Consider the following 144,179-nt stretch of genomic DNA (forward strand, 5'->3'; position numbering starts at 1 on the left):
ACTTCCAGTACACTGCACCAAAAACCCACCCCTTCCTGTGATGTCACTTTCAGGGTACTCTCCCAAACTTGAACTTTCTCTGAAGTCATGGATGGGGGCATAGAGTTGCCAGCTTCAGGTTGGGTAATCCTTGAAGACTTGGAAGTGGGGCCTGGGGAGGACAGGGACCTCAGTGGGGTATAACACCAAAGTGTTCACCCTCCATTTTCTCCAGTGGAACTGACTTCTGTATTCTGGAGATGAGCTGTAATTCCAGGAGATCCCCAGGTCCCACCTGGAGGCTGGCATCCCTATTCGGATTTGGCACCAAATTCCACAAGTCAGTCCCTCTTGGAGTGAAGAAGTACTTCCTTTGTCTCTCATGAGTCTACTGCCCATCACTTTCAATTGGATTTCAGAAGTTATATGAGAGAGAAAGTTCTTTCTAACAGTTATGCATCGTGGAAGCCACAAGTGGTACATGTTTTTCAGTGGCACACCCAACCATTGACATGGAATTAGGCCAACATTTTCTCCTGTTTTGCCAGAGCTGAGCTACCCCCTGCTCCCTTGGTCAGAAGACTAGGTGAGTCACCCTAAGTGGGGGTATAGCCAGAAAATTTTGGGTGGTGGGGCAATGGGAAATCCTGTTGTGCAGGGGAGCCAGAGAGAGAGAGAGAGATGAAAGCTGTCGACAGAACGGCTTCCCCACCCACAGCCAGAAGAAGAGGAAGAGAACTCGGCTTCAAGGGGGTGGAGAGCTGCTGTCCGCTCTTCCTCTCACCACTGTTATGACTCTACTACCTTTGTTGTCTATGTGAGTTGAGGGAGCATCTCTCTCTTTTGCATTTTGCAATTTTATTTTATTTTGCATTTTTTAAAAAAACAACAACCCTTTTTTTGGCCCAGAAAAAAGAAAATGAGACTGTGCCCAGCATCATATTGGAAACCCCCCACACATCTTACATTTTAAAAATAGTATTTTAATTTTTTTTTCTTGCAGGGGCAGCACTCATCCTTGGAGGCATTGCCCCCAAATGCCCCCCATGGCTATGAGCCTGAGTGCCCTTATGGTGCACTCTTCATTTGACTAACGACTCATGTGCAAGCAAGGTGGGACAGTGCTGTGTTAAAGATTTTAAGTATAGGCTAGATCCAAAAAACCTTTTTGTACTATAAATTGCATGCTCAGAATTACAGCTATACAGGGTTTGGGGGTTTTTTTGTAGCAGGAACTCATTTGCATGTTAGGCCAACACACACACACACCCCCGCGTAGCCAATCCTCCTGGAGCTTACAGTAGGCCCTGTACTAAGAGCCCTGTAAGTGGTGTGATCTGATTTCTTTTTCTTTTCTCCTGTGCTTATAATATAATATTTATCTTGAATCGAATTTTCAAATTTAGTATAAATAAAATTGACTATTAGAATACAATTAAAGATCTAGATTATACAACTTTAAAATGTTTAGATTAAAATAATAATAAGAGATAACATATGTTAAGAAAATATTGTAGAATTATCTCTCTGGTTTTGGAAGGTATTTTATAAAAGTAAGACCAGAATGTATTGTGCTTTTACTCCTTTCTTCTTCTGTTCCCTATTTTCTAAACTTTTCTGAAACTAATAAAAACTTTTTTTGGGGGAAAAAGAGCCCTGTAAGGTCTTGGAGGATTGGTTATGTCAGGGGTGTGTGGCCTAATATGCAAAGGAGTTCCTGCTGCAAAAAAAGCACTGCAGGTATGTTTAATCAAGGCCCATGGTAGCATGAAGTCATCTGATGTCAAATTTGGCATATTACCCAAATATTCATAGTGTAAGGACTGAGATCATTGCTGGATTAAGAGGATTCAATTTCACAAAGAAAACATGATCTAGCTTTGCGGCAGAAACGCCATGAAGATTTTATCTTTGACTTCTTCTGAGAAACCCTTCTAAGAGTGTCAGCATCTCCATATTTAAAAAAAAAGAAGTATGTAAACTGTGACGCAAGATCTCTTTGGGAGCAATAACATTTGCTGTTTACAATATGTTGCTGTCTGCTAGTTTCCAACCCAAAACAACGGCTAAAATCAGAGCTTTTAGAAAGTAGAAGTGGAACAGGTTCGTCAGGTTTATGACGAGAAGAAGAAGAAGCCCTGAAAATATTACACAAACCATTGAGCAATTTTGATCAGGGATGAACAATGCTTCCACCTCTCTAGGAAATCTGCACAAGGTGCCTTACAAAACAAAATATAAAAAGGGCTGCCAACTCTGGGCAGGGCCAGCACATGAGAGTAGGCGAACTAGGTGATTGCCTAGGGCACCAGCTCCCAGCATGGGTGAGGGGCAGCTGCTTCCCCCCACTCGCACCAAGCCTGAGTGTTCTTTCTCAGCTCTGAGGGGTTGGAGGAGCTCCCCTGGCCCCTCAGAGCTGAGAAAGAGTGGCACTTCCTGTCCTCACCGCCCTCTGAAAGCGTTCAGGAGGGGAAGTGCCGAGTGTTCTTTCTCGGCTCTGAGGAGTTGGGGGAGCTCCCCTGGCCCCTCAGTGCCGAGAAAGAGTGGCACTTCCTGTCCTCACCGCCCACCAAACTCAGAAAGCGCTCAGGAGGGGAAGCCCCGAATGTTCTTTCTCGGCTCTGAGGAGTTGGGGGAGCTCCCCTGGCCCCTCAGACCCGAGAAAGAGTGGCACTTCCTGTCCTCACCGCCCTCCAAACTCAGAAAGCACTCAGGAGGGGAAGCACCAAGTGTTCTTTCTCGGCTCTGAGGAGTTTGGGGAACTCCCCTGGCCCCTCAGACCCGAGAAAGAGTAGCACTTCCTGTCCTCACCGCCCTCCAAACTCAGAAAGCACTCAGGAGGGGAAGCGCCGAGTGTTCTTTCTCGGCTCTGAGGAGTTGGGGGAGCTCCCCTGGCCCCTCAGAGCCAAGAAAGAGTGGCACTTCCTGTCCTCACCACCCTCCGAATTCAGAAAGCACTCAGGAGGGGAAGCGCCGAGTGTTCTTTCTTGGCTCTGAGGGGCTGGAGAAGCTCTCCCAGCCCCTCAGAGCCGAGAAAGAGCAGCGCTTCCCATCCTCTGAGTGATGTCATCATGTTGCTCGCATGCGATAAGTTTTCTCCCAGGGGTGGGGGTTTGGCATGCGCTGGGGTTCTGCCTCAGACAGTAGAACCCCCACACGCCGGGGCTGACTCTGGGTTGGGGATTTGGGCTGGAGATTTAGGGGGTGGAACTTGGGGATGGCAGAGTTTGGAGGGACCTCAACAGGGTATAATGCCTTTGAGTCCACCCTCCACAGAAGCCATGCTCTTCGTAGTCTGGAGATCAGTTGTAATTTGGGGAGCTCTCCAGGCCTCATCTTGAGTCTGACAACCATAACCACAATTTTAAAAATTAAAAGCTGCTATTGAAAACGAAGCATTAGAAACCTGTCCAGCATCTGAAAACAAACCACTGGATGGCTTAATACATTTCAGAAGGGTGGGCTGGGCTAGTTAGTCCACTGTTGCCAAGACAACCAAGAGTCTTAGAGCATTTTAAAGGCCAATGATTTTTTTTTTTAGCAGAAGCTTTCCTGACCCAGAGCCTACTTCTTCAGATGCACAAGGGGTTAACATTCATTTGGCTGATATCAGGCATGGACTGGCCATTCAGCTTACAAAGAAAGGTCCCTGGTGGGCACCTGACAACAAGCAGAGTCAAGCTGTAGGAACTTGGGCTCCACTAGAGGGGCCACTCAGCTCAGGCCTTGCCAGCAGTACCAATGATAAGACATCAGCTCCCCTGCTGCCTCCTCCAGCATTACTGTTAACTGACTGCTAACCATGGGGGGTGGGGTGCAAAAAGAGGCTACAGGTGAGCCAACACCTTGGTGCCATGGGCAAAGGCTGGGTAAGTGAGCCCTGCAGCATTGACTTGTAGCACCACAAGAACCATTCATTCAAGTTTTCTCCCGGGGTTACTGTGAAGAAATGCATTCCCCCCCGACCAGGAGGTTTGAACTGAGCAAAACCTCCACTTGACATTGTAAAAGTTTTCTTTTTCCTCTGGGCAGAGAACAGGCTGGAAGACAGGAAGTCAGTCAATGGCTTTCCAGGCTCGTCTCAGCTACGTCTTACTAATTGGTCTTGCTAGGGACAATGGGATGGCTTTCAAGCAGGGAACAGAGATTTGGAGGGGGGGAAATGCTAGAGGGACTTTAGGAAAAATCTCCAGGAAGAATTTTTTTCCTCAGACAGCAGAACCCCCACGCACTGGGGCTTCCTTGAGGAACTCATTTGCATATTAGGCCACACACCCCAGATGTAGCCAATCCTCCTGGAGCTTACAATAGGCCCTGTAAGAAGAACCCTGTAAGCTCTTGGAGGATTGGCTACTTTGGGGTGTGTGGCATAATATGCAAAGAAGTTTCTGCTACAAAAAAACACCCTGCACAGAGGAAAGGCCACAGAATGTGGAAGGGAAGCTGAGAATCCTGACCTTCTCAGTGGGCAATTCCAACAGAGGACAAGCGGTGGTGGTGCTGAACTGGGGAACAGGGAGGAAGCATGGGGCCTCGACAATATGGATATTATCTGTTTGCAGGGCTTTTGTTGTAGCCGGAACTCCTTTGCATATTAGGCCACACCCTCCTGATGTAGCCAATCCTCCTGGAGCTTACAGTAGGCCCTGTACTAAGAGCCCTGTAAGCTCTTGGAGGATTGGCTATATCAGGGGTGTGTGACCTAATATGCAAAGGAGTCCCTGCTACAAAAAAGCCCTGTTTGTTTGTTTCTAAAAATGCATCTGCCGCCTCTCCAAGGGACCTATTTTGGGCTCTGTAAGTCTGACCTTATGCATTATACACAAGCAAGCTCCACTGATCTCAATAGTCTTACTTCCTAGTAAATTGCAAGGGGTGGGGGAGTGGATAGAATTGCAGCCTAACCAAAGAGACGTCCTTTTGAAAAACCGTCCCACTGTGTGCAAGCCACATCTTGGGTGTCTGAGAGCACATGTTGCCATTGAAGCTGAGTTGTGTCAGCAAATGTGTCAACTAAGGCAAACAACTGGGGCCAGTTGGGCTGTTAACCTCTGAGGCAGGAGGTCAAAATCACATTTGGCTAGCTACTCCACCATAAATCCATCCCCGAGAATGGCTTTGTAGTGACCTGTGTCAGAGGTGGACACTTAACCCAGTCTCTGCCCACCTCAACCCCTCTTCTGGGTGGCATCCCAAAAGGAATGGGCTATTGGGGAGGGGGCGAAACCAAAACTCACTCAATTGGGAGGGGGGTAATACAGCTGCCACTGCCGCTGTTCTCTCCATAGCCAAAGGGCTTCTGGAGGCCAGATGGCTTCCTTCATGACCGCTTTGATGCTAGCAGAGGAGAGATTCATGTTTTACTTGATTACAGCTTGCATTTTCTACAAATGTTCCCCAGGCCTGGGAGAGGCGCATCGTTTCATTTTATTTATCGATGTATTTTGGCCCTGTTGCCTGCGTGCGTTAAACGAGCGGCATGCATGCTCAACACAAACGCAGAGCCGAATTCCAACTCCAGACTTCTTCCATGTAAGGATTACTCAGAGAGCTCATGAGAGGGCCTTGCCTGTTTTTGCTAGTTATTCAACAAGGAAAGCATACTTGGTTATTGAAGCCCCAGCGATCCGGATCGCCAGGATCTCATAGGTGATCCCTTGGGCCCCAAGGGCAGTGGTGATTCCCTGTGCTTACTGCTGTCAACTTCCAGATTTCTTCTGTCCACTCCCTTTGTAACGCCTTCCCACTCCTACCTTGTGCTTGAAACCTTTAATTTCAATGGAGGGGTGTCAAATATGTGGCCCAGTGGTCGAATCAGGCTTTTCGAGGAACTGACTCTTGTCTGCTTCCTTCTCCCTCACTCTTGCTTCCTTCTGCATCTCAGCTTGCTTTGAAGGCTTACTCAAGATCGCACAGAAGCTACAGAGCAAAACCTCTATTTTCTCCATTGGTTGAGGCTCCTCCCTCTCCTGGTCCCTCAGGGAAGGAAGGAAAGAGCCAGAGCTTCCTTTGCCCACTTTCCTGGATCCCATGGGAGAGATACAAAGAAAGCACCTTTAAGTGCTAATGTTTTAAGCAAATTTTAAGGTTTTTTTAAAAAAAAAAAAAACCTTTAGTCATGTTTGTCTGTGTCCTTTAAAAAAAGTTTATATTTCTGCTACCTAATCATAAATAGGTACGCACATAGCCTGGCCCGACACCACCTGGCCTAGCCCAGCAAGGTCTCATTTAAGTCAGATCAGGCCCTCATAACAAATGAGTTTGACACCCATGCAGCTGATGGTAACCTCTGACCAGAGGTTCCAGAGCCTATTAGCACAACTCATTTGCATATGCCACACACCACTGACATTACCAGAAGGTGGACTAAATTATATCAGCCCAGCTTCTACCTTAAAATACTTCTTGAATTATAATAGTCATCATAAAACCTTACTCCTATCATACTTTTTAAATTACTTTCTCCTATGTGGTCACAGTGGCATGAGGAAGATTTCCACTCATCTGTTTTATAAGTTTTGGTTATTTCCCCATTTTTTGTGGGGGGAAATATTAGAAAGTCTGTCAGATCTTAGAGTCCAGCAAAATTCTCACAGGGGGGGTTGAACAATGGATCCCAGAAGCAAGTATTTTGGGGGGTGGAAAGAGAAAGAAAGAGCGCTATAACATTTAGAGGTTCTGGAACTCCACTCCTGTGAGCTCCTGCCCAAAATGAGGCCTTACTCACAAAACCTCATTCTGTAATAAATTTTGTTAGTCTTTAAGGTGCCACTCCAAACTCCTTTGAAGGACCTGCTTTGGTCACCCTCACCCTCACCATCTGAGGCTAGACAGGTAGTAACCTGAGAAGGAGCTTCTCAGTCGTGGCACCAAGACTTTGGGACTCCCTCCCCGGGGGAATCATCTGTCTCCTGTCTTCGACCAGTGAGCAAACATTTAAACAACAGATCTAATGGGAGATACGTGATTCGGAACTTTATCCATTAAAAACAAGAGTAACCAAATCACTGGAAAGTCAGAATTACATTCAGCAATTCTTCTATATTGATTATAATACAAATTTTTTCCATAACAAAAAATCTCCAGATATTATCAAACTAATTAAACGGATGGTGGAGATTTACATTTCCACCCAGATGCTATAGCAGCTTGTGCCTCTTTGTAAGAGAGCCAGTTTGGTGTAGTGGTTAAGTGCGTGGACTCTTATCCGGGAGAACCGGGTTTGATTCCCCACTCCTCCACTTGCACCTGCTAGAATGGCCTTGGGTTAGCCATAGCTCTGGCAGAGGTTGTCCTTGAAAGGGCAGCTGCTATGAGAGCCCTCTCAGCCCCACCCACCTCACAGGGTGTCTGTTGGGGGGGGGAGAAGATATAGGAGATTGTAAGCTGCTCTGAGTCTCTGATTCAGAGAGAAGGGCGGGGTATAAATCTGCAATTCTTCTTCTTCAATTCTTCTAGTAAAAATTACATTTAAAATTTTGTCAGTTTTCTTAGGTATTTGTTTCATGGTTATGAAATAAATTTGTTCTATGACTGAATCTCAAAAAGTTGCAATTCTATCACAAGCCCACCAGCAATAAAAAAATAATGCTTGACAACCAGCTTCCAGCATTTTGGACTGAAAGATTGATGAATATAATGTAATTGCAATGGAGATAGATAACATCTGGTAGGAATTTTAAAAGATCACATTTTGATATTTATGGATTTGGTTTTAAGGGTTGAGGAGGCCCAAATCTGTTGCATATGATCAGCTGTAAATTCCAGCTTAAACTCCTGTTCCCATTTTTTAAAGTAATGAAGTGGTTTGGACTCATCCAGATCAATTAAGATATTATATATTCCCTATGAAGAAAGGTTTAAACGCTTGGGGCTCTTTAGCTTGGAGAAACGTCGACTGTGGGGTGACATGATAGAGGTTTACAAGATAATGCAAGGGATGGAGAAAGTAGAGAAAGAAGTACTTTTCTCCTGTTCTCACAATACAAGAACTCGTGAGCATTAAATGAAATTGCTGCGCAGTCAGGTTAAAATGGATAGAAGGAAGTACTTCTTCACCCATAGGGTGATTAACATGTGAAATTCACTGCCACAGGAGGTGGTGGTGGCTACAAGCATAGCCAGTTTCAAGAGGGGATTGGATAAAAATATGGAGCAGAGGTCCATCAGTGGCTATTAGCCACAGTATATATATATATATACCTGATCCAACATGGCTTCTCTTATGTTCTTATGCTTCCTGGCTGCCTACCATCTCACCTCCTGATTGCTAGCACTGGAAGCATCCGGATCAGACAGCATGGAAGGCCAGAAATGGAAGGGGAGATGTTATCTGTCATGCTGAGTTCAACTCAACAAATGTTTCTTCTCCTAACTGCTATTAACGAGAAATTGAGGACTTGACAATAATCACAGAGAATGCATGCAACTCGATTGGCATCCCCACAGACCAGTTTCTTCATCTTCTTGTTCCCACCCCCACCACTGCCGCCAGGCTTTTAATTAAGGGGTTCAGCTTTTAAAATCATTTTTATAGTCTGTTTCTAGCCTGTTTTATGAGACTCATTGAAGCTGCTAAATGTTTATGCACTTTAATGGCTAGTTTTATATATATTGTTAAATTGTTTTATGAGAATCATTTTGGGCTGCTAAATGTTTGATGCCTGTATTCATGGCTAGGCTTTTTTTCTTGAAACCTTTTTTCCCCCCTTCATTTTAATGCTTTTAATGCTTTTTATGATGTTGTCCTTCGGTGAGAGGCCTCAAGCCTCTCTCCTTGCCCACCAAATAAGATCTGCTAACGAAGAACAGCTCAGAGGTTAGAGCAGCAGGTGGAAGGAGTAGGGTCTTTTCAGTAATGGTTCCGAGGTTCTGGATGCCAAACCCTGGAGAAGGATTACCGCACTTGTTTCTTTTAAAAGTAAGGCTGGTTTGATTCTTTAACAGGAGGTGGTGGCAGCTACAAGCATAGACAGCTTCAAGAGGGGATTGGATAAACATATGGAGCAGAGGTCCATCAGTGGCTATTAGCCACAGTGTATTGTTGGAACTCTCTGTCTGGGGTGGTGATGCTCTGTATTCTTGGTGCTTGGGTGGGAGGGCACAGTGAGAGGGCTTCTAGTGTCCTGGCCCCACTGATGGACCTCCTGATGGCACTTGGGTTTTTGGGGGATGTGTGACACAGAGTGTTAGACTGGATGGGCCATTGGCCTGATTCAACATGGCTTCTCTTAACACTGAAATCCAAAGCAGAGTTACATCCTTCCCATGTCATTTATTTCAGTGGACTTAGAAGAGTATAACAATGCTTAGGATTGCAGTGTAAGTCGTTTAGAAATTGTATTTATGGACCTAGGTTAGATGCGTCTGGCTACATTTAGTCATGGATGTCTCATCCCATTCATCTCAGTCAGTCTGGGCTGTAACTGACTTCAGCTGGATCGCGGCTGGTTCACATTAGCCCTGTTCATGTATTACAGTAAACGCTCATATATCCCACCCATATGTGTGTACATCCGGGGCTGGCGTGCGGGAGCAGGCCAAGTACACGGCCGCCTGGGGCGCCACCTGGCCTAGGGGCACCACGAGGCGCCCTCCCCCATCCTCACGTGCCACACCCACGGCCTTTCTGACCTCGCCAGGGGTGTGGCAGCGTGCCCACTGCCTTCCTGACCTTGCCAAGGCTTCCCGAAGCTCAGGAAGCCTCGACAAAGTCGAGGGGCATAGCAGCGAGTGTGCTCAGAGCCTAGCTCTGAGTGCACCCGCTGCCATCCAGAACCTCACTGAGGCTTGGGAAGCCTCACTGAAGTCGAGGGGGCTGGCAGCCCAGCTCTGAGCACGTCTGCTGCCATCCCGAACTTGTACAGGCCAGGGGCAGGGAGCGGGGGTCTGCCTGGGGTGGCAGAACCCCCAGCGTTGGGTCTGTGCACATCTGTTTGTAGGGAAGAGCCAGTGCACTTTATGAATGAAAACAGGGACTAGTAGTTGGACAGATGTGAGGACTGTACCACACATTCAGCTGTACATGGTTGAACATAACATGACAGTTACTCAATGTACATACAAAGATCAGTGAAGTGTACAATCAGTGAAGTGTACAATCCCTGGATGAGCTCCACCACCTATTTTTCTACAAAATGACCGCTGATCTGGAGAATCAGGTTCGATTCTCCACTCCTTCTCTACCTGAAGCCTGCTGGGTGACCTTGGGCCAGTCATAGTTCTCTCTGAACTCCCTCAGCCCCACCTACCTCAACAGGTGCCTGTTGCGGGGAGAGGAAGGGAAGGCGAATAAGCCACTTGGGTCATTCATGCCCTCTTGGCCTTACAGGGTTGTTGTGAGAATAAAATGGAGAAGAGAAAAATGTGCCACAGCCAGGACTCCTTGAAGGAAGGGTGGGATAAAGCCATTCTCTGGCTTTATTGCTTTCCGGTTTAAACTGGAATTTTAGCCACTTTGGTTTTTGTTTTAATTAATCATTTAAAATTGTATCCAGTTAAAGTAGTATACAAATAAGCAAAGTTCATTTCAGGTTATACACCAATAATCCTCCAGTAAGTAAAAATAAAATGAAGTCACAGCAAACATCGTAGAGCTGGATAAATTACAGAGGAGAGCAACTAAGACGATTAGGAGGTTGGAGCATCCTTCCTATGAGGAGAGGCTGAATAGCTGGGGACCTTTCAGTTTTGAAAAGAGATGACTCGGGGGGGGGGGGCATGACAGAGTTTTATAAAATTATGCATAAGATGGAGAGAGTTGAGAAAGAGACCTTTTTCTTCCTCTCCCCAAATACTAGAACTTGAGGGCATCCAAGGAAGCTGATGGGCAGTAGGTTCAGAATAGACAAAAGGAGATACTACTTTACACAGAGGCTGCGGTCACACACGCTAAATAATGCACTTTCGATTCAATTTCAATGCACTTTCCAACTGGGTTTCACTGTATGAACTGGCAAAATCCAGTTTGAAAGTGCATAGAAAATGGATTGAAAGTGCATTATTTAGTGCGTGTGATCACAGCCAGAAAGTGGCTAAAATGTGGAATTCGCTACCAGAGTGATGACCACAGGAATAAAGTGCTTTAAAAGGGGGATAGACAGATTCATGGAGGAGAGGTCTATCAGTGGCTACTAGCCATGGTTATTAAAGGGAACCTCCGCATTCAGAGGTATTAATCTTCTGAATCCCAGAGCCAGGAGGCAACATCAAGAGAAAGTCTTGGCTTCTGTGCCCTGTTGTTGGCCTTCCAGAGGAACTGGTTGGCTACTGTGTGAGACAGGATGTTGGAGTAGATTGACAGCTGGCTTGTTCCAGGAGGGCTCTTCATATGTTCTTAAACCTGTACATTTGAATCTTACTCCACTGAACAGGAATGTCAATAGTATGCCCAAAATCCACAAATCTAATAAAAGGTTGAAAAATAAAAGGCTCCAATATTCTCTCTCAACTGGAGACCATCTGTGATCTGGGCCATTCGGCAACAGCCCAGATCTTAGCCATTCCTTCACAGTTGGAGGGCCTAGTTGGAGCCATCTCTTGGCAACTGAAATTCAGGCAGCTCTCTCTCAAAAAAGTTCCAAATCATTTTCCATTAAATTGGTTGCATCTTTCTGTCTACAATCCTAAACTGAAAAGCCAGGAGCTCTGATGGAAAAAGGGTGAGCTCCCATTTATTCTATAATTTATGAGATCTTTTCCGACTATGTCTTATTCACAATACAGGACTTTGAAGCATGAATTATCAGGGGTGTAAACTATCGGTGGTGGGGGTTTCCAGGTAGTTTCATGGAGTTGTGTAGGCTTAAACTGTACAATATTATCCTCTTCACTCATACAAAGGCTGCCAACCCATGTTCCCTCTAAACTGTGGAGTCTTGTGAGCAAAAATTCCACTTCGTGAGCTACTGGCATTAAAGTTGTGAGCCACTGCATAAATTAGTTTGCTTTAGGGTCATTTTTCCTGAGCTGAGACAAAAATGTGTGACCTGGAGGCTAAAAAATTGTGAGCTAGCTCACACTAACTCAGCTTAGAGGGAAAACTGCTGCCAACTCCACTGTATTTCTCTGGGACTTTGGGACATTTTCTAACCACACAGGTACAGCGCCTCCACTGCCTTACCTTGTTTTTCTTTCCCTTGAGGTCTTTGGAAGTTCTGTCTAAAGCTCCTACTCTCAATCATTGAAACATACAATGAACTGAAAATAGGTCCAGGTGGGCAGCCATGTTGGTTTGAAGCAGTAGAATACATTTTGAGTCCAGTGGCACCTTTAAGAACAACGAAGTTTTATTCAAGATGAGAGCTTTCGTGTGCATACACTGACTGAGGAAATATGCATGGAGACAAAAGCTCACACCGTGAATAAAACTCTGCTGCTTTTGAAGATGCCACTGGACTCAAAATTTGCTCCGGTGTACTGAAAAGTAAGGTGCCTTTGGTATCCTGAGACTTGCAGCTATAGAGAAAAAGAAACGGAAGATATGGGAATAGCCTTTGTCTCTGTGCATCTGTAAAGGGAGAGGGATAGAAAGTGAGCCGATTCTGCTGTACAAGTTCCTACTTCAACCAAACAAATGCTCCCATAATTTCAAGTCAGGGTATCTGAGAAGCCAGTATTTACTGTGGATGTACCACTGATTCTGAGATGCATTTGGAGATTCACACTGAGTATCCAGTTTGTAAATGGTTTTAGTTGTTGTTGTGTTGGTCTAAGATTGGGGAGACCAGAGTTTGAATCCCTGCTTATCCACAAACTGACCCTGGGCCAGTTACACACTCAGACTAAATTATAAGGAAAGGGGGGGGGTTCCTTTCATGCACAAATGAAATATTTATTCAGATTGTCTCAGGGAAGGAGTTCATGACATCTTTTGTCTCCTCTCACAGAGTCCCCTTTCTTTGACTGAGATGCAGACTATTACAACTGTGGGGGGGGGGGGGTGGGATTAAACCACATAGGGTCCTTACAGGGTGTAATGGAGAAACAATCCATGGGTATCTGGGGCTTGGGGACAGGCCCGTAGCTAACCAGGGGCCCTCGGGGCCTACCCCCTGACAGTTTTGGGGGGGGCCTTACCCCCAGACTGCCCCTCTCCCTTCTGCACAATTTAAATCTTATGGGAGGAGCACCCAGGCGCAGCCACTGCCCCTCCCATGCCATTTAAAGGGTCCACAAATCAGCTGATTGATGGGGTCCAAATCATGAAGGAGGGGCAGCAGGAGCAGTCACCAGCCTCCTGCATGATTTAAAGGGCCCCCTTCCCCATGGACCCCTCCCCCGTGGCCCTAGCTACAGGGCCGCTGGGGGGGCTGTTATTTGAGGTAGATGCACCAAATTTTCAGCATAGCATCTGGTGCCTCTCCTCACCCCCACCCCCAAGTTTCAAAAAGATTGGACCAGGGGGTACAATCCTATGAGCCCCCAAAGAAGGTGTCCCCATCCTCCATTATTTCCAGTGAAAGAAAAGCATTTAAAAGGAGCATGGTCCCTTTAAATGTGATGGCTAAAACTCCCTTTGGAGCTCAATTGTGCTTGTCACAACCTTGCTCCTGGCTCCACCCCCAAAGTTCCCAGATATTTCCTGAGGCGGACCTGAGTCCTGACAACCCAACTCATGCTTCTGAATGTGAAATAATGCAGAACAGTTCTACTGCGGCTGCGCCGCTTACATCCAAGTCGTCAGGTTTAAAAGATTTGTAGATCCTGTTTCTTTTATGTTTTATCTTCAAAGCTTTGAACAGAGATTCAGATCACACACAGTTCTGCCCATCTGGGTCCCCCCAGTTCTTATTTCTCCTGGCTAGACAAGCTGTGATAGTGTCGCTTCTGTTGTACATGTTAAGGGGCCCAATCCTGTACATACTTAGCTGAGGCAAAGAAACAAACAAATGCAAAACCTGTTCTGCATTTAGGCATTAGGACTCTGACTTCTTTGGGTGCCAAAATCCATATCACTGGTTACCTTGCGATCTGAATTTTTGTCTCCAAAAGCTGCAGAAGATTCAAAGCGCGCTGCTAACAGGTTCCATCTTTCAAACGCTAACCAGGTTGACCTGCAGTTAACCCGCGACGGTGATAAATGACACCAGCGGGTGTTGGATTCAGGCTTCATTCCTGCAAAGTTATCACATTTCCGCTGGGTTTTGACACCGTGAAACAAAAGATGACTGCAGAAAGTACGTAAAGTGCTTTTATCTCATGGAGGAGCTTTGTATCTGACCTGGCTAGGCTCCCATAGATACGCTTGGTGGGAGCTCCATAGAAAATCTGTAGGTCAGTTCAGTGATGTTAGATTCCCCACCCAAACCCCAATTGTGAGTCTCCCCAAACTATTATCTGAAGAAGTGAGCAGTGACTCATGAAAGCTCCTCTCCTGCTACAAGTTTTGTTAGTTTTCAAGGTGCTACTGAACTCTTGCTCTTTTTTACTGCTAAAAAAATGGTAAAGGTAGCCCCCTGTGCTGGCACCAGTCGTTTCTGACTCTGGGGTGATGTTGCTTTCACAACGTTTTCACGACAGGCTTTTTTATGGGATGGTTTGCCATTGCCTTCCCCAGTCATCTACACTTTCCCCCCAGCAAGCTGGGTACTCATTTTACCGACCTCAGAAGGATGGAAGGCTGAGTCAATCTCAAGCCGGTTACCTGAACTCAGCTTCCGCCAGGATCAAACTCAGGTTGTGAGCAGAGGGCTCAGACTGCAGTACTGCAGCTTTACCACTCTGCGCCACTGGGCTCTTTTACAGCTACAGACAGACTAACACAGCTACCCATCTTTATCTTGATCTAGCACACGAAAGCTTACATTCTGAGTAAAACTTTGTTGGTCTTAAAGGTGCCACTTGACACTTGCTTTGTTCATCTAGATCGGTCTCCATGGATGGCACCACATTTAGCCATACAGAATGGAAATCCATAAGCTTTATGAAGAAACGTCCACAGGTACAAGCAGACATCCTTTTTCTCCCCAAATGCAGAAGACTTAGCATTACACCGAAGGGACTGAGAATAATGGTATCTGAAGAAGTGAGCAGTGACCCATGCAAGTTCATCCCCTGGCACAAATTTTGTTAAATCTTTTAAGATGCTACTAGACTCTTGCTCTTTTCTTCTGCAATACTACTCATCAATCCCATTTTGTCTTCTCTGATTTAACTGTAATCCATTCTGAAGGTACAAACCCATGGCAAAAAAAGGCAACCAGTGCTTTCCCGATTATTTTACACTATAAAAAAAAGGTAGTCCCCTGTGCAAGCACCAGTCATTTCCAACTCTGGGGTTACATCGCATCACGACGTTTTCACGGCAGACTTTTTACGGTGAGGTGGTTTGCCATTGCCTTCCCCAGTCATCTACACTTTCCCCCAGTCATCTACACTTTACACTCATTTTACCGACCTGGGAAGGATGGAAGGCTAAGTGAACCTTGAGCAGGCTACCTGAACCCAGCTTCCTCTGGGATTGAACTCAGATTGTGAGTAGAGAGCTCAGACTGCAGTACTGCAGCATTACCACTCTGTGCAACAGAGCTCTTATTATTATTATTTGTATCATTATTAAATGCCATAGTTAAAACGTTATGACTTCAAGGGACAGATGAGGGCTGATATTGGCAAACAAATTAGCGACAATCTCTAACTCTGAAGCTGGAGTCCTCTTTTGAATATAAACTGTCCTCCACTTGTCTCAGGCAACATCGTATTTATTACAATCAATTTTAAAACATGCCAAATGGTGTCTAATTTTCCAGATTTACAATTGCAAAGCCTCTCCAAAAATGGAATCCCTGAAAACCTACCCAATAATTTCCCTGGCGCTAACACATTAATCTTGCTTTAGAGAAGAGGATCCAATATTTAGGCATTGTTATGAGTTTCCAATAGGCAGGTGGTGTCTTTGGGATTGGTTTGGAAGATCTAAATAATACCAGGACCTAAATAATACTGAGAGACCTAAATAATATGGGGAGCATGCCCTCCAACAAGCAATCACTGGTTGTTTATGTTGATGCAATAAAGGCACCTTTACACGGTCCCATCTCCTTGCAAAAGGCTAAAGTGAAATGGGAGATTTTATCTCTCTAGAAAGGGGGGGGGGGGAATCCATCCATCTTGGTGGAACCAGCTGCCGGAAGAGGTAAGGGCCCTGCGGGACCTTACCCAATTCCGCAGGGCCTGTAAGACAGCCCTCTTCCGGCTGGCCCACAACTGACTGGCACTGAGTACTGAACACTGAACATCGAATTTGAATTGAGCGTAACTTAAGACCGCTGAATGATTTTAATGTTTTATGTATATAACAAATGATTAGATTTTTAACTATAAATTATGTAATGTTAATTTTAATGCTTAATTTTATATTTTATGTTAGTTTTACATGTTGTAAGCCGCCCTGAGCCACCTAGTGGGAAGGGCGGGATATAAATCTCAGGTAAATAAAATAAATAAATAAAAATCTTCCTGCTGCTAGCTTCCAGGAGCTTCAGGGCACAGGTAAACTAAGCTCCATCCTAGTGCTCAGCAGGGAACAGACTCCATAAAATAGAGCTTGGTGGAGAAAGAGGAATAGTGATACTGTATTATAAATAATAGTGATACTGTATTATAAATAATAATAAATTTATTATTTATAAATAAAATTTATTATTATATCTGAGTTGGGTATAGAATAGCGGTGAAGAGGTTGGACCGGGGCTTTTTTTTTTTAGCAGGAACTCTTTTGCATATTGGGCCACACCCCTCTTATGTAGTCAATCCTCCAAGAGCTGACAAGGCTCTTCTTTTACAGGGCCTACAGTAAGCTCGTGGAGGACTGGCTATATCACCGGTATGTGGCCTAATATGCAAAGGAGCTCCTGCTACAAAAAAAGCCCTGGGTTGGACTAAGATTGCTGGAGACCCAGGTTCAGGTTGCCTAACTATGAAGCTCACTGCGTGACCTTGGGCCAATCGCTCTCAGTCAGCCTTACCTACCTCTCAGAGTTGTTGGGAGGATAAAAAGGGGGAGCGAGGAGAACTATGTATGCCTAGGAGCATGCTGAATGGACCCTTAATCGCTGCTCAGCTTGCACTGGCAGTACACCAATCGCGCTTGACCCCATGAAGCTACCTACTGCACGCAAACAGATGCTTTCCCACTGACCCATAGTCTTTAATCCCATCTGCTGCCTTAAATGTCATCCCCCAAACCAGCTCTCACTCGGCTCAAGTTGTAGCAATAAAACTGGCTTTCCACCTCCCACCCCCATCCCACACCTGGAGTATGGCAACTCAACGGTCGAGCATCTGCTTTGTGCATAGAAGGCGCTTGTTTCAGTCCCTGGCATCTCCAGTTCAGTAAAAGGGAGCATCGTTTTTTCAATGAAATGTTGGTGTAGGGTAGACAGAAAAATATGAAGGCAGTAAAAGTGCAGTTGAAAGCTGGAACAAGCTGGTTTACCCATTCAGAGCCACTTATCTTTAATGACATTGCACAATTCTAAATAAACTTTTTCCTCTGTCAAAAGAATCTCTGTAAGACAATAGGCTGTAGTTAAGTGGGAAAAACGTCAAAACCCACTTTGACTGTCTTGCACATCCTGCTTCATGGCATAACAACATACCCTTCTGTCCAGTGTATTCCCTGCTTTTCACTGTCCACATGTTTTTGAAGCCCCAGGGTTTTCAAAATCGCACATTGTTTCGGAGGTCTCATGTTACGCTGAAACTGTTACTCTTTTGATTTAAACAAGTTCTTTTTTGTGACTATTTCTGCTCCCTCCCTCTACCAAATAGGTTCCTGGGGGCAGTTTACAGAAGATCTTAATTGGCAATTGAGGCCCAGATAGCAGCCACTGCGAAATCCGCCTTCTTTCACCTTAGGCAAGTACGACAGTTGGTCCCCTTCCTTGAGCGCAGCGACCTGGCAACTGTGATCCATGCAACGGTCACCTCGAGACTAGACTACTGCAATGCTCTCTACATGGGGCTGCCCTTGTCTCGTATCCAGAAACTGCAGTTGGTGCAGAATGCGGCAGCCAGGCTGTTATTGGGTCTCTCTATACAGGAGCACATACAGCCAAGGCTGAGGGAACTGCACTGGCTGCCAATAGTATTCCTGATTCGCTACAAGGTGCTGGTTATTACCTTTAAAGCCCTATATGGCCGAGGACCTGTCTACCTTAGGGACCATCTCTCCCCACATGTTCCCCAGAGGGTACTCAGATCTGGAACGCAGAACTTCTTGTCAATCCCCAGGCTGAGGGAGGCGAGACTGAAGGCTACCAGAGAAAGAGCCTTCTCAATTGCGGCCCCCCACTGCTGGAACCAACTTCCAGAAGAAGAAAGGGCCTTGCAGGACCTTGCTCAGTTCCGCAAGGCCTGTAAAACAGTCCTATTTCGACTTGCCTTCAGCTGAATTATAGTATAAGTAGATGCCCAATCAACACTAGCACCAAAATTGTTTTAAATCGTTTTAAACTGTTTTAAAATTTTCTAATTGGTATTAATTAATTGTTAAAACTTTAATTGTTTATTTACTGTTTTATTGTTTTAGTTTGACGGTTGTGAGCCGCCCTGAGCCTGCTTCAACAGGGAGGGCGGGATATAAATCTGAAAAATAAATAAATAAATAAATAAAATTAAGTGCAGAACAACAACAAAAGAATCCATACAAATAACAGTCAAAAGCTAAGACGCTGAAAAGAGAAAAATCTTTACCTGCTTAAAAGGAGCATTGAAGAACAGCAGTGTTATCAATGCTGCAAACATATTTAAAATAGTATATAACATGAAATCAAGCATTAACTAAGAATGTCAACCAGGACCGGCCCTGCCACTAGGCAAACTAGCCAATTGTCTAGGGTGCCGGCCTTTTAGGGGCACTGAATTGGGCACCCCCATGTGACTCAGTGACATTATCAGTGGGGACGCACCAGAAATTAGCCTTGCCTGGGGTGCCAGACAATCTAGGGCCGGCCCTGATGTCAACAGTTTGGTGTAGTGGTTAAGTGTGCAGACTCTTATCTGGGAGAACCAGGTTTGATTCCCCACTCCTCCACTTGCAGCTGCTGGAATGGCCTTGGGTCAGCCATAGCTCTGACAGAGGTTGTCCTTGAAAGAGCAGCTGCCATGAGAGTCCTCTCAGCCTTACCCACCTCACAGGATGTATGTTGTGGGGGAGGAAGGTAAAGGAGATTGTGAGCCGCTCTGAGACTCTGAGATTCAGAGTGGAGGGCAGGATATAAATCCAATATCTTCTTCATCATCTGGTACATTTCAACCTGCCCTTACACCAAGGAGCTCAGAGCGGTTAGATGGTTCTCCCTTCTTTACTCCCAAGGAGGCTGCAAAGTATGGAGGAGGTGGTGGAGGAAAGTACCATCAAGTCACAGCTGACCTATGGTGACCCAGTAGAGTTCTCAAGGCAAGGGATGCTCAGCAGCTCTGGTATTCCAGAGAGGTCTTGTTGAGTTTTGGCAATTTCCTTCCCTGAAGTCATGAGATAATTAACTGATTGTTTATGCATGGTAATATCTTAGCCAGTGTAGGGTTAGAGACCAATAGAATAGTGTCCACATATTTGCCGCCAGAGCTAGGTGTCAGTATGCAAATTACCTTGTATTGGAATGCTCTAATTGGATAATCAATGCATTGGGGAGGGGCTAGGAAGAAGGACTGGATTTATGGCTCTTTGTTTTCTGCAACCCTTATTCTCCTCACACAAGGTTTAGCTTTTAGAGAGACGTAGTTTTAGTGAAGTCAGACAGAATGTTAATCCTTTCTTATTTATTATATTTGTATCCTGCCCTCCCCTGACGGGCTCAGGGCGGCTAACATCAATTAAAACAACATAAAATTACATTACTACAATAAAATCACAATAAATTATTTAAAACATCTCAAACGTATACCATTTTGATCCCTAGATGGCATTATTATTAATTAGCGCTGTTTACTGTGATGCTAAGTATGATGTAACTGATGTAACAAACACGAATTTGAGCAGACTTCAGAGGATGGTGGAAGACAGGAGAGCCTGGTGTGACTTTGTCCATGGGGTCGCAAAGAGTCGGATTCGATTGTGCGACTGAACAACAAAAAACTGTGATGTTATTGGATGCCTTGCCTTTCTGTTTGGGTCGGGTTAGGATATTAATGCTGTGGGGTAGTGAGATGCTGGACGCCTCCATTAGATGTTACAAGCCTGTTTGAAAAGTTCTGTTCTTGTTTTGTCAGTTTCCTGGTTGCTCTTTTCCTCACTAGATGAGTAAAGATTACTTTTAAACTAATACATATGTGGCTGGCTGCTTGCTTTCTTTCCCTTTTGCTTAACTCTGCTAAGCATCCCTAACAGGTCTCCCATCCAAATACTAGCCAGGGACAACCCTGCTTAGCTTCCAAGATCTGAGGAGATCAGGCTAGCCTGGGTTAATCAGGTCAGACTGTGAAATATACCTGACTGAAAGTGAATAGCTCAGGGTCACTCAGGAAAATCAGGATCTGAAGCCAAGAATTCCCACAGCCTGGGCTGACACTCCAACCACCACACTGGCTGTAAAAGTGTTCAAACAGATGACTGAGGGAGAAGATACTACCTGAAAAAGGCCTGACTCTCAACTGTGATGCCAATTATAAAAGAGTAATGAACCCCTGTGGCGCAGAGTGGTAAGCTGCAGTACTGCAGTCCAAGCTCTGCTCACGACCTGAGTTCGATCCTGGCAAAAGCTGGGTTCAGGTAGCTGGCTCAAAGTTGACTGAGCCTTCCATCCTTCCAAGGTCGGTAAAATGAATACCCAGCTTGCTGGGGGTGAAGTGTAGATGACTGTGGAAGGCAATGGCAAACCACCCTGTAAAAAGTCTGCCAAGAAAATGTCATGATGTGACATCATCCCAGAGAGGGAAACGACTGGTGCTTGCACACCCTTAATGAACCAAAAAAGAGCACTTTGTTTCTCCATCCCTTCACTCCATTGTCCTGCTTCTTGAATAGGTCTGTCAGAGGATTCTGCCTTTCTCTGTGTGGCTGTTCCAGGGGTGAATCTTCCTTTTTCTTAATTGCAGCCTACCTCTGTCTCAACACATTAAATAACACGCTTTCAATCCACTTTCAGTGCTCTTTGCAACTGGATTTTAGTGCATTAAACGGTGAAAAAACCACTTGCAAATGGTCACTGAAGTGGATTGAAATGGAATTTTTTTAGCTTGTGTAAAAGCGCTGATTGACTACAGATGTCCTTTGTGTGAAAAAAAGGGCTCCTTCTGCCCAGCGTTGCAATAACCCTGCCTTAAAATCCTTGACCATTGACATTCTTCACACATTTTCCATGAGGGCGTTTCAACATCTAGGCGATTGTCGTTTCCCTAGCCCTGGGGGTTGTTGACTTTGTAACAAACCTCAGCTTTTAACAGCATGCCCGTTTCACAAAAAAGCTCCCTCGGGTCCCACTTCGGCAGGTTCCCCCAAGTTCATCAGCCAGATGTGGGTCTGTAGGAGATGTAGCACTGTAGACCAGGCTCTTGCAAAGTTCTGTTGCATTAAAATCAGTGGGACCTCGTTACTGGTTTTCTTAGGTGTAGAATTGCACTCTGGTGTATTGTTTTCGCCCGCCACAGTTTCCATTCAAATTTTATAACAGAAAACTTGGGGAAAACTGCCTAAGTTGCCAGACCACTTTAAAGGCCTTGCAGGTATAGCAATTTCCCTGGCTATGGGTATTTTTACATTCAGTTTGATCCAGAGTTTTAGAGTCTTCAAATCGCCTGCCACCATTCAGCTTTAATTATTTTCCTTTTACATTGGTGGATTTGCTTTGGGCAGCAATGATGTAAAACAGTTGTGTGAATGTTAAGTAATGTAAAAGGTGAGTTTCCAATGCAGTTATAGAGAGTCACAAACTGTCAGTTTAAAAACACCCTATATAAACTCGTGGAGCACTAAATACACTGTTGTTGTGTGAAGTGTAAACATCCTCTCTAAAGGAAGTGTATCTGTTGGAGGCAGTGTTCCCTCTAAGCTGAGTTAGTGTGAACCAGCTCGCAGGTTTTTTAGCCTCTGGCTCACACACTTTTGTCTTAGCTCAGGAAAAATGGACCCAGAGCAAACTAACCTAAGTAGTAGCTCACAATGTTAATGCCAGTAGCTCATGAAGTAGAATTTTGGCACACAAGACTCTACAGCTTAGAGGGAGTATTAGTTGGGGGTATATCTTATCTCCCAAACAATCAAACTGCAATATATTGTTGCTAGGAAAGTATGGATCTTTTAAGGTTGCCAATTGCTGGGGCCTGGAGATCTCCCAGAATTACAATTGCTCTCTACAGATGACTCACCCCCATTCCCCAGTGCTATATACTGACAGCTGGTTGTCAGGATTAGATTGTATGTTAGCCATTCCAGTCACAGAACTCCAGCAGCAACACATGTAATTCAGTGCTTCTGTATGTTAAGCACCACCAAGTTGCTTACAATTTATGGCGACCCTATGAATTAAAGATCTGCCAAACATCATTAACAGCCTTGCGCAGGTCCTGCAAACAGGGCTGCGGCTTCCTTCATTGAGTCCATCCATCTCGAGTTGGGTCTTCCTCTTTTCCTGTTGCCTTCATCTTTTCCTAGCATGATTGTCTTCCCCAGTGATGACTCTTGCCTCCTCATAATGTGATCAAAGTATGAGAGCCCCTATTTAGTCATTTTAGCTTCTAGGGAGAATTCAGGCTTGATTTGATCTAGAACCCACTAAGGGGTGTCAAACTAATTTGTTATGAGGGCCAGATCTGACATGAATTAGACTTTGTCAGGCTGGGCCACGTGTGTTGTAAAATGTAATGCCACGTAGCAGAGAGAGAAACTTTATAAAGAACACAAACACAATTAAAGGTTTTTTTAAAAAAACATAGTTAAAACTTTAGCACTCAGTCTTAAAGGTGCTTTCTTTGTATCTCTCCTGTGGGATCCAGGGAACTGGTCAAAGGAAGCTCTGGCTCTTCCCTCCCTTCCCCAGGGGACTGGGTGGAGGAGCCTCAGCCAATAGAAGGAAGAAAGGCTTGGCTCAGTAGCTCTGCTGTGTGATTGAGAGAGCCCAGCAAAGTAAGGGAGGAGCCTCAGCCAATGGAGGAAATAGAGGTTTTGCTCTGTAGCTCCTGTGTGATTGAACAAGCCTTGCAAAGCAAGCTGTGATGCAGAAGGAAGCAAGAGAGATGGAGAAGGAAACAGATGACAGCCAGTTGCTCGGGGGCCTGATAGAATCCCTCTGGAGGCCTGATTCGGCCCTCTGCATGTTTGACACCCCTGCACTAAGCTGTCTCTTTGGCTCACCAAGATAGTCATAAAACTCTTGTAAATCATATTTCAAATGATTCAACTTTCTTCCTGTTCCCTTCCTGTATTGTCCAGCTTTCACATCCGTACATAGTAATGGGAAATACTGTAGTATGAATTATCTTTATCTTCACCCATCCTTACACTTAAGAATCTTTTCTACTTCCTTCATGACTGCCCTTCCCAGTATCAATCTCCTTCTCATTTCTTGGTTGCAGTCTCCTTTGTGGTTGATGATGGAGCCAGGGAATAGAAAATCTTGAACTCTTTCATTCTCTTCATCATCAGCCTTAACACTGTGTCATTTGCTCCATACTTCAATGCTTTTTGTTAAATATGGTGCTTGGGGGAGCAGCAGTGGGAGGGCTTCTGGTGTCCTGGCCCCACTGGTGGACCTTCTGATGGCATCTGGGGTTTTTTTTGCCACTGTGTGACACAGAGTGTTGGACAGAATGCGCCACTGGCCTGATCCAACATGGCTTCTCTTATGTTGTTATGTTTTTGGTTGTTTTGCCAGTAGTATTTTAAATGCTCATTCATTTAATATAAGGGCCTCACCCCAAAATAGATATCTGGAATGATCATGGTCTCTGATGGCCTCAGCACTGGATCACAGGGCAGTTCCATGGCTAGTATCCACAATGATGAATACAGGAGATTTCCCAAACTGAACTTCTTGCACTAGGAGTTAGCAAGGGAAACCACTGGTCCAGCTGAGAGAGCTCTCCCATAACTGTTCTTGAGAGGAACAGCTTAGAGAGACTTATCACTTACCCAAGATAACACGAACTGCTGCTTATGGGAGGAGTGGGGAATCAAACCCAGTTCTCCCAGTCTGCATTCCTAACCAGTACACCAAACTGGCTCTCACTTCCCCATGCTGTAGTGGTCCTAACTAGAATTGTGTTGTTAATGGAAACTTGCAGTACAAAATGGTGGTGTGTTCCCCAGGGTGAACTTGGGGGTGCTGTCTCATCTAGTTTGGTCATGACCTAGGTGGATGAATGGACTGACTCGGTTCATATCAGCTTCATATTGTTCAGAGCCTTCCTCTTTTCCTGCTGCCTTCAACTTTTCCTACCATTCTGGTCTTTTCCAGTGACTCTTGTCTTCTCACAATGTGACCAAAGTATAATAGCATATAGGCAGGGCTTTTTTTGTAGCAGGAACTTCTTTGCATATTAGGCCACACACCCCGATGTAGCCAATCCTCCAAGAGCTTACAGGGCTCTTAGTACAGGAGGGCTGGCTACATCAGGGGTGTGTGGCCTCATATGCAAAGGAGTTCCTGCCACAAAAAAAGCCCCTACGCATAGGAATGGCCAACCTAATTTAAGCTGCTTTGAAAACACCGTACAACCCTGACAGCTCCCCTCCTTGCCTTTTCAGTGCACTGACAAGGAGAGACTTTATGAAAAGAAAGGAAGTTTTAAAAGAAAGCTCAGTGAGATCCCAAGATAGCATAAACAGAGAGGTTCAATATTTTTTGTTTGACTTGTCTGATATATTGTAAGGCACTTAATCCTAGAAGATTTCGCTAGACCGCCAATCTTTCCATCACTCCCTGAAAAAATAAGTAGCGGCAGAAAACTGATCCTATGGCCCAATTCCTGACAGCTGCTGCAGCAGATTCCACTGTCCAAGTCTGCAGTTCACATGGGCTGCATATTTGTCCACAAACACTTTTGGGCTCATTTATAAATCACGTCCAGACAATGGAGCACAATCTTGGTCCATCTGTAAAATGCAAATTCCAGGTTTCTGCAGCCCCAGTTTGCATCAAGGTCACAAAAGGAACAGAGAGAGAGAGACTTTTTAAAAAATATATATATCTGTATTGGCTGTTTTATTTGCAATCCCTTTATTAATAATACCCAGCATGGAGTTTAATTTTTTTGCTGCTGCAATACTCTGGGTGCTTTCAAATGGCAACTGTTTGCAAGTGGATTTTGCTATTCTTACACAGAACGTAAGAGAGGCCATGTTGGATCAGGCCAATGGTCCATCCAGTCCAACACTCTGTGTCACACAATGGCCAAAAAACCCAGGTGCCATCAGGAGGTCCATCAGTGGGGCCAGGACACTAGAAGTCTTCACACTGTTGCCCCTCTCAAGCACCAAGAATACAGAGCATCACTTGCCCCAGACAGAGAGTTCCAACAATAGGCTGAGGATAATAGCCACTGATGGACCTCTGCTCCATATGGTTATCCAATCCCCTCTTGGAGCTGGCTATACTTGTAGCAACCACCACGTCCTGTGGCAGTGAATTCCACGTGTTAATCACCCTTTGGGAGAAGAAGTACTTCCTTTTATCTGTTCTAACCTGACTGCTCAGCAATTTCATTGAGTGCCCACGAGTTCTTGTATTGTGAGAAAGGGAGAAAAGTACTTCTTTCTCTACCCTCTCTATCCCATGCATAATCTTGTAAACCTCCATCACGTCACCCTGAGTTGATGTTTCTCCAAGCTAAAGAGCCCCAAGCGTTTTAACCTTTCTTCATAGGGAAAGTGTTCCAACCCTTTAATCATTCTAGTTGCCCTTTTCTGGACTTTTCCCAAAAAAATCCAGTTGCAAAGCACATTATTTAGTGTGTGTGAGTGCACCCTCTGGGTCAACAGATATAGCTCCCCTCAAAATAACACAACACAATGCGCAATCGTTTGCATTCTCTAGAATCCTTCATTGAGGTACATGTTTAAAAACTGGGAAGAGTGGAAGATTTTAAATCCTTTCTCTTCATCCTGTATAGGAAGCTAAGTGGCTCTAAATGTATAAAATGGTGCCTGGTGGAAATGCCATTGAATTGCACCTCTGGCTTTCTGGGAAGTAGAAGAAACAATTGCAGCCTCCAAGTGGACATGGGGTGGGGGCAGGTTTTCCTCCAATTTCACCCTGAATTTCCATTTCCCCCCATTTTCTTAATGCATGCCAGGGAAGAAACGTCTTCAGCCCAAATACGGCTGTTCTGTCAGTGAACTGGACAATACGTAACTGCAGCGTGAGAATCATATGTGAGGTTTATTCTGCATTTAGTTTAATATTCCATTTAGTTTAATATTGCATTTAACAAAGTCTTTGGACGATCCAGTTTGGTGTAGTGGTTAAGAGCAGTGGACTCTAATCTGGAGAACTGGATTCAATTCCCTACTCCTACACTAGAGGAGGAGGAGGAGATTGGATTTATATCCTGCTCTTCACTACCCAAAGGAATCTCCTTTCCCTTCCACTCCCCGCAACAGAGGTAGGTGGGGCTCAGACAGTTCTCCCAGAACTGCTCTTGAGCAGAACAGCCTTGAGAGAACTTGTAGCTGACCCAAGGTCACATCAGCAGGTGCATGTGAAGGAGTGGGGAATCAAACTCAGTTCTCCCAGATAAGAGTCTGCACACTTAGCCACTACACCAAACACCCAACTGGGTGGCCTTGGGCCAGTCACAGCTCTCTCAGCCCATAAAAAGAGCTAGAGTTTCAGGTTGCCAGACAATCTTGAATCTCCTGGCTATACTACACCCACTGCCATCAGTTATAAATAAAAGCCCAACCATGGTGAGAATTCTGAGGATATTCTTTCGTTGTATGTAGCCTGCACAGGATTGGCTCACACTGTCTCTCCTGTGCCATTGGCTGATTCTGCTCTCCCCCACCCACCGCCAGCCCCATCAGGCAAGAACCCCAGTCCCCAGCAGAAGGCCACTGACCTTCGAGGGAGACAGTTCTCTGTTGACAGGGAGCTTACTGATCAGTACTGCTTCTCCTCAGGGCTTGTTGTAAAAAGTGGGGGGGGGGAGTCACTTGGGTGGTTGGGATGACAGCAAAGCTGGGGGGCACTCACCCAGAGGCCTTTAGTTATATATTTCCAGGTTGGTCGGAAATTCCTAAGAGATCACTACAGACCTCTGAGGGAGGCCTTTCCTCCTGGGGAACCACTGTTGCCAATCTCCATGTGAGGGCTGCAGAAGCTGACTGGGTAATTTCAAACCAGCCTAACCTGCCACATGGGGTTGTTGTTCAGATCAAAGGGAGAGGAGAGAAGAATGCTGTAAGCTGATGTAATGGCTGATGACTCCTCCCTATTAAACTGTCTGTCAGAGACAGACTGTTGTTCTGAAAGGTCTCACTACAGGCCTCTGAGGCAGAACTCATTGGGGCCACTCCTGACTAGGGCTGCCAGTTCCACATTGGTGAGAAATTCCTGGAAATTCTGTGGTGGAGTTTGAGGAGGGCATAGGAGTTAGGGCTTCAGAGTGTGGTCTGCTGGACTCAGGTCCTTGCTGTGGAACCTGACTAAATTATTTTGGACCAGCCACAGACTTCCAGCCTAACCCACCTCACAGGGTTGTGAGAGAATGATGCAAGCTGCTTTGGTGTCCCCCCCTCCCCGGTGGAGGACGACAGCTTTGGTCCCCCCCCCCCCCCCGGTGGAGGATGACATGTAGAGGCTGCAGGGAGGGGAAAGGAGATGGAAAGCCGAAGTCAGAGGGGCAGATAAAGGGAAGGAGATAGGGTCGCCAATTCCAGGTTAGGAAATTCATGGGTATTTAAGGGATGGCTCCTGTGGAGGGGTGAGACCTCAGACTGCAATTTCCTCTTAAGGAACTACTGGCGATCACTCAGATTTACAACTGCTCTCTAGATAGCAGAGATCAGCTCCCCTTGAGGTGGAAGGAAGTTAATGCCTTCACTTGGGTGGGTGGAAAGACAGCAAGGGTGGTGGGCACTTGCCCAGAGCCTCCTTCTAGAGCCGGTTGTATTTTTTCTTCTCAACGGGCCTTACTTCTTGTACCATAATAATAATTATTACTGGATGTAAACAATATGGCTTTAGCAGTCCAATTTCCTTCAAAGGATTTCAGATGTCTGCAACTCACTGAGACATAAGGCAAAAACAAAATCTGTTCATGCAGTGCTACAACATGGCAAGAACACTGCACAAGGCTGAGAAGCGGCATAGTGAACTGGTCAGAGTGTCAGACTGGAATATGGGAGAGCCAAGTTCGAATCCCCCATGTGGCAATGGAAGCTTGCTGGGTGACCCTAGGCCAGTCATGGTCTCTCAGCCTAACCTACTTCAAAGAATTGTTTTGTGGATAAAATGGAGAAGAGACTGGATTTATACCCTATCCTTCACTTGCAGTCTCAGAACTTACAATCTCCTTTCCCTTCTTCTCTCCACAACAGGCACCCTGTGAGGTAGGTGGGGCTGAAAGAGCTCTGAGAGAACTGCTCTTGAGAGAACAGAGCTCTAAGAGACATATGACTGACCAAAGGTCATTCCAGCAGCTGCACGTGGGGGAATGGGGAATGAAACCCCATTCTCCCAAATTAGAGTCCACGCTCCTAACCACTACACCAAACTGGCTCTCAACCACTACTCCCAAACTGGAGTAGAGGAGAATAATGCAAGCTGCTTTGAGTCCCAACTGGGGAGGATGATGGGGTACAAAAGAAGTAAATAACTAAATAAATGGTAGCCAAGGATCAGCATCCCTTATCAAAAAGACCCGTTGGTCTGTGAGCACAAAGTATAGAACAAAGAAACCACTTATCAAAATGCTGTGGATGTTCCCAGATTCCCTTCCCACCACCGCAAAGAGGAGCCATTCATTTTGGCTGAATCAGGGCTAAGGTATGTGTGTGTTTTCTGTTCCAAAGTTTGACCTTCTGACTGAAGACAGGCACTTCAACTTTGTTTTTTTTCCCCCTAGAGAGATGAAGGCAATGTGATAGTCCTGTTATTGCCTTGTATACTTTTCTCCTGTCCTGAGGCAAGTTCTGGGGCAAACCCCACTGACACAGTACAGTTTGAACTCGAAGACAGGTCACTGCAGTAAGCATGTATTGGTAAGCACCTGTGCCGCCACCACAGAGCAATTAATAAGCTTTACAATAAAACAATCCATTCTCTGCATCACAATGTATAATCAGTTAAAGTAAATAGTAGAAGCCAAGATCCAGATATGTCTGAACTGCATACAGGTATCACAGTTTGTTTGTTTTTTAAAGTATGTGAATGCTTCAAAGGCTATCAGGAGTCTATTTCTCACTCCCTTAATTAAAATACATGCAATAAACAATTTTCGCAACATGTCTATAAAATGATCAGTTTGTCTGCTAAACAAGAACCTCACATAAATGTGATAACAGAGAGACTTTTATAAGTAGAATAATTTATTTATGTAATATATTCATATTATATATAATATATATATTTTTGACAAAGATCTCTTCCTTTCTTGTCCCAAACAATGTCCATGACCTCTTTGAGAACTATATTTGAGGGGAAGGGTTGCAATCATGCGTATTCCGTATAAAGTCTTTACTGCGCCCTCCAAATCTGTTCTAGTAAAATATAATTACTTTTATAGAAAAATATCTCACAGGCGTTGTTGTATTTTTGAAATGAAGTGTCCTTCGAGAGGTTTCCAATGCTTTCCTTCACAAAACTACCCTTTATCTGTGAATTTCTTTCTCTTCGTTCAGCAAACACTAGACGGACTTTTCTCCTGGAATCTTAAGTCAAACGTGCCTCCGATTCATTCAAAAAGGATCCACCTAGACCACTTCACGGTTTGCACCAAAACAGATCGCATCCCTCTGCACTGCCCAGGGCTTTTTTTGAGGAGCACACCAGAACACAGTTCTGGCTGGCTTGGCATCAGGGGGTGTGGCCTAATATGCAAATGAGTTCCTGCTGGGTTTTTTCTACAAAAAAGTCCTGACTCTGCCTATTCTTCAACAGTGAAGTTTTTTTAAAAAAACAGCAACTGATATTTCCCTCTGGGTCCCCCCCCCACCCCAATCCAGCCCATCTAGCAGTTTGAACAATGGGCTAATAACAGCTTTGAATATTCTTAGCAAATAAAGACAGCAGCCAGTCTGCAGTAGAAGACCTAGATTCGAGTCCAGTAGGACTTCAGAGACCAAGAAGATTTTCAAAGCATAAGCTTTCAATAGCCAAAACACACTGACTTCTGAAAGCTTGTGTGTGTGTCATGTGCTGTCAAGTTGCTTCTGGTCTTTGGTGACCCTAAGAATTAATGTCTTCCAAAACATCCTCTCATTAACAGCCTTAGAAAGTAAAAAAAGGGCCCTGCTGTATCAGACCAGTGGTCCATCTAGTCCAGCATCCTGTCTCACACAGTGGCCAACCAGTTCCTTTGGTGGGCCAGTAACAGGGCATAGAGGCTGAGGCCTTCCTCTAATGTTGCCTCCTGACATTGCGATTCAGAGGTTTAGTGCATCTAAATTTGGGGGTTCCCCTCTGTCACCATGGGAAGTAGCAACTGATAGACCTATCTTGCATGAATCTACTGAATCCTCTTTTAAAGCTGTCTATTCCTGTCACCATCACTACATCCTCCGGCAGCAAAGTCCACATTTTAATCCCTCCATGTATGAAGAAGTATTTCCTTTTGTTCATCCAGAACTTACAGCCTTGCTTAGGTCTTGCAAACTGTGCGCTGCGGTTTCCTTAACTGAATCCATCCATCTCATGTTGGGTTTTCCTCTTTTCCAGCTGCCTTCAACTTTTTCTAGCAGTATTACCTTTGCTGTCTCTTCCTATTGTCTTGTCTCTTCCTATTCTCTTGAGAGCTTACACTCACAAAATCTTTCTGGTCTCTAAGGCCTTACTAGACTCAGAGCTCTAAACAAATATGTTATTAGTACCTCGGGCTTTGAAAATAAAGAAACTGGGCCGGTAAACTGATATTCCACGGACCAAAATGATAGTTCCTCAACTCCTAATCCAATAAGCTTCTGCAGAGCCTATAGATTTATTTTAAAACTCCACTGTGCGGATAATTGGTGCCGAATTCCAACAGCCTATGAAATGCTCGCAGCATGCTTTTAATTCGCTATATTTGTATAGTGATATTAATATTAGCCATTCATATTTAGATCGGCATAGATATTTTGTCATGTAAATTCTTTGGTCACTGAATATACAATACAAAAGAAAAGCTTGCATAAGATTAGAAAAACAGAACAGAACTTTTTTGTATCTGTATGTAAAAGTGACATCAAAATACAACCACTTTTTTTTTTAAAGCACCAATCTCTCCATGATAACTGCCGGCAGAAAGTTAGAGATTCACAATAAATGTAGAAAACAAGCAAGTGAAACAATATTCCCGCCCCACCCCCCTCTCGTGTCGTAAAGAAAGTCTTGTAGGTTGGATTGGTTGTTTGGACTTTAAAATGCCAAAAAAGGAGTTATTTTTCCAAATGGATAGAAATAGCCACTGTGTTTTGTATATGATTGCAGAAGATTCTCACCAGAACAGTACGGTACAACATCATCCAAAAAGAAGAATTCTCCACCTCCCAGTTGGCATCAATTCACGGAAAAGGTAACACCCACTTCTAGGTAATCCATTTGAGAATCTGATCACAAGTGTCCACCTGGGAGGAGTTCTAGGTCATCGCTTCTTGACAGATCACACAATGAAGTGTCAGTTATCGGACGTACATAATGAAGGGTTTATCCAGCTGCTCACATAGTGAGGGAGTCTACTTGGTGCTTTGGAAAGATGGCGGTTTCTGAGGCGTAAGCCTGTGGAGTTTCCACAAACAGCATGAAGCGCCACCCTGTAAAGAAAGGCAGGTTAAAAAAAATCATTAAGAAAAAAATGTGCATCACTTGTGAGTGGATTTAATTACAGAAGAAGCAAATCTAACAATTCTTGGAGCCTACAGATCTGTTCCAAAAGCAATGGTGCTTTCCTTTTACCCAGAGAGCTTTACTCAAGATAGGCCTCGCAAGTTTTCCTGTTAGGGGAAGATTCCTCATGCCAGAGAAAAGGGCCCCGCTTGCTTGTCAAGGTCCACTATGCTGAATTTGGTTGCTCCTTTCTGAGATAAGGAAAAGTTCACATAACACATGCCAGGCTTTTGAGGAGAGCCATGGTTGCATGGTAGATCCTCTGCTTGACATGCAGAAGGCGACAGGTTTGCTCTCCAATTTAAAAAAAGATGGGACAGGTCTTTGAAGATATGACTGATGTCTACTTGGAACTCTAGAGAACCACTGCCAGAGAAGACAATACTGACCTTCAGACCGAGGGTCCCACGCTGCATATGGCAGCTTCAACTATCTGAGGTAAACAAATTCTGGTTTAGCCCTGACTTGAAGGCCCCAGCCTAGCTTGAACAGATCTCAGAAGCTAAGCAGAGCTGGCCATGGCTAGTATTTGGATCAGAGGCCTCAAAGGAACACCAGGATTGTGGCATGAAGGCAAGCAATGGCAAACCACCTCTGAATGTCTCTTGCCTTGAAAACTCTATAGGGCTGCCATGAATCCATTGTGAGTTGATGGCTTTTTCCACCAATTCTGGTTTTAGAGGGGGATGAGAATTAAATTATTGGCCACAAAGAATTTCTCTCCTCTCAAAGCAGAATTCATCTCTCTTTTACTATTAGCAGGAAAAATTATACTGGCAAAACACTGGGAATTAGCTAAAATTCCATCCATAACTCTGGTTTCAGAAGGTATGGGACACTGTAATAGCTTCTCGACTTTTACTTAGTGAAAACCTTAAACCAGGCGATCATAGAAAAATCGTTTACTTTTTTCGAATATGTCAATAAGAACTCTTCAAAGAAATGTAAAATGCCAAAAAAAACCCTAGACTTTGTCTTGTATTAATATAACTATGCAAATGTGGACCTTTTTGTTTTGTTATATTATATCAGACTGTGTATTTTTATATACTCTTTTTGTATTATGTATTATTTATAAGTTGATTACAATGTTTATTGAAAATAAAAAAAATTAAGTTAAAAAAATACAGCCTTTAAAAGACCACCTATCCAGGTTTTCCATGTCCACTTCTTGACTCTTGGTACATCTTTTAATCCTGAAAAAACTACTCGGCAAGTCCTCCAAATGCTTCTCCCCACCACTCACAATTATAACATAGACTGTACCTCTCCACTTAGAAGCAGCTGAATTCTCCAGGGCTACTGAGTAGGAATGTGGTCTTTTTCTCGATGGGGTTCTGTTTTTGCCGTGCTGTTCAGTAGCTCCTTATTACTGAAAAAGAGAACAAATGGAGGGACCCCCCCTTAATATTAAAACAAAATGTGTGCATCCCCATTTCATTTTCCCAACCAAAATATTCTGCTCCCATCTACCATTTTTCAAAGGACAAAGCACGTACATTGTTTCCCCCTCAACAATTCTACAACAATAACTTGATAAGTGTCTATGAAGCCCTCGTTATTACTTCCCCGATGCTGCAATACAAAGAAATATTAACATTCATGCTGTCCATGCTTTTCCCATAGACTAAACTCATCCACGTCCAGCTGCTGTGTTCTGCACTATTATAAGCTTAAGGGCAGTCTTCCGGAACTACCCGGAAGTGATGCCACTGACTAGGGACGACACTCTAGGATTCACTCAATACTCTATGGTTAAATATAGAGATTTAGGCAAATGCTAGAGCATCCCCTCTATGTGATGATGTCAGTTCCAGGTCATGCCCAAAGTGATGTCACTGGCTATATCATAATGTTGCTGGAAAGGGGCCTCCTCCAGTACTAGCAAGTTTTCCACTACTTACTAGTCTTGTGAATACTAGAACCACACAGGCATGGCTAATCAAAAGTCTTTCCCACCCCATTGGCACTCGGCCTCTCCCCAAACACAACAGGGATCAAACAGGAATGTCCACTTAATTCCAGTATTTGCATGCTCTCTGCAGCCACAATGTGTTGCATCAAGGGAAAACAGCTCCCACAAAGCTATTGACAGGCACATGCTTAAGGAGAGCTGTGCATCTTGTTAGTGAGTTTTATAAATTAGATTATGCATTGGGAAGGGCTGATAAAACAGGAAGAAATGCTTATAATTTGCATCATATAACGGTCTGTTATACAGATTTGTGCAGAAGAGGTGGGAGAATGCAAATTCTTACCATTGGCTGCCCTGGGCCCTTCTGCAAAAATGCATGCACTGTTTGTCGCATCTGTCTGCACATGAGCAGCGCGATGGAGGCCATCTTGATGAACGTGTGCTCGTATGAGGGTGCCTCGCGGATCTTTTGCCTCGGAAATTACCCCTGTAGTTAGTCAGCCCATACGGAACAGTCCTCCTGCAATGACAGACAGACAAATACATTCTCATTTTGCAAGCCCCTGCCGATATTCTTTCACAAGAGTCACTCCCTTTTATTCGCATCTATTCAGTGAAATGCAATTGTTGTTAATAATGCTAACTGCAACAGCCACATACACACACACGCATATATATACTGTGGCTAATAACCACTGATGGACCTCTTCTCCATAATCCAATCCCCTCTTAAAGCTGTCTATGCTTGTAGCCGCCACCACCTCCTGTGGCAGTGAATTCCACATGTTAATCACCCTTCGGGTGAAGAAGTACTTTCTTTCATCCATTTTAACCTGACTACTCAGCAATTTCATTGAATGCCCACGAGTTCTTGTATTGTGAGAAAGGGAGAAAAGTACTTATTTCTCTACTTTCTCCATCCCATGCATAATCTTGTAAAACTCTATCATGTCACTCCGCAGTAGATGTTTCTCCAAGCTAAAGAGCCCCAAGCGTTTTAACCTTTCTTCATACAGAAAGTGTTCCAACCCTTTAATCATTCTAGTTGCCCTTTTCTGCACTTTTTCCAATGCTATAATATCCTTTTTGAGGTGTGGTGACCAGAATTGTACACAGTATTCCAAATGAGACCGCACCATTGATTTATACAGGGGCATTATGATAATGGCTGACTTATTTTCAATTCCCTTCCTAATAATTCCTAGCATGGCGTTGGCCTTTTTTATTGCAACTGCACACTGTCTTGACATCAGTGAGTTATCTACCACAACCCCAAGATCTCTCTCTTGGTCAGTCTCTCCCAGTTCACACCCCATCAACTTGTATTTGTAACTGGGATTTTTGGCCCCAATGTGCATTACTTTGCACTTGGCCAGACTGAACCTCATCTGCCACGTTGACGCCCACTCACCCAGCCTCAGCAGATCCCTTTGGCGTGCCTCACAATCCTCTCTGGTTCTCACCACCCTGAACAATTTAGTGTCATCTGCAAACTTGGCCACTTCACTGCTCACTCCCAACTCCAAATCATTTATGAACAAGTTAAAGAGCATGGGACCCAGTACTGAGCCCTGCAGCACCCCACTGCTTACCGTCCTCCATGCCACTGAAAAATGCCAAGCCGGCTGACAGAGTGGTAGAGGCTTCGAGAACCACACAATACAAGTGAAAGAGCCACATGTGGCTCCCGAGCCACAGTTTGGCCACCCCTGGTCTATAGTCTCTGCTGCCCCTGCCACACAACCACAGAAACTATCTGAAAATGGGATTTTTTGGCAAAGCACCCTTTTAGTTCTGCAGTCGGCAGAACATTCAGTCCAGCAAGCCTGAAAGCATGCCTAAGACTGAGGGGGGAGGGGGGGTTAAGAAAAAAATCAATATGAAGGGTGAGTTAAAAACGGAGAAATCCCCATTGCAGAAATAGAGCATACACACCTTGTCCAGGTTTGTGCGTTAGCACGAACAAGGTCAATTACCCTCTTCCTGACTATCCTTGATGTTTCCTAATAGCCTATATTCCTAACCATAACAAGGGAAAGGCCAACTCTCTCACTGCCACAAAAAGTGGTGGCAGCTAAGAGCATAGACAACTTCAAGGACAGGATAAACATATAGAGCAGAGGTCCATCAGTGGTTATTAGCTACAACCAGGCCTTGAATTCAGCAGGAGCTCACAGGAGCACAGCTCCTGAACCTTTATGACGCCCCCCCTCCTCCTTCCCATCTACTTTCTCCATTGAACAGCAGGTGCAGCTGCATAACAATCCCTGGATTAGGAGAGTGGGCAGCCAGCCAGCCACCAGGGGCTTTGCCACACCCCCAGCAGCCCTCATTAACCCCTGGAGAAGCCCACGGCACCCTTTCTCTACTTCTTATGTGATTTTGGGTGGCTGGTGGCTTGCTGGCCATTTGACTGGGGGGGGCATCACATGCTAATGAGTTATGCTAATGAGCTCCACCACCTATTTTCCTACAAAACGACCCCTGGCTACAACATATACAGTGGCCCGGACAGTGATGCTCTATATTCTTGGTGCTGGGGAGCCACAGTGGGAGGCTTCTGGTCCCACTGGTGGACCTATTGATGGCTCTTGGGTTTTTTGGCCACTGTGTGACAGAGAGTGTTGGACTGGATGGGCTACTGGCCTGATCCAACATGGCTTCTCTTATGTTAATCACTTCCAAAGGCATCTTCCTTCAATAGATAGATTGGGCCATCCTTGGCATTGGGCACAGAGGAAAGAAGCTCCAATCTTAATTAAATTAAAAGGCACCAATCCAAGCCCTGGACTCAAGGAGTGGTATCCAAACTCTATTCCAAGGCAATGCAACTAAGTGCTCCTGCCATCCAGAGAAAAAACTGAAGGAGCGGATGATCTGTAGATTCAGAGTCTCCATTTATCCAAAAGCCCATCCCCACCAAAACCAATTTTAGCATTGGAAGACTTAATAAGTGCAGATGCATACTATCTTCGTTTAGCCCAAGCAATTTCTGCAACGGAGTTGTGCAGTTTTCCAAGTAACCTGAGCTTTTCAAGTAAGATTATGGCTAAATGTAACAACCACATATTTGAAATGTGAGACCTGCTCAGTCCTATCCACCCACCCACCGATTGGTCCAAGCCCTCTATACCAGGGTGTCGAACTCATTTGTTACGCAGGACAGATCTGACATAAATGAGACCTTGCTGGGCTGAGTCATGTGTGTCATAAAATGTAATGCCATGAAGCGGAGATACGAACTTTATAAAGGACACAAAGGTGCTTTCTTTTATTTTCTTTTTTTTAAAAAAAAGATGCTTTCTTTGTATCTCTCCTGTGGGATCAAGGGAACTGGGCAAAGAAAGCTCTGGCTCTTTCCCTCTCTGCCTGCCCAGGGGACAAGGAGGGGGAGGAGCCTCAGCCAATAGAAGGAAGCGAGGCTTTGCTCAGGAGCTCTGCTGTGCGCTTGAGAGATGTCAGTGGAGAGACGGACCGCGGAGGCAAAGGGAACTGTGAAATAACAATGCTCACACGGCGCAAAGAAAAAAATGTACAATATAATCCACAAATTTTTGCTTCCAAAAATTCTCATCAGTGATACAGACAAAAAACATTTATTACACAACATGCCTACTGTCCAGAAAAATCATATATTATTAAAGTCCAACGAATCATAAAAGAACCGGTCCAATTTTGTTTCAGGAAGACCCTTCTTCAGGGGAGCATCTTTTACTTTTATGGGTTCAGTGGTACTGATGTGCCATTTTTCATATCTCGGCTTCCCAATTGATAATCTCATTTAAAGTCTCTTGTTGGAATGCCACTGCCAATCCTTATCCTGCAGCATTTGATAGCGTTCCCCTTCCTCCTCAAGGGAGGAGCCTCAGCCAATGGAGAAAATAGAGGCTTTGCTCTGTAGCTGCTGAGTGATTGAGCAAGTCTGGCCAAGTAAGCCGTGGCACAAAAGAAAGCTAGAGAGTTGGAGAAGGAAGCAGACTTGCTTGTGGACCTGATTTGGCCCCTGAGCCACATGTTTCACACCTCTGCTTTTGTAGAAAAAGTCCAGCGGGGGACTCATTTACATATTAGGCCACACCCCTTATGCCAAACCAGCCAGAACTGCGTGCCTGTGCATTCCTGCTAAAAAAAAAAAGCCCCGCATATGAGATGCTTCAAACTAATGGTAGACCTTAAGAAAATGGGAAGCCTTACTGAAGTTTCATGACCAGAAGAGTTGAGTACATTTGGACCCTTAAAAAAGGATGATGCTTTCCAGGGCTTTTTTAAAAAAAAATTTTTAAAGCCCAGCAGGAACTCATTTGCATATTAGGCCACACCCCTTGATATCGCCATTGTTTCAAGTAGGAAGACAGTGCTGACTGAGATCTTGCAGAATCAGAGCCAGCACAGCTGGGGTGAGGTTGTGCTCAGGCTTCTCAGAAAGAATGGGTTCCACGGAGGGCTTTGAAAGATGAGAGATTTAGGAAGCAGCACAGAATTGTTACTGGTACAAGCAGCAGAAAGAAAGAGAAGCAACATCTCCAGGTAGCTGAGGCTTGCAAAGGCCACCTCAAGTGTGCTGTATGCAATGCAGGAAGGAGGAGGAGATTGGATTAATACCCTGCCTTTGATGACCTGAAGGAGTCTCAGAGCACAGCAGAGCAGTTTACAATCTCCTATATCTTCTCCCCCAACAACAGACACCCTGTGAGGTGGGTGGGGCTGAGAGGGCTCTCACAGCAGCTGCCCTTTCAAGGACAACTCTTGTGAGAGCTATGGCTAACCCAAGGCCATTCCAGCAGCTGCAAGTGGAGGAGTGTGGAATCAAACCCAGTTCTGCCAGATAAGAGTCCACGCACTTAACCACTACAACAAACTGGCAGCTTACAAATCTCCTTTCCCTTCCCCTTCCCACAAGAGACACCCTGTGAGGAGGTGGAGCTGAGAGAGCTCTCCCAAAACTACTCTTAAGCAGAACAGCTCTGTGAGAATTTGTGGCTGACTCAAGGTCACATCAGCAGGTGCATGTGGAAGAGTGGGGAATCAAACCTTGTCCTCCCAGATAAGAGTCCATGCACTTAACTGGCTCCCAGGACATGCTATGGGTAAAAGGGTTTCTTCTGTTCATGTGGCTCTGTAAGTATATAATTGTGGGCTCATGGATAGGCTCAATACTTTAGCAGATGCAAGACTGTTGCTCCCCAGAGGCCAAGCTGCAGTAATGGGGTGAAGGTACCAAAAAAAGGGTTTATCTTTCAGGCTTGCTTTCCCTGATAAGTAATGTCAGTTACAGACACAAGGGGCCCATTTAACACAAAACAGTGTGTACTTCAAGCGCAGCATGCCAAGCCGTATCAACCATCCATCTAAATCAATACTGTCAGATTTTAAACTCACAACAGCTGGTGCTATAGGAATTCCTTTAACTGCTGGCGCTACAGGAATTCCTTTCAGTGCAGACTAAACCTGGACGTTTTGGGAAGGAATGGTGATCCACATTGCAGTTTTAGAAGGGTTTTCATTCTTATCTTTGTGCCATATCATTTACAAGGTATCTTCTATGCAGCTTCTAAAGCAAGAATATAATGAAATCACTCACTGCTTATCGTTTATTGTGCTATGTGTGGGTGAGGCCATGCAAGGTATTAAAGCCCCACACTCTGACTGGTATTCTCCTTAGTCCACCCCCCCCCCCAAAAAATACATGACTCCTCTAGATTTATTAGGGGGGCTACCTCTCAGCCTGGCTCCCTGTTTCCTGGCTCTGCTCAAGAAGGTGGTAGTGAAGGGGAAAATAATGGGATTCAGGATCACGCTGGCACATGATTTCAGAGAGCCAGTTTGGTGTAGTGGTTAAGTGTACAGACTCTTATCTGGGATAACCAGGTTTGATTCCCCACTCCTCCACTTGCAGCTGCTGGAATGGCCTTGAGTCAGCCATAGCTCTCTCAGGGCTGTCCTTGAAAGGGCAGCTTCTGGGAGAGCTCTCTCAGTCGCACCTATCTCACAGGGTGTTTGTTATGGGGGAAGAAGGTAAAGGAGATTGTAAGCTGCTCTGAGACTCTGAGATTCAGGCCCCGTTCACACAGCGTGTTGAGTCCGTGTTAAACTGACTTGGTTCTGTTCCAAATATCTTTGTTCTGGATATTATCGATCAGACTGCCATACTGCAGTTCGAATCACTCCACGGTGAAACCATCTTCTGCCGTCCACACGGCAGCACCATGCAGTTCTTTTTTTCACCACTTTTATGCACATTATGCGCATGCACGCATTATGCACATGCACATAAGTTAAAACATTATGTGGTTATGCAGTTATGCGCATATCGCTAAGTAGTAAAAAAAAAAATAATGGCGACCGTAAACCGGATATCTGAGGCTCCTTTTGCTCCAGGACAGCCTTCAGACATCCGGAAGCTGGTCGAAAACTATCCAGATGGGGAAACTATGAGGTGAAACTGGAGAACTCAGAAAACACCTCAAAGAAGCAGGTAACAAAATACTCCACTTGCAAGAAGGATTTGGGCGGGGGGGGGGGGGGCTACTACGAGTTAATACCAGGAGGCAGATGTTGCTGTCTGATCAGTCACTTTTAATCCGGTATGAAACAGCAGCGACAACTGATTATACTGTGCATCTGAACAGCCCCTCAGAGTGAAGGGTGGGGTATAAATCCAATATCTTCTTCAGTGTGAAACTGGAAGTGATGGTATCGCTTCAGCATTACGTTCTAGGCATCAAAAATCTCTATGGCCTAACCTAGAGTTTGGGGTGAATCCTAGAGTGTCACCCCATTGCAATGACATTAGTGATGCGTTCATGCAATGCCACATTGCTTGCTTCTGCCTCCTCTCCTGAACTCTTCTGGCATGGCATCAGCAAGGACTGGCAATCCTAAGCTTCACAGATGCATAAGGCATTCCTTACATTTCATCAAGTCTACCTCTGCAGCCATAAAGGTAAGAAACTTGCCTTTTCTTATTGGACTGAAACCATAAATAAATAACATGCAAAAGCAGTCATTCAACAAAGTACACTTACAACAGACGACAAGATGTCTATTAGTGTGTTTATACAAATTCAACCCAATATTACAAAATAATACACCTGTTGAACATCCACCTGCACAGGTGTAGAAAACAGTTCCAAACAAAGTCCGCTGAGAATCTTCACAGTATATCAGCCTACACATCTTGCAATCCTGAACTGATACACAAATCAGTGAAGTGGGTGCCTTGTCTCCACCAGGACACAGAGCATAGGTACATAAGCAACAGAAGGACTCAATGGATAACGCTGATCCCAGATATTTTAGGTATTTCAGAAGAAAAGGGAGGAAAGGAAGAAAAAAGAAAAAGAAGAAAGATGAAGAGAGAAGAAGAGAGATGAAAAAGAGAAGAAGAGAAAGAGGAGGAAGAGGATATTGGATTTATATCCTGCCCTATACTCTGAATCTCAGAGTGGTCACAATCTCCTTACCTTCCCCCCTTACAACAGACACCCTGTGAGGCTGAGAGGGCTCACACAGCAGCTGCCCTTTCAAGGACAATTCCTGTGATAGCTATGGCTGACCCAAGGCCATTCCAGCAGCTGCAGGTGGAAGAGTGGGGAATCAAACCCGGTTCTCCCAGATAAGAGTCCATGCACTTAACCACTACACCAAACTTTCTTCAGAGCCTGTTTTCACCACAAAGAATTTTCTATATTTGGAATTCAAACAGTTCTTTTTCAACAAGGAGCAAGTGCTTCAGACTTGTCAAAGGAACCTGGTAGGGCAGGTTGAATTTTTTTTGTCTTATCGGACAGCTGTAATTTTTGTCCAGTAGCACATTCGACGTTTGCATGAAGCCAAAGGAAAGCGACAAGCATGCTTTCTCTGTCCCTGATTAATCCATTCTTTAATTCAAGGAGATATTGGTGAGGCATCCTGGCAAATCTCACCTAAATCTCCTCCCCACAAGTGAAGTGATAATAAAGCAGGAACTCCTTTGCATATTAGGCCACACACACCCTGATGTAGCCAATCCTCCTGGAGCTTACAGTAGGCCCTGTACAAAGAACCCTGTAAGCTCTTGGAGGATTGGCTGCATCAGGGGGGTTTAGCCTAATATGCAAAGGAGTTCCTGCTACAAAAAAAAGCCCTGGTTTTAAGGGTAACTACAATAAACTAAGAAATGTATTTGGAACACTCCTAAAGCGCTATGCAAACACTGAAACAAGGTACACTGAAACATCGCCAGAGAACAGTCTAACCTGATTTTGTCATATCTCTGAAGCAAAGAATGGTCATCCCTGGTTACTACTTGGATAAGAGACCACCAAGGAAGTCCAGGATTGCTACACAGATGGAGGCAATGGCAAACCACCTATAGAAAAGAAGAGGAGAACTGGATTTCTGCCCCACCCTTCACTCAGTGTCTCAGAGTGGCTTACAATCTCCTTCTTTCCAGAGGCTGAAAGAGCTCTTCAAGAGCTGCTCTTGAGAGAACAGCTCTGAGAACAGACTGAATTCCTCTGCAGCTCTTAAGAAACTGTACTTCAAGGTGAAGGCGGCTGGGAATCTGCTGAAGTCAGGACTTTTTTTGTAGCGGGAACTCCTTTGCATAAAAGGCCACACACCCCTGAGGTAGCCAATCCTCCAAGACCTTACAGGGGTCAGTGCAGGCCCTACAGTGAGCTCCAGGAGAACTGGCTACATCAGGGGTGTGGGGGTGGCCTAATATGCAAAGGAGATCCTGCTACAAAAAAAAGCCCTGACTGAAGCCATCTAATCTCTGGTGGGGGGCACCCAAAGCAGGGCCTATGAAGACAACCATAGCAGTCAGACAGGTTCATAAGGGACTCCACAGTCCTTCAGGTATGTTGGACCCAAACCATATATGGCTGTAATGGTCAACACTGCCACCTTGAATTGTGCCCAGAAAGAGCATGAGAGCACACGTAGATGGATCAAGATTGGAACAATAATTCACTCTTGGTTTTCGACATTTCAGGGGTCCTTTCTACATTTCAGGGCCCACTGACTCCCCTCTGCCAAAAAAAATTCCCTGTGACATAAAACAATAAAATAGGAAGTGTCCTCTTATATCATCTGAAGAAATGGACTCTAGTCCATGGAGTCTAATGGTAATATAAAATGTTGCTATTTTTAAGGCACCATAAGGCACTTGCTTTTTTCCCCTGCAACAAACTAATCCCTGTAAAACTGTGACTCATGAAGATTCTATCTGAACACTTGCGAACGTTCTAAACTAGGGGTGTCAAACATGCAGTTGGGGGGCCAAATCAGGCCCCCACAGGTCTCCTATCAGGCCCCCAAGCAACTAGCTGTTATCTGCTTCCTTCTCCCTCTCTCTTGCTTCCTTCTGCATAACAGCTTGCTTTGCAAGGCTTGCTCAATTGCACAGGAGCTACAGAGCAAGACCTCTATTTTCTCCATTGGCTGAGGCTCCTCCCTTGGGGAGAAAGGGGTGAGGAATAGCTTGCTTTGCCAGGCTCTTTCAACTGCACAGACCTACTGAGCCAAACCTCTTCCTTCTATTGGCTGAGGCGCCTCCCCGCACCCAGTCCCCTGGGGAAGGAAAGAGCCAGAGCTTCCTTTGCCCAGTTCCCTGGATCCCATGGGAGAAATACAAAGAAAGTATCTTTTAAGACCAATGAGTGTTAATGTTTTAAGCATGTTTTAAGTTTTTAAAAAATATATTTGTGTTTGTCTGTGTTCTTTATAAAATTTATATCTCTGCTACCTAAAATAGGTACACACATGGCCTGGTTTGACATGGTTCAGCCCAACGCAACATCGCCTGGCCCAACAAGGTCTCATTTATGTCAGATCTGGCCCTCATAACAAATGAGTTCAACATCCCTGATCTAAACAAACGATCTATCCATCAAAAACACTTTTTGTTGTTTGGTCGCACAGTCGAGTCCGACTCTTTGCCATCCCATGGACAAAGTCACGCCAGGCCCTCCTGTCTTCCTATTTAATTTCTCCCATTTACTGCTTGGGAGAGTTTTTGCTTTAGTGCTTTAGTACTGCCCCATTAATGAGACTATTTACACAGAGCTCAGATTACAAAGGCCATCTTTGTAATTGCCCAGTAGCAGAGCGAGCCCTGAAGTTTAAGAAAGATGCATTCTTTCACGAAGGGACAAGCACCACTTTTAAGTTCCCTGTTTAACTTATGCAGAGCATCTAATATTCTAAACATGCTGAGTGCAATATGAGCCCCAGGCAATGCTAAAGGCTCAGATTCAGAACACTGAACAGCCATTTTCTCTCCATGTTGAAAAGACATACGCCCATAGGTCCCCCAGTAGCTACTCCCAAAGCACATCAAATAGGAAATGAATGAAAGCACATCAAATAGGAAATGAATGAAAGAACTGAAGCCTCCTAGGAACCCAAACAGAGGAAGCAGCAGCTGCCCATTTAACTTCTTGTTCTGGTCTTGACTCTTCCAGCAGTGGAACCTTTATTAGTGCAAGCTTGGTGCCAGCTCCTTAATGTAGCCCCCTGGACCACAGAGTCAGTTTGATGTAGTGGTTAAGTGTGCAGACTCTAATCTGGGAGAACCGGGTTTGATTCCTCCCTCCTCCACATGCACCTGCTGGAGTGACCTTGGGTCAGTCAAAACTCTCCCAGAGCTGTTCTGCTCAAGAGCAGTTCTCTCAGAGCTCTCTCAGCTCCACCTACCTCACAGGGGAGGGGAAGGGAAAGGAGACTGTAAGCCGTTCTGTGACTCTGACTGAAGGGCAAAATATAAACAACTCTTCTTCTCAGTTTGGAGGCATACCTCAAATGCTGATACCGATTTCTCACTAGCATTGCTCCGCCCCCAAGCTTCTGTTTCTCTCCCAGTGCAAGCGACTGATTTCCCATCAGTTGCTTCGCAGGTGCATTTTGATGCAGGTGTGATGAACCGCTCAGGGTCAGCTTGGGAGGGTGACCACTATAAATTTTCCCCTGTCACCTTCCCTCAGTACCTCAAGCACACACACTGAAATCCTGTCAGATTTCTAAAAATTAGGCACCAAATGTATTAAAGTCAAAAACCAAAAGAATATTTATTGGTTAACAAAAGGCAAGGGAGGGGGTAAATTAAATAATATTTATTAGGCTAATTAAAAGGCAAATCAGTTAGCAGGCAGAACTTCAAAATAAACAATCTCTAAACTCCAGAGATTTGTCAGGCTGAAGTACAGTGGGTCAGTAGCTAATGGTTGACTGTATGGAATGCAGCTGGCAGATCTAACAACATCAGTACTGCCAAACCACCCCAATCCAGATGCCGCTGGAGATCATCCACAAGGGTGACCAGTACTGTCTCCGCCCCATGGCCTGGGTGGAAGCAGGACTGATGGGGATCTAGGATGGAAGCATCCTCCAGAAAGCTCAACAACTGTAGCGCTACTGCCCTCTTGATAATCTTACCCCAAAAGGGTAGGTTCTTGAAGATGAACACTTGTCAGGGTTACTCAAGGTTGATCCTGCATTGAGTAGTATCCTGCATGGAGCAGACTAGATGGAACTAGATGGCCTGCATGGCCCCTTCCAACTCTAGGGTTATCGTCCTTACAGTTTTCCATCTTGTCCAAGTGAGGATATTTGCATCTCTCAGGTGCTTGATACTGCATTCACCTGCATACCTCCCTTTAGCTAATTTCAGAGGAAAGAGGAGGAAAATAGAAACAGAATACACATTTATGCTTTTTAGTTCCACCCAGATCTGTGAATTGATCAGAGGCAGCTGTTGGCAAAACACAGATGTAAATGAAGCACTGAGCTGGCCCAATGGGCCAATTCCCATGCACTTATTTTGTGTGTGTGTGCAGCCACCGAACCTCAATCCTAAACTTATTTCCTACCGTATGCCTACTTCCCATTAAAGGAAAGGAGATTTCTACTTCTCGTTAGCTGTAGCTGGGCGGCGTCCACCCGTCTGTTGGATGCTGTGCTGTAGCAGGGGTAGATACACTTTTTGAACCTGCAGGCACACTTGGAATTCTAACAGTTCAGTGTAGTGGTTAAGTGTGCGGACTCTTATCTGGGAGAACCAGGTTTGATTCCCCACTCCTCCACTTGCACCTGCTAGCATGGCCTTGGGTCAGCCATAGCTCTGGCAGAGGTTGTCCTTGAAAGGGCAGCTGCTGTGAGAGTCCTCTCCAGCCCCACCCACCTCACAGGGTGTCTGTTGTGGGGGAGGAAGGTAAAGGAGATTGTGAGCTGCTCTGAGGCTCTTTGGAGTGGAGGGCGGGATATAAATCCAATATCTTCTTCTTCTTCTAACACAACATGGCAGGTGCAGCTACAAAACTGCTGCCACCAAATGGTGGCCACAGGGCGCAAAGCCAGCCACAAAACAGCTTAGCTTCAGTCACACAGTGTAGCTCCTTGTGCTGTGGTTATTTTTTTTTTAAATCTGCACAGCCAGTCACAACTCCAATAGTCAGCCAGAAGCCCAGGACCGGTCCACCCACTAGGCAAAGTAGGCATTTGCCTAGGCCGCCAGCACGGCAGGGGCGCCAAAATTGGTCCTTGCCCGCTAAGCAAATCCCTAGTTGCCTCCCCCTCCCACCTAATTTTAACTGACTGGGGAACTGGCGGTGAAGCGCTGGCTCCGGGGGCTCTTTCAAGGCCACTCCCCCAAGATCAGCTGATTGGCGGAAAAAGCCGCACCGAGGCCGGTAGCTCCTATGCCGGCCTTCCAGCACTCTCAGCACTGGGCTGGCAGCAGGAAGGACAGCGAACCGCTGAAAAAGCGGCTGCCACTGCCTCCTCCCCACTTCCTTCTGACGCAATCCGGGAAGGAAGCGGGGAGGAAGCAGCCACCACCACTGCTTTTTCAGCAGTTCGCAGTCCTTCACGCTGCCACTGCCACCCCAGTGTATAAATCGATGGTGCGGTCTCATTTGGAGTACTGTGTGCGGTTCTGGTCGACGCACCTCAAAAAGGATATTATAGCATTGGAGAAAGTCCAGAAAAGGGCAACTAGAATGATTAAAGGGCTGGAACACCTTCCCTATGAAGAAAGGTTGAAACGCTTGGGACTCTTTAGCTTGGAGAAACGTCGACTGCGGGGTGACATGATAGAGGTTTACAAGATAATGCATGGGATGGAGAAAAGTACTTTTCTCCCTTTCTCACAATACAAGAACTCGTGGGCATTCAATGAAATGGCTGAGCAGACAGGTTAAAACGGATAAAAGGAAGTACTTCTTCACCCAAAGGGTGATTAACATGTGGAATTCACTGCCACAGGAGGTGGTGGCGGCCACAAGCATAGCCACCTTCAAGAGGGGTTTAGATAAAAATATGGAGCAGAGGTCCATCAGTGGCTATTAGCCACAGTGTGTGTGTATATATAAAATTTTTGGCCACTGTGTGACACAGAGTGTTGGACTGGATGGGCCATTGGCCTGATCCAACATGGCTTCTCTTATGTTCTTATGTTCAGTGCTGAAAGTGCTGAGAGCGCCAGAAGGTAGGCATAGGATCCGCTGGCCTCTGTGTGGCTTTTCCCACTGATCAGTTGATCGGCTGGGGGGCAGCCTTGAAAGAGCCCGGGAGCAGGCACTTCACCGCCAGTTCCCCAGACAGTAAAAGTGGGAGCGAGGGAGGGAGCGGAGGCACCGCAAAGGGGGGGGCCGGTGGACAGCAAGGCTGTCTGGGGCGCCATGTGTCCTTGGGCCAGGCCTGCAGAAGCCTCCCTCGCCCCACCCATTTCCTAAAAACACTTGTCAGATGCAGAAAAAGTGTCAGGGGGCACCATGACACCCATGGGCACCACACTGGGGCCTCCCTGGAATATAGCAAGCAAGCAATCCAATTGCAGATGTTGGCTACAGAGACACAGTAAGCAGCCCCAGTGAATTACAGAGCAGGCATCGGAAGACAATGGGTGGAGGGGGGGGGGTTGTACTTCAAAAGTGAGCAAGCATTACGCTGGACAATAATGCCCTCTCCCCAAAAGCCCCAGAGCATGACCTCACAAATCAAGGAGGCAGGTCAAAGGATCCCAGAGCAATCAGAAGGAAATTTTAAAGACCCGGGGAGCCAGGAATCCTTTGTGCTATCATAGGCAGCTGATAGTCAAATTACATGCAGTGGCCAGTTCCAGAATTTCTTCTTCTTTTAAAGTGAAAAGTAGCCATGGGAGGCTGAAACTGGAATATAGCCTGCAGATGTCAGAATTCCAGACTCTCCAGCCACCCCCTGAAGGTTGGCAGCGTTAAACCACCAAGACTCCACTCCAGGTTTCATTCTCTCACTTTCTCACAAACCCACCGATTGTCTTTCTGGGCACATGCTGTCTTTGGAGTCCCATGTCCTTTCTCCACTTGGGAGGCCAACAAGAGCTCACACTCCCAAATCTACAAAACTCAGCTGCATCTGTCAAACAGTTCTCGTTCCTGAGTCCAATCAACATTGCAAAGCTACAAATTCACTGCATACAATAAACACAGAGAAACCGGCAGCTGGGAAAGGCTGTTTCTCTTCAGCTAGTTGCATTACCGGAGTTCCAAATTGTTTATTCTTTTCTTATATTATGTACTGCGCATAGTGAAGACTTGAAATGACTACTGCTGGAGGTTAAAGCAGGAAGTGCCAAAGCAGAGTTATAACTGAGCATCAAGAAGACAAAAATAACAACTACTGGGGAATTACAGAGCTTCAAGGTTGACAGTGAAGAAACGGCAATTGTTCGAAAACATAAGAGGGAAGCCATGATGGAGCAGGCCAGTATCACTCTGTCTCACACAGTGGCCAAAAACCAGGTGCCACAATTTTCTATTCCTTGGCTCCATCACCAACCAAAAAGGAGACTCTGCAACCAAGAAATCAGCAGGAGATAGAGACTGAAGAAGGGAAGCTATGTGTGGGTGCGAAAGTTGGACAATGAAGAAAGCTGACAGGAAGAAAGTTGGTTCTTTTGAAGTATGCTGTTGGATGAGGTTTTCTGTTCCTATCTGAAGGGCACCTGATTCAGAATGGGACCATGGCACGCATGGAGAAGGGGCTTTAAGCTTCCCCCCTTTGTGGTCCAGGTGGAGCATTATATGGTCTATTGGGAAACTCCAAGTGTTCCTTGGGTTTCCCAAATAGCACTTCCCAAATCATTTCAAGTTGGGAAAACAGTGTAGGGCGGAAGGTTAAAGCCCCTTCTCCACATGCCCAGTTGTCCTGATCTCCAAGTTGGGCACAGCACATACCAGATTTGAGGAACTAACCCATGTCTGACCATCACACAGGATGAAGACCCCATAACCAACCACTACTCCATGTTGTATGAGTCAGCCTTTCAGAATACAAAAAAAGCAACACTGGTCTGAAACAGCAGATAGGTTCCTACAGGAAAAGAAGAACCTTCAGGGATTTCAGTACCAGACCAAGAAGAGTTTTAGAAATAATAACCAACATTTTAAATTTTGCTTGGAAGGGAGTCAGAAGACAACTCTGAATATGGTGAGGTTATCGCCCCTATAACTTGCACCACCTAGTAACCTCATAGTTGACCTACTTAAGCTAATGGACAACTGTCAATGGCAGCCCCACATAGTGAGCAATGCAGTAGTCCAGCCTGGATGGGATTACAGCATGGTTGATAGACATCTCGGATAGAATCATAGAGTTGGAAGGGGTCACACAGGCCATCTAGTCTAACCCCCTGCTCAACGCATTCCTGACAAGTGTGTTTGTCTAGCCACTGCCAGTAGAGGTGGAAGTGCTCACCGCCTCCCAGGGCTTTTGTTGTAGCAGGAACTCCTTTGCATATTAAGCCACACAACCCTGATGTAGCCAATCCTCCAATTTACAGTGGGTCCTGTAAGAAAAGCCCTGTAAACTCTTGGAGGATTGGCTACATCAGGGGGGGTGTAGCCTAATATGCAAAGGAGTTTCTGCTACAAAAAAAGCCCTGCTGCCTCTACAGGCAGCCAATTCCACTGATGAACTACTCTTACTGTAAAACAAAAATCCTAATATCCAGCTGGTTCCTTTCCATCCGTAATTTAAACCCTTTCTTGTGACTGCGGGGTGACATGATAGAGGTTTACAAGATTATGCATGGGATGGAGAAAGTAGAGAAAGAAGTACTTTTCTCCCTTTCTCACAATACAAGAACTCGTGGGCATTCGATGAAATTGCTGAGCAGTCGCGTTAGAACGGATAAAAGGAAGTACTTCTTCACCCAAAGGGTGATTAACATGTGGAATTCACTGCCACAGGAGGTGGTGGCGGCTACAAGCAGAGCCAGCTTCAAGAGGGGATTGGATAAAAATATGGAGCAGAAGTCCATCAGTGACTATTAGCCACTGTGTGTGTGTGTGTGTGTGTATTTTTGGCCACTGTGTGACACAGAGTGTTAGACTGGATGGGCCATTGGCCTGATCCAACATGGCTTCTCTTATGTTCTTATGACTTCTATACTCTGCTGCCAATAGGGACAGCCTGACCAATGCTGTCTATGGCAGAACTATGATATCTAGATATTTGGGTACATCTTACAATTTGGGTATCAGGTACTTTTATCAGGGAGCTGCAGTTGGCTACTGTTCCCAGAGGAGTTCAGTCTTGGGAATGGACCAGAGTTTGTGTTTGGCAGGATGCAAAGCGGCACCAATTTTTAAAAACTCAATGATGACAGTCTGTGATCCCAACAGAACAAAGCCACCCTTGTTGCAAAACCCAAATTTCTCTTCCCTTGGTTTTTCCAGTGACTGAACATCGGAACGATTACCAGGAATGGAAACCTAGATTAAGCCATCATGTAACAACAAAGCTACCGTAATAATTGGATGGGTGGAGGGGAATTCCCAGACCGGTGACACTGTTCCAAGAAAAATCAATCAGTAGGGGCTACGCACTAACACACACAATTGCAATTTGCCAACCTCCAAGCATTGCACAGGAGCTTGTCTCGCTGCCACTTTATGCTGTCTTTAGTAGCGTAGCAAATCGCCTACTTCAAATTAAATTACTTTCCAAAGAAGGAGGGATCAGAATTCTCCCGGAACCAGGCAAGGGAACTGAGCCTTCAGTTTGTATCTCAGGCGCCCACAGTGTAATATGGAGCCCTGTAAGCTTTTAATTGCCCAAACGAGATCCAGATGGAATGAAAACTACACCAAAAATCCCAGCTCCTAGGGAAGAGAATGACAAAACATCTCTCACACTGAGTCATTTACATTTTCCCCTGTTCTTTACCAAAAAAAGAAACCTATAAAAAAATCAACAGAACACCAAGGGAGCCCCCATCTTCTCCTCACAAAACCCTTCCAACCCCCTACTCTTGTGATCTCCCAGGACAAAAAAGAGCCATGAGAAATTGATTTTGGTCTTGCCGAGCCTCATAGTCCTTAAACTCCGATACAATCCACAGAGCTTTTGACAATGCAGATGAAGGGGGGGGGGGGGGGAGAGAAAGGAAAGGCAATTCATTAAACATGGAATATGGAGAATGTGAAATAATGCAGACCCTTTTGTTTTGACAATGAAAACCAGCCCGAGTAGATGTTGGAAAACTAAGCTTTCAAATCCACTCCACAATGGTTTTTTTGCACTGTATCATAATTTTCAGAGACATTAATAAGTGGCTACACACTGGAGGAGGAGGAGGAGGAAGACTGTGACCAATTTCTCACTAATGTTGCTCTGTTCCCAGGCTTCTGTTTTCTCCAGCGCAAGCGATCGATTTTCCACCAGTTGCTCCGTAGGTGTATTTTGATGAGCAGCTCCCTCCAGTTCCCCTCGCAGCTTTGTGATGCTGTCTTCTAAGGATTAAAAAACCACAAGGGGAACTGGAGGGAGCCATGCATCAAAATGCACCTGCAGAGCAACTGGTGGGAAATCAATCTCTTGCATGGGGGTGGAGCAATGCTAGTGAGAAATGGGTAAAAAATTTTATATCCTGCTTTTCTCTACCTCAAAGAGTCTCAAAGCAACCAACAATCTCCTTTCCTTCCTCTCCCCACAAAGGCACCTTGAGAAGTAGGTGGGGCTGAGAGTTTCGAAAGAACTGTGACAGGCCCAAGGTCACACAGCTGGGTGCATGTGAAGGAGTGGGGAATCAAATCTGGTTTTCCAGATTAGAGTCCACCGCTCTTACCCACTAAATTACACCACACTAGCAGCCTGCAGGAGGTTTCAGAGGGCAGGGACAAGCAAATGCGTATTGCTTTGACACTCGATGCCACTTCCGGTGTAGAACCAAAAAATGACAGAGTATTGGAGGAGTCTTAGAGTGTCGTCCCGGCCCAATGATGTCACTTGTGGTTTCATGTCAGAAATTGTGTGTGTGGAAGCAATGCATGTTTGCCCCCCTACACAGGCACCATTTTCCTTCCACCATCCTGTTGAATGGAGGGTGGGGATTGGGGCAACCAACAGGAATTAGCAGACCTAACCATTACTATATACGTTGCATTTGCTTTATGGCTTAGATCCAACATCCCTTTCATTGAGACCAGAAGTCCCTGTCCAACACTGAACAGATATATGTCCAACTGGGAAGCTCACTGGCTAAGCATGAGGCCACACTCACCCCTGTGGGTGCAACAAAAAAGTATACCACCATGAATTCAGGGGCAGGACCTTACATACAACCCCTAATTTTATCCCAATAGTGGTACAAGCTGATTACTGCTGCTGATTTTCAGTTGTAAACCAACTGCCAAATAGCCTCTTGTACACTGTGCTGCCCCCTTTTAAAATCTCGACCCCACTAAATACCTTCTACAAATTAGGGGAAATTAGTTAGACCTATACATAATGCATAGCCCTGGGATGAGTTGGCAACAGCCTCCACGAACTCATTTTACTCTTTTTAAAACAGCATTCTACACAAGGGGCCTTTATTATACTTCATGCAAGTGAATTAGGTGCTGTGTTCAAACTTCTGCAAATCAGCTTAATCATAATAGTGTTTTCGAGCCCTTACCTGGATGGCGCAGGCTAGCCTGACCTTGTCAGCTTTTGGAAGCTTAGCAGAGTCAGACCTGGTTACTATTGGGATGGGAGACCACCAAAGAAGTGAAGGATCACTACACAGAGGCAGGCAAAGGCAAACCATCTCTGGACATCACTTGCCTTGAAAACTCTACAGAGTCACCGTAAGTTGGCTATGGCTTAACGGTACTTTCATCACGAGGTGTTTGGATAACATTTCAAAACTTCACAGGAAGGATTTCTTTCAACAGAAACATAATTTATCCACCTTCCTCCTGCTGCTGCAACCCAAAATGCTCCCTGAAATGCTGCTTCTGGGGTCAGAGGAATCCCAGGGGTAGCTTGAGGTGGGGAGTCAGAAATCTACCTTGGGAGTGGGGAATCAGCAAAAACTGTCCCAACCCAAAAGTTATACAGAGCATTTCAAGTGTTCAAAATGAATGAATCATCTACATTTCTTTTAAAAAGGCTTGCAGCACTGTTACAATAGAGAGAATTCATGCGAATTTTATGAGCTTGCACTAGGATTGTTGGCTTTTAAAGAGAAAAGCAATGATTTTTTTTTCCAACAGCAAATCTTCCAGTTTTCTAATTATATATTATATAATAAAATGGTTCAGGAAAGTACTTTTACAAAAGGAATGGGGCTGTGCCATTTTCACGGATCTCATATGCTCCAGAAGGCCTCACCTGGAACACGAGTTACTTCAGTACTCTCTAGGAAATGCCCAAAACTTTATGGTTTTACCATAGAGTTTCCGGAAAATTCCCAGAGAGGTATAACCCTGAACTGATGACATTCCATCGCTGATGGCGGCCTCTCCCCAGTCTCCTGTTGGCTGTCAGGCTATAATTGTTTTTATACTTTTGTAATATCATTTTCTTATAACCAACACCTTTACAGATCAGAATTTTGACACAGCCTCCCCCCACATATTTATATATAGTGGGGATAACCAGGGCTTTTTTTGAACAGGAATGCAGTTCCGGCTGGCTTAGTGTCGGGGTGTGGCCTAATATGCAAATGAGTTTCTGCTGGGCTTTTTCTACACAAAGCCCTGTGAAAAACAATGGTGGCATCAGGGGGTGTGGCCTACTATGCAAATGAGTTCCTGCTGGGCTTTTTTTACAAGAAAAGCCCTGGGGATAACCATACATACACGTATACATACACATACACCCCAAGCTCAGTACTACTACTTCTACAAGGAACAGCGAAAGCTCATGCATACTTGCATTGCAATCCTAAGAAAAGTTACATTCGTCTAAACATGAGAATCAAGTTGAGTAGCACCTTACAGACCAACAAGATTTGGGAGAGCTTTGACTCTCAAAAGCTTATACCCCCCAAATTTTCTTAGTTCCTAAGGGGCTACTGGACTCAAATCTAGCTCTTCAGAACAACTCTTCTAAATGCATTGACTTCAGTGAGTGGGTTCTTCCGAGGACTGCATTATTAAGTCTTCTGAGAGGAAAGGCAAAATACATCCAGTTGATTGTCAGCTATAGAATCCCACTATTGCTGGAAGCAATTATTTTGGGTTTGTTGAAAGATTATGCTAATAAGGAACATTCTGTTTTAGTACAGAACTTCCTTACAACAGCTAGAATAATAATGGCAAGAAAAAAAAATCACATCATATTCTGAGCCAATAGCAATGGCTCAGTATTGCATATTTGAGTAACTAATTAATCATGTACATATGCATCAAGAAAGCCCAGAGAAACAGTAATTGACAGATATCTGGCATGCTCTTTGAATCTTATGGAACAATTAATGCTATTTTACAGCACAGAGACAATCTAACTTCGCAACGGGACTTGAATTATGTTTTCTTTTCCTCTTGGTTAATCTAATAAACGTAACTATTCATCCGAACAAGAAAATTTTTAAAAATTATGTCTGTCTCCAAACAGACAGACGGAACTAGTAGCTTCCAGAAAGGATTACCCACTGTCTGTTTTGCCTGCAGTTTTCCTCCCCAGTGGTTAGATTCATAATCTCTTCATTATTTACTTTTAATAGCTTGAGACATTTATTCACTCCTAATCCTTCAGCCTGTCTCTCTCTCATGCAATGTTAGAAGCATATGTATGGAGTCAGCCCGAGCTTGTGGAATTCTCTCACGCAAACCTCCCCAAATGGCACTGCAGATTAGTGAGGTTTTGAGAACACTTCCAAATTTAAACAGTCCAATCTGATTGGTTTCTCTTGATAAAGCCAGGTGCAAGGGCTTATGGTTGCCAGGTCTTACAGAAGTGATGTCATCACGTCATTGACATTAGGGGAGGGTAACAATGGTGGTGTCAAGCGGCAGGGCTTTTTTTTTTTAGCAGGAACGCAGTTCTGGCTGGCTTGGCATCAGGGGGTGTGGCCTAATATGCAAATGAGCTTCTGCTGGGCTTCTGCTACAAAAAAGCCCTATGCTGAACAATGGTGATGTCAGGGGGTGTGGCCTAATATGCAAATGAGTTCTTGCTGGGCTTTTTCTACAAAAAAAGCTCTGTCAAGCGGTATGGCCTAATATGTAAATGAGTTCCTGCAAAAAAAAAAAGCCCTGCTCACAAGTGTATTATTGTCTCCACTTCTGATTTTTGTTATGAAAAATTAACATGTTAATGTCTTCTGGCATCAGATGTGGGCACCAAGATTGCCCGGAACTGAATAAATAAAGGCACTAGCACCACTCTTTCAAGGCCAAAAACATCAGAAACTATAATCATTATATCTAATTCTGAACAACTGTGTTGGGGTATAGATTAAAAAATCTTCACAAAGGGGCCATGTATAGATTCCAGGTATTTTCCCCGAAGCGCTGGAGAAACCCCCAAGTGTGCCAGAAAGTATTAAATGGTTTTTTTAAAACCGTAGTGGGTTAAAAGCCCTAAAATCACAGAATCGATAACAGTGTCTTTATGAAGAGAATGATACTGAGGTATCATGAGACTATGCTTCAAGACCTCAGTGGCCATTTTCAAGGTTGCTAGGCACTCCCTAATCAGTATTGCTGAGGATTCCAAGCATATATTAGAGTCGATGCAGGAGAGGGAGGAGACAAACTTAAAGTGGTAAAAGAAAGGAGGTATGTATGTTAAATCTGGGTTGCTGGGTGAAGACAGAGGATGCCCAGGAAAGAAACAAGGGAGGGATGTAAATAAAGAGAAGCTGCAGGCAACATTGATAGGGGGGCAAACAAGAAAAACAGAAGTGAGAGAGGAAACTGGGAAATGAGATCCCCCTGCAGTCCTTGAGGGTCCACCACTTCCAACATTTTCTATTTTACAACGGGTGCAGTTCTGTTAAGCTGAGGCATCGTCTCCATCTTATCATAAAACCCTGCTTTCTATGATCCTGTCCCTGGGATGTGAAGCGGGCAGCCACCAGAGAACAGGACTTTCCCACTGGTGGTCTCTGAACACCTTCCTCCTAATGGTTTGCCTGGCATCTGATCTGTGGACACTCAGCACCAGGACATACTGCTGTTTCATCCCCAAGTTTTTGAAGGGAATTTCATCCCACCTTTCAGTTGGCTATTTCAATATCTTTGAAGGTTTTATGGCCCGTGTTCCATCCTCCTTTACACTGATTTTAGCCTGCTTTGATTCTGTTTTTTTCCTCCATCGTTTCCACATCTGTACTGTTGGTTTTATTAACTGCTGGATTATTTTTTGCTGTTCAGGTTGGTTTTCTTTATAAATCTGGGTTTTAATTGTTTCAATTGTGTGTTGTAAGCCAACTCAAGTGGAACTCTCTGTCTGGGGCAGTGATGTTCTGTATTCTTGGTGACGGGGGAGGGGGGCGCAGTGAGAGGACTTCTAGTGTCCTGGCCCCACTGGTGGACCTCCTGATGGCACCATGTGTCTCTTAAGTGCCGAGTTGTTTCCAACCTATGGTGACCCTATAATTTAATGTCCACCAAAACATCCTATCATTAACAGCCTTGCTCAGGTCTTGCAGGTGTTCCTCTTTTTCCACTGCCTTAGCGTTACCGTATTTTGAAAAACAAAAAAGAGGACATATTCCCAGACTGACTACTTCAAACGAGTGATCTCATTTTCAATACCCCTACTATTAAGGTTGTGATAATTGTTCGTAACTAGTAATATTTCTAACCTTCTACCCAAAAAGAGGACATTTTCATCAGTTTTTTTAAAGAACCCCAAAGAGGACAGATACTCAAAAAAGAGGATCTGTTCTCTAAAAAGAGGACATCTGGTAACTCTATGCTGCCTTCATCATTTCCTAGCATCATTGTCTTTTCCAGTGACCCGTATTTTCATAAGGTAATCAAAGTAAACAGCCTCAGTCTGGACATTTTCACTTCTAGGGAGAATTCAGGCTTGACAGCCCACTTATTAGTCTTTTCAATGGTAGCCATAACATTCTCCTCCAACACCACATTTTGAATGAATCAACTTCCTTTCTGTCTGCATCCTTCAAAGACCAACTTTCACACCCACACATCATAATAGGAAATTCTATTAGGGTTGGCAAGCTCCTGCCCGGGAGGGTCCCAATCCACTGGCAGGGAGCAGGCCACTGTGCAGACCCCCGCCCCTGAAGAGCCCCACTGGTGCACGCCGTCCCCGGTGCAATGACTTCCCAAGGATTGTAGCCCTTAACATTATACTTAACATTATACTAGAGAGTGATGGTATTCCCAGTAGTAATGTATGGCTGTGAGAGCTGGACCATAAGGAAGACCGAGCACAGAAGAATAGATGCTTTTGAGCTGTGGCGCTGGAGAAGAATCTTGAGAGTCCCTTGGACTGCAAGAAGATCAAATCAGTCAGTCCTAAGGGAAATCAACCCAGACTGTTCCCTGGAAGGTCAAACGCTGAAGCTCAAATACTTTGGCCACCCAATGAGAAGGGGGCACTCACTGGAGAAGACCCTGATGCGGGGAAAAACAGAAGGCAAAAGAAGAAGGAGACGGCAAAAGATGAGATGGCGGGTCAGTGTTACTGATGTAACAAACATGAATTTGAGCAGACTTCGGAGGATGATGGAAGACAGGAGGGCCTGACGTGACTTTGTCCATGGGGTTGCAAAGAGTCAAATTCGACTGAACAACAACAACAGAGAGCTCTCAACCAACTACCCAGTCAACTGGAAAGGCTAACACCAACCCAGTCCAAGAACAGAGGAGAATATGCTTGCAGAAAATGCTTGTAGAAAAGGCCCAGCAGGAGCTCATTTGCATATTATGCCACACCCCTGATGCTAAGCCAGCTGGAACTGTGTTCCCGTGTGCTCCTGCTCCAAAAAAATGCCTTGGGCTTGCAAATGTCAACGTGCCTTTTTCTTCCCTTGCCAAAACCACATCAGCGACACTTTCAGGCATTCCAGCACCAAAAGCTCATTCCGCTTCACGCTGAGAGATGACAACACATTGTGAGTGCAAAGGAACATATTATTTAAAAGATGAGCTGTAAGAAAAAGTCACTGGTGATGCTGTGCGAAATCAGACTGGAAACGATGGGAAGAATTTTCACTTTCTGCAGTTTTGGCAGCAGATGGCAGCGAGAATCTGCAACATGAAACAGTTGTGCAGAAACAGCTGTACAAAGCGCTAGTCTTTTATCCACTGCTGGAAGGCAGGAGTAATTGGGTTTTGATTTCTGTGGACAGAGAGTGCACAGGGATCCCAGAAAACAACTGGCCCCTGCAAGTATATTTATTTATAAGCAGACGGAACCAAACGAGTAGGAAACCATTTACTTTACCCTCATATAATATTGTTTTTATTAATTTTGTTTGGATTTTTATTCCACCACCACCCCCACCACCCCGCAAGCGGATTTAGGGCAGATCACAATAGGAAAACAAAGTCAATAACCCGTTACAATATACAATTAATTAAAACTACGTGTTCCCTGTTCCTCCCAATGAGTAGCCTCTCTATACCCTCATGCAGATCACTGTTAAAAATATTGAAATATGTAAAAAAAATACTGAAAAGTATTGGGCTCAGAATCAAACCCTGTAGCACCTCACTGGGCACCTCCCTCTATTCGGATGAAATGCCATTAACATCTACTCCTTTGAGTGCGGTCACTCCAACCAGTTCCCTATCCACCTAACTATCCTAGAGTCCAGTTCACAGTCCTCTAGTTGACTCATTAGAACATTCCTAGGTCATCCTGCTTCCCCTTTTTTTTTAGAATTGGGATAATATCTGCTCTCCTCTGGTCCTGTGGCACATCTTCTGTCCTCCAGGAGGTCTAGAAGATGATGGACAAAGGCTCTGCAAGCTCTCTAGCAAGTTCTTTGGGACCTCTTGGGTGCCTACCAAGTGGCATGGGGAATTTGTGCTCATTCAATGCATCCAGGTGCTTCTCAACTACCTCTTTGTCCTTGTCAACCAGCAGCCTGGGTGCCATGACTTGCCTACAACCAATTTTTCAGGGGGGAAATTGAGGCAAAATAGGCATTAAGCCTTTCTGCTTTCTCTCTGTCCTCTGTCAGAGTTTCTCCATTTTCATCCAACAGTGGACCCAATGCCTCTTTTATTTTATGTTTGCTCCTCACATATCTGAAGATTTCCTTGTTGTAGCAAGGCTCCCTGGCCAGCTTTAGCTCACTGTGAGCCTCTATGACGGCTGACATACCATGCCTAACAGCCTGCAGACAAAGGCATGACACATGTATCAACACTGACAGACCAGATTATTTTGCTTGGCACTCAGGGAGGAGGAGGAGGAGAAGGAAAAGGAGGATTGTTTATACCCCACCCTTCATTCTGAATCTCAGAGCGGTTTACTATCTCCTTTACCTTCCTCCCCCACAACAGACATCCTATTAGGTAGATGAGGCTGAGAGAGTTCTCACAGAAGCTGCCATTTCAAGGACAGCTCTGTGAGAGCTATGGCTGACCCAAGACCATTCCAGCACCTGCAAGTGGAGGAGTGGGGAATCAAACCCGGTTCCCCTAGACAGGAGTCCACACACTTAACCACTACACCAAACTGGCATCACTGCAGGAGAAGACAGCAGGCATGTCTTCTACCCCTCCCAGACCTGCACAGTCACAACCTAACTCCAATAGGAATCCCTGAGATGCCAGCAGTGCCGCAGGGCCTTGGTTTGCTCCAAGCACATCTGGCCAACCACAGCCTTCATCATCCCCCCACCACTTGCCACTTTGTGTACTGGCAGACCAACAACTTCACAAGTACAGTTTGCAATTTTTTTCAGTGCTTGAGCCAAAAAAGGTTGCTTCTCAGATAGGAAAAATGAAGATACACATGCTAATACAAAATTTTTGCAGTGTTCTCTCTCTGTATACTATTAGGTGCTCTTGCAATTCTGCTTATAGAAAACTAATACTTTTTAAATTCCATAAATATTCCAATTAGTAATACTGTATATGCTAATGAAGTATAAAATGTGTTTTATGTTGAAGAAGCAAAATAAGTTTAAGTTTGACAGGAAAAATTGCGATTTTCCCCAATATTTCCTTTTTTGCCTCTACAGAACAGTACTTTTTTCAGTATTTCAAAACTTCCAGAATTCTTTTATATCTATACTTCAACAGTATGACTTGTGCCTTCATTTTTCCAATTAACAAATTTCAACTGCTATTGGTGAATTGTTTTTTACTCTACTTTGATGTGCCTGTTTAAGTGCAGCTTTTGCCAAGTTTACTTTTTACTGACTTGTATAGGTTTGAGTGATTTTTCTAACCGTTTTTGTTTTATTGTGATCTTATGACAAGTCAGTTCAAAGCATACTTCTTCAGAGAACATAATCGGTCAGAATCCATACATAACTGGCACATATACAACATGTTTTTTATCTTAATTGACTTAGTTCACTGACTGAAAATAACCATGTATAAATGTAATCTCACAACTTTTTTGTGTTATGTTGTAAGCAGTGCTCCCTCTAAGCTGAGTTAGTGTGACCTAGCTCACAGTTTTTTAGCCTCCAGCTCTAGGGGTTGCCAGGTCCAATTCAAGAAATATCTGGGGACTTTGGGGGTGGAGCCAGAAGACATTAGGGTGGAGCCAGGAGCAAGGTTGTGACAAGCATAACTGAACTCCTAAGGGAGTTCTAGCTATCACTTTTAAAGAGACTGTGCATCTTTTAAATGCCTTCCCTCTATTGGAAATAATGGATAAGGGCACCTACTTTTGGAGGTCATAGAACTGGACCCCCTACTCCAATCTGTTTGTAACACGGAAGGTGTTGTTGCAAGAGGTACCAGATCCTATGCTGAAAATCTGGTGCCTGCCTCTACCTCAAAAAACAACTCTCCCAGAGCCCCAGATACCCATGGATCAATTCTCCATAATACCCTATGGGAACTGTCTCCATAGGGAATAACAGAGTGACCAGCAGACATTTCCCTCCCCCCGCTTTCTGATGACCCTGAAGTGGAGGAAAGGCCTCCAAGCCAGGGAATCCCTGCCCCCAACTGGGGATTGGCAACCCTATCCAGCTCACACATTTTTGTCTTAGCTCAGGAAAAATGGCCTCAGAACAAACTAATATATGCAATAGCTGACAACTTTAATGCCAGTAGCTCACAAAGTAGAATTTTTGCTCACAAGACTCCAAAGCTTAGAGGGAGCACTGGTTGTAAGCCATCTTGCACCAAGAGGAAAGAAAGGACAAATGTTAAAAGGGGCTTATTGGCCAATCACTACGATTGCCGGGTTTGGGTTGAAAAATACTGGAGATTTGGAGGGTTAGAATCTGGGGAGGGAGGGCTTTGGGGAGAGGAAGGACCTCAGTGGGACATAATGCCACAAAGTCCACCATCCGAAGCAGCCATTTTCTCTAGGGGAAATGGTTTTGGTCAACTGTAGAGCAACTGTAATAACAGAAGATCTCAAAGTACTACCTGGAGGCTGGCAACCCTGACAATCGCACAGGCTTGTCTCAAGGCATAGAGGAAAGTGCCCTAACTGTAGATGTGCAGGAAAGCAGAGAGTAAAATATTGCACCCACAGTCTATAAAATGTCAAATAGTTCCTCTTAAGGTCAAATAAATTGCAACTGTGCCAATTATGAGTATATTGCTTCTAATCTAGGGTTGCCAAATCTGACCCAGGAAATATCTGGACACTTTGAAGGTGGAGCCAGGAGTAAGGTTGTGACAAGCGTGAGTGAACTCCAAAGGGAGTTCTGGCCATCACATTTAAAGGGACCATGCTCCATTTAAACACCTTCCCTTGTTTGGAAATAATGGAGGATGAGGGCACCTTCTTTTGGGGCTCATAGAATCGAACCTCTGAGTCCAATCTTTTTGAAACTTGGGGGTGTTTTTGACAAGAGGCACCAGATGCTATGATAACTCTGGAGTTGGGGGGAGGGCCTCCAAACCGGGGGATCACCTGCCCCAACTGGGAATCTCATTCTTTTGGCTGAGAAAGCATTCTCTGCTAAGTCAATTCTGAGCAGGCCCTACTGAAGCATGCCTTGGGAATTCAAGTGATGAGGAATTACTTAAGAATACGGCCAATTAAAGTTATTTTATTAACCTGCAGCCAATAAACTATAACAAGAAAAGCCTGAGGGAAACCCCTGAGGAAGGGATCCACAAAATGGCTGACTGAAGAAGCATTCCTGTCAGAAACAAAGCCATCAGTCTTTGGATTAAAGTACCTGATACATTTGTTCATGAATTGTATCCAGGTTCACTTTGGTAGCAGCACATGGAGTAGTTTGAGCAAAGAGAATAACTTCCCACTGGGGGTTCTCTAGAATCAGGAAAGGACTGTGGAGGGGAAGTTGGATCTCCCTCCTCCAGATATGCTTCCCCTTGTCAGCAAAACCAGCTTCTGATGATTGTAAGGTGACATTCTTGGAACTGATGTGGAACTTATCACAGTGGTGAACCTGGAGACACCTCATCAAAAAACGTACACCTATTTAAACTCTTTGTTTTCCCTCCAGAAACTCTTTTCACATACAAAACTCTTCATGTTAAAACGGATGATTTTATCAACATTACTGTTTTGTGTAAAAACCTGTTTTATTGAAAGCCAAGCTCCCCACTTAAAAGGGCTCGATGTGGCATACGATCATACACATGTCAACATGCACAGATCAATAAAATAACGCTATAAATTAAACACCATAATCCAAAGTGCTTGCCAAACACCAATACCACAGAAGAACAACAGTACAGCCCATCATCCAATTCAACAAATAGACCTCTAAGAATAAGACCTTGCTGTGCCTTCTAAAAATCTCACTTCATCTCACTTCAAGATTCCATATATAAGCACAGACTGGAAAAGTCTGTGCCTATATAGCGCACAGTCCTATGGGATAGGATGGTAGGCAAAAGACAACCCATGAAGCTCCCTCACACTGAATCAGACGATTGATGAAAGTCCGTATCACCTAGTTCACGGGTGGCCAAACTATGGCTCAGGAGCCACATGTGGCTCTTTCACACATGCTGTGTGGCTCTCAAAGCCTCCACCACCCCGTTGGCCAGCTTGAATAAGGCATTTGTTTCTTTAAATCACTTCTCCAAGCCAAGCCAGCCAGCCAGCCAGCCAGCAGTTTAGAGAATGCATTTAAAATTGCAGACTGGCAGACTCAGACTCTCAAAGCCCCCACCACCCCATTGGCCAGCTTGAATAAGGCAATTGTCTCTTCAAATCACTTCTCCAAACCAAGCCAGCCAGCAGCTTGGAGAATGCATTTAAGATTGCTTTCTTTCCATCTCTCCTCCCTCCCCCATCTATCCATCCATCTATCTTCTATCATCTATCTTTCCATCCATCCATCTACCTTCCTTCCTTCCATCGTCTTATGGCTCTCTGATGTTTATTCTGTGTGGCTCCTATGTCATCGTCTTATGGCTCATCTGATGTGTATTTTGTGTGGCTCCTATGTTAAGGAAGTTTGGCCACTCCTGATCTAGTTTGACTAGAAGTGGCTCTCTGCGGTCTTTTATATCACTGACTACTGGATCCTTTTTAAAAATACCAGAGATTGAATGCACATGAACATACAGAGAGCCGTCTTATACTGAATCAGACCATTAGTCCATGAAGGTCAGCATTATCGACTCAGACTGGCAGTGGCTCTCCAAGTTCTCAGTCAGAGGTCTTTCACATCACTTGCTGCCTGGCCCTTTTAACGGGAGACTCCAGAGACTGAACCTGGGACCTTCTGAATGCCAAGCAGGTGCTTCACTGAGAAAGAAAACGGGGTCATGCTACTTACCAAGAAAGACGGCCGTTCATGACATAAAGGAAGCAATGGAAAAGACAATGACAGTAATAAAAATGTGGCAAGCCCAAACCAACAACAGTATCTGCATATAAAAATTGGTCTTCTGCTCACTGGTAGAGACAAGAGCAAGATTCAAGCTCAACCAGCCTATAGAAACTGGGAACAGATTCAGGGTCTACCAGCACATAGCAACTGGGAGCAGCAACAACCAATTCAAGGATTGCCATGCCTCCCACTATGGAGAGTTCCTGGTGATTCCTAGAGCTGCCCTATGTCACTTCCAGGTTTTTCCCCAATGTTGCATCTCCTCTGCCCATATCTCCATCCCCATCACCTGCCAGCAGGGCTTTTTTTGTAGTTGGGACTCCTTTGCATATTAGGCCACACACCCCTGATACTGCCAATCCTCCAGGAACTTACAGTAGTCCCTGTAAGAAGAGCCCTGTAAGCTCTTGGAGGATTGGCTACATTGGGGGCAGGGGTGGCCTAATATGCAAAGGAGTTAACTCTACAAAAAAAGGCCTCCTACTTGCCAGGCTCAGCCTGGCACCTCATCCAATGCTGACCCTCATTTGGATTAAGAGCTCAGAAGCTGAAAGGACAATCTAGGACACAGAATCTTCTACTAGGGATTATACATATCTACTCCTCAGGTGATTATTTATTATTATTATTATTATTATTATTGCTGTAACTTTCCCCTGAAGCTGATCCAAATCACTGGAGAAGCAGAGAATTGCACAGCAAAGGCTCGAGGTTTTTTAGGCATCTTCTAGAGTTGCCAGCCAAGGGCAGGTCACCTTTGGGAGCTTCTGAGGGCAGGACAAACTGTCACATGCTATCACATGACACTGCGACATCACTTCCAATCACATAACCGGAAGTGGGATCACATATTGTTGGGTGCTCTAGCAATCCCCGAAACTCAATGGTGAACCCCAAGTTTTTTGTTCCACTACTGAGAGGTGATATGATCACCATTTTCAAGTACTTGAAGAGTTGTCATATAGCAGATGGTGTGGAATTGTTTTCTGTGGCCCCAAAAGGTAGGACTAGAACCAATGGGTTGAAATTAAACCAAAAGAAGAACTTCCTGACTGTTAGAGCGGTTCCTCAGTGGAACAGGCTTCCTCGGGAGGTGGGGGGCTCTCCTTCCTTGGAGGTTTTTAAACAGAGGCTGGATGGTCATCTGACAGCAATGAAGATCCTGTGAATTTAGGGAGATGTATTTGTGAGTTTCCTGCATTGTGCAGGAGGTTGGACCAGATGACCCTGGAGGTCCCTTCCAACTCTATGATTCTATGATCCCCTGGTGGCTTGGCTTCATCAGTCCTTGCAGGTGACATCTCCTCTTGCACTAGTGGAAGGGCTTGCAGACCTTTAGGCTTTGCCAAGTTTTTAGTTCAATTTTTTTCTCTCTCCCTTCTCCCACTTCAGCATTGGATTTTACACGCCATAGAACTGAGGTGATTGTTATCTACCAACTCAGTTGCCTGGATCTCACAGTAAACCTCCAATGATGGAATTATTATTATTGTTATTATTTTTAATTTATATCCCGCCCTCTCTGCAAGCGGACTCAGGAAGATATTTAGGGTTGCCAGGCAATTTGCCCTCTAAGTGTGGAGCACTTTGTGAGCAAAAATTCTACTTTGTGAGCTACGAGTGTTAAAGTTGTGAGCCACTGCATAAATTAGCTTGCTCTGGGGCCATTCTTCCTGAGCCAAGAATGTGTAAGCTGGAGGCTAAAAAAACCTGTGAGCTAGCTCAAACTAACTCAACTTAGAGGGAACACTGTTACCAGGTCCAATTCAAGAAATATCCAGGGACTTTGGGGGTGGAGCCAGAAGCAAGGGTGTGACAAGCATAACTGAACTCCAAAGGGAGTTCTAGCCATCACATTTAAAAGGGACCGCACCCCTTTTAAATCCCTCCGCTGGAGATAATGAAGGATAGGGGCACCTTCTTTGGGGGCTCATAGAATTGGACCCCCCTAGTCCAATCTTTTTTTGAAACTTGGGGTGTGTGTGTTTTGAGGAGAGGCAGTAGATACTATGCTGAAAACTTGATGCCTGTACCTCAATAAACAGCCCCTCCCTCAGAGCCCCAGATACCCATGGATCAATTCTCATTATATTCTATGGGAATCAGTCTCCATAGGGAATAATGGAGTGCCCAGCAAACATTTCCCTCCCCCCCTCCTTTCTGAAAACCCTGAAGCAGGGGGAGGGCCTCCAAACCAGGGAATCCCCTGCCCCCAACTGGGAATTGGCAACCCTAAAGATATTCCTTTCAGAAGAAAAGTGTCTTCTTGTTTCTGCTGCTCAGAAAGATCCTTGAAATGCTACTGTTGAGAGATGGGATCACCAGGAACAGGGCAGAGTGTGATATGGAAGCCAGAGGTCTACAACAGGAAGGGGAAAATTGATGCTGACCCCCCCACACACACCGCTTTCTGTTAGCAGAAATTTGCTGTGGGATCCAATTACTTTAGTCAGCTGTAAATCTGTTTGCGCTGCATTGGCTTTTTGTTGCCGAAAATGGTTAAATTGCTTCGCTTTTTATATTTACCATTGAAGTTATATTATTCATTTTATTTTATTTATTTAGGCAATTTATATTCCTCCCTTTCCCAAAATGGGCTCAGGGCAGATCACAACATTCTAAAAACTGTATAAAACAACAGCTAAAAACCAAATCAATATGATCAATACAGTTTGATCATAATAAGTTATAAATAGTGGCTCAGTTGGGCACGTGTTATATAAATTGAGAGTCTAAAACAGTAGATTGAGTAAAATGCATATTACAGCAGAGATGTTACTGCAGCATAGGGCCAGCCAATGGAATAAGTGTTGCTCTAAGTGCTTTTTAAAGTCTATGTTTTATTCTTTTAATTAAATTATTTCAATAGCTTATTTTGTTGCACAATTCATTTGGTTGTATGCCGCGTTGTTATTGTGAAGTCAGGATGAAAATCTTTTCAACAAAGAAATACTCCGCTGTACAACAGAGATAAAGGATTCATCCAGGGGTTAAACTGAAAATCACTTTACCATCCAGTGCTCATAACCAAACCTGTTCCTTTGAATGTCCAGGGAGAATAGTTTCCCTTTAGAGCTTGTGAAGCAGAACCTGACCATAACAGGACATCATACCCTGAGGCAACAGCAACCCTATACCTCAGCCATGGGGAGAGCTGCCTGTAAGTTCAGGGTGGGAAATTCCTGGAGATTTGGGGGTAGAACCTGAGGAGAGTGGAGTTTGGGGATGAGAGGGGCCTCAGTGGGATGTCATGCCATCGAATCCACCTTCCAAAGCAACAGTTTCCTCTAGGGCAGGGGTGGTCAAACTTGTTTAACGTAAGAGCCACACAGAATGAACATCAGATGCTTGAGAGCCACAAGACATGAACATCGGAAGGAAGGAAGGAAGGAAGGAAGGAAGGAAGGAAGGAAGGAAGGAAGGAAGGAAGGAAGGAAGGAAGGAAGGAAGGAAGGAAGGAAGGAAGGAAGGAAGGAAGGAAGGAAGGAAGGAAGGAAGGAAAATAGATGGAGGGGAGGGAGGATGAAGGGAGATGTGGAAAGAAAGCAAAAGTGCATTCTTCAAAAGTGCATTCTCCATGCTCGCTAGCTGGCTTGGTTTTGAGAAGTGATTTAAAGAGAAAAATGCCTTCTCCAAGCCAGCCGAAAGGGCGGTGGGGGCTTCGAGAGCCACACAACATGTGCAAAAGAAGCATATATGGCTCTTGAGCTACAGTTTGGCCACCACTGCTCTAGGAGAAGTGACTTCTTCAGTCCAGAGATAAGTTGCAATGCCACAGAACTCCAGGTCTCACTTAAGAGTCTTGCAACCCCCACAGAGCATTTTCAGAGATTATAGAGAAGAACAGACCAGTCTAACTAGGAAGGACCTGAGCTCCCTCATACTTAATTATTTGCATCCAACACTCCTGCAAGGAGCTCAGGAGGACCACGTTTACAGAGTTTGCCAACTTTAACCTCCCAACAATACTTCGAGGAAGATTAGACAGTCACCGAACTTCACGAGTCAGGAAGGATTTGGCTCCAGGCTTCTCCAGCACGAGAGTGCCCTATATATTCTATTTTATTGGATTTATATCCCGCCCTCCCCGCTGAAGCAGGCTCAGGGCGGCTCATAATACATAGCTTACAATAAAAAACATTTACATTAAAAGCATTAAACTGTTTAAAAATAATTTGGTGTTAGTTTCGATACAGATTTAAGAAAGCGTTCAATGATCTTAAGCCTCCATTGGATCTAGCGTCTCAGTGGTGGTGGTCAGCATTTCAGTTAAATGCTAACTGAAATAGCGTCATCTTACAAGCCTTGCGGAACTGGGCAAGGTCCCACAAGGCTCTGGCCTCTTCAAGCAGTTGGTTCCACCAGTGGGGGGCGGCGATGGAGAAGGTTCTTTCTCTAGTTGTTTTCAGTCTTGGCTCCCTCGGCCCAGGGATCCATAATAGATTTTGTGTTCCTGATCCAAGTACCATCTGGAGAACGTGAGGGGAGTGATGGTCCCTAAGGTATTCACTACACTGGCATATTATCATATCCAGGGGTCATTTCATAGAAAAAGAGGTGCTGGAACTCATTAGTACAAGTTATTTGCATATGCTACACACCCCTGACATCACCTGGAGGTGTACTAAATTCTATCAGCTCAGCAACTCCCTTAAAATGCTTCTTCAATTATAATAATCATAATAAAACCTTACTCCTATCATGCTTTTGAAATTTCTTCCTCCTAGGTGGCCACAGTGGCATGATGAAGATTTCTGTCTGCTTTATATGTTGTGATCATTTCCCCTCACCCCTTTTTTTTTGGGGGGGGGGGAATAGTAGAAAGTTTGCCAAATCTTAGAATTCAGCAAAATTTTCATGGGGGGGGGGTTGAACAATGGAGCCCAGAAACAATTATTGGGCAGGAGGGTTAAAAAAGAATGACCACAATAAAATGTAGATGTTCCAGAGCTCTGCTCCTATGAGCTCCTGCCCAAAATGAGGCCTGGTAGTATCACTAAAAAAAGCCATAAGGAAACTGTAAAGGAGACAAGTGGGACAGAGCTATGGAGGTCTGGATTTTCACCCACAGGGATGGGGGAGCAGAGTTGGACCACCTGAATTTGAAGCAGAAAAGCCTGTGATTTCTATCTTTACCCCTTTTTGTATAGTACATCTGCAGTCCCTGCCACATGACTGATTCACAGGAAGCCATCCAACTTGTCCAAATTAAGGACCTGTACCAGCAAGCCCATATGGAGACTCCTGCTGGGATCAAGAGGATTCAGTCACAGAGAATTCAGTTGGGATCAATAACTCCAGAACTACTGGAATGTCTGCACGGATAAAGCAAGCCAGGGCCAAGATGCTTATTACTTTCAAATTTCAGATGTCAATTCTGGGCTACCTCAGGCAAGATTTTTTAACCCGAGATTAATTTTCTCCACAGGACAAATGCGGGTGCACCGAGAGCAGATGAGAAAACATGACTCCCTCATTTCAACACACAAGAGTTTGCAAGGGGTTATATCAAAACATGCACATGGAGCTTTCCTACACGGGAAGCAATACGTACATTTCATGACACAGACTTCAAATCAAGAGGGCAATCTAATTCAAGGGCTGAATTCAAAAGTCTTTTCACACAAACAAACAATGCAAACGAATACATTTATCACCAACAAAACTAAAGGGAAGAGCAGTAGTGCACCAACACTGATGCCAGGAAGATTATGAATCTCCATCAGTCTTGCAAAAAAGGTAATTTGCATGCACAGCTACGATTCAGAACGGAACAGGAGGGACGGTGGCTCAGTGGTAGAGCATCTGCTTGGTAAGCAGAAGGTCCCAGGTTCAGTCCCCGGCATCTCCAGGCAAGTAGGTGTGAAAAACCTCAGCTTGAGACCCTGGAGAGCCGCTGCCAGTCTGAGTAGACAATACTGACTTTGATGGACCAAGGGTCTGATTCAGTATAAGGCAGCTTCATATGTCCATTTGTTCATATGTCCATATGACAAGGAAGAGGGGATTTGCCCTCCAACATCTGCTCAGTTTCGCTAATCAAAACTTGCTACCTGCTCTTTTAGGAGAATTTTAAAGGATGAGACTACAAGTTTGAATAGGGGTGCCAAAACGGGGTTCCTCGGGAGGTGATGGGCTCTCCTTCCTTGGAGGTTTTTAAACACAGGCTAGGATGACCATCTGAAAGCAATGCGGATCCTGTGAATTTAGGGGGAGGTATTTGTGAATGTCCTGCATTGTGCAGGGGGTTGGACTAGATGACCCTGGAGGTATCTTCCAAGCCTATGATTCTATGAATTCTATGTTCAGAAATGCAGGAATATTTTGAGGGTATAGACTGGGAGAGTGAGGAAGGGAGGGGCCTCAGTATGGGTATAATGCCTTGCAGTCCACCTTCCAAATCAGCCTTTTGCTCCAGGAGAAACGGAATACACGTTTTTTAAAACAAATAAATAATAAATAAGTGATTTATGGAGTGAGTTGTAATTCAGGCTGATCTCCAGCACCCACATGGAAGCTGGCAACCCTAGGTTTCAGAGAGACACACCTTCTCCCTTTCACCGATAACAGCAAAGGGAGCCCAGCTTCTATTAACAAAACCAAGCAAGGACTAAAAGTTACAAATCCCAATTTTCTTCTTCCTCCTCAGCCCCATAACAACATCAGAAGAGGCCTGCTAGATCAGACCTGTGGTCCATCTAGTCTAGCATCCTGTTTCACACAGTGGCCGACAAGTTACCCCAGAGAACCAACAACCAGGACACAAGAATCTTTCCTCAATGTTGTGTAATAGCAATGGTATTGAGTCCCTAGTATGAACTGCTGCTGAATCACTGCTGTGTTAATTTGTCTTTTAATAAGCCTGCTTTGGCTGGAAAGGTGGGATATAAATCAGAAAAGGAGGAGGAGGAGATCCATGATCTTCATATGCTTGCTTTGGCCCAACAGGCCACTTATTTACAGTTGCCAACTGTAGGGTGGGAAACTCCTGGAGACGTGGGGTGGAAAGGAGAAAACCTCAGCAAAGCATGATGCCATAGAGTTCACTCTTCACAACAACCATTTTTCTCCAGGGGAACTCCAGGGGAACTGTAGTATGGAGATCAGTTGTGACTCTGGGAATCTCCAGGCCTGGAGGTTGGCAAGCCCATGACTTGTTAGAAGTTTTTATAAAGGAACAGATTCCCAATGGGAGAAATGAACTACATTCTTATCAAAGGTGTCATGGGAAACACCAACTGGGGGAGTTATTTCTTTCAAAAACACGATAGAGCTCACAGATTTTTAGCCTCCAGCTCACACATTTTTGTCTTAGCTCAGGAAGGATGACCCCAGAGCACAATAATTTATGCAGTAGCTCAAAGCTTTAATGCCAGTAGCTCAAAAAGTAGAATTTTTGCTCACGAGACTCTGCAGCTTAGAGAGAACACTGATGATGGGATGTTGGGATCATGGATGGATGGAGGCAATTAAAGTATGGGGCAGGAAAGAGGGATCACCGAAGGAACGTCAAACAAAACAAGTCTTCACCTACTGGCAGAAAGCAGTGACAAAGTAATCCTTCTGGGAAGAGAGTTCCATTTGGTACCCTGACTGTGAAGGCCATCTCTCAGGCAGCTGCTCACCTAATCTCAGAAGATGCCCCCTCAAAAAGAAGCCTCAAAAGATTAGTAGTCAGGTAGACAGCCCTTAGGTACGTTGGTCCAAAGCAGTCCATCATCTGAAATAATCCTGACACTGTTTTTGAATGAGGAATGTTGCATCGTTCCAATTCAACTATTCTTTTCCTATAGTAACTCAGAAGGTTTTTAGGGCTTAGCCAGAGAAGCCAGCAGAAGATGCGTGACCCTGCGGGGCTCCCCCCCCCACTCCAACAACTTAAATGCAACCAGAGTTGGGAAGGGATGGTTCAGATCAGGGGATGCCGCCCTGGCGGAGGCAAGGGGCAGGGGTCAACCACTCCTACTCCTGCTATTTCCCAGCCACAAATCACAGCCACGCACTCTTGAGTTCCTCTTTGTCATGTAGAGAAAAATCTGCCATAGCAGCTTCAGGGGGATTATTCTCATCTGGAAAACAGCACAAGCGAAAAGGGGGAGGGAAGAGTTCGATGCAGCCCTGCTACAGGAAACCCAGTCATGGCTCTCTCTGTCTGATCCTAAAATGTAATCCGAGGGTCAGAAGTACCCCATTAAACAAAACGGAAATTGAGACAGCAGAAAGCAAGTTCTGCTGCATATAAAACATCATTCTCAAAGGCAAATACAGGGTTTAGAACAGAAATTTCAGTGCCGGTACCAACAGCTGCTTCACACATTACAATTTAGCTCTGCTCTTTAAAAGAAAAGGGATCTTGCAAACAAGACCTCTATTTAATAAAGGGGAAGGCCTTTGAGTCACATCTGGGGTTCTGCCACTCTAGAGGTGGATGCCGACTCTTTCTGTTTCCAGTACTAGCAGTTTATCAGCATTGAAAATGAGAAGAGGCAGCATCCTTACCCAGAGTCTGTAGAAGCAGACTAAGACCCAAAAGTTATTTGCTCTTTCCCCTATGCTTCAGCCAGTGTGGTGTAGTGGTTAGGAGCAGCCGATTGCAAGCGTGGAATTCTAGCAGGAGCTCCTCTGCATATTAGGCCACACCCCTTGATGCAGCCAATCCTCCAAGAGCTTACAAAAAAGAACCTTGTAAGCTCTTGGAGGATTGGCTACATCGGGGGGGGGGGTGTGGCCTAAAATGCAAAGCAGCTTCTGCTAGAATTCTATCCCAGACTCTAATCTGAAGAACCAGGATTGATTCCCCACTCCTCTTCCACATGACACCTGCTGGGTAACCTTGGGCCAGTCACAGTTCTCTCAGAAATCTCACAGAGCCACCTACCTCACAAAGTGCCTGTTGTGGAGAGAGAAAGGGAAGGTGATTGTAACCCACTTTGAGACTCCTTAGGGGATGTCTCGGGATCAAAGATGCTGGTAGAGGGAGATTTAACTCTCAATAGCATAATTGTTTAGATTCCAGCTGCAGTAGTGTATATTTTACTTATATCTGTCTAAGGTTAGAGGTTAGTAGATTTTGTTTTAGTATTCATATTAACAGAATAAACCCTGATCAGAGGCTTTTTTCCTTGGATGGTATTTGCCAATCTCTATTAATGGATTTTTATATATCCTTTTTTAGTATCTGCGTTTTTATCTCTTGTATTCTGGTCATGGACTGTAATAAACTATTTGAACGTTGAGACTCCTTAGGGTAGAGAAAAATGGGGTATAAACAACTTCTCTTCGAGATTCTTGACACTCAAGCCATTCCACTATTTTTCCACAGCATCATTCCACTCGTCAGTTCTGGATAGGGCTGCCAATCCCCAAGTGAGGGCAGGGGATCTCCCGATTTGGAGGCCCTCTCCCCACTTCAGGGTCATCAGAAACCGGGGGAGAGGGAAATGTCTGCTGGACACTCCATTATTCCCTATGGAGACCGATTCCCATAGGGTATAATGGAGAATTGATCTGTGAATATCTGGGGTTCTGGGGAGGGGGACTGTTTTCTGAGGCAGATGCACCAAATTTGCCATATAGTATCTGGTGCCTCTCCTCAAAACACCCCAAAATTTTCCAAAAAATTGGACCAGGGGGTACAATTCTATGAGCCCCCAAAGAAGGTGCCTCTATCCTTCATTATTTCCAATGGAGGGAAGGCATGGAAGGAAGGTGTGCAGTCCCTTTAAATGTGATGGCCAAAGCTTTCTTTGGAGTTCAATTATACTTGCCACAACCTTGCTCCTGGCTCCACCCCAATGTCTCCTGGCTCCACCCCCAAAGTCCCCAGATATTTCTTGAATTGGACTTGGCAGTCCTAATTCTGGAGTCCAGCGGGCCAGGGCTCTCGAATTGTTAAAAAGCTTCAGAGCTAGATGAAAAGCTTTTGTGTGCAAGATGAGGTGGGAGCACATACAGCCCAGCCTTTCATCTGTTCAATTCTATTTCAGAAACTTGTGCATCACAAAGATCCCCTCACCTCGCAATGCAAAACAGTCACCCTAGTCTAAATCAACGGGCTTAAAGTTAACTCTAGATAGGATCATGCTGTTAGAGAATTTGGCCTACACAGAATGGGGTCAGTTCTCCACTTGTTTGACTTTACCATTTTAGCATGGGATTTGATGGCAGCATATTTCAGATACACGTTATCATCGAGCTCATTCTGTCCCTGACCTGGATGGCCTAGGCTAGCTCAATCTCATCAGCTTCTGGAACCTTAGCAGGATTGCCCTTCGTTAGTACTTGGATGGGAGACCCCCAAGAAAGTCCAGAGTTGGTATTCAGAGCCAGGCAATGGGAAACCACCTCTGTTTGTCTCTTACCTTGAAAAATCTACGGGGTTGCTGTAAGTCGGCTGCAACTTGACAGCGAAGAAGAAAATTCTTCCACTTATTAAAGTGAGTAGAATTTAGACTGAAGTTATAGACTACTATGGAAGTGTTCCTGGGTGGCTGTTTTAACATTTCACAGATGGCACGGATCCAACCCATACCCTACCCCCGCCACCATTCCTTTTGATGGAACGGCATTTCTGTTTGCGGAAGAGAGGCCAACTGTTTCCACCAATTCCTCCCTCCCACTGCAGACCCCCAAGTTTGTTCCTGTGGGCTCACAGACCTCCAAGAATAAAATGTTAGGGGACTTTGGTGGGCTGCATCAAGAGGAAGAAGCAGCAAACTCCCACTCTGAGGAGCCCATCGAAATATACTATGTAGGGAAGCCAGAAAGCCCAATCCATCGTTAAAGTGCAACAAAAAGGAAACACATGGCACACGTTTAATCCATATATTTCCAAGACTCGCAAAAAACATACACATTTGCTTAGTGAAATTATTTGCCATTTACACAGGAGTTCTTAATTGAAAATTTTTGTCTATGCTACAGGAGGCACTGGTTGCGATCTCTGGTGTCCAGCTGGGACAACCGACTACTACAATGGGAGATATAAATTTGAGTATCAGAATTTCTCTTTACATCTGGATTTGGATATTCGCTATTAAAGCCATACAAATATTTATTAATTCAAAGAAAGCAGGTTAGTGGAGTTTCGGTCAGAAAGACAGCAGCGTCTTCTCAATCTGCATCTGTGTAAAGATCAAAGAAATGAGTATTCCGACATCATTCCAAAGCAGCCAGAGAACACTGTAATGCACACCTGTTCCCTCTTTAAACTTCAATAATCAAAAACTGACCCAGCACTGAATCCAGGACCACTGTGAAACTGCTTAACATTGATAGGTCGGCTGTATTAATCCAACAACACAATGCGTAAACACTGGATTACAGTATGGAAGTGTGAAACAGCAATGTAAATCAACCAGTGCACATTTACTGTGCCTTTGTACCCCGAGCTGGGTTGCCAGACCTATACCCACAAATCCCAGAGCTTTTGGGACTGTCTAAGAATTCCCCAGTCTCTATGGTAAAGACCATAGAGCAGGGGTGTCAACATCATTTGTTATGAGGGCCGGATCTGACATAACTGAGACCTTGTCGGGCCAGGCCAGGCCATGTTGGGCCGGGCCGTGTTGGGCCAGTCCATGTGTGTACCTATTTAAGATTAGGTAGCAAAGATATAAACTTTTTAAGGGACACAGACAAATACGACTAAAGATTTATTTTTTTAACCCTTAAAATAAAACATGCTTAAAACATTAGCACTTGTTGGTCTAAAAGGTCTTTGTATTTCTCCAGTGGGATCCAGTGAACTGGGCAAAGGAAGCTCTGGCTCTTTCCCTCCCTCCCCAAGGGACCAGGAGGGGGAGGAGCCTCAACCAATGGAGAAAATCGAGGTTTTGCTCTGTAGCGCCTGTGTGATTGAGCAAGCCTTGTAAAGCAAGCTGAAATGCAGAAAGAAGTAAGAAAGAAGTAAGAAAGGAAGCAGACAAGAGCCAGTTGATCAAGGGCCTGATAGGTGACCTCCAGGGGCCTAATTTGCTCCCCCCAAGCCGCATGTTTGACACCCCTGCCATAGAGGAATTCCTAGAGCACTGCAGGGAATGAGTGACTCCCCAATGTGCAGATAGTTGAGTGCAGGGGCAGGAGTTCATCTCTGTAGCAGGTATCAGGTAAGGCTACAGGGTGTATTCTACTACAACCATAAAGTATTCAGACTACAATTTCTTCTTCCCAGAGAACCCTGCAGCCTGTAGTTCTGTGAAAGGGTTAGGAATCTCTAAGAGAATTCTCAGTATCTCAAACTACAAATCCCAGGGTGCATTCTATGAATCCATTTATTTTATTTATTTTAATTTCTATTCCGTCCTAATCCACAGACAGGCTCAGGGCAGATTACAACAAATTTAAACAATGAACAATGAACAATTAAAACTAGCAATACATTTAAACAGTTGAAACAATAAAAACAATTAAACAATTAAAACTACTCCATTTCAGGTGGAAGAAAATTAATCAGGCCATAATACAAACAAAGCTGGGAGTGATGATATCACCGATGACAGTGAAAATGTTATAAATGCAAATTCAAAATTTAGACATGTCTTGAGTACATTGAGTACTTGAGTACATTCAAGTCAAGCCACCACTTAATAAGCATATTGAACAGAATACAGCCAGTATCGCTTTAGTTTTTCCTTAGAAAAAAGAAATGAGGTACGTGTGCCTGTATGCCAATCCAAGAAGCCACTGAGCCAAGATATGGGAGCTTTATTGTTTGTGCAGGTTAATTGTTTGCTGGTGGAGTTTCAGGGTGCTCTTGTGGGGGAGCTGGAGATTGGTTTCATTGATTTAATGCTTCAAGCAAGGCATTTTCCTCATAAGAAAGAATCTGGATGGCTAGAGAACAATTTCCTCAGGGGTTCATAAAATTGTCCTTTTACCAATCCCCTTAAAACTTGTAAATTCTTTAGGAGAGTAAGGACTTGGTGCTCTATAATTTTTGACCTATTTGTTCTCCAAACACTCACTCCAGACCCCTGAAAAGTCCTATACCTCCCCCCACAGCAAACAGGGGAGACCAGGTTGGCTAAGGCACCTCATTCAGGGGTCCATACAGTTGGACCTTTTTATCCAATCTGGTAGGTCTTTAGGAAGGAGGGTGGTCTTTAGGAGAGAGGGTGGATTTGGCTCTGAAACTTTGGTGCCATTTGTTCTTCCAGGCCTCCAGAAAAGAGTGGTGGGGTCCCATTACTTAATTTTAAGATGACTTCAATAAAAAGGTTGGCATTACTATTTACCCGGGGGGGGGGGAAGGCTCAGTGTTAGAGCCTCTGCTTGGCATGCAGAAGATCCCAGTTCAACCCTCAGCATCACCAAATTCAAAAAAAGATCGGGTAGGAGGTGATGTGAAAGACGTCTAGCAGGGGCCCTGGTCCTGTAGCAAGAAGGACATTTGCAGGATCTTGTCCCCTTCCATTTGCACAGCAGGAAAGAAGAATATCTCTCTTGCACTTCAGCTTGCTATCTCATGCTGAGAAAATGCCACAGGCAGAGGCTTTGTGTCATTTTCCACAAGAGCCACAACCGCGATCTGAAGCAGGACCCCACACTCCGGGAAGACCCAGGAGACATATCTATCGAGGCAGGAGGGAACCTACGGTGCAGTTACAGAAGGCTTTGAAACAAGATCGTCTCGGTTTGTGCTGAAACTTCAGTAAGTGTGACAGACGGAGCAAATTACAACAAACTGCCTTTCTTCCAAGCCAAGAGAGGGGGGCCATAGCAAGCACAGCTAGAGATTAAACCATAAACCAAGCCTAAATTTGCAAGCTCACAGCAGGAGGGAACTTCTACCCAGACTGGCTACAGGCCCCGTTCAATTCCTCTCTTTCCGTGTTGCTGCTCAGTTTCCTTGGGCAGTTTTGCAGATGGTTTTACTGATTTACTTCACAAATCTGTTCTTCACTTGAAGGATCCCCTGATCTGGTTTGCCTGACCTGATCCTGCTCGAGGCGCACTGTATCTCGATGTTGCAACTGGGCCTCTGTCTGAACAGGTTCAAATCTCCCACTGGCTCCACAACTCCAAATGAACTTCAAGGCAAGATGCTGACAAACTCCATACAAAAGTATGTGCATGCACACCCACTGTACAAAGACTGCATGCAAAATGATTATCATATAGAATACTTCAATCCGGTCTTTCACCCACGTAGGCCCACAAAATAGGCTAGTACAAATTTAAAATCCATTAAACGAATGGCTTTTTTTTAGTGTTTCCTGTGCATATCATTAAACAGCCCAAAACCCAATAAAAGCCATCCAGCACAAAGAATAAGAAGCCTCAGAATTCAAAATTCCTTCAGATCCTACCAAGCAATCTGGACTCATCGACCTCAAAAGTCCCACCATAATGCAACCTCTTATCCCATTATTAATCTCTCACCATTCCTCCAGAGTAGTGCCCACAAATGGCTTATGCACTCTCATTCAGATCAGAATTCCTGCTCTAATTGTAATGTGCACCAAAATGCCGTAAGGGAACAGAGAAAGGAAGCAGATGGAACTATTCCACACACCAGACAGAGTAAATGTGGCTGGTATTTGCAGTGTGTCAGAAGGCCCTACTGGTAGTCCACATGCTTCAAGATGCCTTCATGTTCTCTTTCACACACATTCAGTAGAGCAGCGAGAAGTCGAAGTGCAATGGCTCAGAGAGGATTGCTTCCTGGGTCTGACCCTTGGTTCATTCCTCATCTATGGTATACCTCCTAGCATCCAGCTTGTGTTGCCATCCCTCTTATTCTGCTGCTTACAGTGCTTCTTTATTTATCCATTTATTAATGTTATTTATAGTCCGCCTTTCTCCCTTGAGGCTCAAGGGAGATTGCACACTGTTAAGTCATTGCAATCAATAGGAAGAGGTGCATAATAAGCAATGTAATATGACTGGGATTGCACAAATACTCACTGGTTCATGCTGGTTCACAATCTAGCAAGAAAACATGTCCCAAGGTCAGTTAAACACAAAGGATAGAAGCAGGGGTCATTTTGTAGAAAAAGAGGTGCCGGAGCTCTTTAGCACAACTCAATTGCATGACTCATTTGCATATGCCACAGACCTCTGACATCACCAGAAGGTGTACTGAATTATATCTGCTCAGCATCTACCTTAAAATGCTTCTTGAATTATAACTGTCATAATAAAACCTTCCTCCCACCATACTTTTTAAATTACTTCCTCCTATGTGGCCACAATGGCACGAGGCATGAGGAAGATTTCCATCTGTCTGCTTTATATGTTTTGGTTATTTTCCCATGTTTTGTGGGGGGAAATATTAGAAAGTTTGTCAAATCATGGAGTTCAGCAAAATCCACAGGGGGTTTGAAAAATGGAACCCAGAAGCAAATATTTGAGGGGCAGGGGTTAAGAAAGAAAGAGCACAATAAAAATTAGATGTTCTGGAGCTCCGCTGCTGTGAGTTCCTGCCCAAAATGAAGACTGGATAGGAGGCACTCAACCACCTTTTTCACTGGCAGGATGGTCCCTTTGACCACCCAAGAGGAAGTAGTAGTGAATCATGGGGAGGAAGGCAGCATGGCATAGCCCAACCTTGTCACCTCTTGGAAGCTAAGCAGGATCGGTAGTTGGATGGGAGACCACTGATCAGGAGGAGGCAATGGCCTTCTGAATGGCATTTCAATGCCTTCTGAGTTCCCTTGTGTCACGCCACTGCCATATTCTCTTTAAATGGCTTTTGCAAGCCCCCCCCCATCACGAACTGGTTCATAAAATGAAAAAGTTCATGAAAGTTTGCAGTTCGTGAAGCCCACGAACTTCCAACCACCGTGAACCTCAATTTTTTTTGATCCATGCCCATCCCTACTGATGACAGGCACAACAAGTGATGCCACCAGCCCCAGAAGTCCTTCTAGCACCTGAAGGGCCTGCCTCAGTTGCTTGATAGAAGTACCCCAGTGTGCTGAGCAAAAAAGTCCACCATGCCATATATGCCGAACTATGATTTTTTTTTTTGTAGCAGGAATCCTTTGCACCTTAGGCCACACCTCCCTGCTGTAGCCAATCCTCCAAAAGCTTACAGGGCTCTCAGTACAGGGCCTACTGTAAACTCCAGGAGGATTGGCTACATCAGGGGGTGTGGCCTAATATGCAAAGGAGTTCCTGCTACCAAAAAAAAGCCCTTGGCCGAACTAAGAATTTGGAGGAAATTAGGGATTTCTGTCAGTGGTAAGAGGAGCATCTTTCAAACGGACCAGGGTGATGACTGGAAGAGAAGTGAGCATTCTCAATGCAATGAAGGCCCTTCTCAATCGTGATACTGAAACCTCGGAACTCCCTCCGCAGGGAGACTCATTTGTCTCCCTCTATCATTCTACCAGCATGTGAAGACATGTTTCGTTTTGCTTGGCATACCGTCAATAACTGTTACTGGCCCTCCTCCCTATCTTTAGCGCTAAGTGTGTTTACATGTTTTTTATTTAATTATTGTATATGTACTTCATCTTAAATGCTGTTTTGATGTTCGCAGCCTCAAGGAACTTATCTGGGTGGGTAAACAGCACAGAAATGTTTTAAATAAATAAAACTTAACAGGGTCTAAAACCACATGGCTACAGCATGCACCTGAGTTAATCCATGCGCTGGCTACAGAAGCCACAGTTCTTTGCCAGCTGAGGGCCAGACTAGACAGGATGGGGTAAAGGTTGGACTACTGACAAATCCCTATGAAGTGAGAGTCATGTAATGCATAGCCTCAAAACCGATTCCGCATTTAGCACTTGCCTCCCTTCCGGGCGGGCCTCCTCATGGCGGCTCTTTTTCCCGGATTCTGCACTGGCATCTCTGGAGCAGAGCTGCGCATTCCCTGCTTGCTCCCTGCCCCGCACAAACTCAAGAGCCGAAAACGAGACTGGGACAAAGGCTAATGTGGAATTGGGGTCAGCAAACTGGAAGAAAGGAGCTGAAATCTTTAACCACACACACACCCCGCCCAACTGCTAATGTCATGGCCACTTATTTCCTACTAACTTCAACACTGGAAGTAATCATCACCGGGAGAAAAATAGCTGAAATCTAAATTGAGGGGAGACGCATCAGTCAAAAGGAATGTCCAGCTCCCCCTATCCATAATACAGTTTAAATCTTCACCCCACCCACCCTCCATTTATACCAACTTGGTACAATCCAATTGGGCTGTGCCACCATAACATCTACCACCAAAAAAAAAAAAAAGCTGAGGAAAACAGGGTGTTTGGCCATGGAATAGCCCATTGTGTTTGTTCCTATTCCATCAGCAACCTTAAAAATAGACTCCATACGCTATTTTTAGTAGAAATGCTCTCAAACCAAAGCCGCACTGCTGTAGCTATATTCAGTACAAGCCCAAGGTCATCCCTTGGTAAGGAAAGATTCTTCCCCAACTCAGCTCAGATAGCTCAGAAGCTCAACAGCGTATGTTTAGATTTTCAATTATGCAACATTAAATGGTGGTGACGCGGGGTTTTCTCGGCATATTTGAAAAGAAGCACTCACAATTACCAGAGACTTGATGCTGCTGTAGGTTGCATAACTTACCAGTGGTATTTTGGCATCCAGAAATTACTACATGCACAATTCAGCAGTGATTTATTGCTGTTTTGCCCCAGGTGCTGGAAAGAGATAGTCCAAGCAGTCCTGAAATAGTTGGGATGTTTGCCCTATTCAAAGGCACCGTCCCTCACATTGCTCTACTCCATGGGTCAAGGTGACCCTCCCATCATGAAGCAATACCACACAGCTTGCCTTCCATTGACTCTTTACCTGATGCATCTCCCAAAACTAATATCCACCTATTTAACATAAGGACTACCATAGTTTTTGCTCTGCCGTACAAGAGTCACGTATATTCCATCACAGCTGGGGAGACATCCGATTGTCTGCTTTTATATTCTGGAAAAGCATACATTTTGGTTTTTTGTTCCAATGTCCAAGTGGCTGCTCATGCATATAGATGCCTATTACACACCCTACGCTGTGAAATCCAACCGAGTCTGAAATGCGCCCTGTACTTCTGCAAACTGCAGAGTTGAAGCTCTTCAATCACACCCCGAATCATCGATTCCCACGTCCCTTTCCCCTCCCCCCTTGTCTGACAAACAGTTCAGGAAGTTCACCCATTGTTCTTTGATACTTTGTGGGTCCTAACAAAAAGAAGTTACACTACAGTTCTCCCCAGAATGTTTCTGTAAACCAACACAGTCAGTGACTGTAGATGGGAATTCAAGAAGTGCACTCCCGGATTAGGGCACCGGCTAGATTGCATAGAAAACTTCTGCTGACAGAAGAAGGGGTGATTTCTGCCAATTCCTCTGCCAATTCCACCTCCAACTCCTCCCTCCTGAGGAACATTTCAGAGAATGTTTTGAGGCACAGCAGGAGGGGGAAATCACAGAAACCCCATTCCAGGGACAAATCTCTTCCATCAGCAAAGATTTATGACAGGATTCAAGACCAAGGGACCACATTTTGCCCAAGTAGAGCAAGCCCCACATTTTCCAGAAACAGGGCATGAAAGCAATCAGCCTTCCCACTGTTTGTCTCCACCCCCAGCATCTGGCACTCTGAAGGAGAGATGCCTCTGATGAGGGACTTCCATGAAGCCATCTTGGCTAATGTGGAACAGTCGCTGTTCCATCCGCACGGGCCAACCATTTGGCAGCAAGGCACTCAGACGCCATAACTAATCTGAGCTGCCATTGTGTCAGAATTTTTTGGGGGGGGGGGGGTTAAGAGGGAGGGAACAACATGACTAGAGGTTAGTTCTAACCAGGAATGGAATTCTAGCAGGAGCTCCTTTGCATATTAGTCCACACACCCCGGAGGTAGCCAATCCTCCAAGAGCTTACAGGGCTCTTCGTACAGGGCCTACTGCAAGCTCTTGGAGGATTGCCTACATCAGAGGTGTGTGGCCTAATATGCAAAGGAGCTCCTGCTAGAATTCCACCCCTGCTTCTAACCTCCTCCCTTCCTCCTCCAGATCCAGGGCCCTGTGTTTCTAGTTTCCCACCCCAGTTTGAAGGCATTCCTTCCCCACTCACTCTGGCGTGTTGATCCAAATGATGTCCAGGTGGCAGTAATAAATGCACTCCTTATCCTTGTAGGTGTAGCACGTACAGCGCTTGGTTCGGTGGTGCCCTTCTTCCGGGCCGGCCACTTTTGCTGCACCGGTGGTGTTGCTACTCCTGGAAAACAACAGCTCCCGTGCTGCTGTCTCGTTCTCTTCACTCTCTCTTTCCCGAAGCCTCGGAGGCCTCAGTCCACGACTGATGCCACCACCCAGGGGCAGCAGGGAGTGAGAGATGGGCAGCGGGAAGCCTAATGGCCAAGGGAAAAGAGCTAAATTAGAGGGGTGGTTTTTTATCCGTAGTCGCCTCATTCTTGGATAGGCAGCTGTAAGTCTGGATAAAGGAGCAATACTAGGGGGGAGGGACTATTACTAAAAATCTCCAGCAAACATCAGTATGTAGAAATTAGTTATAAGAAAAACAACCTGATGCTGTAACAACATAAAATAACAGATTCCACACATTATTTAACGTTGACAGCTCCAAAGGGAGCCATGCCAGTCTGCGGTAGAGCAGCTATAGAGGTGCTTTCACATACACTAAATAACAAACTTTCAATCCACTTTGCAGCTGGATTTAACAGTGGGAAACGGCAAGATACACTTGCAAACGGCTGAAGTGGATTGAAACTGAATTATTTAGCATGTGTGAAAGTGCTCCTACTAGATTAGCACCTTAGAGACCCACAAGATTTAGGGGTTATGAGCTTTCAAGAGGCAAAGTTAATACCTCGAAAATCTTGTGCATCTCTAAGGTTCTCCTGAGCTCAAATCTAGTTATTTAAAGCTGACATTCATTAAAAGTGAAAGGAGAAAAAACAAAGGAAGAGGCACAAGGGAATAGCAAAAAATCTATAATAAAATTATCCAGAAAGGCATGCCAAATTGCATCAAATTTCCATGCTTAATAAAAGCTTTTTAAAAAAAATAATAATAAAAAAACAGACTGCTACTAAAGATAGCTCAGAAGCTCAACAGCGTATGTTTAGATTTTCAGTTATGCAACATTAAATCTTGGGATGCACTTACACTCATCCAGTGGTTAAACGCAACCACCACCCAAGTGCAAAGGAATTCCAAGAGTTATGTACTTTCTAGGTACAAAACTTCAGGAAATATTCCCAAGTTTCCTTGCAAAGAATGAACAGACCTAAGAAGCGTGCTACATAGGAATAAAACTTGTCATCAGAGAAATGTTACCTAACAGTTCATATCATGTGCATTAGAAAAACACTGGGAGAGTAACAGCCTCTTGGAGACTCTGCTGACACACAAATTTCAGAGAAGATGAAGAGAACCTTGGTCCACAGAAGAAGCAAGGCTGTTTTTAGGGGTGTCATTGAAAGAGGCCACAATCTTAGAGGTAAACTCAAACATCATTTTCTATACCGCACTGCAAAAGATCATAGGGAGGTGGATGAACTGTTCAACTGTGCCACTTAAGGATAGCAAAATTTACTCCAAGCCTTGATGAACACTTCAAAGTAAACTATTTTATGAACTTAGATCACGATGGATAACCTTGTTAGTCTGTCCGTAGCAGCAGAAAAGGGCAAGAGACCAGTAGCACATTAAAAGACTAACAAAATTTGTGGCAGGGGATGAGCTTCCATGAGTCACACCTCGCTTCTTCAGATATTTTATGTATCGTTTCAGGTGAGCAGCCGTGTTGTTCTGCTGGAGAATAGCTAGATTCAAGGACAGAAATACCCTAGAAATCAACAAGGTTTTCAGACTATAAACTTTCTGGAGTTAAATCTGTTGAAAACCTTGTTTTATATATATAAAAGCAAGCAAAAAGTTTGCCTGATAACAATCCTATGAGTCTTCAGAGCACTTCTAATAGTTATATTCACAATGGCCTCAAAAAGTAGGCCCTGTATGATTATCTCCACATGACTATGGCTGATCAGCTCACCTAAGGTCACTCAGCCCATTTATAGCTGTGATCAAGTTTGAATCAGGGACTTCCCAGCTGCCACTTCACACTGCTAATAGCTGTAACCACATCAGGAGAGATTGAGGCACGATCCTAAACAGAGTCCACTGACATCAATAGGCTCAGAAAGGAGCAACTCGGCTTGAAATTGCACCAAAAGTCACTGATTTGGTCAAGCTCTTTGATACAATTTGGAAATATTTCTCAATTTTCTAATATATATTTTGTCACATTTCCTTTATCAGCAAGGAATTTTGGATTTCCCCTTTTGGAAAGTAATTAACTTGGTAGAAGTGTCTCAGCTGCAATAGGAGAAGGTGCTTGGATCTCGAAGAGAGCTGCTGGTAAGGTGAGTGAGACTTGATTTGCTTTTCTAAAACTGCTGGGGAGCATTACCTAGGGCTGCTGTGGTTCCTGCTGGAGAGGGGTTTCTGATTGCTTTTGAGTGTCTTTTGTGTAGATGTTGCTGAGTGAGGAGAGCTTGTTTGCTTGGGGATAATTGCTGGTCCCACCGCCTGCTGTTGCTCTGGCTGTTGAGTCAGAGGTGGGTAGGGGCTTGAGCCTTTAATTTGCAAGGCTCATCCTTGCCAGAGGCACAAGCCAAAGGGCTCTTGGCCTGGGGGGTCTAGCTTGGGGGTTCTGTAGATAGGTGTGTAGTTACCCACAAGTAGTTTCAAGTGGCAGTTGGTAGTGGGATTTAAAGATAAGTGAAGATAAAGAAAATTTTGAAATGGATTGCAGCAGTATGGCTGGTGAGGGAGCAGAGGCAGTGACATGTAAAGACTGTGGGATGTTTGTATTTCTACCTGAGAGAAGCACGAATTACACTTGCTGCAAGTGTAAGTTAGTGGCCCTGTTGGAGGAGAAGATACAGGGACTGGAGGCACAATTGTCCACACTGCAGTGTAAAAAGGAAGGTGAGGATTTTCTTGACAAAATGCATGAGGCGCTCATGAAAGGACAAGAGGAGAAAGAGGAAATGGTATCTCAGCAATTAGAAGAAAACCCAACACAGGAGGAGGGTTCCTGGAAAAATGTAACTCGAAGGAGAAAGAAAATCAGGAGATGTTCTGAGCCCCTGCTGCTCAGCAATAGGTTCCAGGATCTCCCCACAGTAACTGATTTTGAACCATTGGAACAAGGCCTACTTCCCCAGCCTCCACGAAGCTTGAACAAAGCTTCTCAGGATCCTGTGCATAAGAAGCCTGGAGCTTCTGCTCCCCAATATAGGAAGAGGAAGGTGGTGGTGATTGGAGAGTCCTTGCTCAGACGGGTGGAGCCCAAAATGTGCCGACCGGACTTGTCATCCCGAGAGGTCTGCTGCCTGCCAGGAGCATGCATCCAGCATGTGACAGAAAGGATTGGAAGTCTTATCAAGCCCACGGATTACTATCCTTTCTTGCTGATCCATGTGGGAACAAATGATACCACCCATCATAGCCCTGAACATATTAGAAAAGACTATGTGGCTCTGGGTCAGAAGGTGAAGGAGCTGGGCATACAGGTTGTGTTCTCGTCAGTGCTTCCTGTTGAAGGCCATGGCTTAGGACGAGAAAGAAGAATAATTCAAATAAACGACTGACTACGTCGATGGTGTCGTCAGGAAATATTCGGATTTCTGGACCATGGCTTATGCTTTCGAGATGGTGGTCTTCTATCAGGAGATGGTTTGTACCTTACAGCGGTAGGGAAAAGGGTGTTTGGTAATAGCCTTGCTAACCTAGTAAGGAGGGCTTTAAACTAAATTGTATGGGTGAGCGAGACAATAATTCAAAGCCTCGTATGATGCCAGAAACTGGAGATAAGAACATTAAAGATTTGCAAAGAGTGGCGCATACGCTAGGTAATGTTAACTTGCAGGCTTGTACAGAAACCAAACCCTCGGGATGCATAAAACATAGATTCCGATGTCTCTACACTAATGCACAGAGTATGGGAAACAAACAAGAGGAACTGGACGTCCTAATAAAGGAAGGAGACTATGACATAATAGGCCTTACTGACACTCACAACTTATTTAAAAGGGACAGGCAAATGAGAAAGGGCGAAGGCATAGCAGTATATGTGAGGGAGGTATATACTTGTGAGGAAATATGTGAATCGGAGCATGGCAGCTCAGTTGAGAGTCTCTGGGTAAAAATAAAAAGAGTAAGAAATAACAGTGATATTATTGTGGGGGTCTGCTACAGACCACCAAGTCAGGCAGAGGACTTGGATGAGATACTTTTACAGTAGATTGCAAAGTTCTCCAAGAGAAGGGATACAGTGATCATGGGAGATCTCAATTACCCAGACATCTGTTGGAAGTCCAACTCTGCTAAAAATGAAAAGTCAAATAGATTCCTGACTTGTCTTGCTGACAACTTCCTTTTCCAGAAAGTGAAGAAGGAAACAAGGGGATCTGCTATCTTGGATTTGATTCTCACCAACAAGAAAGAATTGATTGAAGAAGTGGAAACAGTGGGCACCCTGGGCAGTAGTGACCATGTGATTTTGGAATTTACAGTCTTAGGGAAGGGAAAAGCTATATGTAGTCAGGCTTATAGGCTGGACTTCAGAAAGGCAAACTTTGATAAACTTAGAACTATGTTGGGTCACATGGTCAGAAATACTTAGGAGGAAGGGGGTTCAGGAGGGGTGGGAGTTTCTTAAAAGCGAAATACTGAAAGCGCAATCACAGACGATTCCTATGAGAAGAAGAAATGGAAAAAGCCTAAAGAAGCCGAAGTGGCTCCATAAACAGCTCTCTAAAGACTTGAGAAATAAAAAAAGACTCCTTTAGGAATTGGAAGGAGGGCCTTATAACCAAGGATGACTATAAACACCTCAGTAAGAGCTTAGGCCGGCCAAAGATGCTAAAAACAACAAAAAAAGGTTATTTTCTTGTGTTCAGAGTAAGAAAAAGAGCAAAGATATGGTAGGCCCATTGCGAGGACAGGAAAGTGAAATTGTAATGGGTAATGAAGAGAGGGCGGAACTGCTCAGTTCCTATTTTTCCTCAGTCTTCTCTTCTGAGGGGAACGGTGCTCAACATGGCAAAAACATAACATATAAGGAGGGTATGAAGTTCCAACCTAGGATCAGCATAGAGGTAGTACATAAACACCTAGTTTCTTTAAATGAAACTAAGTCCTCAGGGCCAGATGAATTGCATCCAAGGGTTCTAAAAGAGCTTGCGGATGTAATTTCTGAGCCTCTGGCTATTATTTTTGAAAATTCTTGAAGAACAGGAGAGATGTTGAAAGATTGGAGGCGAGCAAACGTTGCCCCCATCTTCAAGAAGGGGAAAAAAGAGGATCTGGGTAACTACTGACCCGTCAGCTTGACATCTATATCGGGAAAAGTTTTAGAACAAATCATCAGTCGGTCCTGGAACATTTAGAAAGAATGGATGTGATTACTAAGAGCCAGCATGGTTTTCTCAATAACAAGTCACGTCAGACTAACCTGATCTCTTTTTTTTGAGAAAGTGACTACCTTGCTGGATCGGGGAAATGCTGTAGACATCGTTTATATTGATTTCAGTAAGGCTTTTGATAAGGTTCCACATACTATCCTTGTTGACAAGTTGGTAAAATGTGGTTTGGATCCTGTTACTGTTAGGTGGATCAGCAACTGGTTGACAGATCGCACCCAAAGAGTGCTTGTGAATGGTTCCTCATCCTCTTGGAGAAGAGTGACAAGTGGAGTGCTTCAGGGATCTGTCCTGGGACTTGTTTTGTTCAACATCTTTATCGATGATTTGGATGAAGGAACAGAAGGAATGCTTATTAAATTTGCAGATGATACTAAATTGGGAGGGGTTGCAAACACAGAAGACGACAGAAACATGATTCAAGATGACCTTGACAGGCTGGAAAACTGGGCTAAAACCAATAAAATGAATTTTAACAGATAAATGTAAAGTTTTGCATTTAGGTAGGAAAAATCCAATGCATGGTTACAGAATAGGGGAGACTTGTCTTAGCAGTAGTATGTGCGAAAAGGATCACACTGATAGTTTGTTTCTCACAGTGTAATTCTAAACAGAGTTATACCCTTCAAAGCCCATTAACTTCAGTGGATTAAAAAAAAAAGGTAGTCCCCTTCCTGTGCAAGCGCTGAGTTGTTACCGACTCATGGGGTGACATCAGACCTTGGCAGACCTTTTTCAGGGTGGTTTGCCATTGCCTTCCCCAGTCTTCTATTCTACACTTTACTACCAGTAAGCTGGGTACCTGAACCAACTTCTGCCGGGATCGAACTCAGGTCATGAGCAGAGCTAGGATTGCAGTTTACCACTCTGCGCCACGGATTAAGAGATGTCTAAATCTGTTTGGGATTATACTGATAATTTATCCAGGTGGGTAGCCATGTTGGTGAGAAGCAATAGAATAAAGTTAAAGTCGAGCGGTACCTTTAAGACCAACAAAGTTTAATTCTGGGTGTAAGCTTTTGTGTGCACACACACTCCTTCAGATACAATGAAATGGAAGAAAGCCATTCAAATTTATAGACAGAGGCTGAGCAGCAAATTAGCATATAATATGATGATGAAGATATTTTGAGACAAAACATGAACAAGTTAAGTGTCTAGGGTCAACAGCTGTATGGATTTAATGAAGGGGGAACAACAGATAAAGCAATAAATGCGTCAAAATAGGAGATAAATGTATAAAGGAATCCTTTCTAATTGTGGGATATTAACTGAGACTCTTTTATAATGCCCCATTCCACCCCCCTTTGCTGTTCAGCAAAAACAGCATTCTCCCGCTCTATTACTATTTAGCCTCTGTCTATAAATTTGAATGGTTTTCTTCCATTTCATTATATCTGAATACGTGTGCATGCACACGAAAGTTCATACCTTGAATAAAACTTTGTTGGTCTTAAAGGATCCACTAACTTTATTCTACTAATAATTGATGTACCTCACAGTGCAGTTGAAAGCAGTTTTACACCCCATAAACTTCAGTGGATTTAGAAGAGTGTAACTCTGCTTTGGATCACAATCAATGCTCAGACCAATCTGTCCAGACTTGCAATGTGGGACTAAGCCCCCTCTTCCCCAGGCTCATTAAACATGAACCAGATGTGTCTGTCTTTTGCGCTTTGAGTTTCTTTGATACACACACACTCTATAATGAGTGAGAGACTGTTAACTATAGGTTGCAGGAGAGATCTGTGATTGGAGCATCTAAATCAGCTAGGGTGGTAGTGGTGCGTGGTGGTAATATTTTGGGGGAAGAGGTTAACCCTTCAATCCTGTGCCATTTTTCAAGGGAATTATATTAATTAGCTAATCGTTTTAAATTTATATTCCTCCCTTCACGCTAGCAGGCTCAGGGTGGATCACAATATTAGTTGTGCCCCCAATGAACAGTAGTAGGACAGGTAGAGAGGAGAGAGAATTTGTGTATTGTGCCAGCCTTTCCCTCTTCCTGCAAGGGATAACAGCAGCTGGGGCCCTGATCCAAATTGTCCCCTGTAGTTATTTTTGCTTTAGGTCTGAAGGTCGTCAGACCTGATGAAGTGTGCTTCTAGCATACCAAAGCTTACATTCTGAATTCAACTTTGTTGGTCCTAAAGGTGCCACTTGACTCCTACTTTGTTCTACTGCTTCAGACTAACACAACTACCCACCTGGATCGATCTACATGGAAAGTGCTAATATTATGACTTACCTGGCAAAGGTCTAGGCTACCTTTTACGGAGAAAGGAGTCGACTTGGAATTAATTTTCACCCAGCCTTGCAAAGCATTTCGCTCTCCTTAAACGGCGCATTCAAACAGCCCCTTCCCGGGATCTTTTGCTGCGCAGCAAAGGAGCGGATGTCCGCACTCGCCTCTAGCTACTTCAGCGACACCCCTAAAAAGAAGCTTTCTCCTTGTTTGTGTGGACAGTCGTGCTGGGATCCCCTCTGAAATCCGCGGGCCCAGTAGACTCCGCCGCAACGCCCACCCCACCCCCTCCCCTCTTGTTACCTGTGCTTGATGTAATTGTAAGTCCCAACAGCAGCAGGAATCGCAGCTCCATGAAACCCAAATTGCAAACTCCTTCACTTGCAGGCAAACAATTCTTTTCCCCAAGCAAAATCGCTCCCGGCAGCAGGAGAAGAAGAATTCCCGGCTCTTCTTGCAAACTTCAAGCCAGCGAGCCCTTCTTGTGACTTTCCACGCGCCGAGGGGCTCTCGGGGGCTGCAGTTTTAAAGTGACACCCACCCACCCCCTCCGCCCCTCTCTCGTGCAGAACTAGCCCTGAGAAAGGGGGCAGCGTCGTGGGAAGCCCCCCAGGCGCTCCATGGTTCGCCTCTTCTTTCGGGTTTCTCTCCAACAATCCGGTTTGAAACCGAAGCGCTCCCCCTCAAAAAAAAAAACAACCTCCGCCTGCCCTCCCCGGCGAGAAGCCGCTTCCCTGAGGCTCGTCTGTCGTCTGCTTCCCGCACCGTATTTCAGCCGCAGCCCAGGCAGACGCGCCGCGCCTGGAGGAACCCGAGACGACTCTTGCAAAAGCGCGCTCTGCGCTCCCAGCCACCCATCACTGGCTCCTCAGCGCCGGCGGCTGGGGGGCGTGGCTTGCGGGTCTGAGGCGGGGTCTGGGCCGAGGCTCTGCTTCTGATTGGCTCCTCTCTCCCTCCTGAGATTTGCATCCGCGGAGGAGAGAGGCTGCCGGCTGGCTCGTCCTCTTGCATTGGGGCGCGGAGAAGCGGGAGGCGCCGAGCGGCTTTCTGCTACTGAACGCGTCTAAAGAAATGTCTGGATGACACCTGCAGTCTAGGGCGCAAGGTGCATTTGTGCAACGGCAGAATAAGGATGCCAGCAGCACCTTGAAAACCTCTTTTACACTTTCTTTTGCATTCAATTGCAACAAACTGTGGCAACTCAATAGGACACACGGGTCTCCTCCAACGTGGTGCCCATCAAGTGCTTTTAGAAAGTGGGTGGGGCCAGGTGAGGCTTATGACCAGCAAGCCTTCCGACTGGCCCCCCAGAAACTGATTTCATTGGCTGTGCAGATTTTTGAAAAAGTTGTTTTGGCAGAAGCAGCTTCCACCACAAGGCAAAGATCTTCACTGGGTGACAGAAAGTAAGCTACTACCACAGACGTTTGGGTGGTTGGCTGTGCTTCCTCCAACAACTAATTTCTGACTGCACCCGTGTGTCAGAATTCTGGCTACACCCACAGGCTCGGAAAGGTTGGAAACCCCTGCAGTAGGGGTCTGAAGGCAAGAGAGCTTCAGAAGTAGGTTTCCATCGCATGCCACCGCCTAGCCTGCCTTGGAGGTCTCCCATTCAAGTACTAACCAGGATTGGTTTTACCTTCCCAAATCTGGCAACATCCTGCTAGCCTGGGTTATCCCCATTAGGGTACAACCATTCTAAACAGTGCGGTTACCTAAGTCCTCGAGACTAAACTGCTGTAATGCTTTCCACACGGAGCTGCCCTTGACTCAAATTCGGAGGCTGTAACCGGTGCAAAACACAACAGCCAGTTTGTTAATGGAACTACCTGTATGGGAGCACATTCAGCCTGTGCTGGAAACGTTACACTGGTTGCCTGTGGTGTTCCAGATTCGCTTCAAGGTGCTGGTCATAACTTTTACAGCCCTATGTACCCCAGAGAGCACTATGTTCAGGGTCCCAAAATTTTCTTAAGATCCCTGGACCAAAAGAAGCTCGATTGTCCACCACTAGAGCCAGAGCGTTCTCAGTAATAGCCCCCGCTCTGTGGAATGTCCTCCCCGAAAACATCAGGGCCCTATGGGACCTGCCACAGTTCCACAGGGCCTGTAAGACCAAACTGTTCAAACTTGCTTTCAATGGTTAAGGGGAGGTGGCTATTCTTCCACAGCACCGACAATGGGGCAGTGATGCTCTGTATTCTTGGTGCTTGGGGGGGGGGCACAGTGGGAGGGCTTCTAGCTCCACTGGTGGACCTCCTGATAGCACTTGGGTTTTTTGACCACTGTGTGACACAGAGTGTTGGACTGGATGGGCCATTGGGCTGATCCAACATGGCTTCTCTTATGTTCTTATGACAATCTCACTCAAGCAATATAATTGAAACCGGAACATCAGAATAACCAGAACATCAACGTGCATCTTGGACTTTTAATGACTGTAAAATGTATGGAAATGATTTTATTGCATATTCTGTTTTTAATATTTTATGTTGTTTTTAATTGTTGTTAGCTGTCCTGAGCCCATCCGAGGAGGGCAGGATATAAATTTGATAAAAATTAAATAAATAAATCCAGTTTGATCAGCAATACATTTGACAACTAAAATTGCAGACTGGGATTTAACATTATGCCTTAAAACAGTTTATTTTATTTTCCTTTCTTCGCTGTTTTTGTTCTGAACTTCTAACCTGATGAAATGTTCCTGCAAACTCAAAAAGCATGCAAGGCTGGTTTGTGATGCTGTTGGTTTTGAGACATTTATTTTGGCTGGTCCTCCTAAAAGGCATTACATGAGTTGAAGGTAGGGGATTTGTTTGTGGGCCAGTGCAGTTACCCAAGTCCTGAACTTTAGATTATGTCTGCCGTCCTAACAGACTTGGGAGAACAAGCCACAATGAATGGCTTGAGAGGAAGTGAAGAGTGTTGCACTGCCATTGTAAAGACACGTGTTCAAATCCCCATAGTGCATAAAAATCAATGAGTGATCTTGGGACAATCACTCAGCCTAACCTACCTCACAGGGTTGTTTGTAAGAGGGAAAAATGGGAGTCAGGAGAACAATGTACACAGCCCTGAGCTTCTTCGAGGAAGAACAGAATAAAAATTGGACTTGAACCCAGGACCAGGACATGAACCTCGATCCAAGCATACTGTTTACATCCACTAAATTTACTTATTTCATAGGATTGTAGAATACAAGAAGGCACTCACAAGCAATGTTCCCTCTAAGCTGCAGAGTCCTGTGAGCAAAAATTCTATTTTGTGAGCTACTGGTATTAAAGTTGTGAGCTACTGGCATTAAAGTTGTGAGCTACTGCATTTTTCCTGAGCTAAGACAAAAATGCGTGAGCTGGAGGCTAAAAAACTGTGAGCTGGCTCATGCTAACTCAGCTTAGAGGGAACACTGCTCACAAGGACTTTTAGGGTAAATTTCCCTCTCCCCTACTATTTCCCCTCTCCTGTCCTGGGAAGCCCCCATCACCTCTCCACTGTTCTTGTCTCCTCTCCTTCCCATCAGCCAACCTATCTTTATCTTTTCCGCATCTTCAGTTTCCCACCCTACCCTACCTCTAGAACCCTCTGCCCAGGGAAACAGTTGTGTGGCACTGATTGCCAGCAGGCCTGGTTGCACAGTGGGGAACATACAAGGACTTGAGCAGGGCACCCATTATTCTTTGCTCCCACAATGTCTTTCCCTTGTTACCAGAGCCCCCTTTGCAGATGTATACTGTCTTGCTCTGACTCCATCTAGGCTAGATTCACTTCGGTAGCCGTTTTAGGAGCTAGCAATGCCATGCTTTGGAGAAAGTGATGTCAAGGTGCTCCTTGGGCTATGCTAATGAGTGGCCATTGGCCAAGACATTGGGTGGGGCACTGATGGGACGTCTCCATGCCAACCCATTGCCACAGGGGCTTCCAAAGCCAGGTGTCCAGTCCACCTGAATCTGTCAATGTAGTTTCATCAGCAAGGGCAAGTCTTCCTGAGTCCAAAATCTAATTTCAGTCAAGCAAACAGGTGGGCTTGATTACTCTTACTGACCTTGTCTGACAAAATGAGCAGCGACTCATGAGAGCTCATGCCCTGCCACAAGTTTTGTTAGTCTAAGGTGCTACTGGAAAAGATCTGGTTGTTCTATAGTTACTGGTAGCTTATTAGACGCACTTTAAGCATGCTTTGCCCACTATCCAGGTAAAGGAGATTGTGAGCCGCTCTGAGACTCTTCAGAGTGGAGGGTGGGATATAAATCCAATATCTTCTTCTTCTTCTTTGTTTTAGGAAATGGGAAAGTCTCTAGACTCCATCTCTTGCCTTGAAAACCCTATGGGGTCACCATGTTGGCTCCAACTTGACAACCCTTTCTACCATCACCACCTTGAATTTTTAAAGGAAGTTAATGCTAAGAGGCATGAAATGATTCACATGGCCAACGCCATGCTGGGAATTATTAGGAAGGGAATTGAAAACAAATCAGCCAGTATCATCATGCCCCTGTATAAATCGATGGTGCGGTCTCATTTGGAGTACTGTGTGCAGTTCTGGTCGCCGCACCTCAAAAAGGATATTATAGCATTGGAGAAAGTCCAGAAAAGGGGAACTAGAATGATTAAAGGGTTGGAACATTTTCCCTATGAAGAAAGGTTGAAACGCTTGGGACTCTTTAGCTTGGAGAAACGTCGACTGCGGGGTGACATGATAGAGGTTTACAGGATACAGGATAATGCATGGGATGGAGAAGTAGAGAAAGAAGTACTTTTCTCCCTTTCTCACAATACAAGAACTCGTGGGCATTCGATGAAATGGCTGAGCAGACAGGTTAAAACGGATAAAAGGAAGTACTTCTTCACCCAAAGGGTGATTAACATGTGGAATTCACTGCCACAGGAGGTGGTGGCGGCCACAAGTATAGCCACCTTCAAGAGGGGTTTAGATAAAAATATGGAGCACAGGTCCATCAGTGGCTATTAGCCACAGTGTGTGTGTATATATAAAATTTTTTGCCACTGTGTGACACAGAGTGTTGGACTGGATGGGCCGTTGTCCTGATCCAACATGGCTTCTCTTGTGTTCTCTTATGTTCACTGACTCTCAACCCTGCACAAGTACGTTAGTAGTGTGTGGGACCATCCCTGACTTCCAGGAGAGAAATGACTTTGCAGTGAGTAATGCACTCTTCATTTCCCTCATGGACCTCTATATTGTAAATCTCCCTCTAGACGCACTTCACAGGTCTGGCTTTGAGGTAATGACACTCACCATAAGACATAAATGGTTCATTTGTAAAAGGAATCCAAGCAGGATTCAAAATGTGGTATGATAAACAATTCTTTGTGCGTGCATTGGTAAATCATTTATGCTCCATGGATCTGTGTGTGTGAGTCTTTCAGCAAGGAATGAAGTGAGTCTTTGCTGAGGAACAATTTGTTTCTGGGCCTCAAAAATGTTGACAATTGTCAGGCGCCGGGCCAAGGTCCATCGCTCCAGGTTGTCAGAAAATATTCACAGCTCTTTCCAACGCAGAGAAAATTCACTGCTTTTGATGTAGGGATGTTGTAATGCCTACACACTGATTCACAGTTCTCCTGATTTACGATTGTCATTACTTTCCCACTTATTCACAGGAGATTCTTAAAAGCCACAGTGAAAGATGACAGTTTCTGCTGTAACTCACTCACCAGTGCAGCCTATGTTTACGACAGATACAATTGTAAGTTCTTATCATTTCCCTTCTTTGTGTATTGCAAAATCCCTGCTCTTTCCCAAACCATGGACCATTTAAGGTATGAAGAAAAGAAAAACAGACAGGAAACCATAATTGTTTTCTTTCACATATGGACTTTTTTTTTTACATGGAGTGCTTTCTAAATATTTCTTCCAAATAAATAGAGTCTTGTGTCACCTCAACAACTAAAAATTTATTGTAAAATTTTGTGAATAGGAGCTCAATTCATCCTACGCTGAGACATTGAGACACTGTTGAGATGACTGGAGGTGACAAGGCATGAAGTTCTGAAAACTAATAAGTCTCCAGCTCCATATGGCATACACCCAAGGGTTCTTAAGGAATTCAAATTGGGGAAATGTTGATCTACTAACCAGAACATGTAGCTTGTCACTAAAATCTGTCTCTGAGAGAAGTGCAAAGTGACAAATGTTGTGCCAGATTTTAGAACTGGGTCCAGAGGGGATCCAGGGAATTATAAGCCTGTCAGTCTAACATCTGTTCTTGGCTTTTTTAAAAAAAAAGTCATGTATTTACTTCATTTTTACCCCACCTTTCTCCCTAAGGGGATCCAAAGCAGGTTACATTATTCTCCTCTCCTCCATTTTATCCCAGCGAGGTGGGTTAAACTGAGAGTGTGTGACTGACCCAAGGTCACCCAGCAAACTTCCATGGCAGAGTAGGAATTCAAACCTGGGTCTTTAATTTAATTTGCGATTTATACCCTGCCCTATCCCGCAAGCGGGCTCAGGGTGGCTTACATTAAAACATTACAATAACAATAAATAAAACATATCAAATTAAACACAATGAATTTAAGATATCTCTTAAATATAATACATACACTTCCAGATCCTAGTTCGACACTCTAACCACTATACCACACTGGCTCTAACAGAAACCATTATTAAAGAGTGGGTTATTAAGCACACTGAAGAACAAAGCTTGCTGAGGGAAAATCAGCATGGCTTCTGCGAAGGGAAGTCCTGCCTCACCAGTCTTTTAAATTTTTTTCAGAAAGTGAACAAGCATGTAGATAATAGTGGCTCAATAGACATTATATACATGGAATCTCAAAATGCTTTTGAGAAGGTGTGTCACCAAAGACTCCTGTATAATTTTAGCAGACATGGGATAAGAAGACAGGTCCTTATATGGGTTAAACAATGGGAAGCATAGAGTATGAATATATGGACAGTGATTGTAACGGGAAGTGAACAGTGGGATCTCACAAGGTTCCTCAGTGAAACAGGCTTCCTTGGGAGGTGGTGGGCCTTCCTTGCTCCATTCACATGAAGGGAAAGCCTGCCAGCGATGTATATCAGAAGCACACAGGTCCCTACAATGTACCTGATATATGTGTTTCTATCAACCAATGACAATGTCACTGCTGGGCCTTGTTCTTCTCCAAATGAAACTTCCAAATATCTTATTGCTAGGGCTTTTTTTGAGCAGGGACTCACAGAAACACAGTTCTGGTTGGCTTGGCACCAGGGGTGTGTGGCCTAATGTGTAAATGAGTTCCTGCTGGGTTAAACAATGGGAATATGAAACAATGGTGAAATAAGAGGTGTGGCCTAATATGCAAATAAGTTCCTTCTGGGTTTTTTCCTACAAAAAAAGCCCTGCTTATTCCTCTGGCCAAGGTGAATGCCTTATTCACCAAAGGAAAGTTCTATGTAGCTCACCCCCTACCAGTGGAGCCACTTGAGGCTATCTTGAGTCTCCTTAACCTCCCTTAAATTTGTCACATCAGATCAGAGATGACCTAGTTGCCTAAGAGCCAGTTTGGTGTAGTGGTTAAGTGTGTGTAAGTAAGTAAGTAAGTTTTATTCTTATATCCCGCCCTCCCCCGCCAAAGGCGGGCTCAGGGCGGCTCACAGACATGGCACGCCATGATTTAGATAAAATACAAGATAAACAATGATTTAAAATACATTTCAATTACATAAATTAATTAAAATAGATAAAACAGGTGCTATAACTACTATCAATCACAATTATACATACTGTCATACAATCATTACTGTCAGTCACAGTTGTGCATAAGATGGTTAGGGCTACAAAACAATTTAGTCAATTTGGTCAGGTCCTGACTTAAATGCGAGCTGAAAGAGAAAGGTTTTGCAAGCCCTGCGGAACTGATTCAAGTCAAGTGTGTGGACTCTTATCCGAGAGAACCGGGTTTGATTCTCCACTCCTCCTCTTGCAGCTGCTGGAATGGCCTTGGGTCAGCCTCTGGCAGAGGTTGTCCTTGAAAGGGCAGCTGCTGTGAGAGCCCTCTCAGCCCCACCCACCTCACAGGGTGTCTGTTGTGGGGGAGGAAGATAAAGGAGACAGTGAGCTGCTCTGAGACTCTGAGATTCAGAGTGGAGGACGGGATATAAATCCAATATCTTCTATCTTCTTCTTCTTCCCTAGTTTCCACTGAAGAAAGACTTTCCCACACAGCACAGTGCTGTTATTCTCAAGCCAAATGGGGATCTCTGTGTAAATAAACAGCTATACAGCCAACCAGACTCCCTCCAACTGGAGGTGCAGCACATGCATTGTGATTCCCTAGGAGTAGGACACCAGCTGTAGTGGGATCATTCACCTGCTAAGTCCAACCTTTTGGTGACACTCCCCCCTCCCCGGTTCAAGTGGATGGATAGATACATGTTCAAAGTTCTAACACCTGAACCTGAGCCAATACAGTCCAGCAAAAAAACACATTTGGGCTATTAGCATTCTTAGAAGCCATAGAGACAAGAGTTTCCATAATCAGAGGGCTGGGATACCATTCTGACCTTGGTGCTCGCTAGGCACCTTCCCAGCTATAGATAGATGCCAGATCGGCTCTCCTGTTTTCTTTCCATCAGCTGGACAACACAAAGGAGGGAGAAGAAGGGAGAAGCGTCCTTTTAAAGCAGAGACAAGGGCAAGACGCAGTGAAAGCATTTTGGAATGGGGAACAGCTGAGAAGGGCGACACCAGAAATCCCAAACTGAGCTTACAAGAGGAATCCCCCAGAAGAGTGACCTCAACACATTCCAGATTCTATTCTTAGAATATGGTATTTACACACACACACCCCTATTTCTTTAACAGATAAACATTTGTAACATCAGACCATCTTCAGGCTCATTTTCAAAATCAAGAATGAAAGGTTATCTCGGAATGTATATGTTTATTTAAAATAATGACCTCCCACCTGTCCAAGATGCTTAAGATGGTTTGTTGTCTTGTAATACCCTTGTCTACAAAAACAAAAGCTTGCTAACTATTTTGAGACATTCACAGACACTCTGTGAATGTTGTACAACACAGAGAGTAGATTTCTGTTTATTGGAAGATTTTGCCTTTTTAAAGTTTCCACTTCACATGGTGCTGACATAATATTCGATGATGTCAGGGGTGTGGCCTAATATGAAAATGAGTTCTTGCTGGGCTTCTACAGAAAAAGCCCTGTTTCCTAACCTTGGTTAGAAGGCAGAGGACATTCTGCAAGTTCACATGCTCCACTCCTTTCCCATGAGCAGGGCTTTTCTTTGTAGCGGGAACTCCTTTGCATATTAGACCACACACACCCCAATGGAGCCAATCCTCCATGAGCTTACAGGGCTCTTAGTACAGGGCCTACTGTAAGCTCCAGGAGGATTGGCTACATCTGAGGGGTGTGGCCTAATATGCAAAGGAGTTCCTGCTACAAAAAAAGCCCTACCCATGAGACTTCTCCTCTCCTTTGTATGATTGGTCTGAACTATGATGCAATGTTTCTTTTTTTAATCAGTGTTAACCATGGTTAGAGCTTAACCAGGTTACTTCAGATAAGACATTTCTGCCCCTTCTTTAAAACAATTCATGTATGATAGGGAAGTATTTGAGAGATTGAGTCCACAGAATGCTTTCACTCCAGATCACACTTGGATGCTGGAAACTTTTTGTTCATACTGTGCCCCAGCTATGATGCTCTGTTAAGGCTATACTATTCTGCTCTACTGATCATTCTGGTCATCTTTATCATACCTTTCTCACAGCAGGCTCAGTGTGAACTAAGCAGAGGAGAATGTGGATGGCTGCAAATTCCCAGGACAGATGTGTCCTTTGTAGGTCTTAGTCTACCTGCACTGGAACAAGGCTCTGTCCTTGAAACAGCAAGCTTGGATATACGACAGCCCATCTGGACTCAGAAAGGAAGAAGGAAATGAAGAAAATTTAAGTCCACCATTGAATGTAATGGAGGAGGAAAACAAGTCCAGATTGTAAGTTTGATACATTCATAAGAAGACTCTAGCTGGATCAGATCAGTAGTGGATCTAGTCCAGTATCCTATCTCACACAGTGGCCAACCAGTTCCTCTGGAAGTCCAACAACAAAGCAGAGATGCCAAGTCTTCCCCTGATATTTCCTCCTGTCACTGCTATTCATAGGTTTACTGCCTCTGAATGAGGAGGCTCCCTTTAGTCACCATGGCTAGTAGCCATTGATAGACCTAGCCTCCATGACTCTATCAATCCCTTTTAAAGCTGGCTGCGCTTTACAGATGTGGTGATCACAACCATACAGATGTGGTCATCACTACATCTTCTGGTAGTGAATTCTGTGTACCATTTTCCTGAGGACAGCAAGCAAGCTCTGCCCCCAGACTTGGGGCTCCACAAGGCTTCTTTGGTCTAACTAGTGGGAAGCAATGGCACGGGTCGTTTTGTAGAAAAATAGGTGGCGGAGCTAAAAGCATCACTCATTAGCATGTGCCGTCCCACAGCCAAAAGCAACCCGATGCAAGAAAGGAGAGCCTTGGGCTGGCTAGAGATCCAACCAGCCCAAGAAGGCCTCACTCGCCTGGGGCTCTCCTGGGCCGCCCCTTCCCCAGTCAAAAGGCCAACAAGCCACCCGCCACCGAAAATCACATAAGAAATGGAGAAAGAGTGGCACGGGCTTCTCCAAGGATTAATGAGGGCTGCTGCAGGTGTGGCAAAGATCCTGGTGGCTGGCTGGCTGCCCACCCGCTCTCCTAATCCAGGGATTGTTATGCAGCTGCACCTACTATTCAATGGACAAGGTAGGTGGGGAGGAAGAGGGGAAACCATCAGAAAGGTTCAGGAGCTGTGCTCCTGTGAGCTCCTGCTGAATATGAGGCCTGAGCAATGGTGCACAATGAGATGTGATGCTGTGACATCATTTCTAGGTATGAACTGGAAGTGACATCAAGGTGCCATGCATCATCACATATAGTTGTTCCCTGCCTCAAAAAGGCTCCTCTGGTTGCAGGTGATTTGCTAGCAATTCTAATACAATCATACAGATCCATATATATGTGGCCCTGAGGGAAGGGTAACAAAGGGCAACCAGTCATGCCCACTGCTTATTTCCTAGGAACAGATATATTGTGGCATCCCTGAGAGCCATACCATTTCCATCCTGTGCAGAAACAGGCTATCATTCCCCACTGGCAACTGCAAACAGGGTTGCCTTCCTCAGTTTCAGAAATTCCTGGAGATGTAGGGTTCAGTGCATGGGCAAGGCAGCATCTGGGGAAGATGAGAGCTCAACAGGGTGTAATTCCATAGAATCTATTATCTCCAGGGGAAATGACCCCTGCCATCTGCGGATCAGATGTCATTCTGGAGAACTCCAGCCCCACTCCCGAGGTTGGTGACCCTAACTGTGAGACCCTCAGAGGCATTTTTCAGGTCCTGCTTGAGCACTGCAAACAAAATTCAGAAGGATGGGGGGAGGGGATCCCTGGCATACATCAAGTCTTGGTCATGCTTTATCCAGGCAGAAAAGGAAAGGAAAGGCCCCCTGTGCAAGCACCAGTCATTTCCAAATCTGGGGTGACGCTGCTTTCACAAAGTTTTCATGGCAGACCTTTTTATGGGGTGGTTTGCCTTTGCCTTCCCCGGTCATTATACTTTCCTCTCAGCAAGCTTATTATCCAGGCAGAGCACTGGTCTATTTGCAAATGCTAGCTATGATTTCTTCCTTCTGGATAATCTAACAGGAAAATATTTCCAGTGCTTTTTCCTAACATGGAAACGTCAGGTTCTTTCAGGGTACCAGCTTGCTAGGGGGGTGGGGAGGGAGGATACAAAAATATTATCTGTCCTTCCTTAATCAGAGTTTTGTTTTCAATCTTCTAGTGGCGTGCGCCATTCATAGAATCATAGGCCGTTTTCCCACTTAGCGTTTGCTCCCCTTATTCCGCGGCGCAATTATGTCTGGATCATTTTTCTCGTTTTCCCACTAGTGACTCTTTGCGGAGTCGCCTTCCCTGAAGCCCCGGCTCAAATCGTTTTCCCACTGGCATCGACTTGAGTTCGATGCCCTGTCAATCTTTTTTTTTTTTAAGCGCAAGTCTGGTTGCGTAATGACGTACTAACATACTAACGTACTAAGGTAACATAGAGCTGTTCCCTCCCCTTCTTTTCGTGGACAAACCGCATCACGTGTGCTGCTGCTGCTTATGGATTGGCTGCAGCTGTAGAATCCTCCACAGCCCTTTATTTATTAACAGAAGCATTCACAGTAGAGAATCCTAGCACTATATTCCCCCCCCAAATTCTGAAGTTGCGAAATATCGCAATAACGAAGAGAGAGAAATCGAGGGGTTTGTGTGTGTGTGTGTGTGTGGCAGCTTCTTCCCTTCGCTCCCTCCCGGGTGGCGAAGCTGGGATTTCCTCCGCTCTCTTTCCCCTCTCCGGCTGGCGCTTGCAACGGAGGACCTGACTGATTCCTGCTGCCAGAGCTCCCCCCCCCCGCCCCATTCTCTCCTTCCCCTTCTGTGGCGGGTGTGAAGAGCGAGCTCCGTCTATTTTCTAACCGAGCGGAATGCAGGACTCCAACTTCCCATTTTATACATGGCGATTTTGTGCAGGTCCAGAAATCCTGGTGGCACAGCTGAGGGAGGCATTCCCTTTTTAAAACACACACACATGAACGCTTTGGCCCACACCGGCACTAGATTCCCCCCCCCCAACAATGGTCGTTTTCGCATTATCGAGATAACGCAACAGCGAAATTACGCAACTAAAGTCAATAATAATAAAAAAAAATTCTAGCGAAACCAATTGAAGTGGCAATTGAGGCTATTCCAGGAGGGTTTTTTTTTTCCTTTGTTAATTTCGAAATATCGCTATTACGCAAAACTGTGAAGTTTAAAAAAAAAATGGCCGCGCCGGCACTTCGGGGAAGCGCCGCGAAAGGCTGATGATTGGCCAAGGGGGTGGATGGGGTGGGAGGACGGAAAGGGAGAGGGTGCCGCCCACACAGCAGTCGATCCGGCGTGGATGGATTTCCCACTGCAAAGTCCGCGGAGTGGATCCGGCGTGGATCCGGAGGTTTTCAAAAACTCCGGCAGCATGCTGAAAAACATACTCCGGTGTAAAACCCCTGAAGCGCCAGAGCAAAGCGCGGCGCCGGAGCAAGAGGTGCGAAATCCAGGAAAAGATCCGGAGGTAAATGGGGCGCTACGCTGGAGCAAAGGCTAGTGCGAAAACGGCCATAGAGTTGGAAGGGACCACCAGAGTCATCTAGTCCAACCCCCTGCACAATGCAGGAAACTCACAAATACCTCCCCCTAAATTCACAGGATCCTCATTGCTGTCGGATAGCTATCTAGCCTCTGTTTAAAAATCTCCAAAAAAGGAGGGCCCACTAACTCCTGAGGAAGCCTCTTCCACTGAGGAACCACTCTAATGGTCAGGAAGTTCTTCCTAATGTTGAGCCGGAAACTCTTTTGATTTAATTTCAACCCATTGGTTCTGGTCCTACCTTCTGGGGCAACAGAAAACAATTCCACACCATCCTCTATATGACAGCCCTTCAAGTACTTGAAGATGGTGATCATATCATCTCAGCCGCCTCCTCTCCAGGCTAAACATGCCCAGCTCCTTCAACTTTTCTTCATAGGACTTGGCCTCCAGACCCCTCAACATCTTCGTTGCCCTCCTCTGGACCCATTCCAGCTTGTCTATATCCTTCTTAAAATGTGGTGGCCAAAACTGAACACAATACTCCAAGTGAGATCTTATCGAAGCAGAGTAAAGCGATATCATCACTTCACGTGATCTGGACACTGTACTTCTGTTGATACAGCCCAAAATTGCATTTGCCTTTTTAGCCACCACATCACACTGTTGACTCATGTTCAGCATATGATCCACTAAGACCCTGAGATACTTTTCCCACACACTACTGCTAAGACAAATCTCCCTATAACCATGCATTGGATTTTTCCTAAATGCAGAACTTCACATTTATCCCTGCTAAAATTCATTTCTATTGGTTTTAGCCCAATTTTCCAGCCTGTCAAGATCATCCTGGATCCTGTTTCTGTCTTCTACTATATTTGCTGTATTTGCAACCCCTCCCAATTTAGTATCATCTGCAAATTTAATAAGCATTCCCTCTATTGCTTCATCCAAATCATTTGTAAAGATGTTGAACAAAACAGTTCCCAGGACAGATCCTTGAGACACTCCACTTGTCACTCCTCTCCAAGAGGACGAGGAAACATTCACAAGCACTCTTTGGGTGCGATCTGTCAACCAGTTACAGATCCACCTAATGGTAACATCCTTCCAGTAAGATTAGTACCCAGCTTGCTGGTGGTAAAGTGTAGAATAGATGACTGGGGAAGGCAATGGCAAACCACCCTGAAAAAGGTCTGCCAAGGTCTGATGTCACCCCATGGGTCGGTAACAACTCAGCGCTTGCACAGGAAGGGGACTACCTTTTTTTGTTAATCCACTGAAGTTAATGGGCTTTGAAGGGTATAACTCTGCTTAGAATTACACTGTGAAAAACAAACTATCAGTGTGATCCTAAGCAGATATTTTTGTTGTTGTTCAGTCTCACAGTCGAGTCCGACTCTTTGCTTCCCCATGGCCCTCTTGTCTTCCACCATCATCCAAAGTCTGCTCAAATTCGTGTTAGTTACATCAGTAATGCTGTCCAGCCATCTCATCTTTTGCCGTCCCCTTCTTCTTTTACCTTCTGTCTTTCCCAGCATCAGGATCTTCTCCAATGAGTGCTCCCTTCTCATTTGGTGGCCAAAGTATTTGAGCTTCAGCTTCAGCATCTGACCTTCCAGGGAACAGTCTGGGTTGATTTCCCTTAGGACTGACTGACTTGATCTTCTTTCAGTCCAAGGGACTCTCAAGATTCTTCTCCAGCACCACAGCTCAAAAGCATCTATTCTTCTGCGCTTGGCCTTCCTTATGGTCCAGCTTTCACAGCCATACATCACTCCTGGGAATACCATCGCTTTGACTATATGGACTTTTGTTGGCAGGCTGATGCCTCTACTTTTTATTATACTGCCCCTTCTAAAGCCATTGGAGTCAGTGGGCTTAGAAGGGTACAACTCTGCTTAGGATGGGGCTGTATTCGTAGCCTATTTGGAGGCCTGTGATACTAAGCTAAGCTCTGTAAGCTAAGCTCTGCAACATAGCGGACTGTTGTGAGAGGCATGCCTTACAGTGGAAAAACTTTGGGGACTCACAGTGGTTTGAGAACACAATGGGAATGAGGGCCCTGGCAATGAAGCAAAAGGGAGGGTCTGTTTCTTGGCTGTGTGGCTTGTTCTCTGTCCCTGTCCTTCCCTGGGAAACAGAAGTGTTTGTTGTTGTTTTTTAAGTCACTGTGCTGTAAGTAAGGGCATTTCTTGCTGAGGTATTGTTCGTTGTCACCTCCTGCTGGGAAGCTGAGGACACTGCGGATGGCTTCCATCTGTTTGTGCCCCTCTTTAGGGTCAGAGAGAGTACAGTGACAGACACCATACATAACAAAGTTTGAGTCCAGTGACACCTCTAAGACGAACGTGTTTTATGCTGAGTATAAGCTTGCATGTGCATGCACACCATCTCACGCTCCTTCATTTCCTCATCTTCTAATACTGTATACCCCATTAAATGCCAACAGTGCCCTTCAGTTTTCTACACAGGGCAAATAGGTCACAAGTCAAACCCTAAGCCAAAGGATAAATGGACACATATCTGACATACAAAATCACAAAACTATGAAACCTGTAGGAGAACACATCAACCTTCCAGGGCATTCAGCGGGGCACCTTCAAAGTAGCTGTTTTATTGCAAAAGGTATTTCAAAAACGGACTGGAACCCAGGAGACTGGGGCTATGATTTAAAAGTCATACTTGGGGCTATGATGTAAAAGTCGCCGCAACACATGAAACAGCTCCACTGGATGATTACATGCAGATGTAATGGTGACTGAAAATTTTTGACATCCTCACCGCCAAGATATAGGCTGTAATCTGGGCTCTGGGCCCTGTTCAATCAGTCTCGCTCCAACATTTCCACCATGGCACTCCAGCTCTCATCCCTCCCATTTCATCACCATCAGCTCCCTGGTGAGCCAGAGAGATTGCTTGGCTATGTCTGGGGGGAAAAGGAGTGTAGAGGTGATTATGTCAATAAAAGTAAAGGTAGTCCCCTGTGCAAGCACCAGTCATTTTCGACTTGGGTGATGTTGCTTTCACAACGTTTTCACAGCAGACTTTTTACGAGGTGGTTTGCCATTGCCTTCCCCAGTCATCTATAGCCCAGTCCATTTCCCTCTTCTTAGAGAGCAGCCAGAGCCTCAACAGACTTCTCAGCGACCTAGCTGGATCTGTCAAGGATCTCTCAAGTGCCTGGGGCAGACCATCTTCATAGATGAGGTTTGTAAGGGCTTTTTCTTTTTTTGTAGCAGGAACTCCTTTGCATATTAGGCCATGCCCCCTAATGTAGCCAGTCCTCCAAGAGCTTTCAGTAGACCCTGTAGGAAGAGCCCTGTGAGCTCTTGGAGGATTGGCTACGTAAGAGGGGTGTGGCCTAATATGCAAAAAAGTTCCTGCTACCAAAAAAAGCCCTGAGGTTTGCTAACCTCCAGGTGACACCTGGAGATCTCCTGCTATTACAGTTGATCTTTAGACAACCAAGAGCAGCTCCCCTGGAGAAGATGGCTGCTTCAGAAGGCATACTATAGCATTGTACCATGCTGAGATCCTGCCCCTCCCAAACCCCAACCTCCCCCCCCAAAAAAAATCTCCAGGAATTTCCCAACCCAGACCAGGCCACCCTATATCATGGATAGATCTTACCTACTTCACCAATTCACCTTGCTCAGTTCCTCACTTCAGCACAGCTACCTGTCACCTGTGCTGCTGTGTAGGTCCCACCATTCTCAGTGTAGCCCAGGAGAGTCCAAACTGGAGCTTAGGAGCCACATGTGGTTCATTCATACATATTGTGTGGCTCTTGAAGCCCCCACCATGCTGTTGGCTGGCTTGGAGAAGGCAGTTGTCTCTTTAAATCACTTCTTCAAGCTAAGCCCACCAAGCAGCTTGGAGAATGCATTTAAAGTTAAAGTTGATTCCAGTCCACCTCTCCCTCTCTCCTCCCTCCTCCATCTATTTTCCTCCCTTCCTTCCACAAACATCTGACATTCCTGTCTTGCAGCTCTCAGACATCTGACTTTTATTTTAAGTGGCTCTTACACTGAGCAGGTTTGACCACCCCTGGTGTAGCCTCTTTGGTGACTCAAGGGGCCCCTCTTTCATCAGCAGAAATGCTGCTAGAATCCATCTCAAATTTTCCACCATGAGGTGCAAAGAAGCTGGGGAGATGGGACAGAGTTGAGTGAGAAAATGACTGTAAGTGATAAGATTAAGCTACCCTTTTCCCTTCTCCACTGAAATATGCAACAGAATCAATGGCTAATTTTGCACACGTTGGATAACGCTGTTTCAATGCACTTCAGCGATTGTTTGCAAGTAGATTTTGCTGTTTCTCTCTGGGAAATCCAGCTGCAAAGGATTGCTAAAGCACATTGGAAGTGCATTATCCAACACATGTGAAATTAATCAACATCAGAGAAAGAAAACAGCTGAGTGTAATGTGTAGTTGGGCCTTCGGCAAAAGAATTCTCGGTATGTGGAACAAACTGACAACCAACGTTGCTTTTGTACCATTTGGGGAGCATCGCTGGATTAGGCACCCAACCAAACAAATTACCAGTTTGTAATCCTTCCTCAATTTAGTTAAGTTATCCCATTTTAGGATGAGCTCCAAGTATTAATAACTTCATTTTCCTTTTTTAATTTCAGGACAGTAAGCATCTGGTTATGGATATTTCCTGGAATCAGTTGTATGAAACTGTTTTTAATGTGTGTGTTTTTTTATTCTGTGCCTCTCACATGTTCCTTTCTCTGCCAGTTCTGAATGTATACTTCTAAGACAAGACAGTGGCTATTATGTTTCCAATTATAACATCAGTAAAAGATATAAATCTTCACTCCTATGAGCTCTGTTTGTTTAGGAAGAGGTCCCACAGACCAGTGGTAGAGTGCACACTTTGCTTGTATAACTCTCATGAATTAGAAAAGAGCAAGAGTCCAGTAGCACCTTAAAGACTAACAAAATTTGTGGCAGGGGATGGATGCTCACTACTTCACAAAAGCTCATCCCCTATCACAAATGTTGTTAGTCTTTTAGGTGCTACCTATCTGTCTCATGAACTAATTGGCTTGGTCCAGTTGGGGATGGAACCTGTGAAAAAAGTCTAGTAGCAAAGGGAGAATCTGTTTGTGGTGAAGCTGTATAAAGTGCTGGGCTCTTACCATCTTGTGTAAAGGAACTGAAATGTTGCATCTTTGGAATGTTAACTGGAAAGGGGGAGTAGTGTCCAGGGCTGTCCCTGCCACTAGGCAAACTAGGTGACTGCGTAGGGCGCCAGCCTTCTGGGAGCGCCAAATTGGGAGCTCCCCATGTGACGCGGTGATGTTATCAGTGCAGGGGAGGGGGCACCAGCAGTTAGCCTCACCTAGGGTGCCAAAGTCTAGGACCAGCCCTGACGGTGACTTGTATTCTTATTGAAATTTTATTGTTGTCGAAGGACTGTATTTTTCAAGATGAAGCCTGTACTGTCCAGTTATTTATTCCTTTGAACAAGATGACTGCATTGGGAGACCTGGGCACTTGACAGATCGGAAAAAGTTGGACTTTGCTCACCACCACATTGCATCAAGCAATAACCAGTTGCTGAACTGGATTTAAAGATATTTTCCTTCACGAGTTTCTGTTCTCTGTTACACTTTTAGAACAAAGTTTGAGTCCAGCGCCTTTGTGTTTTGCTTCTTCAGTATGTTGGACCTGGCAGCCCTACCTGGCATCGCCTCATTGGCCTTTAGCTAGATCTCCCTACTGAAGAGTTGCTGGAGCCCCACCCATCCAGGTCGTCCCAGGGGACTCCCTTAGGAGTGAGTAGGTTTAGGTTTTATTAAATTTATACCCCACCCTCCCCACCAAGGCAGGTTCAGGGCGGCTTACAACCATCATCATAAGACCATAGGAGACTAACACGTGAGTACATCATATTAATAAAATCAATTAAATTTAAAATGGTGCTGTGAACATCCTAATGTTATTCAAGTTCGATTCTGACGTTATTCAAGTTTGATGATGTCAGTATCCCCTGGATTCCTCCCGCTGTTACAAGTCCCAAAGTCAGCCGAAAGCAAGTCGGAAGAGTATGGTCTTACAGGCCTTGCGGAACTGAGCGAGGTCTCGCATTTGCCAGCAAGATTGGAGATGGAGGCATGGCTTGATCCCTCAGGCTCACCAGACGAGCCTCTTTGATTGGTGGATGGACAGTCAGGAGGACCTCTCCCTCTGACCCTAATGCCTGGGCAGTGGGCAGGAACATATGGCAGAAGATGGTCCTTCAGAAACCCCAATCTCAAGCAACATAGGGCTTCAAAGGGCAAAACCAATTGAACTCTACAGAGTAAGTCACCACTTCCCCAGCATTTCACCATTACGGTGTTACGCTATGCTGTTAGCCATCAGCCACATGCTGTTTACTGCCTATGTCTGTAAGATTGTTTACTGTGCTGTTCCTGTTCTGTAATGTCTGTTTTTATGATATTATTTCAACTCTGTTGTTTTATTGTTGTAAGCTGCCCTGAGCCTGCTTGCAGGATAGGGTGGGATATAAATCTAAAAATTAAATTAAAAATTCAATTTAATTAATTAACACGTGGAATTCACTGCCACAGTAAGGGGTTGTGGCTACAAGCATAGACAGCTTCAAGGGCGGATTGGATAAACATGTGGAGCAGAGGTCCATCAGTGGCTGTTAGCCACAGGGTATAGAAGGAACGTTCCTTCTGGGGCAAGTGATGCTCTGTATTCTTGGTGCTTGGGGGGTGGGCAACAGTGGGAGGGCTTCTGGAGTTCTGGCCCCACTGGGGGACCTCCGGATGGCACCTGGGTTTTTTGGTCACTGTGTGGACTGGATGGGCTGCTGACCTGGTCCAACATAGCTTTTCTTTTCTTTTTTTAACTAGTAGTTTATTAATAAACAGAATTCTTCATTCTACATTCAAATATAAAATAACCGAGCAACAATCTTATTACAGGTAATTACCACTAACGTAATATTTCATATAAAACAGTATAATATTTTAAAAGGCTCATGACTGCAATTATATTTTCAACTATAATCTACTTTCAGATAATTTAAAAATAAATCGGATCGGAGTAATATGGATTGATTAGAAGTATATCGTGTTCAATAAGGTAAGTAACTATTGGGAGCCACATCTGCACAAATGTATCGCAATATTTCCTAGGGTCAGTTGAGAAATATTGATTTACCATCTCACCTAATATAAAGTGGTCCTGTAAACTATTAAACCACATCTTTAAAAGTCTGCCGTGAAAACATTGTGATGCAATGTCACCCCAGAGTCAGAAACGAGCGGTGCTTGCACAGGGGACTACCTTTACCTTTTTTAACTGTAGGGGGCTCCTTGCATTTCCATTTAGAAGCAATTAAATGTTTAGCGACTGTTAGAAATGTGGTTAATAATTTTCTTGCTTGTCTATTACAGGATGCATCTGGCCAGTTGTGGAGGAGAATTGACATGACATTGTAAGGTAGGTATATTTCTTATGTTCATATTATAGCCCACAGACATGGAGCGGAGGAGGACATAGGGTTCCCAACCCCCCCCCCGCCCTGCCGGGGGACCCCTGGATTAGGAGCCTTTCCCCCCGATCTCCAAGAACGTGGAAGTGGGAGGGGGGGAAACGGCGCGGCCTTCCTTCGCGAGGTGCATGCTGGGACTCGTAGTCCTTGCATCCTCTCCGGCTGCTACAGGCGTCTCCTCGGGGAGTCTGGCCGGCGGAGGGGGGGAAGCTCCGCCCCCAGAAGACCATGTGCGTTTCTACCTCCGGAGGTTTCAGTTGCTGATTGAAAGGCTTCGTCTTGGGATGGGGTGTCTGTGTTACTTTGAAAAAGTTGGCAGCAACTTGTGAGTAGAGAGGCCGATCCCCCTTCAGTGTTGCCAGAAATGGGGGGCGGGGGAGAAGTCTGCTGAGTAATTCATTATTCTCTTTGTGGAGATCGATTCTCATAGGGTATAATGGGGAATTGATCTGGAGGTTTTGAGGGCTCTGGGGGTGCTGTTTTTTGAGGTAGAGGCACCAAATTTTCAGTATAGTATCTAGTGACTCTCTCCAAAGTATCTGCCAAGTTTCAAAACGATTGGACCAAGGGGTCCAATTCTATGAGCCCCAAAAGAAGGTGCCCCTATCCTTCATTATTTCCTATGGAAGGAAGACATTTAAAAAGGTGTGCAGTCCCTTTAAATGTGATGGCCAGAACTCTCTTGGAGTTCAATTATGCTTGTCACACCCTTGTTCCTGGCGCCGCCCTGATGTCTCCTGGCTCCACCCCCAAAGTCCCCAGATATTTCTTGAATTGGACTTGGCAACCCTAGGAGGACACCTTGTTCAGCTGGCAAAAGGCCCAGTTGCTAGGCAGGGCCGACCCTAGACTGTATGGCACCCTGGGCAAGGCTAACTTCTGATGCCCCCCTCTGCACTGATAACGTCACCAAATCACATAAGGGGCACCCAATTCATCACCCCCCAGAAGGCCGGTGCCCTAGGTAATCACCTAGTTTGCCTAGTGGCAGGGCAGGCCCTGCTGCTAGGTGTGGTTCCTTAAAGGAGCCATCTGGCTTTACTGGCCCTCTGAGCCCTGTTGCTCTTCCAGGACCTACCAGCTTCTTCTCTTTGGTGTGCAGTTGGAGAACCGTGACACTGGATCCACTGAGTGGCAGGGAGTTGCTCCCCCAATCTGCTGGCCTCGGTAAGTGCAGGGGTGGTATTACAAGTCCCCAAACCCAGACAAAGTGAAGGTAGGGTGGGAGAAGGGATACTGTACCGGCGTCCCTGTATTAGCAGTCTTATTGTTTCAGGCACCAAATGATCAAGAGGTTTTCATTTGAGATGAGCAATAACTGAAATGAAACAAGGAGGAGAACTGAAAGGCAAGCCCGTTATATAGATCACCATCAAACTAAACAAATAATCTCAGCGAATTTGCCCCAGTAAGAGTGTGCATGCCTTTCCAAAAGCAATAGAAGCAATTCCCATCAAAGCACGTGGAAACAAAACAAGCCCTAAAGCCGGTTAAATTCATCCAAGAGGGTCTGGCCAGAACATCAAACCTCTTCAGGACACAGCCCAGACTGTCTCACCCCAGTCTCTTGGGAACGAATCAGATAGCAGCATTTACTTCTGAGAGACATTAAATCTCACACCTGACTGTCCAGCAAAAAAAAAAAGAAAAGAAAAAGATTCTTGGCGTAAGGCCCAGTGCAACAGAACATTTGGGGACATTATTCTAGTGTAGAAAAATGTAGCACACAAACATACCCCAGAGCCTCTTATTTTTCCCCAGAGTTGTCTTAAGTAATTTAAGTATTAAACTTTATTCTCAAGTAATTGTGCATGTAAATAAGTTGTGTATGTTAATAGTAACTCAAATTGCAGCATGCCTATCTCATTATACTTCTTTCCCCCTGTTTAACGGGCAAGAGTCTGGCTCACAAGCATTACTTTCATGCGTTCAAGCACACCCTTCTTCTCTATCCATGTGTTGGCACTGCACATGCATACGGATGCCTGACCTGGTTGGCCCAGGCTAGCCTGATCTTGTCATATCTCAGAAGCCAGGGCTTTGCTGGTAGAAAAAGCCCCGCAGGAACATTTGCATATTAGGCCACATCCCCTGATGTCGCCATTGTTTCGTGCAGGGCTTTTTCTACAGCAGGAGCTCATTTGCATATTAGGTTGCAACCCTGATGCCAAGCCAGCCGGGAGACCACCAAGGAATTCCGAGGTCACTAGGCAGAGGCAGGGAATGGCAAACCATCTCTGGATGTCTCCTGCCTTGAAAACCCTCTGGAGTCACCATAAGTTGACTAACTTGGCAGCATTTCATATAACACTTCTGTAGCTTCTCTACCCCAGTCCCCCAGTAGTGCCCCCCACATGCACACAATTAGGGCTTTTTTTAAAAAAAAACCAAACAATTAAATTCATAATTGAATATAATCATAATAGTATCACCATTTCTTTATTAGGTTCTCTGAATTCCATTTTTTTCCTTTTAAAAAGTCTCGACTCTCTATCCTCCTTTGTTTACAGCAGGAGCGGTTTCAGCTGCAGGGCAACTGGGACAGCTGCCATGGCCTTGCGCTGGTGGGGATCCTGACTACCAAGCTGCCCTGGAAGGGGGGGATGGCATCCACATGCCCTGAGCCCTCACTCCTTCTTTCTATGGCTGCCCCTTCCTTTTCACTGTATAGGTGCAAAAGCACCAACTCGAAATCTTGCTGTCTCCACAGGATGGGTGCCAACCTCCAGGTGGGGCTGAACATCTCTTGCTACTACAATTGGCACGCAAGATCAGTTCCACTGGAGAAAATGGCTTCTTTGGAGGGTGGACTTAGGGTTACCAGCCCCCAGGTCCCAGTGAGGGATCCCCCAGTTTCAGGGGCTCCTCCCCGCCACAGACCAGGTGAAGAAGTTTCCCTCCTTCCCAGAATGCTATAGAGTGCCCTCTCCATGCTAGCTACACCCTGCATCCATTGAAGTAGGGTTGCCAGTCTCCAGGTGGGGCCTGGAGATCTCCCACTGTTTCAACTGATCTCCAGCTGGCAGAGATCAGCTCCCCTGGAGAAAATGGCAGCTTTGAAGAGTGGGCTCTATGGCATCGGACCATGCTGAGGCCTTTCCCCTCCCCAAACCCCGCCCTCTCCTGGATCCATCCCCCAAAGTCTCCAGGTATTTTCCAACACAAACTTGGCAACCCTACATTGAAAGCGGAGCATTCCCCTCAGCAGGCACACCCAGACTTGGGTTTGTTTTTGAACATCCAACCTGATAGGATGGTGGGTCATTTTGGCCGATGTTAACAAAAAGTACTGCACAGCTTTTGTTTTTGAAAACACTGTATCACAGCCAAAAAGAGAGAAATGGTCGGAGGACACAGCCCCAAAGCGGGTGCAACTCCAACAAGCTGTTTTGTGGGAGTGGCTATTACTCAATAGAGAGTCTGAAGATAAACAGGGGTAAAATGTAATAACAAGGGGTTTCGTGTTTTGGAGGCCATCGGGTTCTGCAGATTCGCTGGTTTTGGCTGCCCTTTCATCTCCGCCACGCTAACTGCTTTTGGGTTCCCATCCCGATGGTTTTTATTAATATCCCCCGGGCATTTGCACTCGCTGTTCTGCGCCACTGGCATTGTCATAAGCATAACCGAGCGCTTGAACAGCTTCAGAGACTTTACCCCAAAGAGCTTCCCAGCCAACATGCTGTTTTCAACACCAGGATGGCCAATGTTTTTGACCAGCAAAAAATGGGGAAAACGTGTTTCTCTGTTTTGTTTATGAGTTCAAAGACGATGTTTATGTACCCATGTTATGAAGAAGGGTGGAGGTGTTGCGTGTATCCTCTCTTTTAGAAAAGAAGGGATGGGAAAGAAAGCCTGTTTTGCCCTGACCTGGACAGCCAAGGCAAGCCCCATCTCATCAGATCTTGGAAGCTAAGCGGGGCCGACCCTGGCAAGTACTTGGATAGGAGACCTCCAAGGAATACCAGGGCAGAGACCCAGAGGCAGGCAATAGCAAGCCTCACTAGGAGTCGCCAGAAGTCAACTGCAGCGTTGAGGCATGCGCACGTACAGACACACACAAATACCCACCCCAAAAAAGAGGAAAGAAAACTGGCGAGAGCCAGTTTGATGTAGTGGTTAAGTGCGTGGACTCTTACCTGGGAGAACCGGGTTTGATTCCCCACTCCTCCACTTGCACCTGCTGGAATGGCCTTGGGTTAGTCATAGCTCTGGCAGAGGTTGTCCTTGAAAGGGCAGCTGCTGTGAGAGCCCTTTCAGCCCCACACACCTTACAGGGTGTCTGTGACGGGGGGGAGAAGATATAGGAGATTGTAAGCCGCTCTGAGTCTCTGATTCAGAGAGAAGGGCGGGGTATAAATCTGCAATTCTTCTTCTATAGCAGCTCGAGAAAGGAGTTCAGGTTAAGTAAACCAGTGTGGTGTACTAGTGTGTTGGTGCTGGGAGAACAGAGTTCAGCCACTCACTAGGTATATTTGTGTATATATGAAATGGGATAGCCTTGACCCAGAAGACCAGGCTAACTAGAACTTGTCAGCTCAGAAGGCCTTAGTAGTACTTTGATGGGAAGCCACCAAGGAAGTCCAAGTAACTAGGCAGAGGCAGGCAATGGCAAACCGCCTCTGAACATCTCTTCCCTTGAAAACCCTACAGGGTCACCATAAGTTGGCTGAGACTAGGGTTGCCAAGTCCCCCGCGTCCTCCAGCAGGGGTTTTCCTCCCAAATTGCTAGAGCATCCAGGAAAACCATAGAGTTTTCCTGGAAGTTCCTAGAGCAGCCAGCATGCAACACTGCTGATGCGATGGCGTCACTTGCACTGGTGATGTCAGGTGGGGATCACCCTGCTGGCCTACTGCAGTCCAGCAGGTTGGGGACCTCCAGGCCGGGAAAAACCCCGCCCCTCCTGGAAGCTTGGCAGCCCTTGCTGAGACTTAATGGCACTTCCCATAACAACATAAGAACATCAACCTTGTCCTTCTTGGCCCATTTCATTTACTATCTTGTTTCCAGAATAGCGATCACAAGTATGAACAGGAACTCCTTGGCATATTAGGCCACGCCTCCCTGATGTAACCAATCCTCCAGGAGCTTACAGGACTCTTATTACAGGGCCTACTATAAGCTCCAGGAGGACTGGCTACATCAGGGGTGTATGGCCTAATATGCAAAGGAGTTCCTGCTACAAAAATAGCCCTGAGCGTGAATGATCACAAGCAAAGGAAGAATGAAGAGCACAAGCTGCTTCCTTTGTCCGTTCTGGGTCTGCTGGGTCTGATCTGTATGTTCAGAAATTAGCTTCCCAGTGCTTTCTAATAAAATTAATTTCACACCGAGCCCAGAAGGAGCATCTTGTTCAGATCTGCTAAGAGTGACTCCTTCACCAAGATGACTCACTGCTTGCCTTGGAAACACAGCCCAGCAGTGTTAGGGAAATACAACGGCCTGGAAAAGGAGCTCTAACCAAACACAAGGGGCACATGACTTGTTTGCTTCCTTGCTACTCTGAGAATTGAGCTTACCTGGATAGCCTAGGCTAGCTCAATCTTGTCAGATCTTGGAAGCTAAGCAGGGTCAGCCCTGGTGAGTACTTGGATGGGAGACCACCAAAGAAGTTTGGGGCTGCTACGCCAAGGCAAGCAATGGCAAAACTACCTCTGAATGTCTCTTGCCATGAAAACCCTATGGTGTCACCGTAAGTCAGGAAAGAGCAGAGCTTTTTTGTTGTTCTGAGTGTGCCGGCAAAGTTTACAGAGTTACACAGACACATTTGTTTCAAACTAATAAGAGTTCTTTATTCAGGGAACTCTATTCTAGATAGTGAAGATGAGCAATATAGACAGAATCTAACTATTCTAGCTACCTGGAGGGATGCAGACAGAGGCCCCAGATATTTCTTGAGTCGGACCTGGCAACCCTCCTATCATGCGAGGAGCATAATGTCAGTCTGGAAGAGTAAGCATATATCCCTCTCACTCCTGCAGCTTCCTCCAAGAGATGAATGTATGAATTGCAGGGGCTGCAAGTAATCAAAGGGTGCATTCGGTTTATGGAGTGGGGATCATATGATCCCAGAGTTCTCTTGGCTGTTGTCCATGACCCAGCTAAGGGTTTTATGATCTGAGTGCACAAAATGTCTCGTGCATAAAGCAAGGATTTAGACTGCTGGCTGCCTAGATGAAAACTGCTCCTTTTGGTTAGATTATTATTTGTTGTTGATGTTCAGTCACACAGTCGACACTTTGCAACCCCATGGACAAAGTCACGACCTCCTGTCTTCCACCAACCTCCAAAGTCTGCTCAAATTCGTGTTTGTTACATCAGTAACGCTGTCCAGCCATCTCATCTTTTGCCATCCCCTTCTTCTTTTGCCTTCTGTCTTTCCCAGCATCAGGATCTTCTCCAGTGAGTGCCCCCTTCTCATTTGGTGGCCAAAGTATTTCAGCTTCAGTTTCAGCATCTGACCTTCCAGGGAACACTCTGGGTCGATTTCCCTTAGGACTGACTGATTTGATCTTCTTGCAGTCCAAGGGACTCTCAAGATTCTTCTCCAGCACCACAATTCAAAAGCATCTATTCTTCTGCACTCGGCCTTCCTTATGGTCCAGCTGTCACAGCCATACATTACTACTGGGAATACCATAATTCAATTTGAAGCTGTCTATGCTTGTAGCCGCCACCACCTCCTGTGGCAGTGAATTCCACATGTTAATCACCCTTTGGGTGAAGAAGTACTTCCTTTTATCCGTTTTAACCTGACTGCTCAGCAATTTCATCGAATGCCCACGAGTTCTTGTATTGTGAGAAAGGGAGAAAAGTACTTCTTTCTCTACTTTCTCCATCCCATGCATTATCTTGTAAACCTCTATCATGTCACCCCGCAGTCGACGTTTCTCCAAGCTAAAGAGCCCCAAGCGTTTCAACCTTTCTTCATAGGGAAAGTGTTCCAACCCTTTAATCATTCTATGATACTGGCTGATTTGTTTTCAATTTAGAAAAGAAGATTTTTGGAACAAAACCTGAGAGAGATGAAAATCGGCAATCTCCCTTTCTCACAAAATAAGAACTCCTGGACACTCCATGAAATTGCTGAGCAGTCAGGTTGGAAGAGATAAAAGGAAGTACTTCACCCAAAGGGTGATTAACACATGGAATTCACCGCCACAGGAGGTGGTGGTGGCTACAAGCATAGAGAGCTTCAAGAGGGGATTGAATAAATATATGGAGTAGAGGTCAATCAGTGGCTATAGATGGATCTGTCTGGGGCAAGTGATACTCTGTAGTCTTGGTGCTGGGGGGGGGGGGAAGGAGCAACAGTGGGAAGGCTTCTAGTGGCTTGGCCCCACTAGTAGATCTCCAGATGGCACCTGGGTTTTTTTGTGTGACAGAGTGTTGGACTAGATGGGCTATTGGCCTGATCCAACATGGCTTCTCTTATGTTCTTAAAAAAGGGAAAGAGAATTCTTTCAACAAGCCTACTAGTTCAAATCCATGCCAACTCAATCTCAGTGTAAATTGCCCAAATGTTGAGGAAGGGAAGGAACCTCAGCCAATAGAAGGAAGAGGAACTTGGCTCAGTAGCTCTGCTGTGTGATTGAGAGAGCCTGGCAAAGCAAGCTCTTCCTCCCACCCCTCCCTCCCCAAGGGAGGAGCCTCAGTCAATTGAGAAAATAGAGGCTTTGCTCTGTAGCTTCTGTGCTATTGAGCAAGCCTGGCAAAGCAAGTTGTGACACAGAAGGAAGCATGAGAGGGAGAAGGAAGCAGATGACAGTGGAATTGCTCACGGGCCTGATAGGAGCCTGATCTGGCCCACAGGCCTCACGTTGGGCACTCCTGGTTTAGACAGCTACATAAAGATACAAAATGGCAAATGTTATTGCATACTATTTAAAAGTTTAATAAGTGACATCGTGAGCTGCCTTATACTGAATCAGACCCTTGGTCAATCATGATCAGTATTGTCTACTCGGACTGGTAGTGGCTCTCCAGGATCATTGGCAGGTCTCACATCACCTACCGCCTGTCCTTCTACGTGCTAAGCAGATGCTCAGCTACAGAGTCTCAGCCCCTTCCCTCATCCTTGATTTCGGAAGGAGGCATTTTACCCCTTCAGAACCTCGGTTCGCCCATCATACTGTTCCTGAGGGTCACCTGTCTCCCCCCGCACCAGCACCTTCTAGGGAGCATTTTTGGCTGCAACAGGAGGGAGAGAAGTAGGGTTGCCAATCCTCAGGTAGGGGCAGGGGATCTCCTGGTTTGGAAGCCCTTGCTCCACTTCAGGGTCAGCAGAAAGTGGTGTAGAAGGAAGGGAAATGTCTCCTGAGCACTCCATTATTCCCTATGGAGACCGATTCTCATAGGATATAATGAAGAATTGATCTACAGATATCTGGGGCTCTGTGGGGGCTGTTTTTTGTGGGTAGAGGCACCAAATTTGCAGCATAGCATCCAATGCCTCTCCTCAAAACACCCTCCAAGTTTCAAAAGGATTGGACTGGGGGGTCCAATTCTATGAGCCCCTCCCCCCCAAAAAGGTGCCCCTATCCTTCATTATTTCTAATGGAGGGAAGGCAATTAAAAAGTGTGCTGTCCCTTTAAATATGATGGCCAGGACTCTCTTTGGAGTTCAATTGTGTTTGTCACAACTTTGCTCCTGGCTCCAACTCCAGTGTCTCCTGGCTCTACCCCCAAAGTCCCCAGATATTTCTTGAATTGCACTTGGCAACCCTAGAAAGGAGGCAGAAAAGTTCGAATCTACCACAGACTCCATGTCACTGTGCGCACAGATATATCTGGGGGCTTTGCAATCCACATTCTTCCCTGGCCCTCTCAGCATGTTGTTATATAGAGAAAAAACAGAAAGGGCTTCAGAGTTTTCTTCTTCCTGACCCAAAGGGCTCTCTCAAGCCGCTCCATTCCTCTGGCAAACCTCCATTTTGCAGATCAGACTGCAGGCAACCTGGGGATATTTCTCTCTCCAGCAGCTGACATAAGTATCTTGGTAGCTCAGTTTCACAATACTAGAAACAGGACACATGGAAGAGATTTGCTGTGTTTGGGGCTGCAGGATACATATTATGTTTCCTAGGCTCAGGGAAACAGAATAACAATAACCCAGTAAGAAAAACCACCCCAGAGGAAATAAAGGGAACAGGCACTCAGTAGCCAAAAAAACCCAGGTACCATCAGGAGGTCCGTCAGTGGGGCCAGGACACTAGAAGCCCTCCCACTGTTGCCCCTCCCAAGCACCAAGAGTTCAGAGCATCACTTGCCCCAGCCAGAGAGTTCCAACAATAGGCTGTGGCTAATAGCCACTGATGGACCTCTGTTCCATATGTTTATCCAATCCCCTCTTGAAGATGTCTATGCTTGTAGCCACCACCCCTCCCCCCCAAAAAAAACCTTCACCCTAACCCAAGCCACCCAAATCAATAAAAGTAAAAGGACACTGCACTTTTAAAAGTCCTCTCACTAAAGTAAGATATAGGCAAATTGGTAACCCCACCCCAGGCCCCTACCCCCAGTAGAACCCCCTAACCCTAACCCCAAATAAGCTACCCAGTACCCACCCACCCAAATCTGGATAAGTAAAGGGACTCTGAGTCTTAAAAAGTCCTTTTACTTTTATCCTAACTAAAACAAAAACAAGAACCCCAAGACTGTCGTACCTTAGATGTCTTCTCTTCTCCAGGCCGGTCAGGCAAGGCTGAGAGAGAGCAGCAGCAGCTGAGGCCAAGGGCCAGCACAGCACAATCTCTCTCTCACACCAACACAGCAGCAATGGAATGGAGTCCAGCCAGGCAGACTTCTTAAAAAGGTTCTCTGGCCCTACACAGAGCAGTTTCAAAAAATACCACTGCTCTGTGATTGGCCAGATAACAATGTTTACTTGGATACCCAAGTAAACAAAAGAACAATAATGTTGCTGATGGCGGGGGATTAGCCCAACCATCAGCTACACAACAGCACTGCAAAGCATGCGTTGCAAATGCATGCTTTGCAGGGCTGTTGTGTAGCTGATGGTTTTGCAAATGCATGCTTTGGACTGGCTGCTGGGACTCCTCTCCCCCTCCCTCCCTGATCCCAGGGAGGCTATGGGAGAGGTGGGAAAAGGCTTCCAAAGTTGGGAAAGGAGGCAAGCAGCTTCCCTGAGGCTGCAGAAGCTCCTTTCCTGCCTTTTCTATGGACTTCCGAATACGGCTCCCGCATAATGCTTGTAAATTGGATTTGGAAGTATACGATGCTATATACTTCCGAATCGTGGTATTCGGAGGTCTATTCGGTTCAACTGAACTGAATGCACACCCCTACTTGGTATACCATGGAGTTCTCATCAGAGCAGCTTGAGATTTTTCTTTCAAGGCTGTTGCTGGTTTTGCTGCCAAAAAGAGACTATTAGTCAATTCACGTCTGATTCTAGGGATTGCTATCTCCTTCCAATAATTCAAAAATATTATTTCCAGTAGTAAAGGAGCCTTGCATCCAGTTATAACTTGTATTTGAGAAAGTACATCACGCCAAAATTCCTTACATTGCCATCAGCAGTGAGCAAAAGCTCCCACCTCTCCACATCTCTTCCAGTATTATTTATTCCAACACTATTTTAATAGTATTATTTTTATTAATAAATTTATTAATTATTATTAATTTATTGTTATTATTAATTTATTAATAGTATTATTTATTCCAACACTACAAAAAATACCCTGTGAGTTACACATAGAAAACATCAGTTCTAACTAGGATCTGAGGCATTTTTGAAATGTCAGGACTTACTTCCAGGACCAATCCATGTGATCCACTGAGTCACACACATACACACACACCCCTGATCAAAGTGTGGGTTAGGGGGGTGCCCAATAGGTAAATGAGTTTGATTCTTTTAAATCTATGGGAATCTGGATTTGCTTTGAAACAAGATAAAGAGCTTATAATAACTTTACTTATTGCAGCTAAAGCGGTTATTGCTTGTAAATAGAAAGATGAGTAATCCCCTAGTCTATGGACTTGGTATCTCAAAATCTGGGACTACTTTACACTAGATAAAATTACTCAACATAATCTGTAATGGAAAAATTGTCACCTTTTTTTAAGAATCCATTTTGCTAATTATTGAACATTGTCTAAATTTGTGTAATATTACTGGTGAGTTTATGTTGTTTTCATATTTTGGAACTTTATGATTTTCTTTATGAGAAAATTTTACTTTAAAAAAAAAGATGAGAAGCATCACTGGTGTACAATGGCATGTATTATCTGTTGCTGTGCATATTCTCTTGTTCTCGCTGCACTGTTTCCTACTTATGTAGTACCATTTCTGCACTGTTTAACATCCCAGGTCTAATAATCTATGCTTTGTTTCTGATTTCTGTAATTGCAGCCCTGTTGAGTAGCTTATTAGATATCTCATCCTGTTGATTGCATTAACTTGCACTGTATAACCTACCTTGAGCTAGAAAGGCATACAATGAATAATGGAGGAGGAAGAGGGAGAGGAGAAAGAAGAGGAGGAGGAGGAGTTGGATTTATGCCCCACCCTTGGAGTCTCAGAGCACCTTACGATCTCCTTTCCTTCCTTTCCCACAACAGACAACCTGTGAGGCTGATAGAGCTCGAGAGAGAGAGCGCTATTCTTGAGAGAACAGATCTGAGAGAATTGTGACTGACCCAAGGTCACCCAGTGTCACGGCTGGGGCCGGGTCAGGCAAAGTCCAGAGGCAGTCCGAGGTCTGTAGCCAGTAAGCAGGAGGGTCCGAGGCGCCAAATCCGAATCACTGTAGAAGTATCGCAGGTCTGAGGTCCAGAAGCCGAGGTCAGGGAGTCCAGAAGTCCAAAGCCAAAGTCAGGGAGTCAGGAACCAAAGTCAAGCCGGAGTGGATGCTAGAATGTCAGGGAGATGACTAGTTGCTTCCACAAAGCTTCCTCCCAAAGCCCACAGCTATATAGCCCTCTGCTGGCTGTTGCCCGTTTGGGCTAATTGCTGGCTCAGGGAGGCAGCCAGGATCCTGTTACCACTCAAGCATCCTTGCTCTTAGAAGGGCCAGAATCCTCTCAGAACTCAGGGCTCAGGGAGCGTCTTGCTTGTGAGCGTGCCGCCCTCCTCCGATCCCTGAGGTCCTGCCGGAGGCGGTCACGCACACGAGCCACCCGAGAGGGCGAGGCAGGGGGGCTGGGATCTTCTCCAGCAGGAGGCAGGGGCACTGGTGCAGGTGGCAGGGGCACAGTTTCCTCATCAGACTCAACTTCCTCTGAAGGGTCCCCAGCACCCATGACACTATCCCCCCCCCAGGGCCCCCCTCCGTCGAGGGACCTGGAAGGTCGGGGTGGTCGTTGTGGAACTGGTGCACCAAGTCCGGGGCATGAAGATTGTCCTCGGGCTCCCAAGACCGGTCTTCTGGGCCGTATCCCTCCCAGTCCACCAGGTACTGGAGGCCCCCACGATGGTACCGGGAGTCCAGGATCTGGCGCACCTCATATTCTTCCTCGTCATCCACCAACACTGGTGGTGGCGGCGGTGGGGAAGGAGTCCGAGCTGGGTCAGGGGGTGCAGCCGGAACAAGGAGGGAGCGATGAAACACGGGGTGAATGCGGAGGTGGGGTGGCAACTGGAGCCTGAAGGCGACGGGGTTTATTTGTTCAACGATGGGGTAGGGTCCAATGAACCGTGCATCCAGCTTGTGAGACCGACCAGGCCGGCGCAGGTAGCGAGTTGAGAGCCACACCTGATCCCCCGGCTGCACTGGAGGGCCTTCTTGCCTCTTTCGGTCCGCAGCCCGTTTATATGCCTCCTTGGCTTGCTGTAGCTGCTCTCGGAGCAAGTCTTGGCTGGCACGGAGTTCTTGCAGGTAGGCATCGACGGCGGGGACATTCGTGGGTGGTAGGATCGCTGGGAAGAACCGAGGGTGGTACCCGTAGGTTGCAGCAAACGGGGTCATTTGGGTGGATGAATGGACCGCGTTGTTGTATGCAAACTCCGCTAGGGGCAATAGAGTGGTCCAGTCATCCTGCTGGTAACAGGTGTAGCAGCGGAGATATTGCTCTAGCGTGGCATTGGTGCGCTCTGTCTGGCCATCTGTCTGTGGGTGGTAGGCCGAGGACAGGTGCACTCGAGTACCCAGGCTGGAATGGAGGGCTTGCCAGAACCGAGAGGAGAACTGAGGGCCCCGATCGGAGATCAGATGGGCTGGGAGTCCATGCAGACGAAAGATGTGTTGCAGGTAAAGCTGGGCCGTCTCCTGAGCTGTGGGGAGTTTCGGGCACGGAACAAAGTGGGCCATCTTGGTAAATAGGTCGACGACCACCCAGATACAAGTCTGACCCTTGGAGCGTGGAAGTTCCGTGATGAAGTCCATCGAGATGGTATCCCAGGGTCCTGAAGATGTGGGCAAGGGCTGCAGCAACCCTGAGGGTTTGGCTGGGATGTCTTTGGCCCGTCGGCAGACGTCACAGGAGCTGACATAGCGGGCAACATCAGCGCGAACTCGTGGCCACCAGAATTCCCTTGTCAGCAAGTGGGTGGTCTTATGCTGTCCAAAGTGCCCGGCGGGTAACGAGTCGTGGGTCAGGCGTAGCACTTCTGCCCGCAAGGGCCCGGGCGGCACATAGAGGCGTTCGCGGTGTAGCAAGAGGCCGCCTCGAGTCGTGAACTCCCCTGTTGGGTCATCTTGGAGAGCCTGGAGGTGTTGCTGGACCCAGGGATCATTGGCCTGGCTAGCCCGAATGTCCTCCACGAGTGCTGGTGAAGTGGAGGTGGCTGCAAATACTGAGGGCGGCAGGATTGGAGCAGCGGGCGCGGTCTCAGTTGAGGCAGGGGCGTATTCCGGTTTCCGGGAGAGCGCGTCTGCTTTCCGGTTCTGGGTATGGGGGATGTAGGAGATCCGGAAGTCGAAGCGAGAGAAGAATAGGGACCACCGGATCTGGCGCTGGTTGAGACGGCGGGTGGTCTGGAGGTGTTCCAAGTTCCGGTGATCGGTGAGCACTTGAACAGGGTGGCGAGCCCCTTCGAGGTAATGTCGCCAAACCTCAAACGCCGCCTTGATCGCGAGCAACTCCCTCTCCCAGATGGTATAGTTCCTCTCTGCAGCAGTGAGCTGCCGCGAGTAATAGGCGCAGGGCTGTAGTGGCTGGGACGGCTCCTCGCGCTGGGACAGCACTGCTCCCAGGGCCACGTTGGAGGCATCAGCTTCCACCGTAAAGGGAAGCTGGGGGTCGGGGTATCTCAGGAGTGGCCCGGTGGCAAAGCGAGTCTTCAGGGTGGAGAAGGCGTTATCGGCCTCTGGGGACCAGTGGAAGGGTTCTTTGGGGCGGAGTAGTTGAGTCAGGGGTGTGGTCAGGGATGCGTAGGCCGGGATGAATTGCCGATAGTAGTTGGCAAAACCGAGGAACCGCTGCAGGTCTTTGCGATTCTGAGGAGCCTGCCAGGTCAGGACCGCTTCTACTTTTTTCGGGTCCATGAGGATCCCCTGCGGTGACACGATGTGCCCAAGGAACTCGACGGAGCGCAGGTCGAAGTCGCACTTCTCCAGCTTGGCGTAGAGACCATGGGCTCGTAGGCGCTGCAGGACCTGGCGGACGTGCTCGGCGTGCTGGGCAGGATTGCGGGAGTAAATTAGGATGTCATCCAGGTATATGATCGCGAAGCGGTCGAGCAGGTCCCGGAATATGTCATTCATGAACCTCTGGAAGACAGCGGGGGCATTGGTCAGTCCGAAGGGCATTACCAGGTGCTCGTACTGCCCGTATCGGGTCCCAAATGCGGTCTTCCATTCGTCTCCGGGCCGTATGCGCACCAAATTGTACGCTCCACGGAGGTCCAGCTTGGTGTAGATTTGGGCCCCCTTTAGGCGATCCAAGAGTTCCGGGATCAGTGGTAGAGGGTACCGGTCGCGGATGGTGATCTTGTTCAGGGCCCGGTAGTCATTGCACAGCCGCAGCTCCCCACTTTTCTTCTTCACGAAGAGCACTGGAGCAGATAGGGGAGAGGTTGAGGGTCGGATGAATCCGCGTTTCAGGTTCTTGTCCAGGAAGTCTCGCAGAGCTGCCAACTCCGGCTCCGACATTGGGTACAGACGCCCCACCGGGAGTGGTGCCCCAGGTACCAAATCAATGGCACAGTCGTAGGGCCGGTGAGGGGGAAGCTGATCAGCTCCTGTCTCTTCGAAGACATCAGCAAAGTCCACATACTTCTGAGGGAGCTGAGGACCACCACTCGGGATGCCAGCTGCTAGAGTGGTGGGAGGAGTCAGATGGGGGCATGGGTCTCGGAAGCGTAGTTCCTGCTGGGCCCAGTCCACGATGGGGTTGTGCAGCTTCAGCCAGGAAAGGCCTAGAATCAGCGGGAAGCGAGGCATGCGGGCGACATCAAACCGCAGCTGTTCTTGGTGCTGCTGGACGTGGAAGGTGATGGGACAGGTCTCCTGGGTGACGGGGCCAGAACGGAGGAGGCGCCCGTCAATAGCCTCCACCAGCGACGGAATCCCTTTTGTCTGCACAGGGATCTGGTGTTGCTTCACAAAGGCGGCATCTATAAAACAGTGGGCCGCTCCCGAGTCCAGCATGGCATACACGAACAGCCAGCGTTCGTCAGGCAGACGGAGTTTGACTGGTAGCAGGAATGGCCCTGGGGTATCAGCCCGCTGTTCGGAGGACCCAGCTAGTCGCCCCAGGCTGGGGGGTCCACTTACGCCTGGGGCTGCCCTTTTGGCGGCGGTGGCAGCGCAGGTCCAGGTATCCGATGCTTAGCAGGGCAGCCAGAGGCATAGTGGCCTGCCGTGCCGCAGTAGAGGCACAGATTCTGCGTGCGGCGTCTGGTCTTTTCCTCTGGGGTCAGGCGGGGTCGAGCAGCTCCAAGCTGCATAGGCTCATCCTTGGTGCTGGTACTAGCTGGGGACGGGCGAGGAGCCAGGTAGCACGGCGCAGGGAGCTGGCGCCCTCTGGTCTTGGCTTGGCGGCGACTTTCCAGGCGGCCATCGATGCGGAGGCAGAGGGTGATAAGTTCTTGGAGCGTGGGTGGCTGCTCCACCCTGGCCAGTTCATCCAGGACCTCCTCTGCCAACCCCTCAGTAAACTGGTCCATCTGGGCAGCCTCATTCCACGCCAAGTCCTGGGTCAGGAGCTTGAATTCAGTGGCATATTGAGCCACCGAGGAGTTGCCTTGTTTCAGTGCCCTGATCTTCCGGTTGGCTGTGGCTGCTTGGACTGGGTTTGAGAAAGCAGCAGACAGGTGGGCCTCAAACCCCTGGTAATCAGTCAGTAGGGGAGAGGACGCGACCAGTAAGGGTGTGGCCCATTTGGCCGCCTGCCCCTTTAACAGACTGATGACGAAACACACCTTGGTTTTGTCATTGAGGAAGTCCCGTGCTCTCAGTTCAAAGTACAGCCGACACTGTGCTAGGAAGGCAGGAAATTCTTCCACGGCACCCCCAAATCTGTCAGGTGGGGGAACTGGGCACTTGGCTGGAGCACTGGCCGCAGGTTGTTGCTGCAAGTGCACTACTGCCTGTGTTAGCTGCTGTACCTGGGCTTGGAGCGCAGCCAGTAGTTCTGTGGTTTCACTTGCTTCAGCATCCATCCTGTGGAGTGGGTGTTTGTGGGTGGAAGCAATCTGTCACGGCTGGGGCCGGGTCAGGCAAAGTCCAGAGGCAGTCCGAGGTCTGTAGCCAGTAAGCAGGAGGGTCCGAGGCGCCAAATCCGAATCACTGTAGAAGTATCGCAGGTCTGAGGTCCAGAAGCCGAGGTCAGGGAGTCCAGAAGTCCAAAGCCAAAGTCAGGGAGTCAGGAACCAAAGTCAAGCCGGAGTGGATGCTAGAATGTCAGGGAGATGACTAGTTGCTTCCACAAAGCTTCCTCCCAAAGCCCACAGCTATATAGCCCTCTGCTGGCTGTTGCCCGTTTGGGCTAATTGCTGGCTCAGGGAGGCAGCCAGGATCCTGTTACCACTCAAGCATCCTTGCTCTTAGAAGGGCCAGAATCCTCTCAGAACTCAGGGCTCAGGGAGCGTCTTGCTTGTGAGCGTGCCGCCCTCCTCCGATCCCTGAGGTCCTGCCGGAGGCGGTCACGCACACGAGCCACCCGAGAGGGCGAGGCAGGGGGGCTGGGATCTTCTCCAGCAGGAGGCAGGGGCACTGGTGCAGGTGGCAGGGGCACAGTTTCCTCATCAGACTCAACTTCCTCTGAAGGGTCCCCAGCACCCATGACACCCAGCTGGCTGCATGTGGAGCAGGAGTGGGGAATTAAACCTAGTTCTCCTAGATTAGAGTCCGTGCTCCTAGCCATTACACCAAACTGGCTCTCAAGGAAATTGTCAAACACATAGTTGGCATACCCGCATGAGCACCCAACTTTCATCCTCAGTATCTCCAGTTAGAAGATCTTCAATTCAGGGAGGAAGAATATTGAATGTGATGAACATTGGGTTGCCAACTCTAAGTTGGGGTATTCCTGGAAATTTGGGTGTGGAGCCTCGGGAGGTTGGGGTTTGGGAAGTGGAGGGACCTCAGCGGAAATGTGATACCACCCACCCAAAAAGTTAATAACAGGTGCAACTCCTAGTTTTGTCTTCTGGCTAGCAAAGACCCTCATGCCACCGCTATTGAACATTTATCATCACTGACCCCTATGATTGTCAATGATGAATTGGGGAATTCTTAGAGATTTGGGGGGTGGAGACTAGGAAGGTTGGGGTCTGAGGAGCGGAGTGACCTCAGCAGGAAGTGAAACCACAGATTCCACCCTCCAAAGCAGCCATTTCCTCCAGAGGAAATTATCTAGAATCATAGAGTTGGAAAAGACCTCCAGGGTCATCTAGTCAGACCCCCTGCACAGTGCAGGAACTTCACAACCACTTCCCCCCCCCCACACACACACACACATCCCCAGTAACCCTTGCTCCATGGCCAGAAGATGACAAAAACCTCCAGTATCCCTGGCCAAACTTGCCTAGAGAAATATAGTTGCCTGACCCCACAGTGGCAATCAGCATTTCCCAACGCATGTAAGAAAGGGCCACAAGAACTAAGCACTGATGCAACCCTTCCCCCCTCCCCCCTTCTCATGATCGGAGAACATAAGAGAAGCCATGTTGGATCAGGCCAATGGCCCATCCAGTCCAGCACTCTGTGTCACACAGTGGCCAAAAAGCGAAGTGCCGTCAGGAGGTCCACCAGTGGAACTACTAGAAGCCCTCCCACTGTGCCCCACAAGTGCCAAGAATACAGAGCATCACTGCTCCAGACAGAGTTCCAACAATATGCTGTGATCTGCACCTAAGTTCACAGAAACCAGCCTTGCTGTCAGATGGCCATCAAGCTTCCGTTTGAAAACCTCCAAGGACGGAGAACCCACCACCTCCCAAGGAAGCCTGTTCCAATGAAGAACTGCTTTGTCAGGAAGTTCTTCTTAATGTTGAACTGGAAACTCTTTTGATTTAATTTTAACCTGTTGGTTCTGCTTCAACCTTCTGGGGCAGCAGAAAACAATTCTGCACCCTCCTCTATATGACAGCCCTTCAAGTACTTGAAGATGGAGATCAGCTGTAATTTCAGCTCTCCAAATCCCACCTGCAGGCTGGCAATCCCAGATGAATCACTTGTCTGGCACTACTACACAGCTTCATATAAGGACCACAAAGCATAACGCCTAATATTATGTCTGGGCTTGTTTTCTCATACCCCGCTGGATAGAGACTGGGGAGCGTGCCTGGACTTGTTCTCCAAAACCTAGTGGGAGCTTGGAGCTTAGAACAGTAGTCCACTAGGATTGCGGAATCCACAGGCCAATTGGACAGGCTGCTACAGACAGCCAATAGGGTGCCTGGGGTCATTTTAAGCCTTCCAATAGTTGGGGGAGTAGGTGGAGTTTTAGTGTATACAACCAGGCTGTGGCCTATGTGTTGGATCAGTTTTTGCTGGAATCACAATGAGTGGATCACTATGCTTGGCATCCTCTTCCTTACCATCAAACCCAGTATATAAGACCTACGATCGAATAAATGTGGAGCACCCATCAACCCAGTCTCTTTTCTAGCAAGCGCAGCAGTACACAAAGCTGAACCTCGAATTCAGTGATGGATCGGCTTGTAAATCCAGCCTGCCCGCCCAGCTTCCTTTTCCATGTTCAAGACACGCTCCTTTACATTGCTCCAACCTTGCGAACATCTTTGTAGCTAATTAAAACATCAACCTGAATCTCAGGGCTCCCATGGAGATACAAAGCAGCACAGCCGTGCGGAGAGAGACAGACCAGGCCTTGTGCTCCCAATTACAAGCATATCCCACTTCACGGTTTTCCTGTGGTGTGTGAGCCGCCGGCAGGCCCCTCCAGGGCCCCATTTGAACTGTGCACAGTTAGGCGATTAGAGATGAAGGAGATAGAACCCCCTGCATCGGGAATTTACAGCCTGGCCCCATGTTCCAACACGGCTCTCGCGCAGTCAGGCTGTTAACACCAGCCGGCTTTGGAAGCAGGGGTCATTTTATAGAAAAAGAGATGCTGGAGCTCATTGGCACATTTGCCAGTTTGGTGTAGCGAGCCAGTTTGGTGTAGTGGTTAAGTGTGCGAACTCTTATCTGAGAGAACTGGGTTTGATTCCTCACTCCTCCACTTGCAGCTGATGGAATGGCCTTGGGTTAGCCATAGCTATCGGCAGAGGTTGTCCTTGAAAGAACAGCTGCTGTGAGAGCCCTCTCAGCCCCATCCATCTCACAGGGTGTCTGTTGTGGGGGGAGAAGATATAGGAGATTTGTAAGCCGCTCTGAGTCTCTGATTCAGAGAGAAGGGCAGGGTATAAATCTGCAATTCTTCTTCATAACTCATTTGCATATGCCACACACCCCTGATATCACCGGAAGGTAGAGCCAGGTATTGGTTTTTTATCTTATTACATATGCTAAATCCACTTTCACCAAGTATGGCTATATATCCACAGTATTCCAAAGTATTTCTCTTTTAGGATAGTGTATCAGAATAATGTTTTTGTATTGATATACTCAAACAAGGAATATTGGCTGTTTATCTCATTACATATACTAAACCTATCTTCCACTATATTTTAATGTATTTTTTTTCTAATGGCAAACTAGAATGATGAATATATTTATCTTGCATGTTAAAAGGTAAATTAGTTGGACAGGAAAAACTTCTGGGAAAGAAATGTCCTCATTTTGACTCAGGCTTATTAGCAATAGAATAATTAACAGACGTTCTCACATTCTGACATGTTACTGTTTGATTGGTTTCCCACACTAATGCAACCCAGATCAAAGGTTTTCTGAAATTGTTGATTTCACTATTCTGCTATTGGATTTTAACTTTGTACCACTTTGCTTTCTAAACCCCACAAGCTGTATGTAGCTCTGCTTACTGTACCTCATTTCTTGTCTGAAGAAGTGTACATACACACAAAAGCTTACATTCTGAATAAAAGTTTGTTGGTCTTAAAGGTGATACTTGACTCCTGCTTTGTATCACTGGAAGTTGTACTACATTATATCGACTCAGCATCTGCCTTAAAATGCTTTTTGATTTAGAATTGCCATAATAAAACCTTACTCCCATCATATTTTTGAAATTACTTTCTCCTAGGTGGCCACAGTGGCTTGTTGAAGATTTCCATCTGTCTGCTTTATATGTTTTGGTTCTTTCCCCATTTTTTGTGGCCCCTGCCTGGTGGAATCAGTTTCCTATGGAGATCCAGGCCCTCCCTGTGTTAGTACCATTTCATAGGGCCTGTAAGACGGAGCTATTCCACCAGGCTTTTTGGTTGAGGCAGCGGGCGTCCTAATCCAGCAACTATTCCATCAGTTGGCCTCCCTTGCTGTGGCATCATGTTTCATTGTGGTGCTATCTTATTTATTATCACCATCTTTTCTTTTGGGGCCGAAAACTGCCTTATTCTATAAAATGTGCCCTTCCCGCCTGTGGTGCACCTTATTTTGTTTTATTGTTCTATTGTCCTTAGTTTCCTAACTTTATTGTATTGTTTTTAAATTTAAATTGTAGGGTTTTTATAGTCGTTCAGTTTATGTTGTGCTCCACCCTGAACCCGTTATGGGGAAGGGCGGAATATAAGCCTACTAAATAAAATTAAAATAAAATAAATTAGAAAGTTTGTCAAATCTTAAAGTTCAGGAAAATTCTCATGGATTTGAACAATGGAGGATAGAAGCAAGACTGGTGCTTGCACAGGAGACTGCCTTTACCTTTTTAAGAAAGAAAGAGGACTAAAATTTAGAGTCCTCTGAGCTCCTGCCCAAAATGAGGCCTGATCACCTGAGCTTTCGCAGAAGGAGATAGAGCTTGGAACCAGACCAGGGGTGGCCAAACTGTGGCTCGGGAGCCACATGTGGCTCTTTCACACATATTGTGTAGCTCTCAAAGCCCCCAACACCCCATCAGCCAGCTTGGAGAAGGCACTTCTCTCTTTACATCACTTCTCCAAGCCAAGCCAGCCAGTGGCTTGGAAAATCCAATTAAAGTTAAAGTTGCTTTCTTTCCAGCTTTCTCCCACAATCTATTTTCCTTCCTTCCTTGTCTTGCAGCTCTCACACATCTGACATTTATTCTATGTGGCTCTTACGTTAGGCAAGTTTGACCACCCCTGAACCAGACGAAGGAGCAGGATGCAGGAGCTTTCCCAGGGGACTCTGTTGCCTCGTTTCCTAAAGAAAGCAACTGTTTCAAAGATGCCCCTGAGCCATCCGTGCCTCCTCATCCAAGGGAAACAAAACCCTGCATCTAAGAAAGTGGGCAAAAGTTTGCAAAAGTTGATGCTACAATGAAATCTTGTTAGGCTTTTAAGATGCCACAAGAACCCTGTTTCTTTTGCTGTGGCAGACTAAAAAAAGGTAAAGGTAGTCCCCTGTGCAAGCACCAGTCATTTCCGACTCTGGGGTGACATTGCTTTCACAACGTTTTCACGGCAGACTTTTTACAGGGTGGTTTGCCATTGCCTTCCCCAGTCATCTACACTTTCCCCCCAGCAAGCTGGGTACTCATTTTACTGACCTCGGAAGGATGGAAGGCTGAGTCAACCTGGAGCCGGCTACCTGAATCCAGCTTCTGCCAGGATTCAACTCGGGTCTTGAGCAGAGCTTTGGACTGCAGTACTGCAGCTTTACCACTCTGCACCACGGGGCTCTTGTGGCAGACTAGTACTAACTTAATCAGGTCAGAGGCTGCGGCTCAGTGATTCAGCAGCTGCATGACAGGCAGAAGATTCCAGGTTTGGTCCCCATCATCTCCCAGAGCAGTCAGTCAGTTCAATACAGTGGTTAAGTGCATGGACTCTTATCCAGGAGAACCAAGTTTGATTCCCCACTCCTCCACATGCAACTGCTGATGCGACCTTGAGTCAGTCACAATTTCTCGGAGAGCTGTTCCTCCCAAGAGCAATTTCTGTCAGAGCTCTCTCAGCCCCACCGACCTCACAGGGTATCTGTTGTGGGGTGGGAAAGGGAAAGGAGATTGTAAGTCACTTTGAGACACCTTCAGGTAGTGAATGGCAGAATATAAATCCAATCTCCATCTCTTCCTCTTCCTCCTCCTCCTTCTAGGGTTTTCAAGGCAAGAGACATTCAGAGGGGGTTTGCTGTTGTTTGCCTCTATCTCATGACCCTGGTATTCCAAGGTGGCCTCCCATCCAAACACCAGCCAGAGTCAACCCTGCTTAGCTTTTAAGATCAGATGAAACTAGGCTAGCCTCGGTTGTCAAGCTCAGGGTACTAAGGGACACTTATTTGGGAGGAGTAAATCCAGATGCCCTAACTTCGACTTCTCAGCAAAGATGAACAGGACTGAGTGGTAAGAGCAGGGGATGGAAAAGACTTGGTGGAGATAACAACAGAGGTTACTGAGATGCATTTGAAACAGGAAAAAGCAATAGAACTATTAAGGAGGGATCTGTAACCCTAGTCTGTTGCGTACTTCATTGGTTGGCTTGTAATGTCTCATTGCACTGCTTTATAGCCTGTAAAACCACCTGGAGTCCCAGTGAGAAAGGTGGACAACAAATAAGTACATAACTAAATACAGTCCGACTCCCTGCCTCCTCCTTTGTTGCAAAGAGTACAGCCAGAGCCGGTGCTAGGGTTTTTGGTGCCCTAGGCGAGCTGCCCACTAGGCGCTCCCCCTCCCCGCACCGAAATTTAAAAAGCAGAGGATTGTAGGAGAAATGAAGAAACTTGGAACTATTTACATTTTTTATTTTAAATTTTAATTTTTTTTTAAAAAAAATGTGAGATTAAGCAATAAAAATTGTGAGACTACTGCTTGATCCTTTTAGCTGGAGGTGCCAGGAACAAGACCTTCACATGGCCATTTCTACTTGATGCTTTTAGTTGGAGGTGCCAATGACAAGACCTTGTGCATGTGAGAAAGATGCTCTACCACAGAGCTATAGCTCCCAACCCATGGCTCAGTTAAAGTAGAGTAAGAAGGATGAGTGGCAGCATACAACTTCAACAGGAGCCAATTTTTAGAAACTGTAATTCGTTCTTCTTCAGCTTTTACAATTGATTAATTTATCCGAGGAGCACACTGCGCAGGCACCATCCACTTTCACACCCATGTTTCCTGGGTCTATAACAGACCTGGGGAATGCAAAACCGGCCAGGCAGAGCCTGCGCTCCACAAAGCCTGCTTTCCACTGGGGAAGGCAGGCTCCAAGGAGCACACACACTGTGTGTGGGGAGAGGGAGTGCCGCTAGGTGGTGCCCTAGGCAGCCGTCTACTTGGCCTACTCCCACGCACCGGCCATGATTACATGGAATTCTCCCCAATCCCATTCCCCAGCTGCTTCTTCATGGGCTGGGAAGCTGTATAGTAGCCATATTGGGAGAAGGAGGAGGAAGAGAAATTGGATTTATATCCCACCCTTCACTACCCTAAGTAGTCTCAGAGCAGCTTACAATCTCCTTTCCCTTCCCCTCCCCAGACAGACACCCTGTGATGCAGGTGGAGCTGAAAGAGCTCTGACAGAAACTGCTCTTGAGAGAAACAGTTCTGTGAGAACTTTTGACTGACTCACGGTCACATCAGCAGGTGCATGTGGAGCAGTGTGGGATCAAACCCGGTGCTCCCAGATAAGAGTCTGCGCTTAACCTCTACACCAAACTGGCTCAGACAGGATGCATCAGCTTGTTTGCATCATTAAAGGGATCACCTTTATTTCAAGCAGCTTCAGCACTGACGCAAATGGGCGACACCACTTTTATTCGCTTTTTAAAAATATATATATTAATGTCTGGGCATGTTTTTTCATCCCCCCCCCTAATCCTCTTGTGGTATTCATTGCATTGTGGATCTCTGCTTTTTTTTAAACAAAAGAATTACTTCAGAACATTTCAGGGAATTTGAGCACACAGCAAGCTAAGCAGGTCTACTCAGAGGTACACCCCACATTATTCAGTTGGGCTTACTCCCAGGCAGGGCTATTTTTGTAGCAGGAACTCCTTTGCATATTAGGCCACACACCCTTGATGTCGCCAATCCTCCTGGAGCTTACAGTAGGCCCTGTAAGCTCTTGGAGGACTGGCTACATCAGGGGTGTGTGGCCTAATAGGAAAAGGAGTTCCTGCTACAAAAAAAGCCCTGGTCCCAGGAAATTGTCTTTAAACATGCACCCAGAAGTGAGTGTAGAAAGTGAATTATTTAATAAATAACCCATCCTCTTAGGCATTACTCATTTCCTTCATCCCGCCCCCCTTTCCAATTCCCATCCAGTTTATCGATATTCTAAGACCAAAGCAGCATACCTAGATCTGCTAGAACTTGGATTCACACTGAGGGAAAAAACCATTTCCTTGGACACGGCACTGACAACAACTGCCCTGAATGCCCACTGATCACATCTGGACTGAATAAAACACACAGTCTTGTTTATGTGCTTCGGATAAGACGTGCAAAGGTAGCGATTTGGCCCAGTTTTCCAACCAGGTTTGGATTGGTAAACTCCGTCCTCCCAGTCTTTTAAGCTTTATTCGGTTTCACCAGACGTTGCTTTGCTCGCTGACGTTTCCTGCCTGAATCTTTCCCTCAAGCCAGCAAGTTTATACAACTTAATGCTTATGCAAACTCTTTCATAAGTGTTAACGGGCTACAGTCAGAATAAACAGCCCTCAGTTTCCTGCCCACAAATCATTCTTGCATAAAGCTCTTTATAGAAATCATTCTTGTTTCAAGCTCAGAACAACCTAACTTTATTGATACTATAACCCATCTTGGGCTCACTTGGACTCAAGGCGGACTCAAGCAGAGGATGGGACATTCAATAAAATAATGCAATATGATTAGGACTGGCAGGGCTTTTTCGGCAAATTAGGTCACACCCATTGACATCACCATTGTTTCACACAAGACTTTTTAAAGAAAAAGCCCAGCAGGAATTCATTTGCATATTAGGCCACACCCCCTGATGCCAAGCCGGCTGGAACTGCATTACTGCTCCAAAAAAGCCCTGAGGACTAGTCTTGAAAACTATAATAAAGGGTATATTGTGCCATTCTTTGCTAGCACCGGAGCTGTGTAGTGGTTAGAGGGCTGCCAGGAGAAGGAGATTGGATTTATACCCCATCCTTCACTCAGAGCGGCTTACAATCTCCTTCCCTTCCCTTCCCCTCCCCACAGCAGACACCCTGTGGGATAGGTGGGGCTGAGAGAGCTTTCACAAAAACTGCTCTTTAGAGAACAGCTCTGAGAGAACTTGTGGCTGACCCAAGCTCACTCCAGCAGGTGGAAGAGTGAGAAATCAAACCCGGTTCACCCAGATTAGAGTCCACTCACTTAACCACTACACCAGACTGGCTCTCAGGTTCAAATCCCAACCCTCTTGTGGATAGGGTTACCAATTTCCAGGTAGGAGCAGGGGATCCCCTGCTTCAGGGTCATCAAAGTGGGGAGGGAAATGTCTGCTGGGCACTCTATTATTCCCTATGGAGACCGATTCCCATAAGGTATAATGGAAAATTGATGTGCAGTTATCCAGGGCTCTGAGGGAGCTGTTATTTGAGGTAGAGGCACTAAATTTGCAGCATAGCATCCAATGCCTCTCCTCAAAAGACCCTCCAAGTTTCAAAAGAACTGGACCAAGGAGTCCAATTCTATGAGCCCTCAAATAAGGTGCCACAATCCTTCATTATTTCCAATGGAGGGAAGGCATTTAAAAGGTGTGCGGTCCCTTTAAATGTGATGGCCAGAACTCCCTTTGGAGTTCAATTATGCTTGTCACATTCTTGCTCCTGGCTCCACCCTCAAAGTTCCCAGATATGTCTTGAACTGGACCTGGCAACCCCACTTGTGGAAGCCTGCTGGGTGACCTTAGACCTCTCCCTCTCCTATCTCATAGGCTTGTTGCGGCGAAGATCAAATGAAGGTTGGAAGGATGATGTTGTAAGCTGCTTTGGACATCCACGGGGGTGAAAAGTGGAGTATAAATATCTAAAATGGGCAGCTGAAACATAAAAAATAATTAATGTCACCTGGTCAATAACAGCTTATTAAGCCTCCATTAAAGGGAGATGGCATTTTCCCCCCACTTTCAGGCAGGCGGCAAATCTATCTACACCTCTAAAAATATGCCCTTGGTGTTATATCGCACCCTGAATTGAAACACATGCTTTAAAAGAAGGGTTGAGCCAGCTTTGGGGGGACAATTAACAGTCTATGGTTATGGAAAGGCAGCATATAAATATTTTAACAAATAAATAAATGATCTAGTTAACTGTAAACAACTGGGTATCAGACCAAGGAGAGGAATAAAGGAGACTCCAAAAGACCCGGGGACATTGATCTGTAAATGAGCAACTCCTTTGCATATTAGGCCACACACCCCTGATGTAGCCAATCCTCCAAGAACTTACAGGACTCTTAATACAGGGCCTACTGTAAACTCCAGAAGGACTGGCTACATCGGGGTGTGGGGCTTAATATGCAAAGGAGTTCCTGCTACAAAGAAAAGTGCTGGTCAAAGTCAACAACTGCCTATGCAGGTGACTTCTCTGTTGTGACCCCCCCCCCAGGGCCAGATTAAATACTGTGGAGGCCCCTTGGCAGTCATAATCTTGGGGGGCCCCTTGCAAATTATCTCAGAGTTGGAGCACCTGCCCTGCCACCTGTGACCCCTGCTGCAGCCTGCAGGCACCTTCTCAAAAGCCCCTTTGACAAGGCTGCGGGGGAGAGGCAGAGAGAGGCAAACTTGGCGATGACACTAGCATCAGCCACACCAGGCAAGTCAGGCAAAGAGCGACTCAGTTGCTGACTGCCTGTGTCGGCTGGGAGGGCTGCAAGCGGGGGGGGGGGGGGAATCCGGGGGGAGAAGCTGGCCCAGTGCCTACTTGGCCTAATGGTTAATCCAGCCCTGTGACCCCCACCTTATCGAAAGGCCGGCCTGAGGTGGTCAGGAGGGCTCCCACCCTACTGGCTTTCCACAAACTATGCAAAAGCTGAATGATTCAAAAGGGCTTTTCTACACAGGCAAGAGAGCTGCATTGTACAAAATGCTTCACGTTACTACAATAAATTATTAGCAACGACAGTCTATATTACTGTGTATAGTTTGCTGTAAATTGGTTCCTGTCACACAGTTTTTATTTTAATGCATTATGTTAATACTTTAGCTTTGCTTCATTTGCTTTTTTAGACTTCTGGCTGGTTCTACAACTCAAATCCTATGTCATTGTTTATTGACTGTCCCATCTTGTTCACTGTATGAACTCGTTTTGTGTAATTTGCCCTAGTGAGAAAGTTGGACTATACATAATGAATAAATGAAAAATATATGGGCTGGGCGTAGTCTCTCAGCCTGATCTACCTCACAGAGTTGTTGTGACAATAAAATGGAAGGAAGAGCAGCTATAATGGATGCCGTTTTAAGAGAAAGAAAAATCAAATAATCCAGAAGTCATCCTTTTTTCCCCCTATTGTACCAGGGATGGAATTCCAGCAGGAGCTCCTTTGCATATTAGGCCACACCCCCCCGATGTAGCCAATCCTCCAAGAGTTTACAAAAAAGAGCCTTGTAAGCTCTTGGAGGATTGGCTACATCAGGGGTGTGTGGCCTAATATGCAAAGGAGCTCCTGCTAGAATTCTACCCCTGCATTGTACCAATGGTCAAGCCCTGCCCCCCCTGAATCTTTCATACGCCCTTGGGAATGGTTATTCAAGGAGGTTGTATCTGGGCTGTAGATATGCCCCCAAATTTCCTTGGAGCCAGTTCTGGAACAAATAAGATTGCTTAGTTGGCAGACCAGTGTAAGACAAAAATATCAATAATGCATGTTATGAAGGAGCCAAACCGTTCATCACCTCTGACTGGCAGAGCTGTGAAAATTCTCAAATATGTATGTGATGATTTTTGTAAAAAGGTCACGCAGTTTCTGTTCTTCCAGATCTCACAGCAAAGTCACGCTGCTACATCTGGGTATATAAATGAGCTGGCCTTAAATCCTTCATGCTTGAGTTCTTACTGTGTGTGTATGGAGGAATCTTGAGATTTATTTGTTTGGGCTTAAGTGGAACAGCAAAAGCCAGAAGTGGGTGGTGATATCTGGTTGTTGTTTTTAAGTAGTCATTAAAAATATACCAATGGGTATTATGGACTCCAGTCAGCATTCCTGAGCGTTTGTGTTTATTAATCTTGCATGAAGAATTAAAACAAGCCATTCCTTTAGTTACAACTTTTCATCTTCCACTTAACCTCTGAAAAGAAGAATGTGCACCAAACTTAACTGGGTGCAAACAGATGCACTTTTCTGAAATCTGAGAAAAGACCAATAAGATTTGGAGGGCATAAATTCCCTTCATCAGATATAAAGCTTGGATTCTAGAAAGCTTAACCTTTTTCAGGAGGTGGTGGGCTCTCCTTCCTTGGAGGTTTTTAAACAGATGCTAGATGGTGATCTGACAGCAATGAAGATCCTTTGAATTTAGGGAGAGATTTTTGTGAGTTTCCTGCATCGTGCAGGGGGTTGGACTAGATGACCCTGGAGGTCTCCTTCCAGCTCTATGCTTCTATAAAGACTCATACGGTCTCTTAAGATGCTACTGCAGCTGAATCTTTCTGTTCTTCTTCAAGCCAACAGGACTAAATGACCCTGGAGGTCCCTTCCAACTCTATGCTTCTATGCATCTACCCCCTTAAACTTTTCTCAGAAGTAATCACCACTGAACTCCAACTGCCAAAGGCAGGGATCAAAGGATCTCTGAAACTCATTTTTAGAAATAAACAGAGATGCCAGCCTCCAGGTGAGACATGGGGATACCTGCCATTACAGTTCCTCTCCAGACTACAGAGATTGCTTCCTCTGGAAAAAAGGATGCTTTGTAGGGTGGAATCTGTGACATTGTACCCCACTGAGGTCCCTGTCCTCCCCAGGCTCCATCCCCAAATTTCCAGCAGTTACCCGGCCTGCAACCTTTTTTGCTATCTGGCAACCCTACTCCCCCCCCCCCCATCCCCTCCCAGTGGCCAGAGGGGACCTGGCAGTCCTAGTGATAAGGCCAGGGAAGACGTTCACCACCTGGCAAAATGTCAACCCCATATTCACCACCTGCAAGCAATTTTGCTCCCACATTGCAAACAAGCAAAACTCACATGCTCTTTTCATTTCTCCCAAGTAAAGATACATAAGGATCAGGATACAATCCAGCACGCTCTTGCCAGGCGGTAAACACCACTGAACACAGGCACTCTTTCTTGCTTTAATCTCTGCCACTTCAGCAACAGAAACATGGTACACCTACTACACATGCATTTTGACTCAGGCAATATAATGACTTAGCAATATAATTAACAGGCATTCTCACGTGTTACTGTTTTATGGTTTCCTACGCTAATGCAACCCAGATCAAAAATTTTCCTAATTTGTTGATTTTACAATTCTGCGATTGGATTTTAACTTTGTACCACTTTGCATTCCAAACCCCACCAGCTATATGTGGCTGTTTACTGTACCTCATTCCTCGTCTGAAGAAATGTGCATGCATACAAAAGCTTACGTTCTGAATAAAACCAAGTTGGTCTTAAAGGTGCAATTGACTATTTTGTTCTATTACTTCAGACCAACACAGCTGCCTACTTGGATCTATCTACTACACATGCACTTCTTTCTCCCTGTGTTGCCCAAAATTCAAGAGGTATCTTCAAAGAAATCAACACATCACTGCCGGCAAGTAACTGAGCATACAGGGCAACCGATAAAAAAAAAAATAGGACTGGGCGCCATAGAAATTGGAGGGGAAAGTCAGCCCCCCCCCCCACACACACACACACGTGTTCCTTTCCAAGAGCATTGTGTGGGTGGGTGTTTTCTTTTGAACATCTCTGTAAACTAGGAAAGGAGCCTGTGGCGGGGGAGGAAGCGGTCTGCTCCCAAGTCTTTACGATGGTCCATATACAATGTTGGAACAGACTTGATTCCAGGAGCACCTTTAAGACCGACAAAAGTATGAGCTTTTTTGTGCACGCACACGTCTTCAGACGCGTGCAGATAGGTGCATGCACACAAAAGTTCATACCGTGAATAAACTTTTGCTGGTCTTAAAGGTGTCTCAGGTCTCAAAATCTGTTCTACCGCTTCACATCTAATATACAACGTTGCTTGCACGCGCGTGTATGTGTCCCTCCCAGGCGACTGATAACTCTCCTCCCTTGAATTGCCAAACCCTCCAGCGTCTCGATTAAAATAACATTTAAACGGCAACTCTTGGAACCTCTCACCGCCACAAGAACCCCGCTCCTTCCACTCCCTTATCAAGACGACCACGCGGGCTTGGCCAAGTCACGTGGCCGCTAGCACGCCCGAAGAGTCTCGCGAGAGTCAAACCTCGCGCCGCCGCTCTTCCCTTGGCCCGCCTGATACGGCGAAGCATCGCGAGAGAGGAGCCCTTCGGGAACGATATCTCGCGAGAGGAGAGGCTCGTTCTCTTTCTTTTCCGCCCTGGCAAGATGGTAGGTCGTGAGGGGAGCGCGGTGTTGGGGGTACCGGCGACGGCTGTTGAGCGGGCGCCCTGCTGCGTTTTTATGGCGACGGAGGTCTTAGGGATCCTCAGAGCCTCCCCATAGGCCCTGAGAGCCCGGGGCAGCGGCTGTCGCCAGTGGAGGGAAAGGAAAGAGGCGCTTAGGGGGCCTGCAGGCCTCGATACAGGGGAAGGGCGGGACGGGAAAGAGGCCTTCCTCCCCCCACCCCCCTTGCTGACTTGGAGCCCAGCCACCCACCCGTCCCTTAACCCCAATTGCCGGATTTGGCCGGTTTTTGCACGCCGTCGCCTAAGGAACCGCCTCGTTCGCTGCAGCAGCCATGCGTTCATTTGGTTTTCGGTTTTCCGCCCCACCGTGGGTGCCCCCGAGCTCGGAGGAAATTAAAAGCTGCCCTATTAAAGCAGCTCTTTAGCTTCATCTGTTTATAAAACGTCCAGAGGCCTGCGTGACGGGGTGGGAAAAAAATACAGTAGAACTGTAAACAAAAAATTTGACCATAAAAATTGAGCAATGTTAAGAGGAACTATAAAATGGACTCCAGCTGGATGATCCAGAGGAGTTAGCCTGTTGCTGCAAAATAGTAAAGAATCGAGTAGCTCCTTTAAGACTAACAGATTTTATTGTATAAGCTTTTGCAAAACACAGCTCTCTTCATCAGATGGATTCCCTGGAGGCTGGCAACCCTATAGAGGAGTGGGGATAGGATCACATCACTGATCCTAGTCCTAATCATTCACTCAGGTCTTAAATCCGTTGATTTCAATTAGAATGACTTGGAATAGGATTGCATTTTTCATGTGTTAGCTAAGTAAGTAGCTAAGATAACTGTTTTGCTAGAGCAGAAGATCCCTTGCTATAGAATATCATTTTTTTTTCGGAGGCAGCCTTTCTGATCTTTTAGAGCATGTGTGTGTTTTGGATCACCCTATCAGAAACATATCTGATGATGCATCTAGACATACAAATCTGACAGGTTTTCTATGAATATATTTGTAGATCAGATAATTTACAAGCTTGGGATGTCTAAGAGTATATTTCAAATCAATCAAGCAGTTACAATGTAACAAAAGTTTAAAAAGCACCATGCAGTGCAGTCCAGTAAAATAAGGGCCTGTGTTAAAAAAAAGGCTTTGCTCTTGGGATCCAGTTTTTTCTGACCTGTTGCCCACCTGATAAATATATGTATCTCATACTTACTATTACATTTTTGTTTCCCTTAAGCCTTCCAAATTGAGGAAGACCAGGAAACTGAGGGGTCATGTCAGCCATGGCCATGGTCGTATTGGTATGTATAAAGGGCTAATAGGATTATTCCAGTGTTTGGCAAGTTGCTGTTTTTGAGAAATCATCTTTGAGGCAACCGATAAATTTGAAGGAAGAGTGATATTTAATGTTGTCTGTAAACGTCTACCATAAAGGCAGGTGCAAGTAGCTTCTGTTCCATCTTCAGGGTAGTTTCCATCGCAGGAAACGATTTGGACTGTATCTGTTGTTTTTTTGCTAGCTATGGCTGTTTTTCCATGAGTGCCGCTTCTAGTTTATTATGGTCAGCTTGGAGCCCTGACCCCACCCCCAATAAATACAAGCTGCCCGTAAGAACTGCTTTAAAACTCTTGTCTGCCCTAGGCAATGGCTTGTATTTATGTTTCTGTTTCTAATCAGGGCTTGAATCTCTTTCTGCAAAGCGTGTAAATAATGCAAGGACTATAACAAAACATTTAACTTCTCAGAACTCGAATGAAGTAAACAATTAAGCAAAACAGTATATACAAATAGCAGACTAAATGATCACAGAGTTTGTTTTGCATCACTGACTGGTTTAGC

At 45.6% G+C, this 144,179-nt stretch overlaps 2 protein-coding genes across 2 annotated transcripts in view; one reads left to right on the forward strand and one right to left on the reverse strand.

Annotated features, from left to right (window-relative positions):
* Positions 1 to 33,183: 33,183 nt before the first annotated feature.
* Positions 33,184 to 91,508, reverse strand: EDN3 (endothelin 3). Its single transcript, XM_060230730.1, has 4 exons — positions 90,993 to 91,508; positions 83,065 to 83,341; positions 34,199 to 34,375; positions 33,184 to 33,312 (listed from the first exon to the last, which is right to left on the reverse strand). The coding sequence occupies exons 1-4, from the start codon at positions 91,042 to 91,044 to the stop codon at positions 33,240 to 33,242; spliced, it is 579 nt and encodes a 192-aa protein (XP_060086713.1). The 5' UTR covers positions 91,045 to 91,508; the 3' UTR covers positions 33,184 to 33,239.
* A 52,026-nt stretch (positions 91,509 to 143,534) lies between these two features.
* LOC132567281 (large ribosomal subunit protein uL15-like) overlaps positions 143,535 to 144,179 on the forward strand; it is a gene marked incomplete at its 5' end in the record, with an annotated part of 6,470 nt that continues 5,825 nt past the window's right edge. Inside the window, one exon of the mRNA XM_060232967.1 lies at positions 143,535 to 143,640. Within this exon, the coding sequence (XP_060088950.1) occupies positions 143,535 to 143,640 (106 nt within the window). The remainder of the gene's footprint in view (positions 143,641 to 144,179) is intronic.

The sequence above is a fragment of the Heteronotia binoei genome, chromosome 2, assembly GCF_032191835.1.
Source record: "Heteronotia binoei isolate CCM8104 ecotype False Entrance Well chromosome 2, APGP_CSIRO_Hbin_v1, whole genome shotgun sequence".
NCBI classification, from domain to species: Eukaryota; Metazoa; Chordata; class Lepidosauria; order Squamata; family Gekkonidae; genus Heteronotia; species Heteronotia binoei.

Coding starts and splice junctions, on each gene's coding strand:
- EDN3 (XM_060230730.1), bottom strand. CDS start 91,044: ATGGAGCTGCGATTCCTGCTGCTGTTGGGACTTACAATTACATCAAGC. Junction 83,342..90,992: donor TACAATTACATCAAGCACAG/GTAACAAGAGGG, acceptor CTTGGCCATTAG/GCTTCCCGCTGCCCATCTCT. Junction 33,313..34,198: donor AGGGCCCAGGGCAGCCAATG/GTAAGAATTTGC, acceptor TCTCTTTTTCAG/TAATAAGGAGCTACTGAACA.